Raw genomic sequence first — 113,116 nt, 5'->3', positions numbered from 1 at the left:
GATTATAATGGTAATTTTCACTCAAGCTTGAGTTTCATCAGTGGCAGTATTTTCTGTCGTCCTCTTTAAAGCGACAGGCCATCCCGCTAACCTGTGAGGAATGGCTACCAAACATCTACGGAGGGCGATGCTGACTTGACCCCAGCTGCTCTTTCAAATAAAAACTGTATTCATGAAAACACAGGCCGGGCACTGGCTCAGTCCTGGAGCTTGCCTGGACGTAAATGTTTGTAAGTCAAAAATTCATCAACACACAGTGGACAAACAGGGCTGGGGTGTAGCTCAGAGGTGTAGAATGCCCCTGGGCTCCACCCCAGTACCGCAAAAAAGAAAAAGCGCGCAAAGAAATACAATTCAGCAATAAAAAGGAAGGTGCTACTGATCTATGGAAAACCATGGAACTGGGAGGACGGCAAAACCCAAAATGGAACAGAATAAGAAATCCAAACACCATGCGGAGCAAAAGACACAACACACAGCAGCGTGCACGCTGTGGGAGTCTACCCACGACACAGGACATCCCTGACCTGGCCGCGTGAACCAGTACTTACTGGGAGAATACCGCGGACGCGTGGGGCAGGGCAGGGCCGTGATTAGCCGAGGGCACGCGAGGTGGAGGTGCTTGATTCCTGACTGTGGCGATGGCGACACGGCAGGCACGTGACTACCATGCCCTTACGGAGGCGCCTTTACTATACACAACGCGCACTTCAATGTTGAAAAAAATCATAGAACTAGTTCTGCTCTGCCACGTAAGACAAGATAAAGAATCAAACTGTAAAGGAACAAAACGACAGAACTCTGAGGTGAGAAACGAAAGCTGTCAGCATCGGAAGCTTGGCACGAGTTTTTGCTGAAATTTATCTGATGATTCTAATAACTGTATATAAAAAATACCCAGAGTAGCCAAAATAATCTTTGAAAAGAATAAAACTAAACAGAGTACTCTTCCTTATTTCAGCTAAATTTAATTATTTTGGTCTTGCTGTATTGCTGGGACTGGTCTCAAACTCCTGGGTTCAAGCCATCCTCTTGAGTAGGACTGCAGGCCTGCACCACGGCACCCAGCTTGTATTTCCTTGTTTCAAAATTTAGTATAAAGTTATATTAATCAAGAAAATGCAATAAGGAAGGATGAGTATACAGGTCAACAGAACGTAACTGAGAATTCAGAAATAAATCCACACACTTATAGTCAATTAATTACTGACAACGGAACAAAGAGGACTCGACGGGGAAGGGGAGTCTTAAAAAACGGTACTGGAAGACAAAAACTAAAACTGGTCCTGGAGCCGGGCATGGTGAGCCACACCTGTAATCCTGTAATCCCAGGACCTGGGAGGCTGAGCCAGGAGGATCACAGGCTTGCGCTTGTCTCAGACACTTGGTGAGGCCTTCTGCAACTTAGTAAGACCCTTTTTCAAAATGAATAAATAAAGATAGGGGTGTTGCTCAAAGGTAGAATGCCCCTGGGCTCAATCCCCAGTACCACACAAAATAGGGTACTGGAACAATTAAACAATCAGATATATATGCAAAAACAATAATTTAGACCCTTAACACAACTTCCACAAATTAACTAAAAAATGAATTGTAGACTTAGATGTGGAAGAGAGGGCAGTCTTTCCAGAGAGACTGGTTATCGGCGAGGGGAAAGGAAGAAAAGAGTCAGGCCTGCACCCAGAGCCCCAGAGAGAAGACGCCAGCTAGCCCGCCTCCGTCCTCTCTCCCTGGCCAGGGCCTTACTTTCCCAGGCTGGGCGAACACACCGCTACTGGCTTTGGGCTGGCCGTGGGACTTGTTTGGCCCATGGGTGTTAATATGGTACACACAGGGCTTCGCCCCCTTGAGATTCTGCCAAGGTCATGAGCAGCACATGCCCCGGTCAGGCAACCGGCCCAGGAGGAGATCAGACAGCGCAGGACAGACCTCTGGAGGGGCTGATGCCCAGCGACTGCAGGTGCAGAGAAAGGCGGGCTCTATGCCGCGGAGAGTTTCAGGCTGTTTGTTAAGCACAACCATTGTGGCAACTGTGTTAACACACAAAAATCTCAGTGGATCACAATATAAAAGCAAAGGGCTCAAACTTAAAAGTAATGTTCAATTATTTCTTGGCCTCGTTGATAGGGAGCATTTCTTAAATAAGACAGAGACATAAAATCAACCATAAACAAGAAAACCGCCCATCAGTCATTCTACTTTTGGAGTGCCCCAGGTGAACACGACGGCTCACAGGATGGAGGAGACCCGCCACAGCTCCCTAAGCTGCGCCAGGAATGTACAAGATGAGCACGGGGAGACAAGTAGACCCGGGAAACACGGCAAAGGCAGCAACAGGCGCTTCACCAGCACGGAACGGGGGCCAGAGGCAGGAAGGATGCGGCGCTTCACCCAAGGACAACTGCAAGACGCCATCCATGCCTACTGAAGCGTAAACAAGAAAAATAAAGCGCTGCTGAAACAAAGTACCAGGAAGTGCGAACGACAGGAGCTTCGGATATACAACTCACAGGAGTGCGAAGTGTTAGAAACACTTTAGAAAAATGGCATTATCTTTTGTGTGTGTGTGTGGTACTGGGGTTCCTGGAAGCCCTTCTACCTCCGGGCTACACTCCCAGACCTATTTTTACAGTTTTACTTGGAAACAGGGTCTCCTAAGCCAGCACGCGCAGCTGGCTTCGAACCTGTCTCTGCCTCCCAAGCGCGGGGATGACATGCGTGCCCACCGCGCCCGGCTGAATGGATTATCTTAAATGGACACAATTCTACTCCTTAGTATGTGCACTGGATAACCTGCGCCCATTTATACCAAGAGACTTGTATATGAATATTTATAGTAACAGCCTGGATTAAAAAAATACAAAAATAACCTGAGTGTCCATCAACCATACGATAGCTAAATTATCATATATTCATAGAATAAGATGCTACACAGGAATGCAAAGAGAGAATGAGCGCTGGATGCATGGATGCGTCCAGAAGCGCCCCGCGGAGTGTAGGCAGCAGGTACCAGCCAACACAGCTCATCTCAGACAGCACAGGAGGCGGGGCCCACCTACACGGCGGGAGCCAGGCGGGAGGCCCGCAGCACGCTCAAAGAGCTTACATATGTATGTATGTTTTAGTGGGAAGAGGAGAAGTATACTTCTATCTGAGGTTCCCATCAATTTCTAGAGATGTTTCAGACAATAAAAAAGAAATGTGGTACATTCTACTTTTACCTTTTTGTTTCTATTTTATTTACATGACTTCTTTTCACTATCCAAAACCTAGAATGAAAAAAAAAAAAAATCACATCATCAAGTGTATGCATTAAAATCTAGTTAGGTACATTATCAACGTCTTTACTTTTCCAACAATCCCAGTAACATGTTTTTTTTTTTTTTTTGGTGGTATGGGGAGGGTGGAACCCAGGGGCTTTCTACCTCCGGGCTATACTCCAGTCCTATTTTATACTTTATTTGGAAACAGGGTCTCACTAAGTTGCTGGAGCCTCACTCAGTGGCTGAGGCTGGCTTCGAACCTGCGATCCTCCTGTCTCCGCCTCCCAAGCGTGGGGATGACAAGCGTGAGCCCCCACGCCCGGCATCCCAGTAACATTTATACTAATCATCATCTAATAATACTTATTAGTAATAAAGAAATGAAAAACTAATTTCACATATGCCTTTTTTTCATCTATATATTTCATACAAGTAACAGCTACTTCCACAGCAGTCGTGAGAGAGTGTGTGTGTGTGAACGGTACTGAGGATTGAACCCAGGGGCCCTTTACTTTTACCTCCAAGCCACAGCCCCAGTGCTATTTTATTATTTGGAAACAGGGTCTAAGTTGCTGAGGCTGGACACGAACCCACAATCCTGGTCTCAGACTCTCAAGTACTGGGATTACAAATCTGTGCCACCACGCCCAGCTCAGTCTATTTTATGACATAGAAATATGTAGAACTAAGCACTTTTATTTGTGGTAGTGGGAATCATACCAGGGATATTCCCTCCGAGCGAATCCCCAGCCCTATTTTATTTTTACTTTGAACAGTGTCCTGCTAGGCTGCTGAGTCTCACTACTTGTTGAGGCTGTCCTTGAACCTGCGATCCTCCTGTCTCAATCTCTCCCAAGTACTGGGATTGCAGCGCGCACACCACCACACCCAGCTCAATCCAGGACTCCTCAATTCTTTTCAGTCTTTATAACAAGAGTAGAGTACTATTCCTCTTAACTGCTTTGCTTTCCATGGTTTAACTTCGGTGTGAAAGTTGCTAGTTCCACTGAAGGTTTTAAGAACATTATGGTTTATACCTGCAGTGACTATAAATACTCCTATTAGCATAAGAAAAAGTATACAGAAAATAATCTTCCAAACTGAAGTAAATTCTTAGATTAGCGGTTCTAATATATCTTACATTCGATGTATCAGACACTCTGCCTGAAGAAGAGCTCTTTTCAAACTCTCATCTCAAATTCAAACACATTCTAAAAAAATAAGAAGCCAGCAAACCCGATTCCCAGTGTACTTACTCTGGCCAACAGCTCTTGTGTCTCGGCAGTCAGCGGGGCGTGGGAGAACTTGCAGAACTCCCCCTGGTAACACTTGGTTCCTGTGTGGTAAAACTTACAAGGGTATTCATGTAACCAATGGTAAGGAAGAGAACAGTTAATCCAAGTAAACCTGCGGCTAACTCAATGGCTTTCTGCTTACTCCACAGGCGTCTTTCCTAGTAATAGGATTCTCTATTTGGAATATGAAACAATGAATTATTAACTGGGCCACACGGGCAATCTCACTTTAGAAAGATGACTGAAGTCAAACTCGGTATCGCAAGGCAGTTGGTTCTTCTGGTCCATTCTCGTGATGACTGGGTATGTTGCACTGATACACGAAAGGAACATGTATTTTGGACATCTTGAGCAAAGTGATTATTTTAAAGCATTCTTTGGAATGGGAGAATTAAATTAATCACATAATATGTCTTATAAATCTGAATCCTTCCGCTTGTTTCAAATGTGGAAAACAAGCACTCCCAAGTGTGCAACCCTCCTTCTAATGCCGCAGCTGACGTGGATTCACTAGTCAGTGTCACGGCAGCAATGCCGGCCTCAGGGAGCCTGGCGGTCTCAGGAACCACTGCACTGCCCAAGAGCAGGGAAGATTTTTACTTGAGAGAATTCTCTAAAGGACTCCTCTTCTTTCTTATAAAATAAGCCCTATATACAAGCTAATAATTTTGATATTAAGTTAGTTTTACTTATTTATTTATTTATTTATTTATTTATTTATTTATTTGGTGGTACTGGGGGGGTGGAACCCAAAGGCTTTCTACCTCTGGGCTATACTCCCAGACCTATTTTCTATTTTATTTGGAAACAGGGCCTCACTAAGTAGCTGAGGCTGGCTTCGAACCCATGCTATCCTCCTGTCTCAGCCTCCCAAGCGCGGGGATTATAAGCGTGCGCCACCACACCCGGCAAAATCTGCATATTTAAAATGGTCATGTATCTATGAAAAGTGACTGTATCTTGTGATAAAGGATATTATGCAAATACAGACAGTTTTCACCTCTGGTACAATATCCTTGTACATAAAATTTACACATTTCTTTTTTCTTCTCTATCTCTGCATCATGATCAAATTTACACTGGTCTCCCTGTGCAAAAAAAAAAAAAAAAAAAGAGCAATTATTAAGTCATCACAGTTTAATTTACAGTAGACTTTTTTTCTTGGTACTGGAGATTAAACCCAGGGAACTGTACCTCCGAGCTACACCCCCAGCCCTATTTTTATTCTTTATTTGGAAACAGGGTCTCACTGAGTTGCAGAGGGCCTCACTAAGTATCTGAGGCTGTCTGTGAACCATGATCCTCCTTTCTCATCCTCCTAAGTACTGGGATTACAAGCGTGTGCCACCATGCTCGGCTAGTCCTAAATATTTTTAACACAAAGCATTTAAAAATTATTTTAAAATACAAAATAGTATTACAATAAAATTTTTAAACTGAACTGTTTTCAGGAGGAATTGGTTTTAGGTCTGCAGGTGTGACCGCAGAGGGTCAAAAGCAGTGGCCCTTCCTGCCGCCGAGAGCTCAGGGCCGTCTGCTCAGTTTCATACCTTAATGCATTTCCTTTCAAGAAAATATTTGCACACTTGCTTTCCCCGACGCTCCACCGTGTGCTGGTTGATGAATCCCTGGCTCATCCGCACACACTGCTGCTTCTCTTTAGGTTGACCGTCCTTTAGAAACGAAACAGACATCAAATGGGAGAGAAAGAAAGGTCAACAGGCTGTTGCACAAAATTACTTTGCAGAGGGGAGGGAGAGGTGCTGGGGATGGAACGCAGGGGCCTTCTACCTTTGAGCTCCACTCTCAGCCCTACTTTATTTTTAATTTTGAAACAGGGTCTCGCTGACAGTCTCACTAAGCTGCTGAGGCTGGCCACGAACCCGCGGTCCTCCCGTCTCGGCCTCCCAACCACTGGGATTACAAGCGTGCGCCACCGCATCTGGCTTAAAGCATTAGGCACTAAGAAGTGTCTGTGCTCAAATGGCCTTCAGCTTGGGGGTGGTGGCACATGCCTGTAATTCCAGTACTTGAGACTAAGACAGGAGGACTGCGGGTTTGAGGACAGCCTCAGCAATGTGCTGAGACTTTCAGTAACCTAGCAACACTTGTTCAATCTCAGCACCAATGCATAAATAAACAAACAAACAAATAAATAAATACAGGTCTTCACGGTCAAGACTTGGACTTTTGTATATCTGTTTATAAAATGGTTTCAGCTGGGCGTGGTGGCGCATGCTTGCAATCCCAGCATTTGGGAGGACGAGACAGGTGGATCGTGGTTCGAGGACAGCCTCGGCTACTTAGTGAGGCCCTCTGCAACTCAGTGAGACCTGTTTCAAAATAAAGAATAAAAATAGGGCTGGGGGTGTAGCTCGGAGGTACAATGCCCCTGGGTTCCATCCCCGGTACTGCAAAAAAAAAAAAGAATGTTTTGCCATTTTCAACAGCATTAGTGCGTGTGCAATTTGAGTATCTTGTGACAGTCTGCCTTATTTTACAAAAATGAGTCAAAAAACAAAAATCAAAGTGGCATTTCTTGTGAAAAAAACTGAAATCTAAGAGCAAATATTTTTAGAATACTGGAGAAAAGGCGGGACTCATAGTATAGACAAAGAGCAGAGATATCTATCGTTTCCATTTCATGACATGTGCCCTGGGTGTGAGCTAAACACTGGGTCCGGCTTAAATGAACAAACGCCACCTAGAAACATCCCTCAAAGGTGGCCATAAAGGTATACAAATAAAATATTTCTTATTAAAAACACAGAGGAATTCTAAATTCAAGTGAGACAGCTTATAGTTAACTGGCTTGGCCCCTCGGGACTGAAGGGCTCCCGTCCCCGAGTTTCAGACTCATTTGTAAAATACAGGCGTAAGGACAGACTTTCTAACTGCGTTTCAATATATAATCTTGGTTTCTTTCTGTTTCTAGGTGGTACTAGGATTGAACTCAAGGTCATGCTTCCTGATTCTACCCCTCAGCCCTATTTTACGTCTTGCTTTGAAACAGGGTGTAAGTTGCTGAGGCTGGCCTTGAACCTACGATTCTCCTGCCTCGGCCTCTGAAGCACTGGGATCACACAGGTGCGCGCCACCGTACCTGGCTGATTTGTTTTGTTTTGAGAAGGGGTCTGGCTGTGCTGTACCGGCTGGCTCACAAGTTCCTCCCGCTTCATCCTCCAAGTGCCTGGACTCCGTGGCACGCACCACCGCCTCCAGGTAACGCTGGTGTCTCTAGATCTCACCCCAGTCACACTCCTGTGCTCTGACCAAGCCCAATAGCCAGCCTTCAGAGAAGCAGGGCTCAGGAGAGACTTACTGTCCTACCCTGGGTTTAGCTGCAAGCCAAGGAAGAATTTCTTTTTTTTATTTTGCGGGTCTGGGGATGGAACCCAGGGGCATTTGACCTCCGAGCTACACCCCCTGCCCTACTTTTTATCCTTTATTTTGAAACGGGGTCTCACTGAGTTGCAGAGGGCCTCACTAAGTAGCTGAGGCTGTCCTCGAACCGCACACTTGTAATCCCAGTACTTGGGAGGCTGAGACCGGAGGATCGCAGTCGTGGACACCCTCAACCTCCCAAGCACTGGGATTACAAGCGTGCGCCACCACGCCCGGCCAGGAAGAATTTCTATGAAACAAAAATCCAAATACGAGGAGGGCAGTGGGTAGGACACTCGGTAAGGCTCAGAAACCGTCACTTTTGATTTCCAGAGGGAGTCAGGAGGCAACAGACGAGGACGGCAATTGGTGAACTCTCTGTGGCCTCTGACAGGGCCTCGGAGCTATTTTGTCTTTCTTCCTGTCTTTCCAGCCACTGACATTTCAACACTCGAAAAAAATCAAAGGCCTCGAGTGCCTGCATTCAGGGCTGAAAGGGAAGACAGGGAGGCTCCCACACGAGGCGCTGGCTGCGGAAGGAGGGCCCCAGAGAGCCCACTGCCTCGGTGCCACCCAGCACTCTGGTCACCGGACAAAGCATCCCCGCAGCAGACCCCCGCGCCGCGCCGCACCTCACCTCCTCCCGGGGGCCGCCGTCCCGCGGCCAGGGGCCCGCGCCGCTGCCCCCACCGCCCGGCCGCTTACGCTTCATCTTCTTCTGTTTGCTGTTCTTGTGAGCAGCCTTAGGAGTTTTGGTTTTTTGTTTAGCAGCTAAAAAATAAGAAAGTTAATTTTTAAAATGTCTTAAAGTACACAGTAAGCTTACTGTGTGTGTGTGTGTGTGTGTGTGTGTGTGTGTGTGTTTTACTGGAGATGGAACCCAGGGGCTTTACTCCCAGACCTATTTTATACTTTATTTGGAAACAGGGTCTCACTGAGTTGCTGAGAGCCTCACTAAGTAGCTGAGGCTGGCTTCGAACCCGCGCGATCCTCCTGTCTCAGCCTCCCAAGCGCGGGGATGACGAGCGTGCCCACCGCGCCCGGCAGTGAGCTTACTCGGAAGAAGTACATCTTATAATGATCCAGGAAAAGTGCGCTACGGCTCAGTGAGCGCACACTGGTGTGATACCGACCTGTCTTTCTAGAAGCTTTGGGATTAGGAGACCAAAAAGAGAATAATGATAACATATCCTGATACCAAATCATTCTTTTTGAAAATACATAAGATATTAGGGAAAAAAGTAGGAAGCCGGGCATGGTGGCGCACACCTAACTACAGGAGGCCGGAGGATCGCAGGTTCAAATCAGACACAGTAACTTAGTGAGGCCGTTTTTCAAAATAAAATGGGTGTAGCTCAGACGCAGAGCACCTGGGGCTTAATCCCCGGTACCCCCGCCCCCACATACATAAGATGATTGAGAAATTCGGTCCTGCAAGACACAAGCCAAGTCCTCCGCAAGCGTCAGGGTGTGATGGATCTAACGAGGAAGAGCCCCGCAGTGCGGGAGAAAAAACTCCACACGTTTAAAATAGCCTATGCTACAGGGTTCTCCCTGAAGATCTACAGATTAAATTTAAATATTCTGAAGAGAAGAAACACTTGGAAGAAAAGAAGAGGAAAGGAAAGCATTAAGATTTCCGTTTACATCTGCCCTTTGTCCTCGTATCTGCGCTAAATCTCACTCGGTAATCTAAAGAAACTTTAGAATTATAGTTGGGCATACAACCATTCCAGTCAATTTCTTGTTGCTGTTGTTTTGGGTACGGGGGAAGGCATCCGGCCCTATTCACCTTTTACTTTGAAATAGGGTCTGGTTAAGGGCTGAGGCTGGCCTCCAATCTGCCATCCTCCTGTCTCAGCCTCTGAAGTGCTGGGATTACAGGTGCGCACGGCCACGCCTGGCTCTAGCTAACCCTTAAAGAATCAAATGGTTTGGCACTGACCCTGCTGGGTAGCTCTGGCTCCCTCTTTCTTCGCAGGGCCTTCAGGAAGTGGCGCGGACGGAGGAGCGCTGGCCTTTTCTTTGGCTTGTATGTACTGCTGAAGTTCTTTGGCAAAACTGTCTTCCGGTTCCAGGCTGCAGAGATCATCCTCACTGTCGACGTCATAGTCTCTACTTCTGGATTTCCTATGCAGCAAATTCTTCAGTGGTGGTGTAGAATTCCCGAAGTGCCTGAACTAGGCGAGAAATTTCAATTTCAATTTCAATTAAAAAGCTTGGTTACACAGAGGAAACAAGACTGGCCGTGACTGATGACTTAAGTTGGGCAAGAGGCAGAAAGGGCTCACACGCTAGCTCCTCCACTCTCACACACATGGAAACCTCCAGAACCAGGCCGGTGGACGTGCCCGTCCCTAATGATAACTTGAGAGCAGGCCTGAGTTTGTATGGTGGGTGCAGTTTACTGGAAAGTCTGGACCCCAAAGCTTAACTACTTAGTGAGCGAGGTGTGCGGTCTCACACCGCGCTCTGCAGTGAGTACACTCCTCCACGTTTTCATTCAGTCCCTGGTCATCCCACACACCGCATGTCACAGCTTCCAAAGCCGGCTTTCTCCTCCAATCCACGGCAGGGCTGCCAGCAATGACAAGAATACAGAACTCTGTTCTCTGTAGTAGAGGGGACGCTGCGTTCACTCGTTCTGTGATGCGAGGGTGTAAGACCCATGGTCTTGTGCACTGAGCCACGGCTCCAGCCCTCCCAGCCCTTTTTTTTTTTTGGTGGTACTGTGGATAGAACCCTTCTACCTCCGGGCTACTCTCCCGGACCTATTTTATACTTTTTTATTTTTGGAAACTGGGTCTCTTAAGCCAGCATGGCTGGCTTCGAACCTGCGCGATCCTCCTGTCTCCGCCTCCCAAGCGCGGGGATGACGAGCATGCCCACCACGCCCGGCAGCCCCCCCCCCCCACCGTCTTTTTAATCTTGAGACAGGTCTTGCTGATTTGCCCAGGTTGGCCTCAGCCTCCCAATGCTCCTGCCTCGGTCCCCAAGCTGTCGGGACCCTAAAGCGTGCCCAGCACACCTGGCATAATAAAGTGGCACTGGAAACCCGTGCTCATCCGCTCGCCCCCGTGACGTGCAGGTTCGTCAAGCGCGGAGGGAGATTCTGCTCAGTGCGTCTGAATGGAGGCGTCACGGTGGCCAGGGAGCGGACGAGCGCCCCACTCATCCAACACACAGGTCTAGCTACGGCACGAAAGCAGAGCCTTTGCCACTGACAGGAACACATCCCATCTGTACTGAATGGAGATCTGAGAGCATGTGGCAGCGCTGGCAAAACGAGGGCAGCCACCAAATTATGCAGAGACAGGGACGACTACATGATCTTTTCAGAGGGCTACGAAACGCACAAAGTACAAATGAGGGATCCCACTTCTTCACTTAGTTATACACCTGCTGCTTCAGTGTGTATGTTTAGAAAGTATGTAGACAACAGGCCAGGCGTGCACGCCGGAAATCCTGCTCCGGAGACTGAGGGAGGGGAGTCCAAATTCAAGGAGAGCCTGGGCAACTTAGCAAGGCCTGTCTTAAAATATAATTTTAAAAAGGGGCTGGGGAACCGGGGGTGGTGGCATGCACCTTTAATCCCAGTACTCGGGAGGCCGAGACAGGAGGACTGCAAGTTCAAAGCCAGCCCCAGCAAGCCGTGAGTGCCTCAAAAATAAAAATAAAAATAAGAAATAGGAATGGGGATATACCTTAGAGAAAGAATCCCGCTGGCCTTGGTCCCCAGTACCCCCTAAAAAAGGCGGAGCACTTGCCTGGCATGGAGAAGGCCCTGGGCTCAATTCCTAGGGCCTAAAAAAGTATATGAACAAAATATTACCACAAAAAAAAAAAAAGAAAGAAATGACTAACATACAATAATCGTACAACGTTCCTCATGCCCGTCTGCTATGGGGTGAACACAGATCGGGGGCCGTGGCAGGAGGGAGGGACTGGGGCCCACGCCATTGGAGCGGCAAAAGAAGTATAGGAGAGCAAGGCTGCAGTTTCTGGGTGTCTGCCTCGGCCCTTGCCCACGCGGCCACACGCTCCAGAGGGCACGGGTCTACTCAGCTGGCTGCAAGGCCTTCCAAGTAGATGAAGACGCCATGCGGCTGTGTCTGCCTTGCACTGGCCTTTTACTGAGCCAAGTACAGAGCATCCCAGCAAAGCCTAAGTGTGTCTGAAGAGGCTCACAGCCAATATGGACTCCTTCTTCTGTATTGTCTAAACTCACATGCTCACACACACAAGGTTCAAATAAGGAAAAAGAGGCTTTGTTATGTGTTGAGCTGTGTCTTCCCCAAATTCCTATGCTGAAGTCTTAATCCCTGGGCCGCTGAAAGCAACCGGACTTGGAAGTCGGCCGTTGCAGATGTGATCAATTAAGATGAACTCATCAGGATGGGCCCCAACCCAGTATGACTGGGTTCCTGGTAAACGCGGTATTCACGCTAGAACACAGGAAAACACAATATGAGCCTGAAGAGAGCAGGGCGGGGCCTTTGGAGCCGAGGCAGGAGGCGCTGGGGAGAGCCTGCACAGGGCTTCCCGCACCCGAGAAGGAACCCGCCCTGCCTGGGCCTTCTCAGGCTGCTGGCTTCTAGAAGCTGGGGCGATGAGCCTTTTGAAGCCATATGGTTTGTGGTACTTTGATTTGGAAGCCCTCGCACACGAAGAGACATTAAACTATAAATCATCACTAAGGCCGGTCAAATTAGCAAATCAAAACCCTTAACATGTTTCAACTAATTAGAAAGAAGTTTTAAAAACAGTTTATAATCCATTTCAGAAATAAGGAGTTCGGCCGGGCGTGGCGGCGCACACTTGTGATCCCCGCGCTTGGGAGGCGGAGACAGGAGGATCGCACGAGTTCAAAGCCAGCCTCAGCTACTGAGTGAGGCTCTCAGCAACTTAGTGAGACCCTGTTTCCAAATAAAACACAAAAAAGGTCTGGGAGTGTAGCCCAGAGGTAGAAAGCCTCTGGGTTCCACCCCCAGTACCACCAAAAAAAAAAAAAAAAAAGAAACAAGGAGTTCGACCTCGTGACAACACTGGCACGTTATCATCTGATGGGGAAAACCAGTATCAACACAATTTCTAAAAGCCATTTGTGCTAAACGACAACAGTTATTGAATGATAAATTTTAAACGAAATGCACCCAAGTTTCCTTGATGTAAGTTAAGTGGGCTCTGAGTGCCAACATGAGACAAACAGGGCACCTCATGACTCCTCACACCACTCCGAGCCGGTATCCAAGATGCCAACGTAACCTTACTTTTTTGGGAATTTGCTCACATTCCAGTTTTACTTTCCACTTTATTTTCTCTTCTTGTGTTTCTTCAACTTCTGAATCATCTATTTCATCGCCGATTCTGCAGCAAAAATATCAAACAACACAAAAGAATTTTTCAACCTGAAAAGGGTTCGCACCACAGCATTAAAATCCACTGCATAAGCCTGTCTTCAATTCGTTCTCAAAGGAATCCAAAATCAAAGTTTACTGAAAATTCTCCAGATAAATAATGGACAGAAATACAAGCAGCAGATGTCAAGGCATATTTTATTTATTTTTTATAGTACTGGAGGTTGAACCCAGGAGCATTCTACCTACAAGCTACATGCCCAGCCCTTTTTATTTTGAAACAGGGTCTCACTAAGTTGCTGAGTCTCACTAAGCTGCTGAGGCTGGTCTTGAACCTGCAATCTTCCGGCCTCAGCCTCCCAAGTACCAGATTATAGGTATATGCCACCCACCCAGCTAAAGTATGTTTTATGAATAACCTGTAAAGCTGAAAGTTTATATTACAGAACCTTAATATTCAAGACCAGCTACACATATCCATTCAGCCACCCTTCCATCTATCCAACAAATACTGAACATTCATCAGATCTGCTCTGACACATGCTGCGCTATCACAGTGAAAAAGACAAACTTAGCACTTGCCTTCTCAAATCTGTCCGCTTGGGAGAAAAACATAAAGCAATTTCGCGGCAAATGTTAAGTACACATGTGTCTATGAGGAGCATTTGATTCAGACTTTGAAGGCCAAGGCTTTCTGAACCCAAAGATAAGTTGCACTCAGTAAAGAGGAGAGTGAAAGAGAAGAGCACGTCAGGTAGAATGCGGGGTGCCTCTGAGATTAGGAGACACAAACGTGTTCAGATGCAAAGGTGTAAAAGAACACTGTCTTCAAACGTGTAGGAAAGGGAGGCTGACCACGTCTAGACACCATGTGAAGTAACTACCTGAGGACACTGCAGCAAATCTCAGAATGAACCCAAGGATGAAGGGATGGCAATATGCCAGTGAACAAGTGACAAGCGTGTGCTCCAGACCCACACCCTTTTATTCATGCCACCCCGCCCACACTTAAGTCCCTGACTAGCCGTCCTTGTATCCCTTGACCCGCAACCATGACATCTAATATCATCACTACGTCATGGATTTCAACACCAATCAACCTAGTAAGACCCTGTTTCAAAATAAAAAATCAAGCCGGGTGTGGTGGCGCACGCTTGGAATCCCCACGCTTGGGTGGCTGAGACAGGAGGATCACATGGGTTCGAAGCCAGCCTCGGCTACTTAGTGAGGCTCTCAGCAACTTAGTGAGACCCTGTTTCCAAATAAAATATAAAAAAGGTCTGGGAGTATAGCCCGGAGGTAGAAAGCCTCTGGGTTCCACCCCTAGTACCACCAAAAACAAACAACAACAACAACAAAAAAAAAAAAACAACAAGCCGGGCGTGATGGCGCACGCTTGTAATCCCCGCGCTTGGGAGGCGGAGACAGGAGGATCGCGCTGGTTCGCAGCCAGCCTCGCTGGTTTAAGAGACTCTGTTTCCACATAAAAATGTTAAAAAATAGGTCTGGGAGTGTAGCCCGTGGGAGTGTATCCCGGAGGTAGAAGGGCTTCCAGGAACCCCAGTACCACCAAAAAAAAAAAAAAAAAAAGTAGAGCAGGGGTTAGGGGTGGTGCACGCTTGTCATCCCGGTACTTGGGAGGCTGAAACAGGAGGATCTGGGTTCACAACCAGCCTCAGTTACTTAGTGAGGCCCTCTGCAATTTAGTGAGGCCCTGCTTCAAAATAAAGAATAAAAAAATAGCGCTGGAGGTGCAGCTCAGAGGTAGAATGCCCCTGGGTTCCATCCCCAGTACCATAAATAAATAAATAACAAAACAGAGCTGAAGGTGTAAGTTGGTAGTAGAATACCCCTGGGTTCAATGCCCAGAAACCAACACAACTACCAAATCCATTCTTCTGATGATACTGACTAAAACCTTGAAGTTGACCTTGAGTCCTTTCACATCCTCAATCCGATGTGTGAGGAAATCCAGTTCATTCCATCTCCAAAATATACCTGTGTCTAATTCTTGTTGGTAAACGATCTAAGCTGCCCTTGCTCCCCTACTGACTACTCTCAACACAGTGTGACCCCACCAAAAACCTAAATCAGATAATGCCACTCTTCACAGAAAATCCTCATCAGAAGAAATGCCCAAGGCCTTATGGCACCTCTAAGTCCCTACACAAGCTACCACCGCAAACCCTCCCAGATACCTGTTTCAGCCTTCCAGCTCCTAGGATTACAGGCATGTGTCACCACACCTGGTGAACCACCCCCTCCACAGAAGGACTTTTAATGCACCAAGGAAGCCGGGCGTGGGGGAGCACGCTTGTCATCCCAGCACTCGGGAGGCTGAGACGGGAGGATCACAGTTCACGGACAGCATCAGCTACTTAGTGAGACCCTGTTTCAAAATAAAGAATAAAAAATAGGGTAGGGGGTGTAGTTCGAGGTCAAATGCCCCTGGGTTCCATCCCTAGACCCGCAATAAATAAATAAATAAATAAATAAATAAATAAATAATAATGCCACAGGCCAAGTCAAAAGACAAATGGCAAACAGAGTAAAATGGTTAGAGAAGAGATTTTAAAATTTGGTAAAGGAAGCCAAAGAGAAAACTGGGCAAAAGACTCGAGGATATGAAGAGAGAGTTCACCTCGCTTTCTGCAAAACTGCAAATGTCTTTATTACTACGCTTTTAATACAGCGCCCTCCCTACGAAGGAGCCTAGCACGTGTCCGTGGGAAGCTCCACCCAGGAGCTCGGTCCCTTGGAAGCCCAAAGGAACCAGGCAGGGGCGGGAGCGCAGAGCCGAGCGCCGGAGCCGGCAGGGCAGGTGCAGGCGGAGGGCCCCTCCCCGGCCACCCGCACCCCTCGCGTCGCCGCACCGCACGCTCCGGACCCCGCCCGGGGCCTCGGAGCAGGGAAGGGCGTGGGGTCACCTGTCCACGGGGTCCGCGGCGGGCTTCCTGCCGAGGGCGGGGTTGGGGGGTTTTGAGAAAAGGTTCTCAAAGTCCATCATCCAGGCAGGCGGCCTCCTCCTGGCGGACAAGGTGGTCTGAGTAACCCAGGAGTGCCCGGCGTCCGCGCTGCGGACCGCGAGCCCCGCCCCCGCGCGCACGCGCAGCGCCGCCCCTGCGCGGGCCTCGACCCCGCCGCCGCGCATGCGCGCGCCCGAACTCGCGACTGCGCGCCCGGCTTCGTGACTGCGCATGCGCGCGCCCTCGGCGTCTGCCCCCGCGCGGCTCAGCGCTCCTTGTCACGGATTGGCGGTTATTGTAGGAGCTCTTCTTCCCGGAGGTGGGCGCTCGTTCACCTCCTCTTTAATGCAAGTCGAACTTGCTGATAGGAGGACTCGATTCGGCTCTCAGAACGCAGACGTGACCTGCGGATGGCAAGCCTAGGCGCCGGGAGGCCGTTGACGTGTCTTACTCTCTCGACTCTTGACCTCGGGGGGATGGCAAACACAGGCTACCTCGCAGAAGGTGAGGGCGAGACAGACGTGTGAGGGGTAAGAAGAAAGGGAGGGAGCACACAGCGAGCAGACCCCTTAAAGCAACGCCACCCGCCCATCACACAGCTGACCACACACAGGAGGAAGTCCAGCAGGAACTGAAAAGCCTCCCATGATTCCAGTGTAAATCACTAACCCGCAGGACTGTGAGCTACCTGGATGGTTGTTGTTTGAAGCCGCTAAGTTTCTTTCTCCTCTCTCTCTCTCTCTCTCTCTCTCTCTCTCTGGCATTCTACCTGCAAGTTACACTCCTAGCCCTATTTTTAAAAATTCTTTATTATGAAACAGGATCTCACTGAGTTGCAAAGCTACCTCACTAAGTAGTAGCTGAGGCAGTCCGTGAACCTTGACCCTCCTGTCTCACCCTCCCGAATGCAGGGATTACAAGCGTCCGCCACCACTCCCGGCCCACTACGTTTTTCTTAGTGGCTTATTTCTCTCTTCAAATGCTGGAGCCAGCCCGGCGTGGTGGCGCACTTTTTGTAACCCAGTACTTGGGAGGCTAAGACAGGAGGATCTCAGGTTAAAAGCGAGCCTTGGCAACTTAGCAAGGATTTCACCAACCTAGTGAGACCCTATTTCCAAATAAGATATAAAATTGGGCTGAGAGTGTAGCTTGGAGGTAAAATGCCTCTGGGTTCAGTTCCCCAGTACCAAAAAAAAAAAAGCGTCGGAACCAAAGGGGGGACACACCTGTAATCCCAGTCCTTGAGAGACTGACATAGGAAGATTGCAGGTTCCAGGACAGCCTCAGAAAATAGTGAGATTCTCATCAACTTAGCGAAATACTGTTTCAAAATAAAAATAAAATAGGGCTAGGGGTGTAGCTCGGTGGTAGAATACCCTTGGGCTCAGTCCCCAGTGTGTGTGTGTGTGTCTCTCTCTCTCTCTCTCTCTCTCTCTCTCACACACACACACACACACACACACACACACACACACACACACACAGGAGCCATAGTCCTTAATTGTGGGCTAGACTTACTCTCTTCTAACAAATAGTGTGGGAGAAGTGATGGTGCATGATTCCTGAGGCCAGGTCACAGGAGACGCTGCAGTCTCTACCTCGCTCCCTTAAATCACTTGCCTGGAGGAAAGACCGTCACTGTGTCATGAAACTGTCACGTAGCCCATGGAAGGTCGCGCATGCGAGTCAGGCACCTTGGAAGTGTCTTCCTGACACGACCAGCTAGAAGACACCTTAACTTGCAATCTCATGAGAGACCTCGAGAAAGGACCACCCACCTAACTAGGCCCCAGAGTCCTGACAGAGCACACAAAATGAAGACCAGGGTTTATTGGAGTAAGCCACAAAGTTTGGGGGCAATTTGCTACATAGCAACAGAGAAGTTGTAATAATAAGTGATAATCCCTGTAATTACAAAGCAGCTGGCCTAAACAGAATTATCAATAATTAAAAACATGAACTCAAAACATGTACACACTTATGTTCCTTACAGCATTGTTCATAGTAGACAGAAGGTGAAAAATATCCCAGTGTCTGCCATACATGATGAATGTGTCGACAAAACATGTCACAGACATACAATGGGATGTGATTTCGCTGTGAAAAGCAATGCGTGATACATGCTACATCATGAACCTTGAAAACAGTATGCTAGGTGAAGTAAGCCAGCCGCAAAAGGACAAATATTGTGTGACTCCGCTCATGTGAAACACCGACAATAGGCACATTTATTTACTATTTAGAGGTATTAGGGATTGAACCCAGGGGCATTCTACATCGGAGCTATACCACCAGCCCTATATTTTATTCTTTATTTTGAAACAGGGTCTCATTAAGTTGGGGAGGGCCTCACTAAGTAGCTGAGGCTGGCTGCAAACCTGTGATCCTCCTGTCTCAGCCTCCCAAGTGCTGGGATGACAAGTGGGCGCCACCACAGCTGGATACTGGAATAGACAGAGTCAGAAAGAAAATTAGGGCTTACCGACGCTTGGAGGAGGACAATGGGGAATGACTATTCCAGGGTTACAGAGCTTCTGCTTAAGGTAATGGAAAAGTTTGAAACAAGTAATAGTGATGGTTGCACAACAGTGTAAATAGAACTAGTGAAGCTCTAGAGAAACACTTACTTCCTGTCCCCATGGCTCTGCTCACCGCGGGCTTTCAACTTCATCATCAGTCATTTGGGATTGGATAGTTCTTTGTTACTGGAGATGGTCCTGTGCGATGTAGGATGTTAGTAGCATTCCTGGACTCTACCACTAGATGTCAGCAGCACCCACTTTCCAGTCAGGACTAGAAAAACTCCACTCCTTGCCAAGTCTGGTGAAGCCAAGGCGTGGTAGTGCATGCCTGTAATCCCGGCACTTGGGAGGCTGAGACTGAAGGATCAGGGGTTCAAAGCCAGCCTCAGCAATTTAGTAAGGCTCTCGGCAACTTAGCAAGACCTTGTTTCCAAATAAGAAAGAAAACTGGGCTGGGGTGTAGCTTGGAGTTAGTACACAACAAACAAAAAAGTCTGTTGAGGACGCAAAATCATTCCCAGTTGAGGTTAACGGGTCTAGAGTTATCAGTTCAAAATGCAGGAATGCTTCCATCAAGGGAGACAACTATCTTTCCATTGGGCTTGAAGTTGAAACTGACGTTTGACCACCTAGGGCTTCTCAGGCCAGGTAATCAGTAAGTAAAAAAAGAATTCTTTTACTGGCAGAGGTGACTAATCCCAATGATCAAGTTATTCTGGCTACACAGTGAGGTAAGAAGATGTCTAAAAAGCAGGAGAGAGGCAGGGCCAAGTCATTCTATGTTCTATGATCACAGTCAATGGAAAACAATGGCCCAGTGGGTTGCCCACCAAGCAGGGAGCCAAAGCCACGTGAGAACAAAGGGAACACAGAAGGCAGAAGGTCGTTACACAGAGCCAGGCGTGCTGGCGCACATTTGTAATCCCAGCATTTGGAAGGCTGAGACACGACAATCTGGGTCCCTGGCCAGCCTCAGCTACTTAGTGAGACCTTCTGCAACCTAGTGAGATTCTGTTTCAAAATAAAGAATAAAAAATAGGGCTGGGGGTACAGCTCAGAGGTAGAATGCCCCTGGGGTCCATTCCCAACACCACACAAAAAGAACGTAGTTACACAGATACCAACTAGAACCATATGACCCACAGCGACTAATAGGACCACTTTATCCTTCATGTGATAGAAATCTGTATACATATATGTGTGTATAAAAGTACAACCAGCCAGGCGTGGTGGCGCACGCTTGTAATCCCTGCTCTTGGGAGGCTGAGACAGGAGGATCGCACAGGTTCGAAGCCAGGCTCAGCTACTTAGGCTCTCAGCAACTTAGTGAGGCCCTGTTTCCAAATAAAATATAAAAATAGGTCTGGGAGAATAGCCCGGAGGCAGAAAAGCCCCTGGGTTTCACCCCCAGTACCAAAAAAAAAAAAAAAAAAAAAGAAAAAGAAAGAAAGAAAGAAAGAAAGAAAGAAAGAGAAAAAGAAAAGTACAACCAATTGTTGAATGATAATGTTTCAGTCAAGGATGGACTGCAAAACTGACAGTGATCCCAAAGATTATAATGAAACTGAGAAATTTCCGTCATCTCTTGACACTAGCTGTTGTCACATCGTTGCTCAGTGCACTACTTGTGTGTTTGTGGTGATGCTGTTGTAAACAAAGCTACTGTCCCACCAGTGTTATAAAATACAACACATGCCACCAGTGGTATGAAAGCACAACACACACAGTTATATATAGTACATAACTCTTGACGACATTAAGAGACTAAACTATTGGTATATGTACATAGCATACATACTTTGTATACTCCTACTTACATGAGAAAAAGTTTATTCTAAAACACTTGCATTATGCCAGCAGCAGCCTTATACATCTCAATTGTACCCTGACCCTCAATTACACCGAAAGGCCACATCAAGTGACTGACTCCTGCTGTCTAGATTCCTGTGAATGTACACTATGATGTTCACTTGGTGATGACATTGCTGACCATGTTTCTCAGAATGTATCCCTGTCATGAAGTGATATTGTTTGTACCTATACATTCTGTCTCCCTACCTTCCTATATATTCAGATCTTCCCCTCTCCCATTCCCCTCCCACCTAACAAAAGATGTATTCATACTAGCTAACTTTCTTTGTATTTAAGATACAGGTTATTAAAAGAAGCGTAAGACTCAGAAGAATTAGAATAATATCACATGAGCGTAGAGAGGGTCTTTTTGTTCCTTTTAGGGGAAAGGTCAGCACATTTTTGGCTGAGTGTGGGATAGTTGCAGCACATTAGGCAGACGTATGACTTTGGCATTGTCTTTGTCTGGAAGCTCAGTATGGACTAAAGAGGGACTCTTGGAAGCCCGGCGTGGTGGCGCGCTTGTCATCCCCGCGCTTGGGAGGCTGAGACAGGAGGATCGCACGGGTTCGAAGCCAGCCTCAGCTACTGAGTGAGGCTCTCAGCAACTTAGTGAGACCCTGTTTCCAAATAAAATATAAAAATAGGTCTGGGAGGATAGCCTGGAGGTAGGAAGCCTCTGGGTTCCACCCCCAGTACCACCAAAAATAAATAAATAAATAAATAAATAAATAAATAAATAGGACTGGGGTGTAGCTCAGAGGTAGAATGCCCCTGGGGTCCATCCTCAGTACTGAAAAAAAAGAGAGAGAGAGACATTTTGGGTGCCAAGTTGGAAAGTGTGCACCTACTGATTTTGTCACATCGTCTTGCTTAGGCTGAACTATATATGTATGTATATATGCACACATGTGTGCACAAATGTACACACACACACACACACACACACACACACACACACATATATATATACATACATACATACATATGTATGTATATATTTGAGGTTCTAGGGTTGAACCCAGAAGCATTCTACCTGTGAGCTACACCTCAGCTCTATTTTTTATTCTTTATTTTGAAACAGGGTCTCGCTAAGTTGCTGAGGCTGCCAACCTGAGATCCTTTTTTCTCAGCTTCCCCAGTACTGGGATTACAAGCCTGTGCCACCACGCCCAGCTGTTTGGACTGTGCTTTCCAGGATTCCTCTACTGTATGTTTTCAGTTAAGGTGGGTCATAAGAAAGATTTTTCACAAAATTTGAAAGTGGAAGTGAAGCAGCAGGCATGTTGTTTTATACACTCAGGGGACTGGTGAAGGGCACTTGTGAATATGGGCACAAGCATCGCTGCTCTGAGAGACCTCACCCAGATCCTCTTAGATTCTCCCATCCCAAACCGTGCGTTTAGCTCCATGATAAAGGGAACAGGACTTTGTTTTATAACACCTACATCCTAAGAGGTAGAAAGGGTGAAAAATGAACACCGGTTCGAATTTGTCCTCAGGAACTCTACTTTCTCTTCCCTCTTCCCTACTTTACATCCAACTTTTCTTCCTGAATTCATGCCTTGCAGATCTTAGCTCCAGTGTCTGAAAAGAGTTTTACAAGCCGGGCATGGTGGTGCATGCTTATAATCCCAGCATTTGGGAAGCTGAGACAGGAGGATCACAGTTCATGGACAGCCTCAGTGAAGCTCTCCGCAACTTAGTGAGACCCTGTTTCAAAATAAAGACTAAAAAAAAAAAAAAAAAAAAAATAGGACTGGGGGTGTATCTTGGAGGTAGAATGCCCCTGGCTTCCATCCCCAGTAGTGCAAAAAAAAAAAAAAATGTTTTACAGAAACTGTTTTAAATAGCTTCCCAGCTTCATAAGGTCAAATTTCCATAAATCTGTATATCTGTATCTATCTATTTCCTGCTTGCAAACCATCCAGTATTCTGTTAAAGCCATTTTGTAACTAAAGACTAGGCAGAGATGAAGAGAAAACTAATGAACTGGAAAGCAATTCAGGAGAAATTATCTGGAATATATCATAGAGAGCAGCACTTTTCTAAAAAAAAAGGGTAGCTACAAAAATAATTAGAAACACAAATAATAGATTGAAATGTCTAACATATAATTAATCATATTCACAAGATTAGAAAAGAGAATGGAGAAGAAGAAATGTTTGAAAAGGTTAATTGGTGTGGTGGCCCAAGCTTATAATCCCAGTACTTGGGAGGCTGAGACAGGAGGTTCCAGGTTTGAGACCAGCCTCAGCTACTTAGTGAGACCCTCTGCAACTTAGTGAGACCCTGTTCCAAAAAAAAAAAGGAATAAGAATTTAGATAAATTGAGTTGGGAAATTAAAGCTAGTAGCTTAGTGGGGCTCCAGCAAATTTTGTTACAAAGTCAGGAGGAAATAGAAAGTGAAGAGAAGAAATGCAGCAGGCTTGGCAGACACGCTGGAGAGCCTGAAAATGGAACTCTCCTCCTTTTCTGTCCCCAGCCTTTAAAAATAGATTTTGTATTGGTATGTTCTTATCAACATTACCTAAGGCAATGGGCTAGCAACTTACTTCTTGGCCAGGTGGTGCCTCTTTGTCTCTGGGCAGCGAACTTACTAAGAACAGGTGTCAATAACCTCCCTTGCAAAATAAATAAATAATCTACCCTGCCTCTACTGTATTGGCCTGTATCGGTTGCCCCTCGACTGTGGGTACTTTGGAGCAGCACATGGAATTTACCTTTCTGGGCCCCTAAAAACATCAGTAGTCTCCATGTTGCTGAGCTATGAGAGTTCATTGTTTCCTCATTGGTATTCATTCTCATGTTTTCAGAATTCTCAGGTTTGTATCTATGTTGTCTTGGCATCTTCTTCCTCATGGTATGTATGGGAGTCCTCTGTTATCCTTTTATAAAAATAATAAAGAATAAGAGAAAAATAGAGGCACAGATTATAGCCAGTATAGCTGTGTCGTAATCTCTAAGAGCAAGGCATTAGGCTTTTGCTATCTTTGCTGCTCTGAAATGTGTCAGGCAGTCACCGTGACCTTAGGGTTTTCAATCATCTCTATGTATTTACTATGGGTAAACATTAGGATAGAGGGCAGAGGGGAGGAGGATCTCTGAGGAGTAACAGGCCAAGCTGCCACCTTTTCCTGCCTGAGTGCATACACAGCACCCAGACCCTGACTGATTTTTACATTTTGGAAATCAATTTTCCAAGCCAGCACAATTTTGATTATTATGTGCCTTGGAGAAGGTCTTCTTTAATCTTGTCTTATTGGAGTCTGAATGTATGTAAATGTCTAACTCATTTTCTATATTTGGGAAATGCTCTCATATTTTTTCTCTGAGGAGGTTTCTAATGCTCTTGGTTTGTGCTTCTAGACCTTCTTTAATCCCTATTATTTATAAGTAGGGTCGTTTGATGTCATCCCATATTTCCTGAATATATTTTGGCTATGTTGTATTGTCTTCTCTCTATTGTTGATTATATCATCAGTTGTGTGTGTGTGTATCTCGTGTGTGTGTGTGTGTGTGTGTGTGTGTGTGTGTGTATTACTGGGGATTTAAACCCAGCAGCATTCATATTGCCAGCAGGGACAGCGAGTTCACCGCGCCCCGCCACAGCTCCAGATCTGCCCAGGGACTTTTGCACAGCTTTGATAATCTCCTTGGGTTGGATATATACCACACCCTAGTCGCAGCTCCCTGTGGGAAAACGCCCAACCCGGCACCCCCACAGTCTCGCGAATCCTTGATTAACTTCCTGCGTATGAGACTGCGATAATACCCAGTAAAGGAGTAGTGGCAGCTGAGATTACAGCAGACTCGAGATACAGAGCACCCTAAGTGAAGTCGTAGTGATCCAGGGAAGGCACAAACTTCTGAAATCATGGGAAAGAGGAGCAACAATAGAGCAATGAATGCCCACAACCCCATATTATCAGAACCTGATAACTCAGAAATTCAGAGATCTCCAGAAGATCAAATCAGGAATATAACTGTAGAAATAATACAGGACTTTCAAAATGAATTTAGAGAGAGTCTAAAAGAAATAAAGGAAGCAATCATTGAGGTAAAGGCCTCAAATTCAAAGTATAAACAATCGATTAGACCACATGGAGAATAGAATCTCACTCCTAGAAGATGATCACTCCAAAAACGAATGCATAATTTCTAACTTAGAAAAAAAAAATTCACAGCAGGAATCTGACATTGAAGAAATATGGGCCCATTTTAAGAGAGCTAACCTAAAAATAATCAGAATAGAGGAGGGAAAAGAAGGTGAAACCAAAGGGATCAATAATCTCTTCAAAGAAATAATAGCAGAAATTTTTCCAAACATAGAGCAAGAGGTTGATACACAGGTCCAGGAAACTTATAGAACTCCCTTTAGACAGGATCAGAGAAGAGGTTCCCCACGCCACATAATTGTCAAAATGACCAATGTGGAAGCCAAGCAGAGAATCTTAAAGGCAACAAAAACAAAAGGCCAAGTGACATTCAGAGACAAACCAATTAGAATCACTCCAGACTTCCCAAACCAAGTCATGAGAGCCAGAAGGGCTTGGAGTAACATATTCCAAACTCTGAAAGAAAACAACTTCCAGCCCAAATTTTCCTACCTAGCAAAACTATCAAATTAGATACGGAAATAAGAAGCTTCCATGACAAACAGAAACTCAAGGAATTTATGTCTTCAAAACCAGCGCTAGAGAAAACACTCAAAGAGATGAACTACAAAGAAGAAATAGGTAATACATACCAGAACCAGAGAAACAAGATTTTCCATCCAGCAGACAACTAAGCAAAGAAGAATATATTCATGTGTTTATATGTTAAAATATTTGGAGATTCGTTAGTTATTTCAGTCTTTTACCTATTTCTAAATTGTATTTCTAAATTGTATTATTTGCTTTATTGTTGCTAATTTTTAGGATCTCTATTTGGAATATTAATATACCTTCAGATATAACATTTGGAAATATTTTATCCCATTCTATCAGTAACTTTTAACTCTGTTTACATTGTCTTTGGATGTGTAATTTTTTTTATTTTTTAGGACATTTGTTTATTCTTTTGTTGCCTGTGCATTTGAAATCATATCCAAGAAATCACTGCCAATTTCAATGTTGTGAAGTGTTATGACCCAGGTTTTCTTCTAAAAGTTTATAGCCTTAAGATTTACATTTAGGTCTTTTATCTATTTTGAGTTAATATTTGTATATGGTGTTAGATAAAGGTCCAATTTTATTATTTTTCATGTAATTATTATTTTTCAACAATATTTAGTGAAAAGATTATTATTTCCTTCACCAAATGTTCTTGGAAACTTTGTCAAAAATAACTTGACCATATATGGAAGAATTTATTTCTAGGCTTTTTATTTTACTCCACTGGTTTATATATCTGCCTTTATAGCAGTACTATACTGTTTCAATTATTGTGGCTCTATAAGGTTTGAAATAAAAAAAATGTACATCTTTAAAAAAAAAGAAAGAAAGAAAGAAGCCCAGCAGCATTCAACCTTCAAGCTCCACCCCTAGTCTGGTTTTATTTCTTATGTGGAAACAGGTTCTTGCTAGGTTGATACAAGCTTTACTACTTGCTAAGGTTGTCTTTAAAGTGATTCTTCTGTCTCAGCCTCCCAAATACTGGAGTTACCGGCATGTACCACCACACCCAACTCATGATCAGTTTTGAATGAGCTGTCTCCCAAGAGTGAGACTCTTATTTTCCATGTGGTCTAGACTGCCAGAGGTGGTTTCTATTGAGGTAGTTAATTTATTTATTGTCTCCTTAATTGCACTCAGACCCTTTTTTGGTTCTTAATTAGGGCCTCTAGTGTGTGTGTGTGTGTGTGTGTGTGTGTGTGTGTGTGTGTGTTTTACTGGGTATTGAATCCAGGGGCATTCTACCTCTGAGCTACACCCTCAGCCCAATTTTTTCTTTATTTTGAAATAGGTGTTACTAAGTTGCAGAGGGTGTCACTAAGTAGCTGAGGCTGGCTGGGAACCCAGATCCTCCTGTCTCAGCCTCCCAAATAACTGGGATTACAAGATTACAAATGTGCACCACCTACCACCACATGCAGCTAGGGCCTCTATTTCTCTATCCATTATTTCTTTATCTATACCTATCTATCTATATCTATCTATATATATATATTTGTAATCTGTATATTTGTAATATGTATGTGTGTATGTATATATATATTATATATATTATATATATATATTATATATTATTACAAGTATCTGTAATCTGTATATTTGTAATCTGTATGTGTGTGTGTGTATATATATATACACACACACACACACACACACATTTGTAATCTTGTAATCCCAGTTATTTGGGAGGCTGAGACAGGAAGATCTGGGTTCCCAGCCAGCCTCAGCTACTTAGTGACACCCTCTGCGCATATATATATATATATATATATATATATATATATATATAATTTTTTTTTTGCGGGTCTGGGGATGGAACCCGGGGGGCATTCAACCTCTGAGCTAGATCTCCTGCCCCATTTTTTATTCTTTATTTTGAAACAGAGTCTCACTAAGTTGTGGAGGGCCTAAGTAGCTGAGGCTATCCGCGAACCACAATCCTCCATTCTCAGCTTCCCAAATGCTGGGATTACAAGCGTGCGCCACCACTCTGGCTATTCATACATTCTTTTATGTCATGTGCACTCTCTCTGGTTTAATTTTTAAGACCTTTGATCATATTAAAAATCAAAATTCTGTATTTGCTGTCTGGTATTTTCTCTAGTTTAGTATCAGTAATACCCATTGTTGCTGAGCTATGAGAGTTGTTCCCTCATTGGTCTTCATTCTCATGTTTTCAGAAGTCTCAGGTTTGTATCTATATTGTCTTGGCATCTTCTTCCTCATTGTATGTATGGAAGTCCTGTCTTTTTTATCCTTTTATAAAATGGCTTTATGCTGGAATAATATATTTGCCTCAATGAATCTGTCTCATATAATCAGACTTTTGAGAGTGTTCCAGAACCTCTTTAACAGGATACAATTCTTAGTCAATGCAGGCATATATAGGAGTCTCTGATTGGCTGCAGGCCTCCATGCTCTCTGGGCCCAAATCCAACAGGGCCAGAGACTATACTGCTTCTGTTTGGGGTCTGGAGCCTGCTTGCTTGGATTTATTGACCCATAAACAGCACTGCTATTCTGATGGTTGCAAACACATTAAACTCTGCAGAACATTTTCCTCCAGCCTCTCTGGTCACTGGTCCAAAGCTCAGTAGGGTGAGATTATGATGTTCTGAGTTTGTGCCCTGGCTGGCTAGTTTCGATGCCCATGGGCACCAGGACTGATCTGGTTGTGATCTTCTGGAGCGCTGTTACCACTGGCTTGTGTGATCATTTGTCCCAAACTCTCCTGGCTGAGAGAGAGAGTATTATGTTCCCAGCCTGCAGCGTGGCTGTTGGAGTTAAACTGCCCTACAGACACAGCTGCTGCTTTGCTAAATATAATCACGCGAAACCCTGCTGGCCTCTGGTCTCCCTGCTTCCAGGGCCCAAACTCAAGCAGGGAGAGATTGTACTTTTCTGAGCCTGGGGCTTGGGTGGCTGAATTATTTAGCCCCAGCGACCTGACTCCTGCTCTAGGTAGCTGCAGTCATGTGAGACCTTGCTGGCCACTGGCCTTGGAACTTGTGCTCAGTCACTGCCAGGAAAGAGTGTATAGCCTTCTGAGCCTGCAGATGGTTGGCTAAGTTATTTGATCCCACAGATTCCACTGCCGGTGGTCCTGAGGTTATCACTGGAGACCCTTCAGAGGTGGGGAAAACTGCTGACCCTAGATCCTGCCCTGCGGAGTGTCTCTAGAGACGGACTACTTCATGTTTCTGGTGTGTCTAACTGTAGTCCCTGTCTCCTCTGCAGAGATGGTTTTCAAACACACAGACCCTATGGCTTTGTTCATTGCCACAGAAGTCCCTGTAGCTATGCAGGCTCCCACTGGGATGGTGTGTGACCTCGGTCTTGATGAGTGCCACGCAGGTCCCTGCAGGATGAGTTCAGCTGCAGCCACAGTATCATGGGAAAACACAATAATCTCTGTGGGTTCTTGGCTTTTGTGGCAAATAGAATCTCAACATGTGCCAGTCAGAGATAAAGGCAGAGGTTTTAATTCAAGTAAAGACACAGAATCAGGGGAAATACTGGCCATCTCAGAAAGCATGTACTTAGTAGGTTCAAGGCTCTGGGTTCAATTTCTAGTACTGAAATTAATACTTAAGTAAAACACTAAGTTGATTACAACAGCACTAGAAAACTAACAAAAACACCAAACTCTTAGGACTGAATTTATAAAAAATTTATAAAAAATGAATGACATCTGTGGTAAAAGCCATAAATTGATAAACCTTCTGAATATATGGGAGATATTACACATTCATAAATGAGTTTGACTTAGGCAACTGTCAGTTTCCCAGTCAACCTAAATACAGGTCCAATGCAGTACTGATTTAAAAAATCCCCGAAGCTGTTCACAGAACTTGGTAATTCAAGAGTAAATGGCTAAACATAGTCAGGATACCAATCAGTTGTTTTCCACTTTGAAATCATCATGAAACAAGAACTAGAGAAGACACACCCCAATCTTCCTTGTAGATGGAGCCTGCCACTTACGCCAGTGTCCTAATCTTGTTTGGAGACAATGGATTTAAACTATTTTTCAGTGTCAGGCTTGGTGGCCTACGCTTGTGATCCCAGCATTTGGGAGGCTGAGACGGGAGGATCTTGGTTCATGGACAGAATCAGCTACTTAGTGAGGCCTTTGCAACTGTGAGATCCTGTTTCAAAATAAAGAGTAAAAAATAGGGCTGGGGGTTCCATCCCCAGTACTGCAAAAAAAAAAAAAATAAATAAAAGTAGCTACTTTACTATAAATTCATGACCAGGCAAATTGCGTATTTTCAGCAGAAGTTGCCACTGAGCAGGAAGTCGTGACCAAGAAACAATGGCCAGCACTCTGCAGGAGCACGGTCAAGCCCGCGCTACTTCTGCAGCAGAGGCGTTCCTTTTTCTCAAGGCGGCTCCCCGGCCCGGGTCTCCCAGCCCGCGATCGCGGCTCGGGGCCCACGCGCCCAGTCGCTCTCGCTTCACTTCGCCTCGCCCAGCACCAGGCTGCCGCCTCCGCCGCGCGGCGGCCGGCCCCGCCCCCGGCGCCGATTGGCCAGCCCGCTCCCCCCGGCGCTGACCGGCGGGCGCGCGCGCCAATGGCGGCCGGGGGCGGGGCCGGCGGAGGGATCCGGCGCGCCGCGAGGCCCGGCCCGCGGTGTTGCGGCCGGCGCCATCTTCGCGGCCGCCGGTCCCGGGTGCCGCCATGTTGGTGAAGAGCAAGCGCCGTTACGGCCCCTGTCCCAACCGCGGCGTCGCCGCCCGCCGCCGCCCGCCCGCTCCCGCGCCTCAGCCACCGGCGGCGAGCAGAGACTAGAGCGGAGCGCCGGCCGCGCGGCGGGGCCCCGTGTGTGCAGTTAGCCTGCCGCGCCTCTGGCGTGGTTGTTAATAGACTGGAAAGTCTGTGTGTGTCGCTCACTAGTAACCGTGAGTCTTTACCACCTCGTCCCCGCGGCGGCGGCCGGGCAGGCGCGGGTCCCGCCGCCATCGCCCTCGCCGCCAGCGCCGCCGCCCCGCGCAGCCGCCCGCCAGCCCCGCCCCGCCCACAGACATGGCCGACTGTGCGCTCGCCGGGCGCCGCAGGTCGGGGCCTTGTCTGTCTTTCTGTCGGAGAGCGAGCGAGAGCGAGAGAGAGGAGCGAGGCGGGCGGGGGGGGCCTGCATGACCACGGACGGACGGACGGACGGACGCACGGACGCGGGCGGGCGGCGGAGCGCCGACCCCCGGGCGCCAGGACCCGCCCCGCCCAGGTCCCAGAGTGCCGGGTTTTGTCCCTTTTCCCTCTTTTAGAGAAGGGGGCCGCTGGCCAAGGATCCTGTAGCGTAGTTTTTAAATTTGGGTCAGATCTCAAATTCCCCATAAGGATGTTAGTCTTCTTCAAAAAACAAAAAAGGGGGACTTTGATTCATTAAAATGACTGCTGGAACAAAATCCCTGGCATCCGATTCTTATTTAGAATACGAGGGCGCTCTTGTGAAAGGCTGTCACCCTTTATTAAGCCGTTGTGAGTAGAAGTTGTCCAAAGTATCCATTTGTCTTCGAGTCTAGGTTGAGGAAGAGTGGAAGTTTTTTTTTTTTAACCTGTGGAGTAATGTGACCTGCTTTTGCTAAAGCAGTACAAACACTTCTTTTTTTTTTTTTTTCTTAACCCAGAAGTAAAAATCACAGACATGACTGAAATGTGAATATCTAATTATCTAGCGACCTAGAGGAGCTTAAAAGTAAGAAACGACTTGAGGACTATGAAAATAAAAGTAGCTCCTCGAGTTGGGCATGGTGGCACATGTTTGTAATCCTGTGGGAGGCTGAGACAGGAGGATTGCGGTTTGTGGACAACCTTAGCTACTTAGTGAGGAGGCCCTTTGCAACTTTGTGAGACCCTGTTTCAAAGTAAAGAATAAAAAAAATAGGGCTGGGATATAACTCGAACGTAGAATGCCCCTGGGTTCCATCCCCAGTACTGCAAAAATATTCCCAAAAGGCAGGTCAACCAAACATGTAATAATTTTTAGAAGGTAATCTGCACTCTTAAAATTATAGGTGCACATCTGGGCATGGAGGCACAGGCTTGTAATTCCAGTGATTGGTAGGCTGAGACAGGAGGATCACAAGTTCCCAAGCAGCCTCAGCTACTCGGCCCTCCTGAACTTAGTGAGACCCTGTTTCAAAAGAAAGAATAAAAAATAGGTTTGGGGATGTTGCTTGGAGGTAGAAAGACCCTGGGTTCAGTCCCCAGTTCCTCGAAAAACAAAACAAAATTATAGGTTCGCAAGCTTGGGCTTGACGTATTTTTCATGACCTTATACATAACATTACCTTTTTTTCCAGGGTGCTGAGGCTCCAACCCACGTCTTCAGGCTTCTTTGTGCTCTACCATCAGCTACATCCCCTGCCCATTAAAAAAAAAAAATTATTATTATTAAAAAGAAATTGCACAGGTTAACTAATACCTTGAAAAGTTTCCTACTTTATATGGAGGAAGGAAATCTCATCCGTTAGTGGACAGAATAACTTCAATAATTGCAATCGTGTATTCAACAAGGAAGAGACCATGTCACCAAATTTACGGAGTAAGAAACTAAAACCAGACTTTAGCAAGAACTTGAAATTTTAAAATAACTAACTGACTTAGAACTTAAAATGAAAACATTAAAGAATTCTTTGTAATTAACAGCTTAGTAGTAAGAAAATAGAACAAGTATTTTGTCTATTTTTGTTTTAAATTAGGATCGAGAAAATAGCTTGTTAGTTCCATTTGAACTTATCCAACTGTTGAGTGGCTGTGTGTGTGTGTGTTTTACTGGGGATGGAACCCAGGGGCTACACTCAAACCTACTTTATATTTTATATGGAAACAGGGTCTCACTAAGTTGCGGAAAGCCTAAGTAGCTGAGGCTGGCTTCGAACTTGCTAATCCTCCTGTCTCAGCCTCCCAAATACTGGGATTACATGGGTGTGCCACCACGTCCGGCTGAGTGGCTGTATTCTGAAGCCAAAAAAAAAAAAAAAGGTTTTATATGTTTTGTCAGTTTACACAAAAGAAAGACATCAAAAAACAGTGAAATCAGGAGGAGCTTCAGCTCTGTGACCACTTAGCTTTGTGAACTTGAGCAAACCTTGTTCCTTAAGTAAGGTTGTTATTAGAAATTTTCAAATTCTAGAAGATGAGTGGTTCTCAGCCTTCTTTGGAGAGCCTTTGCAGCAGGGTGTGGTGGTGCATGATTGTAATCTTAAGTACTTGGAAGGCTGAGACAGGAAGGTCTCAGGTTTGAGACCAGCCTCAGTAGTTTAGTGAGACCCTGTTTCAAAATAAAAAATAAGCCGGGCGTGGTGACACACCCGGCTTGTAATCCTAGCGCTTGGGAGGCTGAGACAGGAGGATCACACAGGTTCAAAGCCAGCCTCAGCAACTTAGGGAGACCCTGGTTCCAAATAAAGTATAAAATAGGTCTGGGAGTATAGCCTGGAGGTAGAAAGCCCTGGGTTCCACCCCCAGTACCACCAAAAAAATAAAAATTAAAAAAATTAAAAATAAGATCGGGCTGAGGGTGTAACTCAGGAGTAGAATGCCCCTGGATCCAATCCCCAGTACCACAAAAAGAAAAATGTACTGACTCTTTCTATTGGTCTGAACCTCAACCGGGCTTTCAGATTTTTAAAAGCTTCCAAGGTAATTCTTATGCCTAGTCATGAGACTCATTTTGATGAAGACTGAAGATATTTTTGTCTTGCTCAGAGCAAGGTAATCAGAATCTCTAGGAAAGGTTTGTGGTGATCTATTTTTATTAGGCTTCTAGCTGATCCTTAAGTTGAGGGAAATGAATTAATCTGTGGACTCCAAATATTCTATGCTTCCATATTGTAGATATTTTATACTGTAATACAGATTTCTGTGAATTAGGTAGAGAAGGGTATTTGTAATTTGGTGTATAGAGCTAGGTATTGTCTTAGAGGTATTCTTTTTTCTTATACTTTTGGAAGTTATATTGTGCATGCAGGAAAAAAGTGAAATCTGTGATTTGTATTTGTTACTGCTTTGATCTTTTACAGATGAAAGTATTAATATAATTTACAGAAGAATGAGATTCTACATATAAATAGAATTAATAATGTGTATCTTTTTCTTTAAGAGATTATTTTCTTGTTTTATACAGTAGAATGTTTTATACAAGTCTTGTTTGCCAAATGAGTAACTTTTTTTTTTTTTTGGTGGTACTGGGGGTGGAACCCAGAGGCTTTCTACCTCCAAGCTATACTCCCAGTCCTTTTTTATATTTTATTTGGAAACAAGGTTTCACTAAGTAGCTGAGGCTGGCTTCAAACCTGTGCGATCCTCCTGTCTCAGCCTCCCAAGCACAGGGATTACAGACATGCGCCACCACGCCGGGCTCAAATGAGTAACTTTTTAAAAAATACCCATTTGGTGTATTTCCCTTGAAATACTTACATGCCTGGATCTAAAACAGTGTATTTTCAAGTTTTAAATATAACAATACCTACAAACTTAGAGATATGTAGGAGGCTAGTGGAGTACTTCTGCATAAGCCTGCATTGAAGGTTTTTTCTTGTTGTTGCTGGGGGTAATAACTTTTTACCTCTGAGCTTCACCCCCAGCACTATTTTGCTTTTTATGTTGAAACAGGATCTCTCTAGGTTGCTGAAAGTCACATTGTTGAGGCAGTCCTTGAGCCTACAATCCTCTGGTCTCAGCCTCCCAAATACTGGGATTATAGGCCTGTACCACCACGCCTGGCTGGTGGCAAGTTTCCAAAGGTCTTTAGTAATAAATAATGCAGACAGAAAGAAGTTAGGGGAAGTCAAAGGGAGGTATGATTCTTGTCCTTTTTTGTTCAGTTCTTTTTTTTGTGTGTGTGTGTGGTTCTGGGGGGCATTCTACCTCCAGGATACACCCCAGCCCTATTTTTTTTTCTTTATTTCAAAACAGGGTCTCACTGAGTTGCAAAGGGCCTCACTAAGTAGCTGAGGCTGTCCTTGAACCGTGATCCTCCTATCTCAGCCTCCCAAATGCTGGGATTACAAGTGTGCTCCACCACGTCTGGCTTTTTTGTTCAGTTCTTATCTCTCATTCGTTTCTCTCAGGTACAACTCCAGCAACCTAACCTATTTCACCTATATATTGATCCAGTTAAAACAATTCACAACACTCCCCCAACCTCACCTCACCACCTGGGGATTGAACCTGAGGCCTGGCCATGTATATGCATGGCAAATACTCTACCTCCAAGCTACAAGCACCGGCCCCACAAAACTCTTGAAGGTTAAATACTGAGTTCTTGCTCTGCCTACATCTGTAGCAGACTAGGAAAAGATAAATATGACTCAACTGTTAAGAAATTGTTTGAAATATGCTAATGGTAAAAAGACCTACATTGAGGAAAAAAAGACCTACATTGGGAAAAACATAACTTTAACATGAACTGGTATTAACAGCTTGTGATTCCCATTCTTTGATTGGTAGGAGATAAGGATTTTACTTTCCTTAGGGGGGAAAGGAAGTTATTCTTTGCCCATTATGAGCAAACTTCCCCACCTGTTTTCTTTCTTCCTGCTTTTTCCCCTCTTATAAAGAATACCCCCCATCAGTCAGTATTGTGGTTACACTTTCTCACATCCCTCAGATGGATTAAAAAGAGACTGCACTGGGGATCGGAGGGAGGAGGATGGAGATGACTGCACTGTCTGCCTTTGACAGGGCTTTTGTTTAATTCTTGCATTAATGTCACCTGGTAGGTAGGTAATCGTGGTAGTATTAAAATGTTCATTGATTTGTCCAAGATCCCACAAATAAGGCTGAGGATCCAGGAGGGAAAGGATCGTGCTATGGTATAAGAGTGGGAAAACCCAAAACTGTTGTACTAATATAGATGAAAGGCGATGATGGCTCACATTGGGTAAGGATGGTTGGATTTTGGTAGTTTAATTGGGGATAGAACCAGTAAGATGCGCAGGTAGGAAGGATGAACCAAAGGTCCTATCACAGTCTAGACATCAGCTGAGGAAGGCCTGATCAAAGGCATTGGCCGTGAGGGAGCAGATGCAGATACAGTCATGAGTTATTTCTTAGCATTAATAGAGTTGGGGATAACTAGCCAGGAGTTTCTAGCTGAAAGTTCGTTGAAATGAACGAGATCATCCAGGTAAAAATGTGTCACAGGCTTTGGAGAAAAGAACAGAAGGTCTAAAAGCCAAAGGAGGAGAATGCTCCGAGGGAGGGAAGATCTCAGAACAGTAAAGGGGGGGGGGGGAAAGGTAAAAAAAAATCAGTCACTGGATATAAATTGTCCTAAATTAGCTCAGTTTAATATATGAAAGGATGCAGGGTTTACAAACCAGCGGCCTTCAGGCCCAGAGTCTGCACATGCCATTGTTTGCTTGGTAGGACATTTTGAAATACTGGTGCTTGCTGGGCATGATGGTGCATGCCTATAGTCCCAGTACTTAGGGGGCTGAGACAGGAGGATCGCAGGTTCAAAGCCAGCCTCAGCAACGTAGGTTTTCAGCAACTCAAACAGGGCCTTAGGAAGACCCTGTTTCAAAATAAGAAAGAAAATAGGGCTGAGGGTGTAACCCAGAGGTAGAAGGACCCTGGATTCCATCCCCAGTACCACACACATGCGCGCGCACACACACAAAAAAAAGAAAAAAAATATTGGTGCTTGACTCCTCTTACAAGACGCACTGTGCTCTCCATCCTCCAGTCTACCACTTGCACGCACTCCACAGACTCTTACCCGGGTGTGCTTTGCTTATGTCGGTGGCCTGCCTGACCAGCATAGACATTTTGAGTTTGTGAGACCTTTGTCATGGAGTTTTTACCTGGTCAGACTCGCTGCCAAAAACTTTCACATGGGTGTGTGACCTTGAATTCAGTGGGTCACAGCTTCGATCCAGGCTGCCCAATGTACCTTTGTGCATCCATGCCCACGGTCAGCATGCAGCCAGTGGCCCTGTGTTCACCTTTTCAGATTCAGAAATGGATCGATTTGAGACTTGCAAATGGAAAGTCGTGCTCAAAACTATTAACAGTGGCTAACGTTTGTCACTTGGTGTGACAGGTGCTCTTTTAGTTGCTTTGTGTGATTATCACAACCACTCTAGGAAGAAGGTCCTATTACTAGTCTGCCTTTTAACAATGAAACAAATATGAAGAGATTGTAAATTTCCCAAGGTCACAGAGTAAATGGGTGGGAACTCAAGTAATGTAACTTTGGAGCCCTCACTTTCATGGAAGAGTGTCCCCATCATGGGAGTCCTACATGAGAATGCTAGCTTATTATGGAGACTGAAGCCTAGATGTTTGCATCAGAGGGCATTCTCTTCATCTAGAATGCGGTAGGGAAACCAAATCAAGAGTTGTCTGAAGAGCAGAAGAACATGGGACCAGACCAGGGAGCGGGCTGGCCACGACTGAAAGTGTAGTGGCATCGGGCTCTCGTGCGGGGCGTCCTTAGCGTGAAGCGGCTCCCTGCAGTCCGCCTTGCGGGGCGGGCTGTCGTTGCCCCGGTGGTGCTCTCGCTGGCACTGGTGGCGCTGGTCAGGGCGCTTCCTTCTCGCCTCACTGCTGGTCAGCGCTCTTGTGTTAATACCGGTAATGCAGTTCAACTGTGTGCTCCCCACTGTATGTTAATACCTTAAGCTTAGTTCTCAGCTTTCATGTGGCCCTGTGTGTCTAACCTCCTCATATCTGTTATGGCTTTATTTCTTTGGGCTTTATTGCTGACTTTGGAAGATCTTGGTCCCAGTGTATTTTGAGGGCTGGCGGGGTTCTGGGAGATGTTTGTTGACTACTCATGCCATGTACCAACCAAGACTAGTCATTAAGTGACTTTAGCAAGAACCGTTTTAGCAGATTATTATGACTTCAGGCAAAAAACAAGCTTTCTCTATTATAAATGGCTTTGTGTGTTTTTGTTGGTTTTTGTGGTACTGGGGATTGCACCCAAGGGCATTCTTTTTCTGAGCTACGCCCCTGTTTTCTTTTTTAAATTTTGAAACAGGGTCTTCCTAAATTGCTGAGGGTTTGCTAAATTTCTGAGGCTGGCCTCAAACCTGCAATTTCCTGCTTCAGCCTCCCAAGTACTGAGATTGCAGGCATATTCCACCACGCCTGGCTTGTTTTGCTTTGTTTTGAATGTGAATTCTAGCTTAGCATTAATATTTATGTTTTAACACTTAGACTTTCATAAGTCAAACCCACATTCTTTTTTTTTTTTTTTTTTTTTTTGCGGGTCTGGGGATGGAACCCAGGGGCATTTGACCTCCGGGCTACACCCCCTGCCCTATTTTTTATTCTTTATTTTGAAACCGGGTCTCACTGAGTTGCAGAGGGCCTCACTAAGTAGCTGAGGCTGTCCGCGAACCGCGATCTTCCAGGTCTCAGCCTCCCGAATGCTGGGATTACAAGCGTGCACCACCACGCCCAGCTCCAAACCCACATTCTTGAGTGAAAAATAAATGACCCAAATCCCAAGTCGTTTTTAAATAGAATCTTAAATTTATTATCATTAAAAGTATTAAGAGCAGGTATTAGTATCTTCATTTTGTAGTTTAGCTAGCAGGCTAAGTGACATATGAGATGACTAAGCAGCTGAGTGAGGACTACGACCTACCTCAGGCACTCAGTTCCAGTCCCCTTTTCATTACTCCAAAATGATAGTTGCTCTGAAATCAGACTAGAGATATTGCCTAGAATATCAGACACCTATGAAAGTTTTGGGTTATGGGGATGTTACTGAATCATAGGTTTTATCCTAGTTTATTATAAGTATCTTATAGGACACTTTTTAAATTTTTAAAGTATTAAAAATTGAATTTATAAAGAATGCCAGGCGTGGTGGCACAGGCTTGTAATCCCAGTACTTTGGAGACTGAGACAGAGGAGCGGAGGTTCGCAACCAGCCTCAGCTACTTAGGCCCTCCGCAACTTAGACGCTGTTTCAAAATAAAGAATAAAAAATAGGGCTAGAGGTGTAGCTTGGAGATAGAATGCCTCTGGATTCAATCCCCACTACTGCCCCCCAAAAAGAATACTTACTAATTTTCATATCAAGGTTGTTTTTGTTTTTGTTTCGCGGGTCTGGGGTGGAACCCAGGTCTCACTGAGTTGCAGAGGGCCTCATTAAGTAACTGAGGCTGTCTGCGAACTGTGATCCTCCGGTCTCAGCCTCCCGAATCCTGGGATTACAAGTGTGCGCCACCATGCCGGGCTTTTTTTTTTTTTTTTTTTTTTTTTAGTGGTTGAATCTAGGGGCATTCTACCTCTGAGATACACCCCAAGCCCTATTTTTTTTTATTCCTTATTTTGAAACAGGGTCTTGCTAAGTTGTGGAGGGCCTCACTAAGAAGCGGAGGCTGGCTAAGAACCTATGATCCTCCTGTCTCAGCCTCCCAAGAACTGGGGTTACAAGCCTGTACCACCATGCCTGGCTTTTCATATTATATTGTAAGAGAATATGAAATCAATTAGATCTAGCTAACTTAGATCTGAAAATTTTTAGCTATAGAGAACAAGAATTCTGCGGTATATTATTTTCAGCTATTAAGAGAATTCATGGGAACTGCATAAAGAACTAATAACCCTTTTTTACTTGAAATTTTCCTGACTGCTGGCAATTGACAATAAAATATTGTTAGATCACTGGTGCTTGTGTGTGGGGTTGAGTTCTTTATAAATTTTGCTATTAGACCCCCTAAGGGTGATTGTGGGTTGAGTTCTACATTCTTAAAAGGTATAAGAGTATGTTCTGATTTTTTTTTTTTTTTTTTTTTTTGGTGGTACTGGGGGTGGAACCCAGAGGCTTTCTACCTCCAGGCTATACTCCCAGACCTATTTTATACTTTATTTGGAGACAGGGTCTCACTAAGTTGCTGAGAGCCTCACTAAGTAGCTGAGGCTGGCTTCAAACTTGTGTGATCCTCCTGTCTCAGCCTCCCAAGTGCGGGGATGACAAGCGTGCGCCACCACACCGGCCTTAATATTTTATATAAACAAAATGGAAGTAAATAACCCTTTGATAGAAGAAATGCAAACATATTTTGGCTGTATATATATTGTACCAAATTACCCCTCCCCATTTTTTAAGACCACGTGGCCAAGTGTGAAAAATGATATTTGGCCAAAGCTGGAGCTGAAATCACAGAGTAAATTTCTGGCATATGTGAAGAAATTTAATTTTGTTTATCCCTGAGGTTCTTATAATTTGCTGTTGAAATTTTTAGTAACTTCAGTTTAAAAGGACACAGTACAATAGTGATAATTTCTTCTTTTCTTTTCTTTTTTTTTTTTTTTTTTTTTTTTTTTTTTGCGGGTCTGGGGATGGGATCCAGGCGCATTCAACCTCCAATCTACACCCTCTGCCCTATTTTTTCTTCTTTATTTTGAGACAGGGCCTCACTAAGTTTCAGAGGGCCTCACTAAGTCGCTGAGGCTGTCTACGAACCGCGATCCTCCTCTTTCAGCCTCCCGAGTGCTGGGATGACAGCCGTGTGCCACCGTGCCCGGCTCAGTAGTGACCATTTCTAAGTGCTGCCCTTTGCTAGACTGTCCCTGGAATATTTGTTTTAATGCATATCATCGGTATATAGAGGATCATTTCACTTGAGGCAGTGAAACACACGATAGTGGAAGAACTTTTTTCCTGTAACACCTTTGCACACATGCACCCGCATGTGTGTGAGTGTGTGTGTGTCTGTAGACACATAATAATATCTGGATAAAAATGATTGTTACATATATGTTATGATTATATTATACTTTGGAGATTTTTCACATTCTACCTGAGCTATACCCCAGTCCCATTTTATTTTTATTTTGAAACAGGGTCTCACTAAGTTGCTGCTGGTCTCACTAAGAGGCTAGTGTTGAACCCCAACCCTCCTGTCTCAGCCTCCCAAGTTCTAGAATTACAGACACATGCCACCATATCTGGCTCCTCATGAAATTTTGAAGTGGCAAAGTTAACATTTTTTCTTTAATTCATCCACAAAAAAAAAATGAAGGATTCTCAAATAAGATTTTTTTCTTGAAAGATTTGTAGACTAAAATAACTTTTAGTTAAACATAGTCTTTAGGACTGATTTTCTTTAGTCTTAGGAAAACTAGTATACCAGAAAATTGGATAAATTAGAATTATAATTTATAATATCTATTATTCTGCTTTGTATTTTCATTAAAATTATGACCATCAGCTGACAAAGGATGCAATAGTTTTCCTAAAGTTGTTAGCTAGTGCAACTATATTGCATTTTTTATTTGCCTATTTAAAAACTCAACTTGTTTTTTGCATAAAATATCTTTAATAATGATTACTTATGACATTTTCCTCTTGCATTAATGTATACTTATTCCTCCTCTATTGGTAAAACTTTGACATACAAAGCACACAAAGATTTTTATTCCAAGTTGTACCTAAAGCCTCTTAATTTGAAAATGAATATTCAGATACTAGTCATAAATCTGGATGGCATGGCTTTTCATATTTGATCCTATTACACTCGTTAGATGTAATGGTAACAAAAGGATCAGGCAGTCCTTGGTCACGTGACACGCAGGGTACCAGACATGACCTGTGGAGCCTGCTCACTTGAGAAACACGCTTCAGCCGATAGGGGCTGACATGGAACGTTTCCTTAAAAATCTCCCCCACCACGCCTCGGATCCTGGAGTCCCCGAACCTCAGAATTACAGTCGCTACTATCAGATGCTGGGTTTGGGTATTGGATGCTTACAGACTAAATTTAATCCCTTTGGGGATATTTCTAGGTGACAGGCAATTTCATCTGGCTCATTGTAGAGTTCTCTAATGAGTATTTCTAGAAAACCATTATATAAAAATGTAGAAAGCACTGTGTGTGTGCGTGCGTGCGTGCGTGCGTGTGTGTGTGTGTGTGTGTGTGTGTGAAAGACTAGGGATTGAACCCAGGGGTCTCTGAGCGCCACCCCCAGCTTGATTTATTTTTTTATTCTTTATTTTGAAGCACTATCTCACCAAGTTGCAGAGGGCCTCACAAGTAGCTGAGGCTGGCTGCGAACCTGTGATCCTCCTGCTCAGGCCTCTGAAGTACTAGGATTACAAGTGTGTGCCACCGTGCCCAGCCTTAGTCTGTCTTTAATGGCATAAGAAAGAAATATTTGAGGGATTGTGTGGCTTTTCTTCATTGATGTTAAATGTATAAGCTTAAGTACATATTTGAAAGTTATTTCCTGGATTAATGCACAGCAGTACTTCTATCACCTCCTGGAGAATAAAGTCAGGGATTTAGGCATTAATATTTTTTGTTATCAGAAACCAATTTTATCAGCCGGGTGGTACACGCTTGTAACCCCACCTTGGGAGGCTGAGACAGGAGGATCGCCACTTGCGGACAGCCTCAGCTACTTAGTGAGGCCCTCTGCAACTTAGTGAGACCCTGTTTCAAATAAAGAATAAACAACAACAACAACAACAACAAAAATAGGGCAGGGGGTGTAGCTCAGAGGTAGAATGCCTCTGGGTTCTATCCTCAGACCCCCACCCCCAAAAGAAACCAATTTTATCAAAAACATTTTTGAAAGAACTCTTTGTAAATAAAATGCATAGCATACCTTCTTGTTTTCTGAAAGTTTCTGATTTTTCCTTTTTCAGTTGCGTCTTACATCTCAAAATTAGAGGTTTGTGGCATATTCCTGTGTAAACGAATCTCAGCCTTAGCTTTATCTTAATCTCTAGTATTTTAGCTATAACTTATTTACATTTTATACTTGTTTTAATAAAAGTCTCTATAAGCACCTTTCTTGGAATAATACATATGCCACCAGCTCTTACCAAAAAAAAAAAAAAAAAAAAAAGTGAAGTTGAACTGCTTGCTGGGTTAGAAATTAATTCAGTGTGTCTCTATACTTAATGCAGAAGTAGATAAAGAGAAAACTAAAAACTTTTTTTTTACATAGAGGGAGGAGTTCTAGGTATTAAAATTATATCTGGGCATGGTGGCTCACAGCTGTAATCCCAGTACTTGGGGACCTGAGATGAGAGAATTTTAGGTTCATGGCCAGCTTCAGCAACTTAGACTCTGTCTCAAAAATAAAAAATAAGATAGATCTGGGGGTATAGCTCAGCAGAAAGTCTGTGGATTCAAACCCCAGTATCTAAAAATAAAAATGCAGTAAAATTCTGATTGGTTTATTTAGGAACTATAAGTTTCCGCTGTTGATATTTTTCTATGTCACAGAGCACAGGTATTGCTTAAAAAAAATCTAAGGTAAGCCAGGCCAGTTGGTGCACATCTGTAATACCAGTACTTGGGAAGCTGAGACAAGTATTGCAGGTTCAAGGTAGCCTCAAAACTGAGTGAGGCCCTCAGCATTTAGTGAGAGCTTGTTTCAAGCCAGGCGTGGTGGCACCTATAATCCCAGTACTTGGAAGGCTGAGACAGGAGGATGGCAGGTTGGAAACCAACCTTAGCAACATAGCAAGACCTAGTGAGACCCTGTTTCAAAATTTAAAATGGGCTGGAGTGTAGCTTAGAAGTAGAAAGCACTTGAGTTCAATTACCAGTGCCTCCCACCCCCACACACATAAAAAAAAAAACTCTTTCAGCCAGGCATGCATGGTGGTGCACACTTGTAATCCCAGTACTTGGGAGGCTGAGATAGGAGGATCGCAGTTTTATAGTCAGCCTCAGCTACTTAGTGAGGCCCTCTACAACTCAGTGAGACCTCGTTTCAAAATAAAGAATAAGCCTGGGGGTGTAGCTCGGAGTTAGAATGCCCCTGCGTTCAATCCCTGGTGCGCCCCCCCCCCACATCTGTTTCAAAGTAAAAAATTAGGGGATTTGGGGGTGTAGCTAAGAGGTAGAATACCCTTGCGTTTAAGCATCAGTAGAAAAAACGGTCCAAGGTAGGATATGTAGGTCTGTGAGGGTCAGGGACTTAAATCAGCACCTTGCGCACACACCAACACCCTGGTTTTATTTTAAATTCCCTGCAGTTGGTTCTCCCTTAATCCTATAGATGTGGAACAAAAGGTCGCATGTTCATTCCTAGATGGGAAGTCTTTGTAGAGCTGTAACTGAAGTCTGCATTTATCTTAACTGGATATCAGAGTCCCTTATTTTCTTTCCATTACAAAATAAAATTTTTTCTACCATCAATGAAATAGCAGTTCTGTGACAGTATATGTGACTCTGGAGATGAGGTGCTGGGAAGCTGAGACAGAAGTAACCATGGTCTTATACGTGAATGCTGGGAGGCACGTCACTGATGGCCAGAGAAGACCCCGCACTTCGGCCAGGAGATCAAGTATCACGTCTTGGAGTCTGTTCCGGTAGCCAAGATGTGTCTCTCGTTTTGACTCTAGATTGGGCAGCCTGCCCTGTGGTATTATTCTGCACACAGTAGAAGTATTAGCAGTATTTCATCTTTCTTTGGCTGTTAGCAAGAATTCTAGGGATTACTCTTTATGTGTAACCACTTGGATCAGTGATTTTACTTTGTTGTATTTCTAAGGCTTTACGGTTTGATTTACCATTTCAATCAATGTTACAAAATTTTGATAAGTTTTCAAGTTATATGAGTCTCATCCAAGAAGATCAGTGTCCTTTCACACACTCCCAGAGAAGCACTTCTGATATGTAAATAATAGTCTAATCATTGCGTTGTTACGTAGTGTTATTATATAACGAGTTATTATGCAGGTTTTTTCTCCCTCCCTCCCTCCCTCCCTCTCTCTCTCTCTCTTTCTTTCTTTCTTTCCTTCCTTCCTTCCTTCCTTCCTTCCTTTGCGTTAGTGACTGGGGATTGAACCCAGGGGCTACACCCCCCAGCCCTTTTTTTTTTTTTTTTTTGAAACAGGGTCTTGTTAGGTTGCTGACAGTCTCGCTAAATTACTGAGGTTGATCTTGAACCCACTATCTTCCTGTCTCAGCCACCCAAGTACTGAGATTTTAGGAGTGTGCCACCACACCCCATGCCCAGCTGCACATTAGGTTTTGATGAAACAGATGTTACTGATTCAAGAAATAGGCATGGTGGCACACGTCTAATCCTAGTGCTTGGGAGGCTGAGGCAGGAAGATTACAGTTTTTTTTTTTTTTTTTTTGGTGGTACTGGGGGGTGGAACCCAGAGGCTTTCTACCTCTGGGCTATACTCCCAGACCTATTCTTTTTTTAAATATTTTATTTGGAAACAGGGTCTCACTAAGTTGCTGAGAGCCTCACTAAGTAGCTGAGGCTGGCTTTGAACCTGCGCGATCCTCCTGTCTCAGCCTCCCAAGCAAAGCATGTGCCACCACGCCCGGCGTGATTTGTTTTGTTTGGTTTGGTTTGGTGGTACTGGGATTCCTGGAAACCCTTCTACCTCCAGGCTACATTCCCAGACCTATTTTATTCTTTTTTTTATTTGGAAACAGGGTCTCCTAAGCCGGCGTGGCTGGCTTCGAAGCGCGGGGATTACAAGCGTGCGCCACCACACCCGGCAAGGTCACAGTTTTGAAAGCCAGCTTCAGCAATTTAGTGAGACTGTCAGTAACTTAGCAAGACCCTGTTCAGAATAAAAAAATAAGAAGGACTTGGATGTAGTTTGGCGATAGAATGCCATGGATTTAATCCCCATTTACACACACACACACACACACTAAAAGTGGCACAGTGGTGCTTGCATGCGATTCTAATAATTGCGAGGCTGAGAAGGATCACAGGCTTGAGGCCAGCACATGGTAAATTAGACTGTTTCAAAAAGGGGCCAGGAAGCCGGGCGTGGTAGTGTACACTTGTAATCCCTGCGCTTGGGAGGCTGAGACAGGAGGATTGCACGGCTTTGAAGCCAGCCTCAGCTACTTCGTGAGGCTTCCAGCAACTTAGGGAGACCCTGTTTCCAAATAAAATATAAAAAAGGTCTGGGAGTATAGCCCAGAGGTAGAAAGCCTCTGGGTTCCACCCCCAGTACCACCAAAAAAAAAAGGGGGGGGGCAGGAAACCAGGTGTGGTAGCACATGCTTGTAATCCCAGTACTTAGGAGGCTGAGACAGGAGGATCGCAGGTTCTTGGCCAGCCTCAGCTACTTAGTGAGGCCCTCTGCAACTCAGTGAGATCCTGTTTCAAAATAAGGAAGAAAATAGGGCTGGGAGTGTGGGTCAGAGAGGAGAATGCCCCTGGGATCCATCCCTGGTACCACAAAAGGGGGGGCACAGGTGTAGCTCAGTGGTAGAGTACCCCTGGGTTCAATTCCTCAGTACCACACTACCACACACACAAAAAAATCTTGTAATACATGTAACTAAAGTGAAATGGAGCTCTCAGTGGTCTCCAGTTGAGATACCTCACGTAGAATTAAGTGAAAATGGCAAAGGTCATCACAGGACTCTGTAGGATGTTAGGCTACTTAAAATGTACAAGAGTGTACTAAGTCCTTCCGGAAGGACTCTGCATTTGGGCTGAGTGTTGACAGATCCTGACATTGGCTTGAAGAGTGAAGCCAAGTCAGAATCGCCACAGCTACCGATGCTCAAAGGGCTGAGTCCGGCTGCTGCATTCCAGAGCTGGGAGAGCGTGTGGCACGGGCAAGCATAAGAGCACTTTGACGGCTGCAGGTGTGCTCAGGCTTTACCTTTATTTGTCACGGGAAGCATTCTGAAGTAGTAGAGTGACTGAAGCCGGGCCTGGTGGTGTACACCTGGAATCCCAGAATTTAGGAGGCTGAGACAGAATTGCAGGTTCCAACCCAGTCTTGGCAAATTAGCAAGCCCCTCAGCAACTTAGAAAGCTTCTATTTCAAAGTAAAAAATAAAATGGGATTCTAGGCTTAGCTCAGCCCCTGGATTCCATCCCCAGTACAAGAAAGAGGGGGAGAAAGAATAACTGAAATAAGTAAAATAAGCCATCCAGGATATAAATATTCAAGGTCCCAATCTGGAGATAAACATGCAATCTTACATAAGAACTTATGTCAGGTAGTTCTTTCATGGCCCCATTATGACCAGACTGTGTTTTTTTGGAGAAAAGAGACTAGTCATAGAAGAACCTAAACCCAAGCAAGTTATCTGTCTGGCATGCTGCAGGGCCAGTCAGTAAGATTCAGATCGTTTATACAGTGCACAGACCACAAAGGTCTGCTGAGATGGTGTCAGCTCCTCGTGCGCTGCTCCTCCAGGACTGCACTGAGACCAAAGGGGCAGGCAGTTGGCAGCCCGCACGCGGAGCTATTTCCATACTGTAGCTAACGTCTGCTGTTGTTGCTTGTACTGGAGATTGAACCCAGGGGCATTCTACCTCCAAGCTATACCCCAGATCGCTTCCTCTCTCTCTCTCTCTCTCTCTCTCTCTCTCTCTCTCTCTCTCTCTTTCTCTCTCTCTCTCTCTCTCTCTTTTTTTTTTGGTGGTATTGGGGTTCCTGGTAACCCTTCTACCTCCAGACTACACTCCCAGACCTATTTTGTATACGTTTTTTATTTGGAAACAGGGACTCTTAAGCCAGTGTGACTGGCTTCGAACCTGCGCGAGCCTCCTGTCTCTGCCTCCCAAGCGTGGGGATTACAAGCGTGCGCCACTATGCCAGGCGTCCTCTCTCTCTCTCTCTCTCTCTCTCTCTCTCTCTCTCTCTCTCTCTCTCTCGGTACTGGGGTTCCTGGAAGCCCTTCTACCTCCAGGCTACACTCCCAGACCTATTTTATACTTTTTTTTTTTTTTTTGGAAACGGAGTCTCTTAAACCAGCACGGCTGGCTTCGAACCTGTGCGATCCTTCTGTCTCCGCCTCCCAAGCGCGGGGATTACAAGCGTGCACCACCTCGCCCGGTGTTATCTCTTTTTTAAAACAGTGTCTCACCAAGTTGCTGAGGCTAGTCTTATACCCGTGATTTTCTTGTCTCAGCCTCCCAAGTACTGGGATTACAGGTGTGTGTCACCATGCCCAGCTTAACTAAAGATGTGTTCAGCCTGCAGCTGCATCGTCAGGAGCAGGGCAGGTGGTAAATCTCAGACATCTTTGGAAGCAGGGAAGGTGGGTGAGAAACTGCTCGCTGCAGCTCTCATGGAACACAGAGGTGGTGAGAGAGAGGCTGGCAGAAGTCTCACAAGCCTGCTTGGCACCCCGTGTTCTGGGACCCAGGGTGTCTGTGCCGGAGCTGGCCTGTGTGTCCTGCTGGGACATGCAGGCCTTGGGGGCCAGCGCAAAGCTGTTTTCTGCCTCATCACCCATGTAAGGGAGGAACAGCATGAACTTGCGTAAAAGCATGAAAGGGAAGGGTCGTGAGTGGTTTTAGGATAAGTACTAAGTCTATTAGGTTGTCTGCTTCTGGACTGAAGAACTAGCCAGTCACACGTACGTTCTCAAAACGTCATATTTTGTAGTGATCATAGCATCTTTTTTTTGTGTGTGTGGGTCTGGGAATGGAACCCAGGGGCATTCGACCTCTGAGCTACAGCCCCTGCCCAATTTTTTTTATTCTTTATTTTGAAACTGGGTCTCACTAAGTTACAGAGGGCCTCACTAAGTGGCTGAGGCTAACCGCAAACCGGGATCCTCCGGTCTCAGCCTCCTGAATGCTGGGATGACAAGCTGCGCCCCAGGCCCGGCTTTGATCCTAGCATCTTAACTGAGGAGCTTGTATCCATAATGTCTTTGTGATGCCGTCCATCAGGAGTGCCCGTATAGTCTTTACTGAGACTTTTGTGTTTCTTCTAGAAGACTCAGTGTCTGATCGTACTTGTAGCCGGAACCTTTAGGCAGACGTAAGAAAAGGCAGACACTCCCGTGGAGGTGCTGAACAGTTCAGGCTCATTTGTTTTAATAGCCAACAATATCAGGACGGCAAAACTAGAGTCCTCTGTTGTAACATACTAACTTTTGACGATTTAGTGAGCATTTGCCTTCAAAATAAGAACATATCATAGGCAGCGAGGTTACTGTCCAATTTTAGAGTCTCTATCCATAGCATATTATGAGTTTTTCCACTTGTTTCTGATCTAGATATTTAAACCTAGAAGAAAATAATTTTATACTTTCTTTTTTGCAGTACTGGGGATGGAACCCAGAGGCATTCTACCTCTGAGCTAATCCCCCAGCCCTATTTTTTATTCTTTATTTTAAAACAGGGTCTCACTGAGTTGCAAAGGGTCTCATTAAGTAGTAGCTGAGGCTGGCCAGGAACCGCGATCCTCCTGTCTCAGCCTCCCAAGCGCTGGGATTACAAGTGTGCACCACCACGCCTGGCAGATTGCTTTTATTTTAAAACTATTAATAGCTGCCTGTAGGCCACTAAGTTAAGAATTCTTTCTTATTATTAGGGTGTTTCCTCAGTATTTTACTTTAGCTTATTGTTTTCCCTTGAAGGTGTTTAATAGATGGTGGCTATGGTAATATTTTTGGATAACACCGTATCATTGTTTGTTCATTTTAGGCAAGTAAGTGATCTTAACCTGAATTGGAGTTCGGCAGACTTTGGCTGCTTAGAGTTATTCTCACATTTTTAGAGGTTTTTGTCTTTTAAAAGAAAAAAATGATGAATTAAAAAAAACATATATGGCCTGCAAATGTAAAATGTATCTGGCTGTTCATAGAAAAAACTTTCAGTCCTTTGTCTATTTGAGTAAAAGTTTGTGTGTGTGATACTGGGGGTGGAACTCAAAGGCCTTCTACCTCCGGGCTCTACTCCCAGACCTATTTTATGTTTTATGTGGAAACAGGGTCTCACTAAGTTGCTGAGAGCCTCACTCAGTAGCTGAGGCTGGCTTCGAACCTGTGCGATCTCCTGTCTCAGCCTCCCAAGCGCAGGGATGACAAGTGTGCGCCGCCACGCCCGACTTTATTCTTCATTTTGAAACGGGGTCTCACTGAGATGCAGAGGGCTTGAGTCGCTGAGGCTGGCCACAAACCTGTGATCCTCCTGTCTCAGCCTCCCGAGCGCGGGGATGACAAGTGTGTGCCACCACGCCTGGCTTGAGTATAACTTTAAGTATTGACACATGTCTTTTTTCTTCTGAAAGCATTTCTGTAAGGTTTGTTTTAGGACTGACATTTGAAAATTAAAGTTTTCACTGTCTTCTACAGAGAAGATGATGAGTTAGAAGATGGTGAAATAGACGATGCGGGATTTGAAGAGACACAAGAACAGGGAGCAAAAGAGGATGAGAAACAGAGAAATGAGGAAGCCCACAGGAGATCAAGGAAAAAACACAGGAAGGAAAGGGAGAAGAAAAAGTCCAAAAGGAGGAGGCATGAGAAACATAAGGTTAGTTAGAATCTGCTCACCATTCTTTTGGTAAATCTTCATGAAACACAAGTATAGAAAGTTAGAAAAATTATAATCATTGCCTCTTTTCTAATGAAATGTATAGATTAGATATTTTTATTTCAGCAAGTAACAAATTTTCTAAGCATAGGAATTTTATGAATTATTTTAAAATAATAAGGGCCAGGCCTGGAGCCTGCCGTGGGGTGAGGCCGGGTCTGGAGCCAGCGAGGCCGGGCCCGAGCCTGTTGTGCGGCAGGCCTGGAACTCGGCCTGCTCCACAGCAAAGGGCCAGCGGGTTTCTTCCACTGTGTGGCCAGGAGGCACTAGAAGCTGCCGCTGCCTCACCTCATCTCAGCAGATTTCCAGATCCAGTGACCTCTGTTAAAAAAACTGGTTGTGAGTGGATCATCCTGTCAGAGTTACTCACCTTGTGGCTTTCAGGTTTTCAGTAAGTGGGAATAAGTGTGGAGAAATAGAAGATCTGATATATTGTTGGTGGGATTGCAAGTTGGTGCATCCACTTTGGAGAACAGTATAGAAGATCCTCAGAAGAAGGAAAATTAACTTACCATATGATCCAGCAAGACCACCTCTGGGTGTCTACCAGAAAGAATGAAAACCAAAACACCAAACTAATGCATGAGCAACCATGGTCATAGCTGCACAGTTCACCATTGCCAAACTGTGGAACCAGCCAAGATGTCCTTCAGCGGATGAGTGGATTTCAAAACTATGGGATATGTACACAGTGGAATTTTGCCCAGCCATAAGGGAGAAAAATTATGGCATTTACAGTGAAATGTCACAAAAAATAAGAAATCAGATGCTTTTCTTAATGTGCAAAATATTAGGGAGAAATGGGTAACAGGAGGAAGTCTAGATGAAGAAGGAACCCTACAGAGGAGCAATGAGGGTGACCTATCTGAGGGCATAAGAGGGAGGATAAGGGAAACTCTTTAGAGCACAGGATGTACTTAAACACATCAAAGTCAATCAGGAAGCCAGGCATGGGTAGGAGGGTAAGGGGTTAGAGGTTGGGTAGGGGCTCATTGGGTGATGTGTGCATGTATATCTCCACACTTTTTTTTTTATCCCATTGAGATGTATGACTATAATGGACCAATAAAAGTTTGTTAAAAAATAATCAAGCCGGGCGTGGTGGCGCACGCTTGTCATCCCCGCGCTTGGGAGGCAGAGACAGGAGGATCGCGCAGGTTTGAAGCCAGCCGCGCGTGCTGCTTAGGAGACCCGGTTTCCAAATAGAAATATAAAATAGGTCTGGGAGTGTAGCCCGGAGGTAGAAGGGCTTCCAGGAAACCCAGTACCACCAAAATCATCATCCTCATCATCAAGGCAAATCTTAATGTAGATTAAAAATAATCTTTTCTGGATGGAAGATTGCAGGCAGGGATATCAGAAGATTAAGGAAAGAAAGTTTTACCTTCGTGATACAGATGAGCAGCTTGAGCCTTGTCCATGTATTCCCCAATTTCATTCGTTCGCCTGGATTCGCCTTGCTTACCATGGACAGCTCTGTGCTGTAGACTGGGGTCAGAGCAGTGAACTGATGTTTGTTTTTACAGGAAGTGCATGGAAATGGAAAGGGGAGAGGCAGGAAACAAAAGCGAACGCTCTCAAGGAACCAGCAGCGTGCTCGCTGGAGAAGCCTGAGAGGGCGGGAAGAAGGCGGGCCTGGGCTGGCAGCCACCGTGCCAGGGCAGTTCTTGAAGCTCCCTGAACGTCCGCCATAGCAGTTAGGCTGGCACAACCAAAGACTTATCGACAGCAGCCTCAAAAATTGAAAAAGGCATTCCCACAGACCTCAGAAGTAAAACAGGTGGAAACAAAGCAGCAGCAAGAGCAGTGCGGAGCCGACCGCTGTGGAAGGGAGCACGGACCGCAGAGAGGCTTCCAGAAAACAGGCGGCAGGGCTCGTCTCAGGAGGAGCCCCGCGCAATGCGGAAACACGCTTCATGGGCCTGACATCGGCCACAGAACTCGAGGGGCTTTACTAGTTCTAGCTCCATTTGAATATAAGGCCACTACAGAAAACTGGATGGTGCTCGAGTGGGCCTACTGAACTCATACCAATCAACCAAATCTCTCCTCTGAGCAAGTAACTGTGGACGTGGAGTCCGCATTTAAGCACAAGGATGCCAGGACCAAAGAAAAATGATGAGCTAGCAAACGGGAGAAGAGAGCGGGGGGCTGACTCCGAGGGGCTGCACATGGCTTTGGATACTTCGCACTGATAACAGAAGACACAACCCTGACCCTTACAGCTCGGAGTCTTGGGTGATGAGAAGCCAGCGGTGCTTCCTTCAAGATTATCTAAAACATAAGATCATTTCAGAGTCCGAGGGACCTCTGCTTGAAGTCCTTGGGCCAAACGGATGATGAAAAAGTTGTTCCCATAAAGTCCCTGAGCAAAGGGGAAGAAATACTTTCCCTCCAGAAAGCCTCAGAGTGGGGTGATGGTGGCCTTTGGAACAAGAATTTTTCAGTTAAATTTAAGGTTCTACTAGAATAATATAATCTGCTTGTTGGCATGTCTGACTAACACAAGCTTATCTAGTCACTAGTTAAGTTTCCTTCTTTCTGCACACGTAACATTTATTTTCTCTCCTTTCAGCATAATTCTCCATCTAGTGATGACAGTTCAGAGTACAGCTTTGACTCAGACGTTGAACGTACAGAAAGTTCCCATAAAAAAAGGTCTGGTTACTACAGGGATTATGACATCCCATTTTCTCAGGTACTATTGCTTTTACCATAACAAAACTTACGTGACAAAAATATATCATTTTAGCCTCTTTTAAGTGTGAAACTTAGTGGCACTAATTATATTCTTGATGTTTAACCATCACCACCATCCATCTCCAGAGGTTGGTTTGTTTGTTTGTTTGTTTGTTTGTTTGTTTTTGTGGTGATACTGGGGTTCCTGGAAACCCTTCTACCTCAGGGCTACACTCCCAGACCTATTTTGTATTTTTATTTAGAAACAGGGTTTATTTATTTATTTATTTGGTGGTACTAGGGTTCCTGGAAGCCCTTCTACCTCCGAGCTACACTCCCAGACCTATTTTTACATTTTTATTTGGAAACAGGGTCTCCTAAGCCAGCGCGCGGGGCTGGCTTCGAACCTGCGCGATCCTCCTGTCTCCGCCTCCCAAGCGCAGGAATGACAAGCGCGCCCGCCGCGCCCGGCTCTCCAGAGTTTTTTGAGCATCCTAAACAGAAATGCCATACCTGTGAAGAGGTGACGCCTCCTTCCCCTCGCTGCCAGTTGTGGGCAACACTATTCTAACTGAAGTCTATAAACTTGCCTATTCTAGGTACCTTTACACTGTGGAATTATACAGAATTTATCTCTTTGTCTGGTTTGTTTCACTTAGCATGTCTCCAAGGTCCATCCATGTTGTACCATGTATTAGAATTTGATTCGTGTGTGTGTGTGTGTGTGTGTGTGTGTGTGTGTGTGTGTTTGTTACTGAGGACTGAACCCTGGGACATCCTACCTCTGAGCTACACCTACAGTCCTATTTTATTCTTTATTTTGAAACAAGGTCTCACCAAGTTGCTAATAGCCTCATTAAGTAGATTAGGCTGGCCTTGATCTAACTTGTGATCCTCCTGTCTCAGCCTCCCAAGTACTGGGATTACAAGTGTGCTCCACTACGCCTGGCTAATTTCATTCTTTTTTAAGGTTAATATTTCATTGTAGCTGGCATGGTGGCACATGCTTGTAGTCCTAGTACTTGGGAGGCTGAGACACGAGGACCACAGGTTTGAGGACAGTCTCAGTAAGTAGTGAGACTCTCACCAACCTAGCAAGACCCTGTTTCAAAATAAAAAAGGTCTAGGGGTGTAGCTCGGAGGTGGCATGCCCCCAGGTTTAATCTCCAGTGCCACACCCACAAAAATTTCATTGTAGTTAAATACCACGTTTTGTTTCTGCATTTATCTCTTGGTGGATATTTGGGTTGCTGTTTATGAACATAGGTGCACCGTTCCCCTCAGAATCCTTTCCGTTCACTGAGGCGTATACCCAGGAGTGGGGCTGTGGGGTCGTGGGCCAGACTTTTCCATAGAGGCTGCACCACTTTACACCCCATCAGGGATGTAAACTTTACGATTCTTGACAATACTTGCTGTTTTCCTTTTCTCAGGAAACAAAGTGGGTATGACGCAGGGGATCATTATGGTTTGGGGCTATTGCCTTTTAAAGGGAAAAACAAAACTTTGATTTGTATTTTTTACTTTCTGGTATTTTGAAACAAATGTTTTGGTGTAGATAGGCAGTTCCAAATCTTTGAAATAAAGAATACATTGTGTTTGCTAGGGCTGCCATTTACACACAGGCTGCATGGCTTAAGCCATTGTCATAGCCAGGAAGGCTGGGGTCCAAGGTCAAGGTCAAGCACCTGAGAAAGGCGCTGCTTTGCACGCCCGCACGGCCCTGCTCTCCTAGTGCACGCAGGTTTCCCTTCTGAGGACGCCAGTCATGTTGGATCATTCATTTAACCACCTCTTTAAAGACCCATCTCCAAATAGAGTCACATTCTGAGGTACTGGAGTCGTTAGGGCCTTGACGTGTGAATTAAGCAGGTGTGGGGGTACAGTTCAACCCACCGCACCAGGAAATGCGGTAGTGTGGAATTTTGAAGGTGGGTAACATTAGCCTTTTCAAATGCAAAAATTATTTGAGATGTTTTAAACAGAAAATAATTTAAAACAACATGTTAGCCGGGCGTGGTGGCACACGCCTATAATCCCCGCTTGGGAGGCAGAGACAGGAGGAGCCCGAAGCCGCCTCGGCTCTAGTTAAGACTCTGTTCAGGCCTGGGAGTATAGCCCAGAGGCAGAAAAGCCCCTGGGTTCCACCCCCAGGACCACAAACAAAGTTATATTTTACATCTTTCTTAAACTTATTGCATTGGCTGAACAAAATCCTTGTTATAAAAATTATGATTCTAAGCCGGCGCGGTGGCACATGCTTGTAATCCCCGCGCTTGGGAGGCGGAGACAGGAGGATCGCGCAGGTTGAAGCCAGCCGTGCTGGCTTAGGAGATTCTGTTTACAAATAAAAATATAAAATAGGTCTGGGAGTGTAGCCCGGAGGTAGAAGGGCTTCCAGGAACCCCAGTACCACCAAAAAACAAACAAACAAACAAACAAACAAACAAACAAACAAACAAACAAGGAATAAATAGTTCTGGGGGCGTAGCTCAGAGGTAGAGTGTCTCTGGGTTCCATTCCCAGAACTGCGGGGGGGGAAAAAATGATTCTGTGCTGGTAACTATGCCGTTATTTCTGTCTAGAAGAGCTCTGTTTTTTCTCCTATTTTGATAAAGCCAATCTCTTGTGAGTTTAGAAATCAAATTACTGTGTTTGTGAAGTTATTTTTGTATTCTCTCCATTGCCTTCTTTAGAGTTGGAGTTGCTAAATAACCATTAAAAATGAAATTATATTAAGTTGTCTTTTTTAATGTTTGAAAAATATACTTTAGTTGATAATTTTTCTAGCTAGGTAAATATTAGAATATTAGAATACATAGTATTAGAATTCTACCTAGATAATTTAGAATGATTTAAAATTCATTACGCAAATGATGAAGCACTGAGTTTTTCTAAATATTCAAGTTACAATTATATTTTTTCTTTTTTTATTATAAAATGGTCAGAGGATATGCTAGAACTAATAAAAATACTTTAATGAATATTATAATTATTATCGTTCTAGGATTAAATTATGTTGTTAATTTTCCCATGCTTTAGTAAGGAAGCAGTAAAATTGTTGGATAAACAGTTTCTAATGAGTAGTTTTGCACTATTGGGGAAATCTCTTTTTTTTATTAAACCTTAGATATAAACATTTTCTTCTTACAAAACTTACCACAAATGCAGTTTTTATTCAATATAATGTCATTTAAGCATTTTCAACATTAGGAGAACATATAAATATATATATATATATTTTTTTTTGCGGTACTGGGGATGGAACACAGGGACATTCTACCTCCGAGCTATACTCCCGGCCCTATTTTTTAGTCTTTTTCTTTTTTGAAACAGGGTCTGACTGAGTTGCGAAGGGTCTCACTAAGTAGCTGAGACTGTTGGCGAGGTGCGATCCTCTGGTCTCCGCCTCCTGAATGCTAGGATTATAAGTGTCCGCCACCACGACCAGCAGGAGAATATATAAATATTTTCCTATACTTCCCCCCAAGTTATTTTACTATCTTATTTTCAAAAAGGCCTTTTCAGCTGGACATGGTGGTGCACACTTATAATCCTAGCATTCAGGAGGCGGAGATCAGAGGATTGCAGGTTTGAAGCCAGCCTCGCAACTTAGCAAGGCTTTCCACAACCTAGTGAGACCCTGTTTCCAAATAAGAAATAAAATCAGGCTGGGGTATAACTTGGAAGTAGAATGCCCCTGTGTTCAATCCCTGGTACCAAAAAAAAAGCCTTTTGATTTTTTTTTTGGAGAAGGAATTATTTTTGTATGATGGTGTAGATTTTAAAGTATTTCTGTGTATATGGATATTGAGACATAAAACATACAAAAAAGCTAAAGAGCGTGGTAGCCCACATTTGTAATCCCACTACTTGGGAGGCTGAGACAGAAGGCTAGTCCATGGCTAGCCTCAGCTACTTAGTGAGGCCCTTAGTGTTTCAAAGTAAAAAATTAAACAGGGCTAGGGATATAGCTTGAAGGTAAAATGCCCTGGGTTCAATCCCCAGCACTAAAAAATAAATAAATAAAATAGGAAAGCTAAAGATTATAATGTTTTTTAACAGATATATTTTTATTTTATTTTATGTGGTATTTGGGATGGAACCCAGGGGCATTCTACCTCTGAGCTACACCCTCAGACCTATTTTTTTATTCTTTATTTTGAAACAGGGTCTCACTGAGTTGCAAAGGACCTCACTAAGTACCTGAGGCTGTCCATGAACCACGATCCTCCAGTCTCAGTCTCCTAAACGCTGGGATTACAAGTGTGCACCACCACGCCAGCTTCATTTTTTTTATTATAATGTTTAATAATATCAGAATAGCATTTAGCCTTTTGAATATTTTATTAAATAGTGTCATAGATAATTATTAATCTAGACTCAGAACTAATTGTCTGTCCTCCTCTGTTTTTTCCTCAACTTTCTGGGAGAAAAAACAGATGTCTGTGTTACTATCAACTGCTATCTAAAATTGGAAAATCCTGCTAATGATTGCTCATTTTCACTTAGCATGGACATATATCAGGAAGCTACATGACATCAAAGAAGAGTGAACATAATAAGAAATTTAAGAGTAAAGACTATGATGAGTACAGCACCTACAGCGATGATAACCTCGGCACCTACAGCCAGGAAACAGAGGAAGATTACCCCAGTCAGCCGAGACAGTACAGACCAGGGAAAGAAGCCTCCAGCTCAGCTTCGGGGTCCTCAGGAAAGGCGCAGAGAGTGAGAGGAGCTCAGCAAGGTAAGTTTGGGATTGCAGCTGCTTGAGAAGTCAGAGCCTGGAGGAGACCGCGAGGTGCCAGCCCTCGGGAGTGCACTAGCCACTTCTCAGCGTCTGCTCGTGCCCATGGTACCTACGTTTATTTTTTATTTTCCTTTTTTTTTTTGTAGACCTTGAGGACACAAATCTAAAAATATTTCAATCTGTATATCTTTATATTTCAACCAGAAAGATATTCTGTGATTTTTAAAGCATATGAAATATAACAAGTTTTTAGGCTTTCCTCTCCTTTTCACATGTCAGTATATAGAGTTATTTCTGTTTTTGCTGTATTACTTTATATTTTAGACCAATTAAGACAGAATATTGGAAAGTTTACATTTTAAAATACAGTGATCATCTTTGCTATGCAAATGTTCATGGGGCTGTGGAGATCCTTTAAGACTGAAAATAAGAACAGAATCTAAAGGGATTTATGTAGCAACCACTTATTTTTCCGTTGTATTGAGGTAGATGGGCCCTGGCCTCCAGAGACCAGCCCAAGTTGCCAGCTAGCAACAGGAGATAAACTGGGGTCAGGTTAGGCTCAAACCAAGCTTAGCGACTGGCTGGCCACACAGACCTGCTTCACAGCAAGGCCGAGGTGAGTGCAGCTCTGCCGCGCTCTGTGTGGCCACCCCTGAATTTGTTTTAATACAGGAGTCAGGCCTAAGTAAATTTTGTTATTTCTGTGGCTTTATTTTTTCTTGATTTTATAGAAAAATTCTTTTGAAAAGTATAAGTCTAGACTTAAAGAGAAAGGATTTTATCACCCTGTAGTCTGTTCGTAGGAGTGACCCCCTTGCAGAAGATGGCTAATGGAGAGATGACTTGCTCACCCATTTCACTTGGGATTTCCTTTCAAGCTCTTCCTTGTTTGCCTTTCTAAAGAACTGAGCATTTCCTTTTATTTTTGATATTTACTTTTTCTTCTTGAGTTATGAAAATGATATATATGCCCAAGTGCGAAAAACTTTTCTTGTCTAGAAAAGATAGTCTAGCAGTGATCAAAGATAAAACAAAAAACTATTAGGCTTTTTACCGAAGATAATTATTATGCAGAGATAATTATTGTTTTGAGCGTACATTCTTCTAGAATTTTTATGACCATTATTTTCAACAAAGAACTATATATATTTTTCTAACTTGATTCCCCTTCACTCTAAGGTATATCTCAGTCACTCTTAAGTTGATGAATTGGTAACATCTACTCAAGCCAACATATCACAATTTAACTTACCAAATTTTAGTTTTGTTTGTAGTATAGTTACTTACATGGCTTTTAAGTTGCATCCAGTTGTTGTTTTTCCAGTTCTATGATTGACTCTGTGATAAACATATTTATCCATACTCAGAAAACATCTTTTTTTTTTTTTTGCGGGGCTGGGGCTGGAACTCAGAGGCATTTGACCTCCGAGCTACATCTCCTGCCCTATTTTCTATTCTTTATTTTGAAACAGGGTCTCACTGAGTTGCAGAGGGCCTCACTAAGTAGCTGAGGATCCACGATCCTCTGGTCTTTGCCTCTCAAATGCTGGGATTACAAGTGTGCGCCACCGCGCCCAGCTCCAGAAAACATCTTGGCAAATATTTTTTCTTAAAAATAAGTTACGCCGGGCGCAGTGGCGCACGCTTGTAATCCCCGCGCTTGGGAGGCAGAGACAGGAGGATCGCGCAGGTTCGAAGCCAGCTGCGCGCTGGTTTAGGAGACCCTGTTTCCAAATAAAAATGTAAAAATAGGTCTGGGAGTGTAGCCCGGAGGTAGAAGGGCTTCCAGGAACCCCAATACCACCAAAAAAAAAAAAAAAGGTATTACAGCTGGGCGTGGTGGCGCACGCTTGTAATCCCCGTGCTTGGGAGGCTGAGACAGGAGGATAGCGCAGGTTCGAAGCCAGCCTCAGCTAGTTAGTGAGGCTCTCAGCAACTTAGTGAGACCCTGTTTCAAAAATAAAATATAAAATAGGGCTGGGACTATAGCCCGGAGGTAGAAAGCCTCTGGGTTCCACCCCCAGTACCACACACAAAAATAATAATGTTACAAGTGGGGCATCAAGGCCCATGCTTGTAATCCCAGCATTTGGGAGGCTGAGACAGGAGGATCGCGGTTCGCAGACAGCCTCAGCTACTTAGTGAGGCCCTTTGCAACACAGTGAGACCCTGTTTCAAAATCAAGAATAAAAATTAGGACTAGGTATGTAGCTCAGAGGTAGAATGCCCCTGGATTCCATCCCCAATACTGCCATAAAAAAAGTTACAAGAAGCAGAAGTAGATTTTCAAAGTCAAAAGACATAGCCAGGTTGATTGTGGTGGTACATACTTAGGAGGCTGGGACAGGAAGATTGCAGGTTTGCAACCAGCCTCAGCAATTTAGTGAGGGCCTCCAAAACTTAGTGAGACCCTGTTTCAGAATAGGGTTGGGAGTATAGCTCAGAGGTAAAATATCCCTGGGTTCCATCTAGTACCATAACAAAAGACATAGCCACATATTTGAAGATTTTTTATCTGTATGCTAAGTGGATATCCATAAAGGTTATGTTCCAATTTATAACCACACCCCTCACCAGGTATAAATATGCACATTTTTCTAAATCCCTACCAACAATGACTTTTATTTTTCCTGGAGGTAAAAATTGATATGTTATTTTAGTTTTGTGGTTTTTAAGGTTATTAGAGGACTTACTTGTTTACTATGACTTTGGAAAAATGAGATATTTTATTTTGTATTATAATTTACCATCTTAACATATAAATTTCTTAAATTGGAATATCTTTTTATTTATTTACTTAGCAGGTCTGGGGATGAAACCCAGGGGAATTCAACCTCAGAGCTACACCTCCTGCCCTGTTTTTTATTCTTTATTTTGAAACAGGGTCTCACTGAGTTGCAAAGGGCCTCACTAAGTAGCAGAGGCTGTCCTCGAACAGAGATCCTCCTGTCTCAGCCTCCCAAATGCTGGGATTACAAGCATGCACCACCACACCCGGCTCACCAAATTTTTGAAAAACAAAAATTCAATATAATTTTTACTTGAAGATATATGTGTGTATATCTATGCAAAATTTTAAATAGAAATCCCGTTTCCTACAAATTACCCACTGACATCTATGGTATCTTCCTTAAATAGGAATAAAATGTTTAAACAGAAGGGCTTGTTAACTATCTTATTCTAAGGAAAATTATAAGGAAAGAAATTAGTATTTGCTTCTCTAGCTGGGTATATCCTGTTCCTTGTCTTCTATATTAACATCCCTTAAGAACAATAAAAAACAGGCAGCCGTACCCAGGAGGTAAAACATAAAGATCCAGCTAACTGTTTTCATGGAATCTAAGGGGTGGGGGAAGGATGCACTGTACACTAGAAACTATTAAAAAGACACTCTTTCTTACAGACGGATTGATTGAGAGACGTGTGTTTTCTGTAATATCTGAAGCACATTTTAACTTCTTTAGGTACTGAACACAGGGTTAAGAGTTTTAATATTGGTCACGGACATGGTTTGCCGAAGAAAATCAAACGGAAAGATCGTGGGGGAAGAATCAATAAAGGGCCTAATGTCTTTTCAGGAATGGATGACTATCAAGAGGTACTGAAAATTTATATATAAGGAGAGGCGCTTTTCCATCTTCTAATCTGTTTGGTTGCCAAGAAAGCATTGTGTTTTAATGCCACTTTTCCAGTAAGTGAAAAATTTGCAGCTCAGATCAAACAAGAATTGTTTAGTCATGATAATGACACAGAGGTGCAAATTTGGGTGACCTAGAAATAAAATCGGTATGTGTGAAAGAACTTGGGGATAAAATGGGGGTGCTGGAAGCAGGACTGGGTCGGGTGTTAGCCCCGCGGAGCTCTCCCTTCCCAGGAGCCCTCTTCCCCTGTGGCAGAAGGCAGCACACGCCCAGAGCGCAGTCTGTAGCGGGGCCACGAGGGAGGTGTAAGGCAGCCTACTTACTAGAGTTGAAAGCACTGAGAGGGAGAAAAGAGGTTACAAATGGCTGGAAAGATGAACTGACATAGCTTGCATGTAGTAGCTATTAAGTAAATATATGTCCAGGTAGGTGTGGTGACACAGCCCCATAATCCCACTGCATGTGAGGCGGAGACAGGAGGATCGCAGGTTAGAGGACAGCCTCAGCAATTTAGTGAGACTCTCAGCAGCCTCACTAGACCCTGTTCCAAAAAAGGGGGGGGGGTGGGGGTATCGCTTGAAGATAAAATGCCTCTGAGTTCAACCCCCAGTAGCAAAAAACAAAAGAAATATATGTTGCATTGTGTTGAACTCTGAAGGTATACATTTAAGCCTCGTAGTCAGCTCTCTGAATTAGCAGATCTGATCCTACCTTGTACCACTTCCTAGTAAGGCTTCGCTGAACTGTAGAGACAAGGTAGCTGTTTAAAGCCGTAGGCTTGAATGAGCCAGGTGCTCTTTGTAATGCTCGGGTTTCTAATCTCTGACTTTAAAAATAATGGACAGAGAGCCGGGCGTGGTGGCGCACACTGGTCATCCCAGCACTCGGGAGGCTGAGACAGGAGGATTGCGGTTCACAGCCAGCCTCAGCGACTACTTAGTGAGGCCTCTGCAACTCAGTGGGACCCAGTTTCAAAATAAAGAATAAAAAATAGGGCTGGGGTGTAGCTCGGAGGTAGAGTGCCCCTGGGCTCCATCCCCAGCACCACACACAAAAATAATAGTAATAATAATGGACAGAGATCTCTTACTGTGTACTTCTTAGTATACTATCTAAGGAGATGTTAACAGCTGTGATGTAAAAGAGACAGAAGGTCAGCCCCAAATACATTTGTGAAACCCAGCACAGGACCGTCTGCTTCTGGGGACTCTCATTGGAAATTCATGTATTGATGGTTCTGAGCAGGTTAGGCATGAAGAAGCTTATTTTATTTTGTTCAACACATCATTTTTAAAATATGATTGGTCACAAACTCTTTTCCTACGTATCTGTTAGCATTTACTGAGCCACTCCTGGCCCGTGGAATAACAGTATTGGCATTGTTATACTTATTACTGTTATTTTAGAATTTCTTCATGATTATTTCTGTCTGTTCTTCTTCCTAGACACCATCAGACTTCTAGAGCATGCTATATTCCCAAGTACTGGGATAGCAGGTGTGCACCACCACACCTGGCTTGATTCATCTTAATAGTCAGATTGTACTACTGTCCATGATCATTTAAAACCTGTCAAGTAGCCGGGCGTGGTTTAGGAGGCTGAGACCGGAGGATCGCTGTTCTCGGCCAGCCTCAGCTACTTAGTGAGGCCCTTTGCAACACAGTGAGACCCTGTTTCCAAATAAAAAATAAAAAATAGGACTGGGAGTGCAGCTCAGATGTAGAATGCCCTTGAATTCTATCCCTAGTACCACACACACACACAAAAAAAAAAAAAAAACTGTTAAGATTTTATATGTTGCATTCCAATGAATTTTTTTCTTGCAGTATAGTAAACCAGGGAAAAAATGGAAGGTGATGACTCAGGAGTTTATTAACCAGCACACCGTGGAACACAAAGGGAAGCAAGTGTGCAAATACTTCCTGGAAGGAAGGTGTATTAAGGTGCGTGTCTGAGGGGGCATTGTGAGCCTTTCTGACTTCCAAAATAATCCTCAAAATTTAGTCTTTGTAGGGGAGTAGTTAATTTTTCTCATTTTTATACAGTTGTAACAAAGCTAGTTCTTTAAAATGTATTTTACATGAAATTACTGTGTACTAGAGCTTTTGATTATCTTCTGAGACTCTAATGCAATTCATAGAAACCAGATTTTATTTAACAAATATGTTAATATTTACAGTAAGTACTTTTGGAGATAAACACACACATTTAAGTTTACTCTTGCGTTCACCCAGATATTTGGGGGATTTCATTATATATGGTGTGGGTATCCTTAAATATATAAATAGATAGATACTTAGAATGCTTTTCTATGTAAAATTTCCCCCAAGTATCTAGCTGTTTGCTTATTATCACTTATGACTAATGAAAATACTGCTCAAAGTACACTGAAAATGAAATGGTTTAACCTGTACAGTGACCCTGCTAAGTAGTTACTGTTACTGTCCCCCTCTTAGACATGGCACCAAGAGGGTAGAGTTCCTGTGGTAACTCAGCTGGAAGTGCTGAGGCTGAGGGACGCAGCGTGGCCTCCCGGGCCTGGCGCGCCGGCCGCCTCCACACGTGGCCCACGGCCACTGCTGCGGCAGGAGCCCCCTGGGGCTGCGTGTTTGTTACCCTTGGCACACCAGCCTTTAGAGATGGAAAATAGCACAACTCCACTGGGAAACACATGGGGAGAATACCGTTGTTATTTGCTTCTTTCCCCTTTCCTTCTTGCTTACTTTTTTTTTTTTTTAAACAGGGAGATCAGTGTAAATTTGATCATGATGCCGAGCTGGAGAAGAGAAAAGAGATCTGCAAGTTTTACTTACAGGGGTATTGCACCAAAGGAGAGAACTGCATTTATATGCATAATATCCTTTGTTAGAGATGTATGTTACCCAAAATAGCAAGTGCTTAAAGCATCGTTGTGGCCGGGTGTTCTACCTCCCAGCTACACATCTAGCCCTACTTTTTATTCTTTACTTTGAAACGGGGTCTCACTAAGTTGTGGAGGGCCTTGCAAAGATGCTGAGGCTGTTGTGATCTTGTGATCCTCCTGTCTCGGCCTCCTAAGTACTGGGACTACAGGCATGTGCCACCAGCCCAGCCTAACAGATATTGAAAGAGTACAATATAATACTGACTATAGCTACAATGCTTTTTAGCAAATCTATAGAAAGTCATCTTGTATAACAGTTATGCTTTTTGGTTTAGAAAGACTAGACCTTGATATTACTTGGTCTGTTCCTTAATATTTCTGTTTACATGAGTTTCCATGCAAGTTCTATCATAGTGGAGCAAAATGTTATCAAGGAGACAACTGTAAATTTTCCCATGATGAGCTAACAAAAGAAACAAAGAAGCTCTTGGACAGAGTGAGTAGTACGTCCACACCTTATATTTTAGACCTTTCAGTCGGTTCATATGACCTTAATCATATTCCATAAAGCTTATTTTATGAAATGCTGCTAAGAAAATGAGGATTTGTTGCTTTATGTTTTATTCTGTTAATATAGTTTGTTGGAAGCCAGGTGCACGCTTGTCATCCCCGCATTCGGGAGGCTGAGACAGGAGGATCATGGTTTGCAGACAGCGTCAGCTACTTAGTGAGGCCCTTGGCAACTCAGTGAGACCCTGTTTCAAAATAAAAAACAACCCGGGCATGGTGGCGCACGCTTATAATCCCTGTTTTTGGGAGGCTGAGACGGGGATCACGCATTTTCAAAGCAAACGTCAGCTGGCTTAAGAGACCCTGTTTCCAAATAAAATATTAAATAGGTCTGGGAGTGTAGCCTGAAGGTAAAAGACCCCTGGGTTCCATCCCCAGTACCACCAATATATATATATATATATATATATATATATATATATATATATATATATATATATATATATGTGTGGTATATACTTATTAATATATATATTTATTAATATATTTTAAAATATATATTTATTTATATATATTAATAAATAATAAAAATAAAAAACAAAAAATAGGGCTGGAGGTATAGCTCAGAGGTTGAATGCCCCTGGGTTCCATTCCCATTACCACACACACACAAAATATATATATATAGTTTGTTAGAACAGCTGAACTATTAGACTAGAAATCAGGAATCATTTACTTTTATCCCTGTTCTGCCATTAAAAACTTACTTGCTTTGAGCATCATTCCTTGCTGAATCTCATTGTTTATTGAAAATAAGGAATTAGCTATCTCTGATCCATTTCCACTTTAACATTGTATTTTTCTATGAATAAAACTAGTGTAGTGGGGTCTTCACAGTTTTCAGTGGAGGATAGAGCTGATTTGGAATAGTGATCCTTACCACTCACTTTTAGGTACTGAATGCGGATGAGGAACTTCTAAACGAAGACGAGAGAGAAGTGGAGGAACTCAGAAAGCGCGGCATAGCGCCTCTTCCCAAGCCGCCTCCGGGAGTCGGGCTTCTGCCAACGCCGCCAGACCACTTTCCCTTTTCTGATCCTGACGATGATTTTCAGACCGATCTCTCTGATGACTTTAAGAAAATTCCATCTCTTTTTGAAATAGTTGTAAAACCTACTGTGGATTTAGCACATAAAATTGGGAAGAAGTAAGTTAAAACTCCCAAAACAGAAACTGATCCCCATAAAAATTCGTATTGAGATGCTAAGTTGTGAGTGGGGGGCGGTGGGCACGCTTGTAAGGGAGGCTGGGACAGGAGGACTGTGAGGCTCTCTACAACTTAGACCCTATTTCAAATTAAAATACAAAAAATAGAGCCGGGCGTGGTGGCACACGCTTGTCATCCCCGCGCTTGGGAGGCAGAGACAGGAGGATCGCGCAGGTTCGAAGCCAGCCGCGCGCTGGCTTAGGAGACCCTGTTTCCGAATAAAAATGTAAAAATAGGTCTGGGAGTGTAGCCCGGAGGTAGAAGGGCTTCCAGGGACCCCAGTACCACCAAAAAAATTAAAAAGAATAAAAAAGAATAAAAAATAGGGCCAGGTGTCGTGGCACACACTTGTAATCCCAGCATTTGGGAGGCTGAGACAGGAGGATCGCAGTTCGCGGACACTGTTTATTAATAAATACTGCATGCATATCAAACCACAGTCAATGGGATAAGATTGGGAATCAAAAAGCACAAACATTGGACGTGGACAGCCCAACTGACACAACTATTAGAAATAATAGTCAAATGAGATGTCCAGAAAGAAATGCAAACTTCAAAAACTGAAAGTCTTTTTATATGGCAGCAATAACTCATTAAAAATTATAATAAGCTGGCCATGGTGGTGCATGTTTGTAATCCCAGCATTCTGGAGGCTGAGACAGGAGGATTGCGGTTAGCAGCCAGCCTCAGCTACTTAGTGAGGCCCTCTGCAACTCAGACCCTGTTTCAAAATAAAGAATAAAAAATAGGGCTGGGGGTGTAGCTCAGAGGTAGAATGCCCCTGGGTTCCATCCCCAGTACCACACACAAAAAAAATTATAATAAAAAGTTGTATTAAGTCTATCAAGTATGATTCTAATTTTGTTGTAAAAGTATTTGTCTATCTAGACAGAGGACTATGAGAGAGTCAGTTAAAAGTGGGTAGTGGGATTATAAATTATTATTATTATTATTATTATTATTATTATTATTATTATTATTTGTGGTATTGGGAATTGAATACAGGGGCATTCTACTTCTGAGCTAAATCCCCAGCCCATTTAGTTATTTATTTAACTTATTTATTGCGGTACTAGGGATTGAACACAGGACATTATCCATCTGAGCAACCCCCTCCCCCAGCCCTATTGTTTTTAATTCTTTATTTTGAAACAGGGTCTCACTAAATTGCAGAAGACCTCACTAAGTAGCCGAGGCTGGCTGCGAACCTGTGATCCTCCTGTCTCAGTCTTTCCAAGTACTGAGATTACAAATATGTACCACCACACCCAGCTTTCTTTCTTTCTTTTTTTGGAATAGAGTCTCTCTAAGTTTCCATGCTTTGGCCTCCAACTGCAATGTTCTGTCTCAGCCCCCCAAGTACTGAAATTACATGCATGCCCCACCATGTCCTGCTTAGAAGTGGTTTTTTTTCTTAGCCAGGCATAAAAAAGAGGTGCATGCCTGTAATCCCAGTACTTGGGAAGCTGAGACAGGAGGATCATAGGTTCAAGGACAGCCCCAGCAGCTTAGTGAGGTTGTCAGCAATTTAGCAGGACCGTGTTTCCAAATAAAAAAGAAAATAGGGCTGGTGGTGTAGCTTGGAGGTAAAATGTCCCTGGGTTCAATCTCCTGCACCAAAAAATAAATAAATAAATAAATAAATAATGTGCTTTTTACTTATCTTTGTACTTCTGTATTTTCTAAAATATAATACTAAGCCGGGCGTGGTGGCACACGCTTGTAATCCCCGCGCTTGGGAGGCGGAGACAGGAGGATCACGCAGCGCTGGCTTTAAGAGACCCTGTTTCCAAATAAAAAGTATAAAATAGGTCTGGGAGTGTAGCCCGGAGGTAGAAGGGCTTCCAGGAACCCCAGTACCACAAAAAAAAAAAAAAAAAAAAAAAAAATATATATATATATATATATATATATATATATATATATAACGAAGTAAGTTATCAAGCAGCTGGTAGTAAGCAGCAATTAAGAAAACTGAGTTTAAATGAAGACAAGAATCAACTGACCAGTATCTTTCAGGAGGAGAATACTCGTTTCCACCTGTACATTATATGGGCTAAATAGTTTCTTCAGCACATGGTATTCTATTCAGATATAGCAGACCATACTGGACCAGTATCTTTTAGAAGTAGAATGTTCTTGTTTGTATCTTTTCCCTGAACTAAGAGATACCATTTTTTCTCTCTATAGTCCACCAGCATTTTACGACAGTGCCTCACCCCCAGGATCACAATTTCAGGGAGGCAGCCCACATCCTCACCACGTCTACAGCTCTGAGTCGAGTCCAGGTCCTGGCCCTGCCGTGTCTCAGGGATGCAGTAGTCCTGTGACGCACCCGGGCTCCCCTGGACATCACCCGTGCGCAGGACCTCCCGGAGGTGTGCCGATGCCACAGAGCCCACCTTTGCTGCCTGGCCCACCTGAAATGGTAGGCCCTCACGGTCAGGCTGGAGGACCTGTTCAACAGGATACGCCTTTGGCACCAAGTGTGGGTGGCGCTTACCACTCCCCAGGCTTCCCAGGACACGCAGTAAAAGTGCCCAGGGAGAACCAGGGCTCTCCAGGTTCATCGTACCAGCAGATGCCTGGAGAAATGCCGCTCAACACCAATTACGAGGCCCTGCAAAACCCAGCCGAGTTTTATGAGAGTTACTATTCGCAGCATGCTGGACATAATTTTCAGCCACCCAATGACTCTGGTGGTAAGTTTACTTTTGAAATAACTCATTCCAAATTTAAAAGATTTAAAGTCCTGGCCGGGCGTGGTGGGCACGCTTCTCATCCCCGCGCTTGGGAGGCAGAGACAGGAGGATCGCGCAGGTTCAAAGCCAGCTGCGCTTGCTGGCTTAGGAGACCCTGTTTCCAAATAAGGAAATATAAAATAGGTCTGGGAGTGTAGCCCAGAGGTAGAAGGGCTTCCAGGAACCCCAGTACCACCAAAAAAAAAAAAAAAAAACAAAAAAAACAAAAACCACAAAGATTTAAAGTCCTGATTTTTATTAAAACCATGATAGGAGTATGTGTTTGAAATAGTTACGAAAAATTAACAAAATCGAAACATTATGTTTATTTCACCAAAATAATAGAAACAGTAGAGGTTGAAGTATTTTTTGAAACTATACAACTTTATGTACTTTTTTTGGTGATCCTGGGGTATCACACCCGGCTCCAACTTTATGTACTTTCAAGTCCTTTGTATACGTTGAAATTCCATGCAACTTGAGAATCCACATTAGGAAGGGAGGAGCATCAGGTATCCGCTCGGTGGAGTGCGGGCACTCAGCGTCTCTTCCTGTGTTGCGTCTAGACGGGGTGTGGCATGGGGAGTCGTCCCAGCAGCAGCCCTACAGCCTCGGGAGCGGGCCTGATGCCAGCCACGGCCCCCTGTCTGCTCCAGGGCTCCTCCCTGCAGTGCAGAGAGCTCTCTTCCTTCGTCTTGCTCAGAGATACCAAGAAGACGAAGCGTCAGCTGGTACCCAGCCTCACAGGGCAGCCAGCAAGGATGAAGGTATGTTGGGTGCTGAGCACCTTGCCCGTTTGGAAACGTGAAAGTGACTTCCTCAGAACTACCTATTCCTTTTTTCTTTTCTTCTTGTGGTACTGAGGATGGAACCCAGGGCATTCTGGCATTCTATGTCAGAGCTACACACGCAGCCCTATTTTTTATGCTTTATTTTGAAACAGGGCTCTCTAAATACCCGAGGCTGGCTGTGAACTGCAGTCCTCCTGTCTCAGCCTCCCAAGTCCTTGGTTAAGCCTGTGCCACCTGGCTTACTATTCTGTGTCCAGTGTACCTCCTGGCCCGTACCTTCTCAGCGTGGTGTCCGTGGTCTCTGTGACAGAAATGCTTTAATAATGAATTGCAGCAAGTTTGATTTGAAGCTGAATTTCAAGGGCTAGGTGATAAGACCTACAGACAATTCATTATGCCCTTTCTTCTTTTTAGGAAGAAAAAAATAGAACAGGAATGGAACACTCTGAGTTTGGGGATGACTTTAGCCCTGTTTTGAAATGATTCAGTTATTAGAGAAATTATAATGGGGATAGGGTTATACCTCTGCTATAGTATTAAGAAATACTAATATTAAAATTATATAAAACAGTAAGTTTACATTAGTGTTCTTATATTGATACGTATATAGCAGCTAATTCAGTTAAGGATGAAAAGAGTTTAAAGAATCCAGTTCTTAATATGAATTACAAGTTGATATGTTTGGCTACTCTTAAACATCAGATTTATTAATAACTGTGTAAAATTAGATAACACAAGCTAATGTTAGGTAGCCGCAAGCTATTATATGAATGTTATTTGTAACATTTTCAAAGAAAGTAATATTGACTCTTCTTGAATCTTGCATCACAGAAAAACGAGTGATTTCTAAAAGTGAATTTTCTGTACAATTTAAGTTTACTCCCTTAGATATTTAAATTTAATTTTAAAATAACTACTTTAAGCCAGGAGTGGTGGGCACGCTTGGAATCCCAGCGTTTGGGAGGCTGAGCCTGGAGGGTTGTGGTTCATGGACAGCTTCAGCTACTGATGCCCTCTACAACTCAGTGAGACCCTGTTTCAAAATAAAGAATAAAGAAATAGGGCAGGGGGTGTGGAGCTCAGAGGTCGAGTGCCCCTGGGTTCCAGCCCCAGACCCACAATAAAAAACTTTATTGGTTGTGTGTGTGTGTGTGTGTGTGTGTGTGTGTGTGTGTGTGTGTGTGTGTTTGGTGCTGGGGATTGAACCCAGGGGCATTCTACCTCCCAGCTATACCCTCAGCCCTTTTTATTTAATTTATTGGATTTTTTTTTCAGTACTGGGGATTGAAGGATTGAACCCAGGGCATTCTACCTCTAAGCTATACCCTCAGACCTATATTTTATTCTATTTATCTATCTATTTATTTATTTATTTATTTATTGCATGTTTGGGGATGAAACCCAGGGGCATTTGGCCCCCAAGCTCCACCCCCTACCCTACTTTTTATTCTTTATTTTGAAACAGGGTGTCACTAAGTTGCAGAGGGCCTCACTAAGTAGCTGAGGCTGGCCATGAACCAGGATCCTCTGGTCGCAGCATCCGGAATGCTGGAATTACAAATGTGCACCACCATCCCTGGCTCTTTATTCTTTATTTTGAAACAGGGTCTCACTATGTTGCGGAGGACCTCACTAAGTAGCTGAGGCTGGCTGTGAACCTTCTATCCTCCTGTCTCAGCCTCCCGAGTACTGGGATTACAAGTGTGTGCCACCATTCCCAGTTTATTTTTTGTTTTGAAACAGGGTCTTTCTGCCGGGTGTGGTGGCGCATGCTTGTAACCCCCGTGCTTGGGAGGTGGAGACAGGAGGATCGCGCAGGTTCAAAGCCAGCCTCTCTGGCTTTAAGAGACCCTGTTTCCACATATAAAAAATAGGTGTCTGGGAGTGTACCCCGGAGGTAGAAGGGTTTCCAGGAACCCCAGTACCACCAAAAAGAGAGACAGAGACAGAGACAGAAATAGGGTCTTTCTGAGTTGCTGAGGCTATCCTCAAACCTGTCCCAGCCTCCTGAGTACTGGGATTACAGATGTATGCCACCACACCTGGCCTAATGGTAACCTAATCTTTCCATAAAGTTTTATGGAAAAGCTGGGTGTGGTGATGCACTCTGGTAATCCTAGTACTTAGCAAGACTCTGCAGCCTAGTGAGACCTGTTTCAAAATAAAAATAAAATAGGCCTGGGCCGGGCGTGGTGGCGCACACTTGTAATCCCCGCGCTTGGGAGGCAGAGACAGGAGGATCGCGCAGGTTCGAAGCCAGCCGTGCGGCTTAGGAGACCCTGTTTCCAAATTTTAAAAAAATGTAAAAATAGGTCTGGGAGTGTAGCCCGGAGGTAGAAGGGCTTCCAGGAACCCCAGTACCACCAAAAAATAAATAAATAAATAAAATAAATAAATAAAATAAAATAAAATAGGCCTGGAGGTAGAAAGCTCCTGGGTTCAATCTCCAGTGTCTGTCTGTCTCTCTCTCGCTTGCTTGCTAAATTTCTGAGAGCCTCACGAAGTTGCTGAGGCTGGCTTCAAACCTTTAATCCTCCCATTTTAGCCTCCCAAGTACTGGGATTACAGGGAGGCACCACCATGCCCAACTCCCTTACTATCTTGATGAATTCAAAGCTATTAAGCTGAAGAGACCACGTTTTAGAATGCCTTTCCAAAAGTGCTCTCCCTCCCCCCCAGCTCTGCCACACTGCACACTCGATTCCCCTTGGCCATTTGCAGTGCCAAGTCCTGACTTCTCTCCTGAGGAATTTGCCCATATTTCAGCATCTCAGCCCCTCCTCTGTAGAGTATAGCAGCTGAATTGACAATTATATGACCAGATTTTTTCTTTGTCAACCTGGGAACCTGGCACCTCTAACATGGATTTTCTTTAAATTAGACTACACTTGATTCCAAAACTTTTTTTTTTTTATCTTACTGAGGCCAAATATGAACACTTCCTTTTTTACAACGAGTTTTTGTCTGCACTTAGATGACACGGGTAACTGGTATTCCAGCAGTGAGGAGGAGGAGGGGAGCAGCGTCAAGTCAATCCTGAAAACCTTACAGAGACAGGCGGAGACCTTGCGGAGTCAGCAGCAGGCCGCTGCGGGCCTCAGCGCGCCCACGGACCCGAGGCTGGCTAAGGAGAAGAGCAAAGGCAGCCACGTGCTCGACCCCAGACTGAGGACTGGGCCCAGACAAGACAGTAGAAAGCCTTCCGAGTCGGCCCCCGCAGAGCTGAGGCTCGCGTGGGATCCCAGGAGGCTGCGCGGGAACGGGAGCGGCCATGCCGGGGCTGCTGCTGGTGCAGCGAAGTTGGATTTGCATCCTGCCGGTGCTGGTGCTAATATCAAACACAGACGAGACAACGACGACGACGAGGAGACGGAACGGGAGCTGAGGGCAAAGGCCTTCTTAATACCGTTGGACTCTTCACCTGGCGCAGCGCTGCAGGACCCACGCTCACAACTGCGGCAGTTCAGCCACATTAAAATGGACATCATCCTGTCCAAACCCAACTTCGCAAAGCACATCGTGTGGGCCCCAGAAGACCTGCTCCCATTACCCTTACCTAAGCCTGACCCGGTGTCTTCAATCAACTTACCTCTTCCCCCTCTCATCGCTGACCAGAGGCTCAGCAGGCTATGGAACACGAAGAGCGACCTCCATCAGAACACGCCGGCCACCGAGCCGAAGCTAGCCGCCAGAGGAGGCCACGTGGAGCAGCCTGGAGACCTGCCCGGCTCAGCAGGTAAGCCAGGGGACCCTCGGCTCCACAGGCTGCCCAGTGCACAGGCTCACCAAGTGGGCACGAAGGACTCACAAACACCAAAGAGTGCCCCTCACTTGGCCAGGCCGAGCCCTGCGCCGGCCCAGCCCGCGGGGGCAGTGCCGGGCCCCAGGGCTCTGCCTCCTTACGCCCCGAAGCTCTCCTCCTCCACTCCGAGTCCAGTCCTCTGTGCTGTTAGTTTATATGACCCCAGGGATCAGGGCTCATCCTCTACATCAGAGCCAGCAACAGTTTCTGCAGGAGAAAATGCAGAGAACCAGACAAAAGGTGGTAGTTTAAAAAATAATGACAAAACAGAGTCTTCTCTTGAAGAAGCAATCCTGCCGCAGAAAACCACCCAGAATGTGGAAGCCGCTGCTGAGGGGCCCGCCGACGCGCAGGCAGAGGCTGCCGGGAGCTCCGGCAAGGCGCAGGTCCCCGCCGTGCACAGTCTTCCCGTCCAGGCCTTAACAGGCTTGATGAGACCCCCGTACAGCGAGCCCAGGCAGCCCAGGCAGCCCGGCCAGGCGAGCCCGACGCAGGAGCACGGCCCCACTGGAGAAGCGGACGACAAGTCTCTGAAAGAGGTTTTCAAGACTTTCGACCCAACGGCTTCGCCGTTCTGCTAGTCTTCATGTAATACCGTCTTCACTCTTGTGACCGTTGCAGTCCTCTGCCGTTTGGGAACGGTTTACCTCTATAGTTTATTTATTTTTAAATTATAAACACTTTTCAGCTGCTAGTATCAGAACCACATGAAGTTATTTCCTCTAAAGCCTGTGGTATTTTATATAATATTTTTATAACTTTAAGAGACTGTAGTAATTGACATAGAAACTTATATATCATGTTAGCTTCAGTTGAAAGGACTTTTAGTGTAAATAAATCATCATGAACTCAGCACTCTGCCTGAATATATGCCAGTTGTCTTTCATAATCAATGTTTAGATAAACAATTACAAATTTTATATAGTTGTTTAGTTTCAAGCAGTATGATTTACAGTACTTTTGAGAAACAGTATTTTGACCAGGACCCTCTCTGTGTCAGCACAGAACTGATTAGTATGTTGACTAAAATGTGAAATGAAGTAAACACTAAGATCATAATTAGAGCAGTTCATTGTTTATGGCATCACTTTTATTAGTATTGCAATATTGTTTGTGTCCATGAAGCCTTTGAATGCCATACCTTTTAAAGGTATTTTATTGTATCATAGAAGTTGGAGGTGTATAAATACAATGTTTGCCTAAGTGAAAAAATTCCAAGTTCTCTTAATGAAACTTTTTAAATTTAATTTTTCATATTAAATAGGTATGAGTTACTGCTATGTTACATTGTGATGTTTATGTATTTCAATGTTTTTGTCTTTAGCAGCATAATTTATATTACCTTTTCAAATTATGTTCTGCAGTAATTGTGTTCATCATTGACTTTGGCAATTTTTAACAAAACTAACAGATCCAGTGAGTCTCTAATGATTATTACATTGGTAATGTTTTAAATGTGTAGGTTCTATATTTTTTTCCTAAATAGTAAGGAGGTAACAGAGATTGCAGGTATAGTTGACTGTATATGTCTACCAATAAAGAATCTTTGAGATCTCACATGACTCGTGTTCTATACAAGAGGCAGTCACCTAGTGTTTTAAATTTGAGGTCCTCAATCCTCATAGTTTGGAGATCGATATTGATTAGCAATTGTATTTTATGAAAATAACTTATATTCATTCTTGTGTATTTATTGCAGTATTAAAATAATGCTAACTCTATTTTTATACATATAATGTATAACAAAATATCAGAATCATATCTTGCACTACAGGTATAGGACAATGTTTGCTGGTAACAACTCTAATAAGCAACTTTATTTGTTTATTTATTTATTTATTTATTTTTGCGGGTCTGGGGATGGAACCCAGGGACATTCTACCTCCGAGCTACATCCCTTGCCCTATATTTTATTCTTTGCTTTGAAACCGGGTCTCACTGAGTTGCAGAGGGCCTCACTAAGTAGCTGCGGCTGGCTGCGAACCCCGATCCTCCTGTCTCAGCCTCCCGAATGCTAGGATGACAAGCGTGCACCACCATGCCCAGCTTAATAAGCAACTTTAAAGGAGCCTTTCATTACAAGAGTAGATAATAAAATCAGTCCTTGGATGACAGCATCTACCCTTAAGAAGTGACTTCAAAACTACACAGGAAAATATTTTTATAGGAGCCTAACACTCAGGTACCATATGGCTTAATAGTAATGCCTGTCCTTCCTGATTACTTCTTTTACATATGTTTGGCTTCGACTCCATGGTAAAATGGGGCTACAGTTCCATGGCCAGGAACCTGTCTTCTAGGAAGCTCTGTGTGTTACCAGCAGGACAGTCGGGGCTGGAATTCTCAAAGTTGATACTTTGGTTGCATTTGTTGCCTAAAATGGCTCTGGATAACACTTTGGGGTTAAAAATTATAGTTTAAAACCACCAGAGAAACCATTTTCTGACTTGTTATCCCAGTGAGCTTTGCTGTGAATTGAAAAGACTATTGAGAGATAAAGGCAGCAAGAAAGAACAGTCCAAAGTAGCATATGTTTTCTTACCAGCATAAAATCAACAAAATTGCTGAATTTTAATAAGTTGGACATTTTAGCAAATGTTTGGATCATTCGTGTATTTTATCATTATTGTGTTAAGATAATGCTATTTACATTTTAAATATCATGCAAAAAAGATAATTTAACTTGTTGAATACCAAAATAGGATTCAAACTCTTAACAGAAATTCTTATTTATTTATTTATGAATCTGGGGATTAAGCTTGGCAGGTGCTTTACCATGGAGACACATCCTCAGATCTTTTTATTTTATTTTGAGACAGGCTCTTACTAAGTTGCCTAGGCTGGCCTCAAACTTGCAGCCTCCTGCCTCGACCTCCTGTGTAGCTGGGATTACTATTAGCCAAAGGAATACTCATAAATTCTCTTTAACTACTAAAAGATGTTAAAAAATAAATTTAAAGACCTTTTAAGGTTTGTATATTTATTTATTTATTTTAGTGGTACTGGGGGTGGAACCCAGGGGCTTTCTATCTCTGGGCTATACACCCAGACCTATTTTATATTTTATTTGGAAACGGGGTCTCACTAAGTTGCTGGGAGCCTCACTAAGCAGGTGAGGCTGGTTTCAAACCTATGCGATCCTCCTGTCTCAACCTCCCAAGCGTGGGGATTATAAGCGTGCGCCACCACGCCAGGCCTCCTTTTAAGGTTTGAAAGTCATTAATGTAAATTAAATAATTTTTACTTATTCAGTATTTGTGGGTCTCTACTAAATTAACTCTAGTGGCTTAGAGGATATTTTATTAGAAAATTTGAACTTAGTCTCAAATTTTACAGTGCATTTTATATAAAATGTTTTGCTTATGTCTAATATATGGTTTTTGTTGCAGTAACATTTAGGCAATATCTGTCAAAAGATTATCTTAATGTTTTTTCCTCTTTTTCTCTCAAAAACTTAAATAGCTCTTTCCCCCAATGAATAAGTTTTTCCTTCTTTAAGGTGGATTGATGTTTTTAGAAACCATGAAATATGATTTACACTATCACACTGAAAAGTAAGTTGTATCCTTATTCTTAAAAACTACACGTTTAGAAATAACAGAAGTAGCCGGGCGTGGTGGCGCACGCTTGTAATCCCCGCGCTTGGGAGGCAGAAACAGGAGGATCGCGCAGGTTCAAAGCCAACCGTGCTGGCTTAAGAGACCCTGTTTCCAAAATAAAAAGTACAAAAATAGGTCTGGGAGCGTAGCCCAGAGGTAGAAGTTTTTCCAGGAACCCCAGTACCACTAAATAAATAAATAAATAAATAAATAAATAAATAAATAAATAACAGAAGTAACTGTGTCTTAAAGGTTTTTGGAGCCAGCATGGTGGCACATGCCTGTAATCCCAGGACTTGGGAGGCCAAGACAAGAGGATGGGCCTCTGAACAAGAGGTCCAAGGCCAGCCTCAGCCACTTAACAAGACCCTGTTTTAAAACTGAAAAAGGGCTCCTGCTGTGGTTCACAGAGGTTTAGCACCCTGGATTCCAACCCTCCCCCCAAAAAAAGGCTTCTGGACAGGCTTATGACTCTAGATGTCACCTGAATGTTTACACTGGGCGGGGACAGCTGTGCTGTACCTTTGCTTTGGTGTTGAATGAAGGGGGATAACTAGAAGATTTAGCAACTGCCTTCCCCGTCTTGGGTAGGACTTCATTCTGAACTTTGACGATAAGTCAAGCTTTGCAGTGATTTCAGACTGTAGCACTTGGACCTGTTTCTGGATGGAACCTGTGTTTCCCAGCCAGATGATCCAGCCCGGAATTAGGCTGCGGTCAGAGCAGCCCAGCTGTGAAATGATGGCTGTGTAGGCTTCTGTTTCTCCTTTCACTTGCATGGGACTTTAGGTCTTAGTGTGCTTTGCTAATCCTACTTATTTTAAGAGTGGAAGAATAATTGATTGGTAAAATCTTGTAGGGACTGAAGGGCTAGAAGTTTAAAGACTATTCATATTCTTGTTCTGAATTTATTCCTATGTAGTTTATCTCTGTCTAGCTTCTTTCTTTCTTTCTTTCTTTCTTTCTTTCTTTTCTTTCCTTCTTTACTTTTTTTTTTTTTTTTTTTTTTTGCAGGTCTGGGGATGGAACCCAGGGGCATTCAACCTCTGAACTAAACCCCCTGCCCTATTTTTTTTAATCTTTATTTTGAAACCGGGTCTCACTGAGTTACAGAGGGCCTCACTAAGTAGCTGAGGCTGTCCGTGAACTGCGATCCTCTGGGTCTCAGCCTCCCGAATGCTGGGATCACAAGTGTGTGCCACCATGCCCGGCTCTGTCTAGTTTCTTATCTGTGAGATGGGGATAATTTTGAAAGATCACAGGTTTGGCAGAGGGAGGGAATTGGTTATTTTTGAAAAGTATTTGTAAATATAAAATTGATTTATTAATTTCACAGACATGGTCATTATGCTCTCATCTGGTTGTATTATGTTGTAAAAATCTGTAAATAACAAGACCTGGTTTGTGTGGTTGACTGGCTTGGTGACCTTTCAGATGAAGGGCCCTGGCGTTCTTACAACAGAATTTCCTGAGAGCTCGTTGAGAGAATATCGGCCCAGGAAGTTAGTGGTCTCCCAAAGACACAGGACTCCCCACTCCAGAGCTGCGTGGACTTGCGCCTCTTCGAGATCTGGCACCTTTTCCCATTTTATTGAACATCCAGTTGGATATATTGAAGGAGGTTACGGTGTGACAGTCCGTGTTGCGTGGTGTGTTTGCTTTGGTCGTAGCGAGGGTGGGCCGAGTGGCCGGCTCGCTCACTTGAAGGGCCTTTCTGGTTCGCAGACACAGGCGGTCTGTCCTCCCACCCCTTCCTGTACATTTCTGCAGGCAGGTGATATTGAGGGTTTGCTTAACAACGGTACTATTTTCCTTGGATTAATGCCAACTAGAAACTAGGAAGTTTCTAGCGATGTGGATGTGCGGTCTTAGACACAGATTCCCCCGGTGGGGAGGCGCCCCTGCGGTCCCCCTTCTGTGCTGAGGGCCACACTCGGAGGCCTGCTGGGCACTGAAGGCGGTGCTCCACCTGGGAGGCCTGGTCTGCAGCGCTCCGCTGAGGCCCCTTCAGCGCTATCCTTCTACAGTGGGGTTTCTGTCAGTGAAGAAGGGACTGTTTTCAGTAGTGCTTAGACAATACTTGATATGTTCAAAATTAAGTCTGGTAGAATATATAAGTGCTGGACAATTGTAACGAGTTTAAGAAATCTGAGCTTGACAAAGGGTCAGCCAACAGGACCTGCATGTTTAGCTGCTTTCCTCACAGATATGTCGGGATTTGGTATTCGTTAGAGCCTCCCCCACGCAGTTTAATCAGCAATATCTGCAGCTGCAACAGGGCCCAATTAGTCTCCCCTTCTTTGGAAGAAAAAAAAACAGACCCAAGAAGGGACTTTAGGTCAACATCAGCACAGCGCTTAGAGTTTGAAATGTTTAAGAAATCAAAAGCCGAGCATGGTGGTACATGCTTGTAATCCCAATACTTGGGAGGCTGAGACAGGGGAACCACAGGTTCATGGCCAGTGTAGAGTAACCTGGTGAGAACCTGCTTAAAAATAAAAATAGAGCCGGGCGCGGTGGGCACGCTGTCATCCCCGCGCTTGGGAGGCAGAGGCAGGAGGATCACGCAGGTTCGAAGCCAGCCATGCTGGCTTAAGAGACCCTGTTTCCAAATAAAAATATAAAAAAAATAGGTCTGGGAGTATAGCCAGGAGGTAGAAGGGTTTCCAGGAACCCCAGTACCACCAAAAATAAATAAATAAATAAATAAAAATTAATAATAATAATAATAAAATAAAAATAAAATGGGGCTGTAGCTCAGAGGCGGGATATCCCTAGGTTGAATCACTGGTGACACTAAAAAGGAAGAGAAAGAAAATGCACATTTTATTTACTTACCTTTTTTTTTTTTTTTTTTTTTTTGGTGCTGGGGATGAAACCCAGAGGTATTCTACTTCTGAGCTACACGCCAGCCATTTCAGTGAGCCCTGACCTCACTAATCTGGTCGAGTCTCACTGACTGAGCTGCGGAGGCCGGCTTCAAACTCCTGTCTCAGCCTCCCCAATACTGGGATTACAGGCATACACCACCACACCTGGCAAAGCGCACATGTTAAGCCTCCTTTGGAGGTAGAAACCAGTCGTGTCTCCTATTTTTGCTTCCTCACAGCAACAACTAGCTGTGGGGTCAGAGCAGGGGCTTCTGTACCCAAATATTGAACCCAGATACTCCCTATTGTCCATGTAGCGTGAGTTGACAGGTTCTGTCGACTGTGAGAGCAGATGTGTTAGAAGCACCTGTGGTCATATTAGAGAGAGTGCAAATTACCAGCTATGCCTCGCTGGTAGACACAGGGAGCCCATCCTCTGCCTCTGTCCCCGTTCCCACCCCAAACGATGCTACGGCGGGTTGTGACGACTTTACCTAGGAGTTAGCTTTTTCTGTGATGATTCATAGAACTGAGAGTCCCCTGACATAACCCTTCCTAGTCTACAGCAGAATTTGGATGGATCAATAATTTATTCCTGTAGTTCAAGAGGGATTTTGTTCTGTAATCAGGAAAGTAACTGTTTAGCCTTGGCAATTTAGCAAGACACGGTTTCAAAATGAAATAGGGTTGATGGTGTTCCTTAGAGGTAGAACTCTCCTTGGTTCAATCCCCATTTTCTCTTTCTCTCACCAAAATTATGAAGATAGGCCTAATTTAGTAAATTATTCAATGCATCATGAATAATAATTTATGAATGGTCTCTAATTTTTAGGTCTTATATTTGTTTCTGGGAGGGGGTACTGGGGGTAGAACCCAGGGGCCTTCTGCCTCCAGGCTATATCCCCAGACCTATTTTATATTTTATATGAAACAGGGCCTCATGAAGTTGCCGAGAGCCTCACTGAGTAGCTGAGGCTGGCTTTGACCTGCGCGATCCTCCTGTCTCAGGCTCCCAAGGCGGGGATTCCAAGCGTGCGCCACCATGTCCGGCTGTATATCTGTTTCTTAAACATTTTTCACTGCACTTTGGGGTGAACAGTAATGTGCTACAGTGAACAGAACAGTAAGCATAAAGAAAGCCTGTTTCTTTGTTTCCTTCTTGTGGTACTGGGGTTGGACCCAAGGCTTCGTCCAGGCTAGGCAAGGAAGGGCTCCGCCACTGAGCTGCTTCCCAGCCCTGCTTCTTCACTTTAAAGAAGATTGTGAGTTCTTGGAATAGTAGTTTGTAGCGTTATGTATTCTTGAATTGCTTGCTTTTTGCACTTGGGGTTTGTAACGTAAAAAGTGAATATACAGCCGGGCGTGGTGGCACACGCTTGTGATCTCAGTACTTGGGAGGTTGAGACGGTGATCACAGGTTTGCAGCCAGCCTCGGCAACCGTGTGAGGCCCTCTGCAACTTGGTGAGGCCCTGTTAAAAAAAAAAAAAAAGGCCTGAGGCTGTAGCTCAGAGGTAGAATGCCCCTGGGTTCAAACCCAGTACCACACACGCATACTGAGTGAATCTATACCTGGGTGTGGGGCTGCGCGTCGATAACCCCAGTGTCCAGGAGGCTGAGAAAGAGGATTGCAGGCTGCAGACCAGCCTCAGCAATTTAGCAAGGCCCTTAGAAACTTAAAGCCTGTTTCAAAATAAAAACTAAAATAGGGCTGTGGTGCAGAATGCCCCTCCTGGGTTCAATCCACAGTACCAAAAAAAATAAATATACACATGAGCAATCACCACACTTTTGGGCACATTACTGATCTTATAAACGTGTGTGTTAGGCAAGCAGTCGACCCCTGAACTGTACCTGCAGACCTTTATTGCTGATTTTAGTGCCTTCATAAGGGTATTAAAGTTGGAAGAAGCAGTGAAATTTATATTTTCTAATATTTTATCAAAGATTCGATTTATAATTTATTATGTGAAAAGGAATTGAATATACAGAGGCCCAGTTTTTATTTTTGTTTTTACTTCTTTTGTAGTACTAAGGGTTGAACTCAAGATCTATTTTATTATAATAATAATAATAAATATTAATAATAATAAACACTAATAGGGCTTTACCCCCAAGCCCTATTTTATTTTTTTGTTTTTAAACAGGGTCTCACTGAGTTGCAGAGGGCCTCACAAAGTTGCTGAGTCTGGCCTCAAACCTGTGATTCCCCCTGTCTCAGCCTCCCAAGTGCTGAAATTGCAAGCATGTGTCACCATGCCTGGCTTCCAGTTTTTTTATTTTTTATTTTTTTTTATTTTTTTATTTTTTTTGGTGGTACTGGGGTTCCTGGAAGCCCTTCTACCTCCGGGCTACACTCCCAGACCTATTTTTATATTTTTATTTGGGAACAGGGTCTCTTAAGCCAGTGCGGCTGGCTTCGAACCTGCGCGATCCTCCTGTCTCCGCCTCCCAAACACGGGGATGACAAGCGTGCGCCACCACGCCCGGCTGGCTTCCAGTTTTTTAAAAAGTTAACAAAGTGTTCCCAAATCTCCATTACCAGCAATATCTTGTAGTTATCTGTCAGTGATAGACTTTACATTTTATATGCTTTTTAAATAGAGAAGGTGAAAAACGACGAAGCGGCCGTTGTTACAGGTAAGAGGTTTTAGTTTACCTCTGTCTTACATGTGTCCACCCTCCAAATGCCTGAGAGGGAAGTTGAATAAGAATCTTTTTTCAGGAGATAGAATCCTTCCTAATCAAAGTGACAATCAAGAAATAGTAGCCAGTCTTCCTACTTCCCAAAGGTTTTAAAAGCCGGCATTCCTCCTGCCAAGCCTGCTGCTGTGTCTGCCCAGGATTCCGCAGGGCTCAGCATAAATCCAGGGCCCACAGGCCCGGTCTTGGGCCTGAGGAAGAGGCGTGTGCCAAGACGGGGTGTGCATGCGAGTGGGGTGCGAGGAGTCCGGGCTCGGGCACCCGCTCGCCGCAGACCCGGGAGCACGACCCGGGCTGAGGCCAGCTCAGAGCCCTCTGGTGTGGGCCTCTGTCATCTGAATCCTCCGTCTGCACCTCCGACGTTGGGGGTGCTGCCTTGACCAGTTCCCTTCAGAAGGTTTCGCTACATATCAATTAGGCTAAATGGTTAATCCAGGTCTGTTCAGAACCTCCCAGCGAGCAGACTTTGCTGACTCTTGTCAGTTGTCCTATTAAGGACTAACAAATTGGTTGGTAAAATCAGGATTAGCGCCGGGCGTGGTGGCGCACGCTTGTAATCCCCGCGCTTGGGAGGCGGAGACAGGAGGATTGCGCAGGTTCGAAGCCAGCCACGCTGGCATAAGAGACCCTGTTTCCAAATAAAAATAATATATAAAACAGGTCTGGGAGTGTAGCCCGGAGGTAGAAGGGTTTCCAGGAACCCCAGTACCACCAAAAAAAAAAAAAAAAGTTAGCTTTTTTTTCTGTCCATTTCCTAATTTTTCCTGGCTACCTTCTGTAGTTGAAAGTTTCCGTAATCTTTTTTCTGTGACATGTTTCTATGTCTGAACTAAATTATCTCTAATAATGTCTGTCTGGCAGCGTGCTGCTTTGCTTTAAAGACAGCTTTGGCATTAAAGGCAGGAAACAGTAGAGCCGGACGCGCCTACAGGAGCTTGTGAACGGCGCTCACCCAGGCCGGCCCGCAAGGAGGAGCCGGGTGCAGACTGCCCGCCCGCCAGCGCCCTCGGCCACGGGGACCCTCACGCCACCGCGCCAGCAACAGCCTCGAGGGCCTGTTTCCCGCTACTGCTGCATCTCAGGGAGCATCTCTTCCACTTGCTGAAATTAATTTTCTCTTAAGAGGTCTGACTCTGAAAGGCTGCTGGCAAAGGAACTGCTTACAGCAGAGCAGAACCCCGCCCGTGGCACCCGCAGTCTGGCTGCAGGAGACGGCGCCTGCACGCTCCCCCAGGGGCAGAGGGCAGAGAAGATGGCATCTGAGGTTCACCTGGTGGTGTACAGCCCCCAGCTTCCATCCCCAGGACCACAAAAAAATCAAAATAAAAAAAATAAAGAGTGCAATGTAGGAGCATGCGTCACTGCCGCTGGTCACTGTGTGGCCAGCTTTATAACTGTGGTCACCTGAAATGCCATGATGGGCAGAGTCTTTGATGAGATCAATCAAAAACTAAGGTAAGCATTCTGGGAGTGTGTGGCCGACTGGCTCAGTCGGGAATAATAAATCCAGCACTGAATATGGCCACTGAGCTCGCTCAAGATCGAGTTTCTCAGAAAGTTGTGCAAAGGATTCAGGTGCAGTTCTGCAGCCACTTATTTGCAGTGATTCTTTCCCTTTTATGAAATAAACTCCTTTAAGTTCCTATTCACGGCACTAAAGGTGGAGATTCCTCTCCGGGAAAGAATCTGACATGGACAAAAGCCTCTTGTGCAATTGACACTTTATTACAAGAACCCAGAAAATTTATATCCTTCGCCAGTGAGATTAATAGTAAAAAAAAAAAAAAAAAAAAAAAAAAAAGGGAGTGTAATCACCACAAATCAATAGTGAAGGACATGTAAACAAAGTTAAAAAAAAACTAGTCCAGGCATTCAAGATTAGCTCCGGATCCTGTGACCAAATCCAGCCCCCTGCCCTTGAGCCCTCTGCCCTTGCAGACAGGCAGCTCCAAAGGGCAAATTCCAGAAGGCACAGGCACGCCCAGGGCTTGGAGAATACGGCCTCTCATGGAATCTCCTTTAACTTTTCGGAACTTTCCATTCCTAGGGCTTAGTCCATATGGCAGGCATGGGGAGATATGGCGATCCAGGGGGATGCGATGGAGGTCTCCCAGGTTTCATCTACATTGCCATCCAAAGTCTGAAAGCTTAAGCAAGCTCACAACACAGTTTAGCAGACAAACACCAAAAAGTAACATGAAGTTCTTAGATTTAGTTGTCAGATGTACTTCTCTAGCTGCTGAGCACTTTTCCTCAAACGATAGGCTTATTAGAAGCCTATTCCTCTTTTAATAATCCATTTTCCTATCACAAACCCTCTGCAACTTCCTTTTCTTTTCTGATTACCCTGATTCTCTCTTTCCCATTTGGAACAATTTTAGGATAAGCTTCATACAAAAATGCTTTCTTATTCATACAACAATTTTAGGATAAGCTTCATACAAAAATGCTTTCTTATTCTCACCATATTTCCTTTCTTTCACACTAACACATTTATTATATCTGTCCTTTGTTCTGACATATTCATTTCTTAGCCACGTGGCACCTCCCTGTTTTGGGAAGCGCACATACTGGGTGTAAAGGTCAAGAATCTTCCTAGCCTTCGACTCTATTGTATTGGGCAGTATTAGCTGCTCATCACCTAGGCTGCTTTGATGTCACACACAAAGTTTATCTTCTCTGTATCTAGGCCGGATCACAAGGAGAGGGGGTAAACAGAGGCACCGGTTACCTCCCTTACAAGTTTTTAGGGCTAATGACTTCAGCTGACTCTTAAGGCTTTTACTGTAGGTTAATGATTAGAATGAAGGTCAGAGATAGAGGGGAAATCTGCGTTTGTAATTACTGTGACTGGAATGCTTCCACTGCATCTGAATTCTGACTAGATTTTATTACCATTTGAACAAAGCCGAGGGTGTTTAGAGGCTTAGACAAATTACTAGAAAATTTATTTTCCACGGACTCAGTTTCTCTCACAGTCCTGATCTTACATCACCGGAGCAATTCGTGTGGAAAGTTAAAAGAATCATTACCAAAAGAATAATAGTTATGAAAGAATATCTAAGAGTGGGGGAGTACTTTGGCCAGAGACAACACTTCCCCTCGGGGCTCCGCTTCCTTGAAGCTTAGCCAGTTTCCTGTGTGGGAAATCTTTCACAGAGATGCTGAGGAAAAGGAAGTAATCTCGGCAGGCGTGGAGCTCAAGGGAAGAGCGCCTGCCTAGCACACCCGAGGCCCTGGCCTCCAGACCCACAATGGACCGTCATCTCCACAGAGGTGGTTATCCCAAGAGCTGAGATGGGGGGAGAGAGAGAGGGAGAGGGAGAGAGGAGGGAACTGGGGATTGAACCCAGGGGCATCCTCCCTCTGAGCTATACTCCCCAGCCCTATTTCTTTATTTTTATGTTGAAAGAGGATCTAAGTTGCAGAGGGCCTCGCTAAGTTGCGGAGGCTCTCCTCAAACCTGTGGTCCTCCTGTCTCAGCCTCCTGTGGACTGGTGTTACAGATGTGCACCACCACGCCCATCTGATCTTGAGAAATTTTATCTTTCTCTCTGAAGATGCACAAAAAAATACAGCCCTTCAGTGATAGGAAAGTTTTGACATTACATACTCGTACAACTTTTATACACAAAAATTGGTGTTTACACTTTTGAAGGATCCAACCTGCAAAAAAAATGCATAGTTCTAAATACAATTGAGAGTTTGTATATGGTTTTTGCCTCCAATATTGGAAATTGCATGAAGATAAAATGTATAGCACAGCAATTTTTTATTATTTTTTATTTTATTTTTTTGTGTGTGTGGTACTGGGGTTCCTCTTCTCTCTCCCTCTCCCTCTCTCTCTCCCCCCATCTCAGCTCTTGGGATAACCACCTCTGTGGAGATGACGGTCCATTGTGGGTCTGGAGGCCAGGGCCTCAGTACCACAAAAAAATAAAATAAAATAAAATAAAATAAAAAATTTTATTTTTTTTTGTGGTACTGTGCTACCTCTGGGCTACACTCCCAGACCTATTTTTACATTTTTTTAAATTTGGAAACAGGGTCTCTTAAGCCAGTGCGCACAGCTGGCTTCGAACCTGCGCGATCCTCCTGTCTCTGCCTCCCAAGCGCGGGGATTACAAGCGTGCACCACCACGCCCGGCACACAGCAATTTTTTTTAAAAAATTCTGATAATTTAAAAGAGTGGGGGAAACTTTAAGCATAGAAAAAGAAACTAAAACTGAAAAAGGAAAACTGACATCTGATGGGATGGGACGGGATGGATGGGTGGATAGACGGATGGACAGATGGATCGTGGCGACTGCACGCACGGTCCTATCAGCTGGCGACTGCCAGTCATGAACTAAATTTTTAAGTCTTTTAAAGTATAGCTTGCCTCAGAGAATACATTCACATCCATTTTCTCCTCCTCCTCTTCCTCCTCCTCCTCCTCCTCCTCCTCCTCTTCCTCCTCCTCCTCCTCCTCCTCCTCCTCTTCCTCCTCCTCCTCCTCCTCCTCCACTTCCTCCTCTTCTTCACTGGAAATTGAACCCAGGAGCATTCTACCTCAGAGCTACACCTTCAGCTCTTTTAATTTTTACTCTTTATTTTGAAACAGGGCTTCCCTAACTTGATGAGGCTGTCTTGGAGCCTGCGGTCCTCACGCCTCAACCTTCCAGGGCCGGGATTCCAGGCGCGGAATTTCCGGCCCGGCTTTCTCCTCCTTTCACGTTTGCAAGCCGCTGCTTCTCCAAGCCCAGAAACGGCAGTGTCCTCCCCGGAGGAGCTCAGACACCCGGCCAGGCACTTGCTCAGCAGGAAGCTGGCAGGCAGTTGGCCACCCCACGGCCAGCACTGGGGTCAGCCCGAAAAGGCGCTTCTCAATGGCAGCCAGGCTCTGGGGCCAAGTCGGGGTCAAGCAAGCTGACTTGGAGAACAGTTCTTGGCTTTCACGACGCCCCCTGAACCCGGGCTGCTGTGAGCTCCAGGGGCCTCCTGGTGCCCGTCGCCCGCAAGCCCAGCGCATCACAACCCGCACTTGACTTTTCCTGAAGCCTGCGTCCTCGTAGCTTCCTCCTCCACTGGATGCACGAGGCAGCCACTTCCTGTTCTTCCAGATCTTCAGAAGGTGGACTCAAACCCTGGTGGAGAGAGAAATGGTGACTCGTGCACGGGGCAGTACCACACACACACATACCCACTGTCCGCTGATCGGAGCGCTTTTCCTTTCAGGTACTGGGGATTGAGCTCCAGCGGGGCATTCTACCTCTGAGCTGCACTCCCAGCCCTTTTTTATTTTTATTATTCTTTTTTTAAATTTGGAAAGCTCTCACTAAGTTCCTGAGGGTCTTGCTAAGTTGTTGAGGCTGGCCTCAAACCTGCCATCTTCCTGTCTCAGCCTCCCAAGTACCGGGATTACAGGCGTGTGCCACGGCACGTGTCCTGGCTGGAGCCCTTTCTCAAGAAATCCCTCCGGGTCGGGTTGGGGCAGCTATTCTGCTGTTGCAGCGCTAACTTTAAGGAGACCAAAGCCAACCTCAGGCCAGCTCCCCCACCTGCATACATAAACACGGCTTAATCTCTGCCAGCATATTCCCAATGGCAGGTTTCCAATGAAGATCTATGAGACACAAAAAAGGAAATACAGAAGGACCAGCCCACTGTCAAAGACAAAGCAATAATAAAAAACCAGACTCAAATATGAGCCCCAGGCTGACATTATCAGACAAGAAATTAAAAATGGGATGAATGGATTCATGGCTTTATGGGAGAAAAGGAGGACGAAAACATGAACAGAGGGCCCTCTTACAGGAACTACTAAAGGCAAGAAAGAAGGGGGACGTGGGAAGGACATGCGGACTGCGTCACAGGCCCACTTGGAGACTTACATACAGCTGAAGAAAACATCAGTGAGCCTGAAGGTCAGTGGACAGAAAGAGGAAGTCAGGCGGCAGGCCTGGGAGTGCTGGAGCTGGGTGGAGTGGCTGACCAGAGGCTGCTACGGTGTGGGGGAGCATGACCTTCAGGCCTGGCTCAGAAGAGGCCTCTAAAGACACAGGGCGCGTGGCCTCAGAGTTAAGGGCGTGGCCGGGGTGGGTACTGGGGGCGTGGCCTCCAAAGGCAGGGCGTGGCTGGCCTGGGCTCGGGGCGTGGCCTCCGTCGGCAGGGCGTGGCCTAGGTGGGTCGGGGTGTGGCCTTGGACTCCACCTGTCCCTCACCCTTTCCCTCTACTCTCCCCGCTCCTCGCCATCACGCCCTGAGGACCTGAGCCCCGCTCCTCGCGGCAGCCTTGTAACCGGGCAGCGGGGCGAGGGGTCCCGGCATCACCCGCCGCGGAGGGGGCTCACCCGCAGACTCGCAGCCTCCGCCGCGCTCAGGGCCTGGAGGACGGCCCGCAGGAGCCGCTGCGCGCTCCCCACCAGCAGCTCTTCAGAGGATTTGCTTCTGGCCATGGCCGCCTGGACGCTTGGGAGTCACGGAAGGAAAGCAGACCTTTTGCCAGATGCAAGGGGCCATCCCCGGGAAACAAGCCCCTGGAAGTTTCCCGGACCCATTTTATTTCTTATTTGGAAAAAGGGTTTTGCTAAATTGCTGAGAGCGTCACTAAGTAGCTGAGGCTGGCTTCGAACCCTCGACCCTCCGGTGTCAGCCTCCTAGTACTGGCGTTACAAGCATGTGCCACCACGCCCAGCTCTATTTATTTACTTACTTATTTAGCGGTACTGGGGCTGAAACGCAGGGGCGTTCTACTTCTGAGCTACACCCCCACAACCCCTGAAATTTTATTCCTTTATTTTGAAACAGGGCCTCACAAAGTGGCTGGGGCTGGCTTCCAACCTGCCCTCCCCGTCTCAGCCTCCCAAGTACTGGGATTACAAGCACAGGCCTCCACGCCCAGCTCTAATTTAACATTTTAAAAAGCAACTTTTATTTTAATACTCAGAAAGCGTGACTCATAGAGCATCTATAAATTACCAAAAGGCGTATTTTTAATGAAAACAACTGACAGAAGTAGCAGAGCAAATGTGACTGCGGCAGAGGATGCCGGGAGTGCGAGGGGCCACACGCGGCCGAGCCGCCCGCCCAGCTGGAAAGCACCGGTTCAATTACATCACCCGCGTGATGCGGGACTCAGTCACTCCGACTCTGGCAAGACTTCAAGGCTCCTAGGTCCTTCAGGACATTCAGAGTTTGAAAATATGAGTCATGCCCTTCCTCCTCTCCTCTATTTTTTCCTCCTCCTCCTCCTCCTCCTCCTCCTCCTCCTCCTCCTCCTCCTCCTCCTCCTCCTCCTCCTCCTGGTACTGAGAATTGAACCCAGGGGCTTTCTACTTTCAAGCTACACCCCCAGCCCTATTTTATTTTTATTTTGGAAAGGTCTCACTAGGTTGATGAGAGTCACCAGTTGCTGAGGCTGTCCTTGAACCTGCCATCCCCCTGTCTCCGCCTCCCAAGTACTGAGATTACACGCGTGTGCCACCACACCTGGCTTGCTTTCTTCTTTCTCTCTTTCTGTGTGTGTGTGGGGGAGGGGTACTGGGGATTGAACCCAGAGGCATTTTACCTCTTAAGCGATGCCCCCACCCTTTTAATCGCCTTTGCTTTTAAATAAGACCTCACTAGGTTGCGGAGAGTCTCCTTAAGGTGCCGAGGCCGGATCCCCAGCAACCCGGGTCCTCCCGACTCAGCCTGCCAAGTACCGTTATCACAGGCATGTGCTACCATGCCTGCCTGCCTTCCCTGCTGGGGGCTGGATCCAGGGCTCCGCGCCTGCAGAGCACACATTTCTGTATTTCCGGTACTTTGGCATGCTGAGATCTGCTTACTTTGCAGGGGCCGCCCTTCCTCGCCCCAGTCAATTCCCAACAGCAAAGGACTTGCCTGCAAGCACCCTTCCATATGCAGATCACCGGATCCAGAGCCCAGGCCAGAGCGGCACCCTTCATCTTGCCCTCACCCCTGGCCCCTCTCTGCCAGCCCCAACCACCCAAGGCCGGCTACCTGCACTCCAGAGCCCCTGAAACCACTCAGACAGACCAACCTGAACAGTACTGGATGGAACCCAGGGGCACTCTACCTCTGAGCTACACTCCAGTCCTATTTTTTATTCTTTATTTTGAAACACGGTCTAAGTTGCAGAGGGCCTCACTAGGTAGCTGAGGCTGTCCAAGAACTGCGATCCTCCTGTCTCAGCCTCCCGCGTGCTGGGATCACGAGTGTGCGCCATCACGCCCGGCTTCTCTAAGTTGTTCTTGTCAGATATTTTGGTCACAGCAACAAAATTAACTAATACACACAGGAAGCTGTTATAAGGAGACAATGAAAACGGCTCAGCTCGGAGCTGGGGCATATTAAATGGGTCAGTCGCAACATGAGCTCTGCGCTGCTATTGTTTTTCTTGGAAGACAATACTAACGGTATTTTTTTTTTTTTTTTTGCAGTACTGGGGCTGGAACCCAGGGGCATTTGACCTCCGAGTGACACCCCCCAACCCTAATTTTTATTCTTTATTTTGAAACAGGGTCTCACTGAGTTGCAAAGGCCCTCACTAAGTAGCTGAGGCTGTTCTTGAACCACGATCCTCCTGTCTCAGCCTCCCGAATGCTGGGATGACAAGCGCGCGCCACCACGCCCGGCTTATTAACAGTATTTTCACTTGCTGATAATGTCCAGTCCTGCATCACTTAAAAGACAGTGAAACATCCTGAGAACGGCTTTGCTCTGTGACTCACTGTGCAAACATCACCGAGTACTTACACAAATACCACGCTAGGAGTCACTCAAAGACATAATCTTATCAAGCACCACTGCATACAGAATGGTTTCTATGATGATCAGGTTTTTTAAATTTATTTTTTAATATTTTAATTTTAATTTTATTTTTTATTTTATGTGGAACATATTGAAAATGGCATACATTCAGACTACGCTTGGTGTCCTCCCCCACTTCCCCTCCCCCTCCCAACAACGAGTGTCCAGGTTAACCATTCTGTATTTATATTTTTACACATATTCGGATGTAGCTCCTCCATTAATCAACCCCAGCCTTCTTCCTCCCCTCCCCTTCCATTCTGGCTTTGATGAGGTTTCCCCTCCATTGTCTGGAGTCCCTCTGGTATCCCTAATACTCCCTACTTTAGGCACATTAGGGAACACATGTGTCCCTTCTCTTTCTGTGCTTGGCTATGATCAGGGTTTTTTAACACACAGACCAGGGTTGAACTCCCCACAGTGCCAAAGAAGGTGCAGTCTAGGACTCACCCAACCTTTCCTTTCCTTTCCCTTCCTTCCTTCCTTCTCTTCTTTCTTTCTTCCTTTCTTCCTTTCTTTCTTCCTTTCTTTCTTTCTTTCTTCCTTTCCTTCTTCTTTTCTTTTTTCTTTTCTTTCTTTCTACTGGGGATTGAACCCAGGGGCATAGTTACACCCTCAGCCCTATTTATTTCTTATTACGAAACAGGGCCTTTCTAAGTTACTGCACTCTGGCCTCAAACTTGCAGTCCTCCTCTCTCAGCCTCCCAAGTACTGGGGTTATTTGGTCCATGACTGTATTTGTAAAGATAACTTGCTTTTTCATTAGATATACTTAGCATCCAAGCAAATAACAGCGCTAATGGTCAAGCTTTGACACGGTTATAAAATAAAGAGATCAGTCATGTGTCTTCGTGGGTTAACCCTGAAGAATAGTGTTCAGAGCAGCACCGTGCGAATAGGAACCCCATGTCGTGAAGAACCCACGGAAACTCACGAAGAACACAAAACAGAAAAAATGTAGGAAGGAACACACCCTGCCCCCTGCAGCTATCGGCGGGCAGAGCTCTGAAAAGCTGCTTCCTACCTGGAGAGGATGCTGAGCTGGCTGCCCAGGGTCTGCATCCGCTCCACCACACAGGAAAGCTCCTGGGAACATCTCTGATCCGCGCAGTTCTTAGCAATGATGCCAATGAGCCTGGAGAAGTCTTGACTGGAAGCTGCGACTTTCCTAGCAGAGGTAATGAGCTGATCTTTGGTCTGTAAGAAAAAGGAAAGAGGGAGAGAGAGAGGGAGGGAGGGAGGAAGACAGTAGAAAGCACGACCGTCACGATCTATCTCCAAGACATTAGTGGCCAGCAGCCAAGCGTGCCCAAAACTCACTTGCCAGCCCGCTGCGCTGGCACACCACTACATTCTCAGTACTTGGGAGGCTGAGGCGGGAGGATCGCAAGTTCAAGGCCAGCACACAATAATTTGGTGAGACCCTGTTTGAAAATAAAAAAGGGGGTTGGGAGTGCAGCTCAGAGGTTGAGCGTCCCCTGGGCTAAATTCTCAGTACCAAAATAAATAAAGAGCCCAGGATCCTGCTGTCCTGTGGCCACATGTCTCCTAACCAGCCATTTTAAACTCTTCTTGTGTTACTCAAGAGCCCAGGTACCTGGATTGTTAAGACCTGGTTGGTGGCTGGCATGGTGGCACATGCTTGTAATTTTAGAATTCAGGAGGCTGAGACAGGAGGATCACAGTTTGCAGCCAGCCTCAGCTACTTAGTGAGGCCCTTTGCAACCCAGGGCTGGGGTGTATCTTGGAGGTAGAATGTCCCTGGGTTCATCCCCAGTACTGCAAAAAAAAAAAAAAAAAAAAAAAGAAGAAAAGAAAAAGGAAAAAGGAAAAAGAAAGAAAAAATATGATAAAAAAAAAAAAAGAATGGCCAGTGAGCAGCCTCCTGGAGGCGGGGTCCCAGCAGCGAAGCCTGCCGCCTGCACTCCATCAAGGCCAGGACAGTGTGGCGGGGCGGGTGGCTGTTCTGGACAGCGGGGAGCAGATCTAACGGAGGAAGGCAATGGCCTGGACAGGCAACGAGGTCCTCCTCCCTCCTGTCTTAGCTCATGGAAAAAAAAAAAAAAAAAGGTGGCAGGCCGGGCGTGGTGGGCACGCTTGGAATCCCCGCGCTTGGGAGGCAGAGACAGGAGGATGGCGCAGGTTCGAAGCCAGCCGCGCGAGCTGGCTTAGGAGACCCTGTTTCTAAACAAAAATATAAAACAGGTCTGGGAGTGTAGCCCGGAGGTAGAAGGGCTTCCAGGAACCCCAGTACCACCAAAAAAAAAATAAAAAAAATAATAATAATAATAATAAAAGATGGCAATAGCTCCCTTCAGTTAACTCTTCTGTAACACAACTGAGTGCAATTGCAGCCTCTGGGAAAATTTCTTGCCTGGGGGAATAAGACAAAGCCTGAGCCACCAAGCATGGGAGAGAAAGGGAAGAGACGGGCGAGGGGGTTCCATCAGACCTTTCAGAGCGGAAGATGTGCGTGACGTCAGACACTCGGAGAGGAAGAACTGTGTGACGTCAGACCTGGGTAAAAGGACTGTGTGACGTCAGATCCTTTGGATAAAAGGACGGCGTGATGTCAGACCCTTTGGAGCGGAAGAACTGTGTAATATCAGACCTTTTGGAGCTGAAGAGCGTGTGACGTCAGACCTTTTGGAGCTAAAGCGTGTGACGTCAGACCTTTTGGAGCTGAAGAGCATGTGACGTCAGACCTTCTGGAGCTAAAGAGCGTGTGACGTCAGACCTTTTGGAGCTGAAGAGCGTGTGACGTCAGACCTTCTGGAGCTAAAGGAGCGTGTGACGTCAGACCTGGAGCTAAAGAGCGTTGACGTCAGACCTTCTGGAGCTAAAGGAGCGTGTGACGTCAGACCTTCTGGAGCTAAAGGAGTGTGTGACGTCAGACCTTCTGGAGCTAAAGAGCGTTGACGTCAGACCTGGAGCTAAAGAGCGTGTGACATCAGACCTTTTGGAGCTAAAGAGCGTGTGACGTCAGACCTTTTGGAGCTAAAGGAGCGTGTGACATCAGACCTTTTGGAGCTAAAGAGCGTGTGACGTCAGACCTTCTGGAGCGAAGAACCGTGTGACGGCGCTGAGTGCTGCGGCCCCGGTGCTGGGCGTCCTCGGTGCTGGGAGCTGCCCGCTGGAGGGCGAGGGGCAGCCTCCCTCCCCGCGTGCCGCCCAGCCCTCCCTCCTCCCGGCCGCCGAAGCCCAAGTACCAGGACGCGTCCGCTCCTCTTCAGACTCTGCGCCATCAGGAACACCTCCCTGGCCATCTCGCGAGGGAGCTGGGCGATCCTGCTCTCGCGGTCCGCGCCGCCATCCCGGGCAGGCCGGTCCGGGGCAGCGAGTGGCCCGGGGCAGCCAGGGGGGCCGTCCTGCTGCTGCTGGACGACAGGGCGAGACCAGTGGCGGTGGCGCCGCCTGAAACCCAGGACTCGAGGGGCCGAGGCAGGAGGATCGCGGGTTCGCAGCCAGCCTCGGCCGCGGAGCAAGGCTCTCAGCACCTTAGCCAGAACTTGTTTCAAAATAAAAAGGGCTAAAAACAGCAAAATAAAATAAAATAAAAAGGGCTGGGAGTATAGCTCAGGGGTAGAATGTCCCTGGGTTCCATCCCCAGCACAGAGAGGAGGAGGAAGAGGAGGAGGAGGAGACCAATGAAATGTCTGACACTCAGACTCTTAAACTAGTGAAAATGTTAATTGCCTCTGTGTGTGTGTGTGTGTGTGTGTGTGTGTGTGTGTGTGTGTGTCTGGGAATGAGGTGAAATTCAGGGGCATTCTACTACTGAACTACATCCCCAGCCCTCCCCCTCCTTTTTTTTTTTTTAAGTCTTGAGACAGGGTTTCACTAAGTCGCTGAGGCTGGCCTTGAACCTGAGATCCTCCTGTCTCCGCCTCCAAGCCCTGGGTTAACAGGCATGCGCTACCATGCCCAGCATGACATTTTGTTTTCTTCTGTGAATTTTCAGTCTTTATGTGGGAGAAGGGATAATATATAGCCTCTAGAAGAAATTCAATAATCTCCAAAAGGTCCAATTGTGGGGACGCAGACACTTTTCACACCAATCACTGTATTCAAAAGGACTTACAGACTGGGTGTGCACTGTGGTGGTCCCGCCCCCAGCCCCACCGTGGTCGGTGTGGTCTAGTGAGAAGGAGGCGGCCTCCTCCACCCGCCAGCGGGCTGAGGCTCACAGTTATGCCATGTTATTTTGCTGTTGGACTTTTAGTGGACTCTCCCCAAAGCCATTCCCAGACTCTGGGTTGAGTTGTTTTCTACTAGAAGCTCCGCCGGGAACACAGAGTGAAACACACCCGGGTCGCTTCTTCGCCTCGTCTCAGTAGAAGCGCCCTCAACCTTGGAGTCCGCAGCCTCCTCAACTGCGAGCTGAGCAAACGGGTGTTTCCTTTCCTTTTTTCTTTCTTTCTCTCTTTTTGTGGTACTGGGATTGAACTCAGGGGAAGTCTACCTCTGAGCTTATACCTCCAACCCTATTTTATTTTTTTGTATTGTATTTTTAGTTTTGATATGGATCTCACTAAATTGTGGGGGGCCATGAGCTTGTGACCCTCCTTTCTCCACCTCATAAGTACTTGGATTATAGGCATGTGCCAGTAGGCCTGGCTCACCCCCAGGCCTTTAAAAAAAAATAAAAGAAAAAAACAGGGTCTCAAGCTGGGCGTCGCGGCATACATTTGTAATCCCAGCTTTGGGGAGGCTGAGGTGAGGATCGAGGTTTGCAGCCAGCCTCAGCTACTTAGGGAGGCCCTTTGCAACTCAGGGAGACCCTGTTTCAAAATAAAGATTAAAAATGGGGCTAGGGGTGTTGCTCAGAGGCAGAATGCCCCTGGGTTCCATCCCCAGTACCACACACACACAAAAAAATCAGGGTCTCAAGGACTAAGGGTCTCAGTGAGTTGCTAAGGCTGGCCTCAACCTGCCTGAGGCTCCCAAGTACTGGGATTACAGGTGTGCACCACCGTGTCCAGCTTATTTTCCTTATAGATTATGCGGTCTGCGGTATTGTTACAGCAGCGCTGAGTGGAGCAGACTGAGAAGCCACCTGCCTTTGCTACTGTTTCTGTGTTGGCTTCTTCAGTTTAACCACCGCCACTTTCTGGAAATTTACGACTCCTCCTGCTTCATTGGCCTCGTGTTAGACAGGCTGGGGCGTCCCCTGACTGCCCGTCGTGAGACGAAGCCTCTTCTGTGTGTGTGTGTGTGGGGGGGCAGCACAAGAGGCGCCAGGAGCAGGTGAGGAGGAGGAGGAGGGGGGATCAGCCGGGAGCACCACTCAGCCGCGGTGACAGAAGCCCAGGAGGGGGGAGACGGCCCTGGCCTGGCGGGCGAGCCAAGGGTGAGGAGACCGGGAGTCGCCCCTCCGACTCACGCCTTATAAGTGACGGACTCAAAGCACCCGAGTGCAGAAACGTCTTCATTTCTTCCACACCGAGAGAGGCCTAGGACTGCGTGTCCCCAGGCCCAAGAGCAAACTTCTGTCAGGTACAGGAGAATGGCGGACTAGAGAAGGTCATGCTAAAGACGTCAGCCAGGCGCCCAAAGCCAGGCTTGTATGTTTTCTCAAATATGTAGAGGCTAGAAAAAGGAAAGAAAGAAAGAAAGAAAGAAAGAAAGAAAGAAAGAAAGGGCACTTCAGATAAATAAGGAGATATCGTAGAACAGTGGAGAGAGTGGGGGAAGGGAGATGCGGGAAGCTGGGGCAGCGATACGTCCACAGGTGAAGGGCTCACCACCCATCTCACACGCGCGGGAGCGGGGAGCGGGGCTGGATGTGGAGGGAACGCGCCGGTGCTGTGTGTACCGATGTGTGCGTCACTTTGAACCTCACTCTGATGTGTAATTACAGTGCACCAATGAAAGTATTTATATAGCGGGGCACGGTGGTGCGTGCTTGTAATCCCAGTACTTGGGAGCATCGCAGGTTTGCGGCCAGCCGCTGCAACTTAGCGAGACCCTCTTTCAAAAAAAGAACAAAAAACAAATAAAAGTAAAATAAAATAAATAGGGCTGGGGTGTAGCTCAGGGGTAGAATGTCCCTGGGTTCAATCCCCAGTACAGCCAAAAAAAAAAAAAAAAAAAGGTATTTAGCCGGGCTATGGTGGCGCATGCTTATAATCCCAGAACATGGGAGGCTGAGACAGGAGGATTGCGGTTCATGGACAGCCTCAGCTACTTAGTGAGGCCCTTTGCAACTCAGACTCTGTTTCAAAGTAAAGAACAAAAAATAGGGCTGGAAGTGTAGCTCAAAGGTAGAATGCCCCTGGGTTCAATCCCCAGTACTGTCCCCCAAAAGCATTTATATATACTTTTATAAACACTTCCAAGCATTCCCAGGGGTGATTTCCGAGTGCCAGAGACATAAGGCACCAGCCCGTGCCAGCCCAAGTCCTCAGCCAGTCGGCCAGGCGGGCGCTGTCCAAGGTGCTGGGCTGGTTGTGTGGGGGCCCGTGTCTCCAACACAGCAGGAGCCTCCGAGGAGTGACAGCACCGCGGCATTCTCCCATCAGAGAGCCCTTGCACCAGAGGGCGAGCCTTGAGGGGCCTTTTTCCTACTCCAGTTCTGTTGGTGCAGGACGTCCTTCCCTGAGGAGGACGGACACTGGAATGTGCGGTCTTGCGCCTGGCCCAAGGGGACCAGCCTCCTCCAGGAGAGACGACTTCCCTTGTGGATGGGCGGTGGTGGGCTGGCTTCTCCCACCCCCACGGGCAGGCTGGGACGGGAAGGGAGGTATGGGACCGTGGCCTCGAGTGTCTCAGAGGAGCCTGGGGAGAAACACCAAGAGGAGGCGTCCATAGGCCCTGTGAATTCTTAACGCCAGCAGGCGGAGTGGGAAGCCCAGAGGACAGTGGCGTCTAACCCCGGAGGACTCAGGCTGCAGGAAACAAGGGGACAATGCCCACTTTCCCCTGCCACTTTGGCAATGGGGTCCCTCCTCGGGGCCATGATGTTTTATTTTATTATTTTATTTTATTGGTGGTGCTGGGGATCGAACCCAAGGGTGCTCTACCTCCAAGCTACACCCCCAACCATTTTCAAATTTGAAACAGGGTCTCGCTAAGTTGCTGAGGGCCTTGCTAAGTTGTTGAGACTGGCTTTGAACCAGAGAGAGAGAGAGAGAGAGAGAGAGAGAGAGAGAGAGAGAGAGAGAAAGAGAGAGAGAACCAGCCCACGCTAGGGATTGACCCCAGGGACATTCTACCTCTGAGCCTCCTGTCTCAGCCTCCCAGATACGGGGATTATAGGGATATGCCACACCTGGCAGGGCCATGAGACTGATGAGGAAAATGAAGTAGTGCCTTCATACATACATGCATAAAAAGGTCATGGGGTGGGAAACACACGGCCTGGTATTTAACCTTGGGAGAAAAACCAAGGGATAGTTTGGAAGGTTTTGTGTAGCCAAGCGTAACATCACAAAGGGGACAGCCCAAGCTGTATGTCAGATGCTGGGCTGAATGTGTCTGTTTCAGAACATCCTTAGTCCTGACAACCTGTCCTATCTCCTGTTGACCTAAATCATGGTCAGTATAAGTAAATTCGTGTGTGTGTGAGGGAGAGGCAGAGAAAGAGAGAGAGAGCGTGTGCTGGGGATGGAACCCAGGGACATTCTGCTTCTGAGCTACACCTCAGCCCTATTTATTTTGAAATAGAGTCTCACTAAATTTCTGAGGCTCTTGCTAAATTGCTGAGACTAGCTTCAAATACGTGATCCTCTTGACTCAGCTTCCCAAATACTGGGATGACAGGCTGACGCTGCCCTACCCGGCTTCAATATAAACAAATTAAATATTTGGGGCTCACAGCGCTAAGGTGTCCTGTCAAGCCTGAGTTCTTAGCGGCTGCACGTACGTGCCACCTGCCCCGTTTGAACAGCCCGTGGGCATCAGGATCCTAGAACATGGCAGGGTCTCTGGCTGCTAGGAAGAGGGCTGAGGAGGGGGTGCAGGAAAGAGGCAACCTACCGTGCCCGTGCCGGCTGTGGTGGCCCCGGCGATGGCCGGCTTGATGGTGTCGGTCCCCACTGAACTCCCGGGCGTGGCCACAGCGCCCCCTGCAGCAGCCCCCGCTGCAGCCTCCTCGGAGTAGAGCTGGGGCTGGACCGGGCCCTGCTCTAGGGCCCCTGCTGGCCCCTCCTTGGACCTCAAGCACTGGTCCAGAAGCCTCCAGGCCTCACTCTGATCCCCTTTCCAGGCCTGGAGCTGGGCTGCTGCGTGGTGGGCCCTGGCTGCCCACTGCCGGCGAAGCCAGCCCAGCATGTGCGTTCCCCACTCCTCGGGGCCTTGCTGCAGCACAGGGACCCTCCAGGCCACCTCCTTGGTGAGAATGAGCACTCTGTCCAGAGCCACCAGAAGGTCTCTGTGGCAGGACCCAGGCTCTTGACCTCTTGCTACGATTCCCAGGACGGCCTGGATACCAGACACCATTCTCTGCAGGGATCTCTCTGTCCTGGCCTGGGGGTTCTTGCCTCCAGAGAGCCCCGGGCCGACGGCATCTTGGAAAGCACGTTCATAGTCTGCGTTGACCCTGCTGAGGTGGCCAGTCAGGGCCTGGGCTCGAAGGGCAAACTCCAAGCAGAGAAGTTCAAAGCGTGTGGACAGGCTGGGAGATGGGCTGGGGGAGGAGCCCAGGATCTGGGCCACATCCAGCAGAGCGTCTCTGAGCACACAAACTTCCCTGCACAGGAAGGAGACCTCGCCCTTCACCTGCTCGTCCCCGCACAGCGGCTTAGACAGCCTGGCAGCCTCGTGCAGCCTCTGAGAAACATCTGCGGCCTGAGCCAGCCCTTCCTGCAACCCGCGCTGGCCCCTCACTGCCTGTCTCAGGGGCAGCAGAAACAGGCCCTGTCTCCTGCTGAGCCTCCCCAGGTCCCGGACCAGGGCTTGGACAGCCGCTGACCACAGAAGGCACCCCGTCTCAATGCTCTTGGGGGCCTGGAGGCCATCGGAGGCCAGAACCTGGTCCAACAGCTGTCTTCCATGGGTCTCTACCTCTTCCCATCTGCCCTGCGTTTGCAAAAGCATTTCCGGGAGCCCCAGGGAGCCAGGGTCCTCCTCCTCCAAATCCGTGGGCCCCCTTTGACCAGCCAGTTGAACCATGGAGGCTAAATTCTGCTGCAGCTCTGTGAACACCGCCGTGCTTCCAGGAAGGTCAGATCTGGGGACCTGGCAAAATAGTTGTTGACACAAAAAGTACCAGTCACCCACCATGGCTACCAGACCCCGCTGCTTGGTTCCGCAGGTCCCCCCAGACAGCCGCGGAGCCACTGGGAGAAGCCTGGCACTTCTCGCAGCTGTAAGGCAGGCCGCCTCCCTCGCTGGGTCAGTGCCTGGCGGTGGCTGGGTGGAGGCTTCCTGGAGCCTTGTCGTCCTCTGTGACCCCGGCAGTCCCTCCCCGGCCAGGGCCTCTTGAGCTGCTCCCGCAGACGCTTCCTGCTCCAGCTCACTGGTGTAACTACAAGTGGCCTGGCTGCTCTGGGTGTCCGCAGCGAGAATGAGTTTGCTGGTGGCAAGAGGTGGAGTTTCTCTGCTCTGTGTATGGGTGTTGGGAATCAACCGGTGGTAAGAATGGCTCGTCGGTGGACAGGACGCATCCGGGTCGCTTTCCCCTAACCCAGGCACGCACTGGAACTTCAGCTCAGGAGCTGCAGAGCCCCGGGGGCTGGGGACAATAACACAGGGCCGTTCCTTTGCCGCGTCAAACCTTGGGACTTGGTCTCGGAGGGGACTGAGGATATCTGGGTGGTTGGTCCCGTCCAGCCCGTCTCGGACTTTCTCGGCTGAACAGATGAGATGTCTGGCCATAGTCAAAACCACGTCTGTGTCGTGAGAGCTGGACCCGCTTGAGCTGCGCTGGGCCGCTGCACCCAGGAGGGAGGAAGACTGCTCCAACTGCCAGATCAAGACCCGAAGCCCGTTCCGGAAAATGGGATCCCGAGCCTGGCTCAGGAACCTGCTCATCACCTGCACTATGTGTGTGGCGCGGCCCTGTAAGCAGGCCACACACCTGGCGAGCACACGGGCGTCTCCGGGCCTCGCAGCCCACACGAGGGCGTCCAAGTCCTTGACCATTTCCTGCACGGACACCCGCAGGAACTCATAGATGTGCAGGACATCGGGGAAGCAGGCCAGCAGGCGCCGGCAGGCGGCCGCCCAGGCTGGGAGCAGGGCCTGCAGGGCGGCAGGGCTGCGGTCCCCACCAGGCCCTTGGGGGTTTTGTGAGCAGAGCCGGTGCACCCGGAGGACCAGCCCCCAGAGGTCTGCCGCGGCCATCTCCAGGTCCCTGCCCTTCTGCGGCCCTGAGCAGCAAGCCAAGGCCAAGCGAGACACTCGGACCATCTGCTTGGCCTGGTCTCGGAAAGCGGCCAGGGAAAGCCGCAAGCTCTCCCCTGAGTCCTGGCCTTCGCTGGGCGCCCCGGCGGCCGGAATGGACAAGGCAGTCTGGACCAGCCTCTGAAGAGGCCCGTGGGTGTCTGTGAACGTGTCCAGGACCTGGCGCAGCAGCCCCGAGTGCACATCCAGGGTGAGGGCCTCGGGGGCCACCCGCCCCGACCTCCCCTGTCCGGTCTCCCCGGGGCCCCTGAGCACCGCTAGGTCCGGGAGGCGGGCACTGCACAGCTGCAGTCGGCAGGGCCACATCGCGGGGCGCTCCCGCCTCGCCAGCAGCTCCCCAAGGCCCACCCGCAGCAGAGCTGAGGCGCGGCCCCGGGAGGCAGCCAGCTGTGGGTCCCAAGGGTGCCCCCGGTGGCCGCGGGCGAGGGCCATCAGTGCAGGGACGCAGCCCCGCAGCGGACGGCCCAGGTGTCCCAGAGGCAGCAGGGCGGCGGCCAGGGCGGCCAGGGCTTGGCGCAGCGAGGCCCCATCGGGCGCCGCCTCCAGGGCCTCCAGGCAGGACAGGCACCGGCCGGCAGCACGCACCGCCTTCCCCGTGGCCACAGCATCTTCCAGGAGCAAGACCTGTGGGGCAGGCAGGGAAGACAGGGTTCTTGCCGGGGGCGACAGCAATGGCAGCTTCTCCTCCCCCACCGTTGTCCAAATCAAAGCCCCCCGATACGCCCAAGACCGAAGAGGAATATAGAATGTCAGGCCGAGAAGGCTCCCAGAAGAGGCTGGGTGTTTGGTTCAGCTGAGAAGGAAAACCGGCTCTCACTCTGAGCCGCATTTACTGCGAGGAGGAGGGGTTCTAATCTGATGGGTTTATTCTATGAATGAACTTATTTATTTAGTGATACTGGGGATGGAATCCAGGGATATTCACCCTCTGAGCTACACCCCCAGCCCTATTTTATTTTTATTTGGAAACAGGGTCTCCTGTGCTGATGAGAGTCTTACTACTTGCTGAGGCTGTCCTTGACCCTGTGATCCTCCTGTCTCGGCCTCCCCAGTCCTGGAATCAGAGGAGCCTGCCATGAGCCGGGCTAGGTGACATGTTTAATTAGAGGTTAGGGCTGACCTCCTTATTAGACCGCGTGTGGGTTGAAGACTGTTAATCCTGACTCGATAGGTCTCCCCCTCACTACATCTACTTCCACACTGAGCAGTGATCAAACTGGGACCGAGGTCCATGCCCGCGATCTTGGCAGAGATGGGCAGGTGTCGCTCTGGGGCAGGTGGCTGTGGTGGGACCGACCAGCCTACCTGTGGCCCCTGTAGGGACCAGCCTCACCTGCGCGGTGTCCACCAGGATCTGCCGAATTGCTGCCACCAGCCCCTCTCGGTGGCACTGACTTCCTGGCTGTAAATGGAGCTTTTGAGCCACCTGCACGATGTTCCTGCCAGACACCACCAGAGACTCCACCACGGGCGCCATTTCCTCCCTGAGCCACTTCTCCTCGGAGTCCTCCGCCAGCCTGGAAGGACGCGTTGCATTTGTAACATGTGGTATTAGTTTTCAAAACATACCTATGCCGGGCTTCGTGGAGTGTGCTTGTAACCTCTGTACTAGGGAGGCTGAGCCAGGAGAGTGCAGGTTCAAGGCTAGCCCCAGCAACTTAGCAAGCCCCTCAGCAAGACTGTCTCAAAGCAAAAAACGAAATAGAAGCCAGGCGTGGTGTTGCACGCTTGTCATCCCAGCACTTGGGAGGCTGAGACAGGAGCATCACAGGTGCGAAGCCTGTCTCAGCTACTCAGCGAGGCCCTCTGCAACTCAGTGAGACCCTGTTTCCAAATAAAGAATAAAAAATAGGACTGGGGGTATAGTTTGGAGGTAGAACGCCCCTGGGTTCCATCCCAAGTACCATAAATAAATAAATAAATAATAAATAAACAAACAAACAAACAGACTGGGGGTGTAGCTTGGAGGCGGCACATCCCTGAGTTCAATCTTCAGTGCCACAAAACAAATATACAAGACCCCCAAAACCAAGGAGTCTCAGGTATATACTTTTAGAGACTGCCAACATGCTCCCTGCGTGGCTATGGCATCCGCCCGTGAGGGCTCCGGTCCCCCACGTCCTCATCCGCGCGTGGTGAAGACGGCCCTTGATCTCACCATTCCTTAAGAATGTGATCCTGTCTGTGGCTTTCATTCGCGTGTTCCTAGTTGCTGCTGATGTTGAGGCTGTTTGCATGCACGCATGCTGCTGATGTTGAGGCTGTTTCTGCATGCATGCATGCTTGCTGTCTGCATATCTACTTTGTTAGAATATGGGCTCAAATTCTTCAACCATTTTAACAGGCTATTTGCTTCTTCATATTAAGATTTGATGTTTTCTTACATATTTTGGATAGAAGTTCTTTATCATATATATGCTTTTAAAAAATATTTGGGTACTGAGGATTAAACCCAGGGTCGTTCCACCTCTGAGTGACACCACAGCTCTTTTTAATTTTTTATTTTGAAACAGGCTCTTGCTGAGTTGCTGCACCTGGCCTCGAACCTGAGCTCCTCCTGGCTCAGCCTCACCCCAGGCATTCACCCCAGGCATTCATTCACCCCAGGCGTTCATTCACCTCAGGCATTCACCACCAAACCTGAATTCTATGAGCTTTATTTGATGTTGTTGCTCTAGGGATTGAACCCAGAGGCATTCTACCTCCAAGATATACCCCTAGTCCCTTTTTAAAATTATTTTAAAGTGTGTGTGTGTGTGTGTGTGTGTGTGTGTGTGTGTGTGTGTGTGTGTGTCTTCCTGGAGATTGAACCCAGGGGAAGAGAATTGCGTTCTACCTCTGAGCTGTATTGCTGAAGGTCTTGGTAATTTGTTAAAACTATCCTCAAACCTGTGATCCTCCTATTGCAAGGGCCTTCTACCTCTGAGCTACACCATCAACCCACTTTATGTTTTAGTTGGAAACAAGGTCTCACTAAGTTGCAGAGGGCCTCACAAAGCTGAGGCTGGCCACAAACCTGTGATCCTCCTGTCTCAGCCTCCCAAGTACTGGGATCACAAGCGTGCAACACCACACCCAGCTTTATATGAATTTTTAAAAAGGACAAATGGGGAGATCGGAAAAATGTGAAGAAGGAGGATGAGGAGGAGGAGGATGAGGAGGAGGAGGAGAGAAAAGATAAAAACCCAAAATGTTTGCAGTGGCTATTTCGGATCATAGTCTATAGATAGTTTTAATTTTTTAAAAATTGTCAAACTGAACTCAAGCACATTCTACTTCCAAGATACAGCCCAGCCCTTTTTATATCTTATTTTGAAACAGGCTTCTGCTAAGTTGCTGGGACTAGCCTTGAACCTGCAATCCTCCCGTCTCGGTCTCCAAAGCCCTGGGGCTCCAGGGGTGTCCCGCCACGCCTCACAGCCCATAGTTCATGGGATTCTTCCTTCAACTCATTTATATTTTCCAAATGTTCACCATGTGGTAGATTTGCAAGTAAAAGAAAATGCACACTTCCCCTTGGCTCCTAGCGCCCTGCCTGCAGCCCCGTCTGCTGGCAACACAAGCCCAGGGGCAGCTGATGGGGCAGTTCCTTCCAAGCTCCAGAGAGCTTGCCTGGCAGAGGGAGGCTGCAGCCGGCCAGCAAAGCACTTAGCCGGCCTCTCTGAGAGCTCCATTAGGGCTCCCTGGGCCCCCAAGAGCTGCTCGGAGAGCCGGCCCAGCCCACGTGCACACAGGGGTCGCTTCAGTGTTCCCAGAGAAGGCCGGGCCATTTCCGGGGCTGCGAACACAGCACCTTCTTGCCGGGAACCGACAATACCGCAGAGGCGTTGATACTGAAACAGACTCAAATCCCATTCAACTTCGCTCAAGCTTGCATGATTTCACGTGCCTTCTTTTGAGTGTGATTACAAAATGCGTGTGTCTGAAAGCTTAGCGTGTACAAACCATTAAATTAATGCAAAATCACTCAGCTCCAAAACTTCTAAATAAATTATGAGAAATATCTTGGCAAATTAATTTCCAGATTTTTTTTCCTTTTGACCTAATTGGGAACATACGGTGCACAGCCCCCAGCCTGGCTCCATATCTTTTTTTTCTTATTCTTTCTTTCCTCCTCCTCTTCTTCTTCTTCTTCTTCTTCTTCTTCTTCTTCTTCTTCTTCTTTTCTTTTTTTTTTTTTGTGTGTGAGTGTGTTACTGGAGATTGAGCCCAGGGGATTCTACCTCCAAGATACATCCTCATCTCTATTTGACTTTTTTTTTAATTTGGGAACAGGGTCTTGGTAGGTGAGTGAGCCTCACTAGTGGCTGAGGCTGTCCTTGAACCTGTGATCCTCCTGCCTCAGCCTCCCAAGTAGTTGGATTACAAGCGTGTGCTATCACACATGGTTCAGGCTCCATATCTTTATTTTGACATGGTAAAATATGCATATTATAAAACGTGTGTGTGTGTGTGTGTGTGTGTGTGTGTGTGTGTGTGTGTGTGTGTATTACTAGGGATTGAACTCAGGGGCATTCTGCCTCTGAGTTACACCTGCAGCCCTTTTAATTTATTTATTTTTATTCTGAAAAAGGGTCTCACTAGATTGCTGAGGACCTTACTAAGTTGCCGAGGCTGGCCTCAAACCTCCTATCCTGCTTCAGCCTCCCAACTACAAGGATTACAGGCATGTGCCACCATGCTGGCCAAATGTATTATTTAATCGTTTTTAAGTGCACAGTTCCGAGGCATTAAGTGCAGTCATCACCACCATCCGTCTCCAGGACAAATCTTATCTTGTTAAGCTGAAACTCTGAACCTACTGCACATGAACCGCCCTCTGCCTCCCCAGCCGCAGCACCATTACACTCTGTCTCTTACTCCAGTAATGTCCTTGAAGTCCATCCTGTAGCATGTGACAAAATTCTTTTTCTTTTCTTCTCTCTCTTTCTTATCATTTTCTCTTTCTTTCTTCCTTTCTCTCTTGGAGGGGGAATGGGCATTGAGCCGTTCATTACGGAGAGGGTGGCGTCCGGCCGGTACCTGGAGGCTGGCTGAACTCAAGGCCTTTCGTTATTCCATGCCTGCCAGTCATTTCTGCACGTTTTATTTTTCCATATGAACATTTCTATCAACTTTCCAAGCTTTTATTTTAAAAGGGTCTGAAATTCTTATGGGTTTACATTAAATACACTGCACTGCCTTTTCTTCTGTTCTATTTATTTATTTATTTAATTTATTTATTGGTGGTACTGGGGTTCCTGAAAGCCCTTCTACCTCCGGGCCACACTCCCAGACCTATTTTATACTTTTTTTAAAATTTGGAAACAGGGTCTCTTAAGCCAGCGAGGCTGGCTCTGAACCAGTGCGATCCTCCTGTCTCCGCCTCCCAAGCGCAACGCCCGGCTTTTGTTCTTTTTTAAATTTTTTTTTTCATACTGAAGATTGAGCCCAGGGGATTCTACCTCCAAGCTAAATCCCCAGCCCTTTTTATTTCTTTTCTTTCACTAAGTTGCCTGGAACCTGCCAACCCCCGTCTCGGCCTCCCAAGCACTGAGATTACGGGCATATACAACGACACCCAGGTTAGAAATCTTTTGATGGTACATAGAACTACTTTTTAGTGGAAAGCTCAACTATTTCTGACATGCTTGTATACTTAAAAAACAAATAGTAACACCAAATTATTTCCTTTATGCTTTCGCAATTTCTTTCTTGACACCTGATTTTTTTGCAAAAGCGTTTCAGAAGATCACCATAAACCTCCAGCTAGACATCCCTTCTGCCAATTTGTCAGAGTAGACTTCAAGCTCTTTGAAAGCAGTGTGAGTGTGTGTGTGTGTGTGTGTGTGTGTGTGTGTGTGTGTGCATGTGTTAAACTAAGGGGCATTCTACCCCTGAGCGAGCCCCATGCTGAGGCTGGCTGCAAACCTGTGATCCTCCTGCCTCTGCCTCCCAACACCTGGGATTACAAGCATGCAGCACCCGCCTGCTGAAAGGTGTGTGTGTGTGTGTGTGTGTGTGTGTGTGTGTGTGTGTGTGTTCTACCTTCAAGGCACACCCCTCCCAGCCTATTTTATTTTTTGAAACAGGGTCTCACTAATTGCTCAGTGGCCTCAGTGAGTTGCCTCGGCTGGTCCGGAACCTGGGATCCTCCCGCCTCAGCCTCCTGAGCCCTGGGATGGCAAGTGCTCACATCACACTCAGTGGGAGCATTACCTTTTGGCAGCTTGCACAAACCCCTCACTAGCTGCAGCCAGCTCCTCCGCGGCCTCCTCCAAAGAGGCAAACACTTCATCCTTAACATCTTTTCTCTCCATAGAGACGAGCAGGTGACTCAGCCGCGCGGCCATCGGCGAGATGATGTTCTCCAAGGCCTTGCCCTGGGTCACCCAGCCTGCATCAGCAAAGAGGAAGGACTCCATCTCTCCCACCTGTGCACAGAGGTTAGGGCACGGTTGTAGGTCAGCCTGATCGACCTAGGAAACATTAAGAGGATAGGTAGGGGTTATCTGGGGGACTTTATAAGCACAGATAGGCTGTGACTTCACAGAAACGTGAAAAAGTGGAATAAAGATACAATGATGGCTGGTGTGGTGGCGCACGCTTATAATCCCAGCTTTTGGGAGGCTGAGACCGGAGGATCACGGTTCACAGACAGCCTCAGCTACTTTGTAAGGCCCTCCACAACTTAGTGAGACCCTGTTTCAAAATAAAATATAAAATATAGGGTGGGGGCATGGCTCAGAGGTCAAATGTCACTGGGTTCTATCCCCAGACCCACTATAAATAAATAAATAAATAAATAAATAAATAAAAGATACAATGAGGCCGGGCGTGGTGGCGCACGCTTGTAATCCCCGCACTTGGGAGGCAGAGACAGGAGGATGGTGCAGGTTCGAAGCCAGCCACGCACACTGGCTTAGGAGACCCTGTTTCCAAATAAAAATGTAAAAATAGGTCTGGGAGTGTAGCCTGGAGGTAGAAGGGCTTCCAGGAACCCCAGTACCACCAAAAAAAAAAAAAAAAAAAAAAGATACAATGATGTCGTGCACATGTATGTTATGTTACATTGAATCTCATTATAATTGTACCAATAAGAGTATCTATTTTCTTTATTTTTAAGACACGGTCTCAAGCCGGGCATGGTGGCACACGCTTATAATCCCAGCATTTGGGAGGCTGAGACCGGAGGATCACGGTTCACGGACAGCCTCAGCTACTTAGTGAGGCCCTCTGCAACTCAGTGAGACCCTGTTTCAAAACAAAGAATAAAAAAAATGGGCAGGGGGGGGGGGTAGCTTGGAGGTCAAATGCCTCTGGGTTCCATCCCCAGACCCGCAAAAAAATAAATTAATTTAATTTAATTAAAAAACAAACATGTTCTCACTAAGTTGATTAGTCTCACTACTTGCTAGAGCTGTCCTTGAACCTGCGATCCTCCCATCTCAGCCTCCCACGGTGACAGGTGTGCGCCACCAGGCCAGGCTCCCTATAGGGTTTCTCTGAAGAATAATTCTTCAGCACCTCATCTGGCCTCCACACCCGTCTCCGTCTCTTAATTATCAGAAAGGAGAGGTTGTTGTGTGTCCTACTATGTTTTTTTCTCCTCCTCCTTTACCTGTGTTCAGTCTTTCTTTTTCCTCCCCCCCTCTTTCTCGGCACTGGAAAATGAACCTGGGGGTTCTACATCTGAGCTATATTCCAGCCTATTTTACTTTTTTTTTTCAAACAGGGTGTCTCTAAGTTCCGGCACACTGGCCTGTAGCCTGCAGTCCTCCGTCTCCCAAGTACTAGGATTACAGGCGCGTGCCCCTGCTCCTGGCTAGATGTTGTACTCACATTTACATGAATAAGCCATGTACTGTTTTTTAGCATGAGTTCTGTTCATGAAACACGTTAACACGCCAAGATATATTATAACCTAAACCACCCCAGGTAACAAAGAATTTGACACATAAGAAAGATGTGGTCTTCCCGCTTCTGAAGATAACCTAGCAACGCCATCTTAGCCACAGACGCGTTATAAAATCCCTAGAATGCCTGCGCAGAGCCCCTCCGAGAACCCGCGGTAGGTAGCCTACCTCGTGGGAAGGCGCTCTCCGCTCTCAAGCAGACCACTGGATTCACCCTAAACGAAAGAAACCGAGCTGGTGTGCCAGGCGCAGAAGTCTATGTTTACACGCAGAGGGCTCTCCCGGCGGCTGTCACCTGACTCTGCTGCTGCTGGCATCAGGGACGGTGTGGCTGGCCAGCGACCATCGTGAGGCCCGCCCCACCCGCGGGGAGGCCCAGCTTCGCTCCCGAGGAGCACGCTGAGCATTTCAACCCGCGTAGCCACCGAAAGGGCTCCAGGATGATGCCTCAGAAAGTCCCGATACCGAAAGGGCTCCAGGATGATGCCTCAGAAAGTCCCGATACGTACGACAGAAGGAAAACTGGGCCCTGGCACCGCCGAGAGCCAGTTACTGAGCCGTGGGATTCATTTGGTTTCTTATTTCTAGTTCCTTGACATGAGGAGTGTGCGTGTGCGTGTGTTACTGCAGCACTCTATACTGAGCTATTCCCCCACTTTATTTTACTATTTATTTATTTTTGCAGTACTGGGGATAGAACCCAGGGCCATTCTACCTCTGAGCTACACCCCCAACCCTATTATTTATTTATTTATTTATTTATTTATTTATTTATTTATTTATTTATTTATTTATTTATTTATTGCAGGTCTGGGGATGGAACCCAGGGGCAGCCTCCCAAATGCTGGGATTACAAGCGTGCGCCACCACGCCCGGCTTATTCTTTATTTTGTGAAACAGGGTTTCACTGAGTTGCAAAGGGCCTCACTTAGTGAGGCTGGCCACAAACCACGATTCTCCTGTCTCAGCCTCCCAAGTGCTGGGATTACAAGTGTGTGTTACCACGTCTGGCTTACTTTTAATTTTAACACACGGTGTCTCTAAGTGGCTGAGGCTGGTCTCAAACCTACCCTCTATCTGTCTCAGCCCCCTAAGTGCAGGCATGTGCCAGCACTCGGCATATGTGAACTTGGTGGGGGAACTGGGACTTGAAGCCATCTGACTTACACCCCCAGCCCTTTTTTCTTAACTTGGTGAGCACTGGGGGGATTGAGCCCAGAGGCATTCTTCCTCTAAGCTACATCTCAGCCAGATTTTATTTCTTATTTGGAAACAGGGTCTCACTAAGTTGCAGAAGGGCCTCACTAAAAAGCTGACGCCGGGGGTGTAGCTAGAAGGTAGAATGCCCTGGGTTCCATCCCCAGTGACTCACACACACACACACACACACACACACACACACACACACACACACACGAACAGCTTCAACACCTCTAATGTGTTCCTTCTTTTATTTTTATATTAATTATTTGAAGCTGTACATGGTGGCACTTACCTGGAATCCTAGTTCTTGGGAGGCTGAGACAGGAAGATTGCAGGTCCAAGGCCAGCCTCAGCAATTTAGTGAGACCCTGTTTCAAAATAAAAAATAAAAAGGGCTCTGGGGGCATATCTCCGAGGTAGAATGCCTCTGGGTTCCATCCCCGGTACCTAAAAAAAAAAAAAAAAAAAAAAAAAAAAAAAAGAATTGGGCTGGGATTGTGGCTCGAAGGTAGAATGCTCCTGGTTCCATCAGTCCCCCAAACAAAACAATAACAAAAAACCTGACTAAAGCAAAAATAATTTTTAATACAAAAGGTAAGTGAGAAGGAGAAGAAACGTTAACACTGGGTCTGGAAGTTCAGAGTGGTGGTCCACGCTGGGTGAGCGGCCCAGAGAGAATCCGGCAGGGGCCGGGGGGCGAGGGACGTGGCAGCTGGGGAGCCGTGCTGCAGATGGAGCTAATGGGCGAGGTCCCCCAGTGTGGCTGGAGAGGCTGAGAGCAGGTCCCGGCTTGCAGGGGATCCCGGGCGCCCCTGGGGGGAGAGGAGGGTAGCGAGTTCGGGGCTGGAGGGGGCCGGGCCTTGGCGCTGCGGTGTCCTGCAGACCGCCGCCCCGCTCTGGCCCCCGCGGACACTTCCGAGCAACTCCCAGCCCGAGTCTGCAGACTCCCTGTGTGCACCATGGGCTGGCCTCCCCGCGGGACGCCCCGAGATGGGGACGAGGGCGCAGCGGCATCTCCAGAGCCCCGCGCGCGGCCCTGGCCACGCAGAGCCCCCTTTCTCTAGAGAAGAGTTAAAGGCCCCGGCGCCGTGCAGCGCCTGTCAGCTCGGCACTCGGGAGACTGAGACAGGGAGATCAGAGGTTCGAGGCCAGGCTCAGAATCTTAGCAAGCCCGATGTTTCAAAATAAAGTCGGGCGTGGAGGCGCACACTTGTAATCCAAGTACCCGGGAGGCTTAAGCAGGAGGGTCGTAGGTTCGAGGCCAGCCTCAGCAAGTAGTGAGACTCTCATCCACCTAGTGAGACCCTGTTTCAAAGTAAAAGTAAAGTAGCTCGGAGGTAGAATGCCCTTAGTTCCATCCTCACTGCCATCAAAAAGAAAGAAAGAAAGAAGGAAGGAGGGAAGGAAGGGGGAAAGGAAGGAGGGAAGGAGGGAAGGAAGGGGGGAAGGAAGGAAGGAGGGAAGGAAGGAAGGAGGGAAGGAAGGAAGGAGGGAAGGAGGGAAGGAAGGGGGGAAGGAAGGAGGGAAGGAGGGAAGGAAGGAGGGAAGGAAGGAAGGAGGGAAGGAGGGAAGGAAGGAGGGAAGGAAGGAAGGAGGGAAGGAAGGAAGGAGGGAAGGAAGGGGGAAAGGAAGGAGGGAAGGAGGGAAGGAAGGGGGGAAGGAAGGAAGGAGGGAAGGAAGGAAGGAGGGAAGGAAGGAAGGAGAGAAGGAGGGAAGGAAGGGGGGAAGGAAGGAGGGAAGGAGGGAAGGAAGGAGGGAAGGAAGGAAGGAGGGAAGGAAGGAGGGAAGGAGGGAAGGAGGGAAGGAGGGAAGGAGGGAAGGAAGGAAGGAGGGAAGGAGGGAAGGAAGGGGGGAAGGAAGGAAGGAGGGAAGGAAGGAAGGAGGGAAGGAAGGAAGGAGGGAAGGAAGGAAGGAGGGAAGGAGGGAAGGAGGGAAGGAGGGAAGGAAGGGGGGAAGGAAGGAGGGAAGGAGGGAAGGAAGGAGGGAAGGAAGGAAGGAAGGGGGGAAGGAAGGAAGGAGGGAAGGAAGGAAGGAGGGAAGGAAGGAAGGAGAGAAGGAGGGAAGGAAGGGGGGAAGGAAGGAAGGAGGGAAGGAAGGAAGGAGGGAAGGAAGGAAGGAGGGAAGGAAGGAAGGAGGGAAGGAGGGAAGGAGGGAAGGAGGGAAGGAAGGGGGGAAGGAAGGAGGGAAGGAGGGAAGGAAGGAGGGAAGGAAGGAAGGAGGGAAGGAAGGAAGGGGGGAAGGAAGGAAGGAGGGAAGGAGGGAAGGAAGGGGGGAAGGAAGGAGGGAAGGAGGGAAGGAAGGAGGGAAGGAAGGAAGGAGGGAAGGAAGGAGGGAAGGAGGGAAGGAGGGAAGGAGGGAAGGAAGGAGGGAAGGAGGGAAGGAAGGAAGGAGGGAGGGAAGGAAGGAAGGAGGGAAGGAAGGAAGGAGGGAAGGAAGGAGGGAGGGAAGGAAGGAGGGAGGGAAGGAAGGAGGGAGGGAAGGAAGGAAGGAGGGAAGGAAGGAAGGAGGGAAGGAGGGAGGGAAGGAAGGAGGGAAGGAAGGAAGGAGGGAGGGAAGGAAGGAGGGAAGGAAGGAGGGAGGGAAGGAGGGAGGGAAGGAAGGAGGGAGGGAAGGAAGGAGGGAAGGAAGGAGGGAGGGAAGGAAGGAGGGAGGGAAGGAAGGAAGGAGGGAAGGAAGGAAGGAGGGAAGGAGGGAGGGAAGGAAGGAGGGAAGGAAGGAAGGAAGGAGGGAAGGAAGGAAGGGGGGAAGGGAGGAGGGAAGGAGGGAAGGAGGGAAGGAGGGAAGGAAAGAGGGAAGGAAGGAAGGAAGGAAGGAGGGAAGGAAAGAGGGAAGGAAGGAGGGAAGGAAGGAGGGAAGGAAGGGGGGAAGGAAGGAAGGAAGGAAGGAAGGAAGGAGGGAAGGAAGGGGCGAAGGAAGGATGGTGCTGGCGGGGGCACGGGGAGATTCAGAGGGCGGAGAGCAACGTCCGGGTAAACGGGCAGCCGCCGCCCTCCGGCTTCCGAGGCGACGCGGCCGTCTCTGAGGGGAAGCCGGCAGCTTCCGCGCCAGGCCCCGAGGGCGGAACGCGGGGCGGGGTCTGCAGCCCGGGCTCTGCGGGCCGG

General features: G+C 46.4%; 2 protein-coding genes across 2 annotated transcripts; one reads left to right on the top strand and one right to left on the bottom strand.

Moving 5' to 3' along the window:
* Positions 1-3,236: 3,236 nt before the first annotated feature.
* Positions 3,237-16,306, bottom strand: ZC3H8 (zinc finger CCCH-type containing 8; the record flags this gene model as incomplete). Its single annotated transcript, XM_080711443.1, has 8 exons — positions 3,237-3,269; positions 4,520-4,629; positions 5,535-5,646; positions 6,109-6,231; positions 8,580-8,713; positions 9,888-10,122; positions 13,213-13,309; positions 16,227-16,306. The coding sequence occupies 8 exons, from the start codon at positions 16,304-16,306 to the stop codon at positions 3,237-3,239; spliced, it is 924 nt and encodes a 307-aa protein (XP_080567569.1).
* Positions 16,307-29,978: 13,672 nt separating this feature from the next.
* ZC3H6 (zinc finger CCCH-type containing 6) lies at positions 29,979-73,187 on the top strand (the record flags this gene model as incomplete). Its single annotated transcript, XM_080711442.1, has 13 exons — positions 29,979-30,074; positions 30,276-30,355; positions 49,316-49,496; positions 52,132-52,254; positions 56,748-56,985; positions 60,456-60,589; positions 62,459-62,575; positions 63,376-63,487; positions 63,882-63,991; positions 64,959-65,212; positions 67,463-67,974; positions 68,580-68,780; positions 71,779-73,187. The coding sequence occupies 13 exons, from the start codon at positions 29,979-29,981 to the stop codon at positions 73,185-73,187; spliced, it is 3,567 nt and encodes a 1,188-aa protein (XP_080567568.1).
* Positions 73,188-113,116: the final 39,929 nt, after the last annotated feature.

This window comes from Muscardinus avellanarius, assembly GCF_963383645.1.
Source record: "Muscardinus avellanarius genome assembly, chromosome: 15".
In the NCBI taxonomy this organism is placed as follows: Eukaryota; Metazoa; Chordata; class Mammalia; order Rodentia; family Gliridae; genus Muscardinus; species Muscardinus avellanarius.
Note: the sequence above shows the minus strand (reverse complement) of the source record. Positions and strands in the feature narration are given on the sequence as shown.